The sequence below is a fragment of the Pinus tabuliformis genome, chromosome 2_2 (genome assembly GCF_031772625.1).
Source record: "Pinus tabuliformis cultivar Carrire ecotype Pingquan chromosome 2_2, CPIR1, whole genome shotgun sequence".
Classification (NCBI taxonomy): Eukaryota; Viridiplantae; Streptophyta; class Pinopsida; order Pinales; family Pinaceae; genus Pinus; species Pinus tabuliformis.
In genome coordinates, this window is record NC_142300.1 from 336,182,810 (window position 1) to 336,326,988 (window position 144,179).

General features: G+C 38.9%; 1 non-coding gene across 1 annotated transcript; it reads right to left on the minus strand.

The window, feature by feature from the left end:
* Positions 1 to 70,967: 70,967 nt before the first annotated feature.
* On the minus strand, positions 70,968 to 71,040 carry TRNAE-CUC (transfer RNA glutamic acid (anticodon CUC)). The gene has a single exon. It is a non-coding gene; the product is annotated as a tRNA-Glu (tRNA).
* Positions 71,041 to 144,179: the final 73,139 nt, after the last annotated feature.

A 144,179-nucleotide genomic window follows, 5' to 3' on the forward strand; every position in this document is an offset into this window, starting at 1 on the left:
CTCTTGAGGTCCTCTAATTGATTTGCAAACTCATGTTTGGAGAAAGGAATACCAGCTGAGAGGAGGTTTCCTCTACCTCTTTTCCGGGCTGCCCTAGAGTGGTTTCTAAACACAGTCTTTATGTCCTCATAAGGCAGTTGGTAAATATCTCCTCCAGCTAGCATGTGAAGGGTATCTAGGAGGTCTTCAGGGACTCCCCGGAGCAGGACCAACTTAAGAGATTCAGGGTCAAGTGTGCACCTGGCCCGTTTATAGCTAAGTTGGAACCTTTCCTCGTAATCTTCTAAGGACTCATCATTCCCCATGGTCATCCGAAAGATTTCTCCCTTGGTTTCCTTGGACCTACAGTAGTCCCGGTATTTGGTATTGAAAGCTTGCTGCATCTGGGCCCAAGTGGTGATACTGTTCCCAGGTAAGCCCATGAACCAGCGTAGTGCTGCATCCTTAAGGGTAGAGGGGAAGAGTTTCAGTTTCTGCTCATCTTCGGTATAGTCATAGGTTCGACAAAGGACGACAAACTCAAACAGGAAGGTATCAGGGTCTTCAGTAGTCAGTCCATGGAAGTGAGGTAAAGCGGAGGGGCTAATGTTCTTCATTTTCATGTCTCCATTGGTCTCTCGGATGGGGAAGGCACCTTCAATTCTCTCATCTTCTCCCCTATTGTCAGCCATAGCTTCAGATGGAGTGTTCTCTAACTCTTCTTCTGCTATAGGATCTTCGTATATCTCAGGAGGTTCACCTATAGGTTCTTCTAGATCACTGCCACCAAAGAAGAGAGAAGGGTGACTCAGTGATGTGGTGGGGGTGTTGGGTAAGAATTTTCCTGTTTTATCTCGATTTCTACGAGGCATGAAATGAAAAGACTTTTGATTGCTTTTGTTTTTTCTGGTACCTACAAAACTAAAATAGATTGAACTGCAACTACTATCTTGCTGAAATGGAAATGCGGAATTGAAATGAAAGCAGGAAAGGACTAATCTATTTTGCTCAAATGAAATTACAAGAATGAAATGCTAATCTACGCTTGCAAAAATGAAATTACGGAATTGAAATGCTAATCTATGAAAGCGGGAAATGCTAATCTACTTTTGCATAAACGAAATTGCATAATGGAAATGAAATAAACTACTTAGCAGAAGATTGTAGTGGAAAATAGAAGAAAAGCAGCAATCACCAATACTCTGACGCTTCCCCGGCAACGGCGCCAAAAAGATGGTGGGCTCCAGTATTGTAGCAATAATGCTACAACTCCTGGAACTTCCTTCTTTAATTTTATCAACCCGGTAGTTCGTAACAAACTTGGAAGCGACGGTGCTGTATGCACAAGTACTAGCTCTTGCCGCAGTTGTCACTTGGTCAGCTGGCACAAGTCCGCTAGGGCTTAAGCCAACTTCTATGAGCTCTTAGAAGAAGCTTTTTAACTGATGGACGAAAGCTAACTCAAAGGAAGTTGATCTACTTGCGGAAAGAAACTGAAAGCCAAAAAGAAACGCAAACCCTAGCAAACCCTAATTCTACCAGCTAGTCCTACTGATGCAAAGGAGAACATGCAAACTACTAAAAGAGATGCCATTGCTTCTATGAAGGTAAAATACATGTGTCTAGACTACCTCTATCTAAAGAAAACATCTTTTTGTATTTTTGTCTAAGTTGTTGGAATTATCTTCTAACTAGCTTTTTACTGTGCAGAGGTGGATCAAGGAGGAGAAAGGCTTGAAAAAGGTTGGGAAAGTTCAGAGAGGGTCTAAGGGGTCCCTAACACCCTTCCAGAGAGTTTCACAAAGTTTGGCTACCAAGAGACCGCGTTTATGAGCTTCTACAGGAAGTCTGCAGGGGTTCTACAGGATGTTTCAGAATTTCTACAGGATGTTCAGTAATTCCTACAGGATGTTCTACAATCAGATTTTGGGTGATGGGTGAGTGGAAGAGGCTGCATGGGTGGATAGGGAGGTAGGAGAGGGGTTTGTAATGCCTTAGTGACCGAGAGATGAGATGATGAGGGGGTGTGCTAAGCTAGTTTGTCTGCAGGAGGGTAGAGGGAATGGAAGGCCGAAAAGGTAGGATAACGTGGGCAGTAGAGTAGTTGAGAGGCAAGGGGTCTAATTGGGAGATGAGCAGTTGGCCTGGGCAAGGCTTAGAAGGTCAAGAGAGTGAGGGAGTAGCGCTGCACAGTGTAAACTGAATCAAATCATCCACGTCCTGCACATAATCAATACATTCCTAATCTGTCCTAACTGTTTAATGGAACCAATGAACAACAACATTATTTCTAAAGAAAACCATGTATGGTACCGAAGCAAAGAAACATTCCAAGAGGTCTGAACGCATGGACAACTTCTACAACCGAAAATATTGCACCAAAGATTGCATGAATACGTAAACCAATGTTTTTGGTGGGTAGCACTGTCTGCAATTCCAGCCCCTAGAAAGAGGTGAAAATGAGTGTGTAGGCAACCCTTTTCTGGAACTTTTATCAACTCCAATCTCTTCACTCTATTCTAAACAACTGAAGCAACTCTGTTTTATAACAATGACCTACTTAACCACACCAAGAAATCTAACTCAGCAAACTGCGTTTCAAATGCATGTAGAGAAAACCATAATGCTGAAAGAAAAGATAACAATACAAAAGAAGGAGGCCTTAGGCTCTCAGGTTGGGCCCAACCCCGAGAGCTATGGCTCCTTTTTAAAAACTCAGAACTGAGATCAAATCAGACTGCTTTCCATTAAAAAATAATAATCATAAGTCAAATAGCATGCCAATAATGGCTACAAAAGAGCAAAACCAAGCTAGCAGCTCGTAGTGCAGAATGTGCAACAATGTTTCAAAAGTCCTTTTCGAAGGCTAAAGCCTTATCATTTATACATCACGAGGCCCCAAGCTGGCCTCCTAAATCAGTGGGACTTGGCTGACCAAACTAGGAGTGAACTGCTGCTTCCTCAAAATCCGTTTGGCTGCCTTCTAATCTGGTTGTGGTGGCTGTTGGAGCTCGGAGTTGGGGTGAAGATCCCGAGGAAGGCCATTTAATGCTGTGGACAACCCTCCTACGAATCCTCAACCCCATCTTGGCTGTCTCCTGGTCCTTATCTGCTCAGTTTTGTTCCAATCATGTGTCAAAAAACCTGAAATGAGCACGTGTTAGCCACCTAGGAATAGTGACTGCCCTTATTCGTACAAATGACATAAACATACTAAAAAATGATGCATAAGTTATGAAAAATGAAGGATTGAGCAAAGGTAGTTAGGCCAAATGAGCCCAAAATGTTACCAAATTTGGGGCTCATCACAAGGCACCAAATATTTCATCATTTACATGAATGCTACTGAGGAAGCCATTTCTGGAATCCTTTACCAAAAACATGATCACAAGAAAGAGCATCTGATAGCCTTCATGAGCCAGATCTTATCATATGGTGAACTAAAATATTCACTAATTGAAAAGAACATGTATGCCCTAATTAAGACTATCAAGAAGCTTCAACATCATATCTTAAGCAAACACATAGAAGTAAGAGTCCCTTTACCTACTGTAAAATTTGTGTTGTCTCAAACTTTACTATCAGGTAAGTTATCCCATTACCTTGCTAAGATTCAAGAACACGATTTATCCATAGTGACAACTAATATCATAAAGGTACATGACCTCACTCCGCATTTGGCCCAAATTCCTTAGCCAAATGAAATTTCTGGAAATGATGATTCCTTACCTCCTCTATTTTTTATCAATTATCATCATGTAGAACTTGCAGGGAAACCATGGTACAAAAATATTATGTTTTATCTCCAGAATGAAAGATTCCCTCACCATGTTGAAAAATTTGAGAGAAAAAGACTACGACTAGAAGCTTCTAAATATTTACTTCCTAATATGCTTCTATTTTGTAGATCTCTTGATGGGTTATTGTTGCGATATGTTGATGATGTGGCCGCTAACACATTTTTGAAAGAATTGTGTGGTTTTGCATATTCTAACATTCATATTGGTGGTCATTTTTCCGGCAAGTTTATTATGCATAAAAATTAAGGGCTAGTTACTATTGGCCCTCAATCTTTAAAGGTTGCTATAAATTTGTTCAAAGTTATGTTGAATGCTAGAGATCAATAGGTAAAGAAAAATTACACGCCTTACCTTTACAAGCTCTCATACCTAATTTTCCTTTTACGAAACAACGCATATACTTTATCATACCTATCAACTACCACTCATCCCCTAGACACATTTTCATTCTAATAGCTACAAATTACTTTATGAAGTGGGAAAATGTAGTTCCTCTCAAGAAAGTCAAAGATGAACAAGTTATTGCTTTCATTGAAAATAATATCTTCTCCAGAATCAATTTACTTGTTGATATTGTTTTTGATAATTGACCAACATTTATGTTTGCAATATTTACTCAATTTTGCGCAAAATACAAGGTCAAACACTCTACCTTTTTTACTTATTATCCCTAGGGTAATGGTCAAGATGAATAAACCAATAAAAACCTAGTGAAAATATTGAAGAATATTATTAATGATAATCCTAGACATTGGAATACTATCCTAAATTTTTCTTTATGGGTTGATCGAACCACTATTATGTCTAGTATGAAACTTTCCCTATTCCAATTGCTTTATGGCTAAGAGTCCATTATGCATGCAAGATTAGATCCGACTTCGCTTCGACTAGCATTGCAGACAAAAGAATTAAATTCCACTAATGTTCCTTAGAGAATTCATGCTATGTTAGCTTTGAAGGAGCAAAGGAATCATTCTCTAAACAACCTTAAACATAGGAAACAAACTTCGAAGAAATATTTTGATTAAAAATTGAAAAAATTTAACTTTCAGGTTGGACAAGAAGTCTTGCTATGGGACTCTTCCCATGCAAAAAAGTGAAACACATCAAGTTCCAGAACTTATGGATAGGACCCTTCATACTTGCTGCTACTATTGAAAGTAATTCTTACTTGCTAAAGGATGAAAATGATAGATTATTTTTCTATAACACTAATGGTTCAGTTATAAAGCCCTTCTTTCAGGTAGATAAAGGTTAAACCATGCTAAACACTTTACTTTATTGTAAATATTTTCTTTCTAATCATTTTTGTTTTTATTTCATTACTCCATTTTTTTTTGAGTGTTGCTTCCACCTCTTTTTGGTCCACTTCTGATGAGATAGTTGTGATTTTTTTGTTCTCTCTACAAATTATATACTAATAGTTTTTGGTTTAAGAATTTGAAGGAGCGGAGTGAACTGAATGACTCTTGAATGTTCATAAGATGTCTTCACTTCATTACCAATCATTCCGCTATGATTTTCTCTTCTTGGAAGCTTGATATATAATGTTTCTCCATTTTCTTTCATCCATTTCTTTATTTCCCAACATTACAACTTTCCCTACCCTCTCTCTCACTATCACATGTCACCCTTCTCTATGAACCAGAGATTCTAAATTTTGGCATGTTTCACACAACCCTCCCTTTATAATTTCTAGAAGTCAAATCATGAGTCACTCAAGATATATAAATTGTGTAAGCCATTGCAACCCCTCTCTCTTCCTAAAAAATAAATATAACAAAACAAAGAGATTTTGAGAAAGTGGTGTCCCCATAAGAAATAAGAATATGGTTGCCTCTCAGATTTATTTCAGCTGCATGGCTTTATGATCATTATAGTTGTTAGCATATCCTTGATTCATGATGTTCACGACAAAAAATTGGCAAAGGAAAAGCTTAGCTCTAATATGTTAGCTTCTTTATTTTTTTGTTGGTTTGACCCATAGGGGGTTTGAACATGGTTTGAAACTTGAATCTCATGCTTTACATAATATTTCATAACATGGCGATCGCCAATTGAGCTACCCCTCGTGGGCTAATAATGGTTATGAATATGAATCATTATTTTAGTTTATATGGTCAATTGGATTTAATTTATGGCTAATATATATTATTTTTATTTAAATAGACAAATATCCATATATTTCATATGAGGAATATACATGTTCTGATCCATGACATCAAATTTCATCATGTCACTTACGGGAATTGATCCTAGGTGGAAAGGATCTCAAATATTCCTCCTAACCACTCGAGATAAACCCAATTGAGCTAAAACATTAGCTTCATTATTGGATCCATGTTTAATTTTGTCTGAAGGAATGTCTCTACCAATGCATGGAAAACCACTAGCACAATCCTTTTGTTTGGTTACGAATATACTCATGCTATATTTAAGTACCTTTGGAATTTGATGGCATGACATAATTCTTTCTTTACTGATTCTGAAGCATGATAACGTAGATGTTGTGTTTGTCAAGGCATCCTCCTTTTAATTTCACAATGGTCATATATTTCAAAAGTTGATAGATTTATAAATATATTAAAAGAAAAAGAATGTGTAATGCTTGACCTAGTTCATGTCCTATTGATGAGCCTCGATATTGCAACAAGAATGCTGCAACTCCCAAGGCTACCGACTTTAATTATCAACCTGGGGTTCGTACAAACTTAAGAGCTATCGACACTATATGTGTAACATACAGTGTCTCCTTCCTTTGCTGTCATGATGTAATGGAGTGCATGTACTGAAGTTAAATCCTAAACTAATTGCAAAAAATGAAATGCTCAAAATGGAAACCTTAACCTATTGCAAGAAAGAAAGTGCAAGGAAGTAAACCTATTCTAATTGCATAAAGTAAAGATCATGAACTAAATGTCAATCATTACATTTCAAAGAGTTTAGATCCATTAACAGAGTTCATTGGATGTGGCAATCAAGAAAATCATCATTATATTATCCAATCTATAAATCTGTCCATTAGCCTAAATCGTTGAAATGTTTTGCATCGATAAAGAGGCAAGTCCTAATTGGTCTTTAGTCTTCCCTAATAATTGATTTAGAGCCTAAGGGTGTTGATTCAACCATAAGGGATCATAACCAAGCTTCTTGAGCGAATTTGAGCAAGTATATACACGCTAGAAGAGTACTACATGAAACTATAATTCACCGAACGATCGAGAAAATCAAATCCAAATTGGATGGGACAAATTTGTTATTAATTATGATGTCTTAGGTCTCCATTCCAAGTGGAATCACTTAAAAAGACCTCTTTTAACCCATGCTAAAAAATAGCAGAAAATTACTAGTCTAAAATCTAGAAATTCAAGAACTAGTGAGCTAGTAAATCTATCAAATTCCTAACCTAATCAAGTGAAAATGCAATGAGGTAATTTTTGTTATTAACTAGAATGATTTTGTGATCTATTGCAAGTGGAATCAACTCGATTGAAGTTTGCTAGAATGCTCTAAAAAATAGTAGAAATTTATTGTTATTTGCAACAAGAAACTTCCAGAAATCTAGATTTGGGAATAAGCAAGCTAATATAAGTAGCTCAATGATTACTATGACCTTCCGAAGCTGTTACAATGATGAAATGATGCTTGTGATCCTGCAAAATAAGTTATTTCAACCATTTAACCCAATCCTACAACAATAAATCATTAATACTAAATGCAGTAATAGAAAAAAGACAAGAACAAGAGATACATGTGAATAAGGAGTGAAAATAAAACAAGTAAATGATACAAAAGGGCTCTGAGGCTCTAGGGATGGCCAAGCCCAAGGAAACTCAGAGTCCTATGAAGGAGACCAAGATTTAGAAGCTGAAAATTTCACCAAGCTTCATTATTTCCATCGATACAATTACATCCTTGCAAAAAATGAAAGTGGAGTTGCAAAAATATGAGTGCTCTCCATAAGAAGACTAAGAAAAATTAACCCCTAGAGGAAAATTTAACTTGGTACTTATACAAAATGATTAGGAATCATTCCCCATGAAAGGAGGAATCTTTCCCCACCAAAATCCCTTGATCAGTGGATCTGGTTCCCAATACTAGGAATCTGCATTAAATGGGAGGGAACACATTCCTAGATTTTCTCAATCATTGGAGCTCCATAATATGTGCCATAATTCCAGAATATCTTGTTGATTTATTATTTAATATTGATCCTCCTGTAGTAGGGATAAATTCCCTAAATTATCTCCTCCTCCAAATCTTCATAATCTGTCTAATATTCTCACAATATTCCACAAAAATAAATAATATTAGGCATAAATATGCAATTATCCATAAACCTTCCTAATGAACATATTAAAGTTAAAAATACATTATCTAATGCAAAAAGAGAGGTTTAATGTGTTGAAGGATGGTCATATGGGCCTTAATTTATGTATAATTTGGAGGCCCATCATACCCCCCGACTGAAAGTGTTGCTCATCCTCTGAGCAACTTAGTGACCTCATTGTGCCTCATTCATGGCCCTGGTGGCCTCCCTGATTTGTACATTCTTGCCTTTTCCCCTTATGCAAGATGGGTTCTTTAAGATTCATGGCCTCTTACCTTTCTATAACATCTTTTAGGCCTTGGACAAAAGCTAGAAAGAGATTAGAGACCTCTTGGAAATCCTCTTTCCATCACTGCAGTTTGAGTTCTATTTTGATGGTGAATGCCTTCTTGCCTTTTGTTGTCTTCTTCTTCTCTTTTGTGGCCTAGATGATTTCCTAATGGCCTTGGAGTTCTCTGTTTTGATTAGGTCTCTCTTAGGTACTACAATTTTGGTTTTTAGCATAATTTGTTTCTTTCTTCGTTCTTGTAGCAACATTTTGTCTTCCTATAGCAACCATTCCTTCTCTTTCATGGTCTTCTAACTGCATGGTAGTGATGAGAAATGATGCTAAGGCTCAGAGGGAGTAGTGTAGGTTTGTGAAAATGGAGAGGATATGCTCTGTGTGTTTTTTCAAGAAATTTTCAGGGTGAGACAGAGTGTAGGGTTTGTTCTTGAAAAATATTGAATTTTTTCTTATGAGTGGATATGAAGTGGATGGAGGAATTGGAGTGTTGTGGTGAATTGGCCTTTGTATAAATTTCTTCTTTTAACTGTTGTCCCCATTCCTCGAAATCATCACCCTTCCTAATTTGGATTTTCCACATTGCATGAGTGAAGGAGTGAGATGCAATTAACTAGTTGAAGGTGGCCAAGACTGCTGACCCATCCTTAGCTTATAAAACCTCATCTCTCATGCATTGACAACAAATTTCTAACTATAATATGCTCAAGAGAAGAGGTCAAGAATATTGCATACATGTACCTACCTGATGTTTGCTGGAGAGGCATGCATGTTGTCTTTGAGTTAATGATCAATCCATGGTCCTCTAGAGGTGATAATTTCCTTTGTTTGCTTCTGTACAGGTCTTCATAGCTTGGTGATTCTAAACCTCTGTCTTCCAGTTACCATGAGCAAGCTATCTTAGTCAAATCCAACTCCTTAGCTTATAAAATCTCATCTCTCATGCATTGACAACAAATTTCTAACTACAATATGCTCAAGAGAAGAGGTCAAGAATATTGCATACATGTACCTACCTGATGGTTGTTGGAGAGGCATGCATGTTGTTTTTGAGTTGATGATCGATCCATGGTCCTCTGGAGGTGATAATTTCCTTTGTTTGCTTCTGCACAGGTCTTCATAGCTTGGTGATTCTAAACTTCTGTCTTCCAGTTACCATGAGCAAGCTATCTTAGTCAAATCTAACCTTCTTGGAGTGCTAGGCTTGGCCATGGGTGATGTTCACCTTCCCTATACCTTATTCCACCATTAGACACCTTTCCCACACTTTATTTCACCTTTTGTACCTTCCTATAGCTTTCAACCTGTTTCCTGTAGTAAACTAGGACATCCTATAGTACTATAGGAAACCCTGTAGCAGCTTGTTTAAACCCATATCTCCCAAATGGTATACTGGATTGACCTAAAATTTTCTGAGCATGTTGCCATCATCCTTATGCACCTCCCCATAAAAAAAGTTTGGCCAATGGATGCATGAATCTCGAGAAAAATTAAAAATGGCTGAAGTTGATGGAGGTCAATTTCTTGGAAACCGTGCATTGGAATTTGCTGAAATTGCTTGGGCATGTTACCATCATCCATATGCATCTCCCCATGAAACAACTTTGTAAATGGATGCACGAATATTAAGAAAATTCAAAAATGGTTGTAGGTGATGGAGGTCGATTTCTTGAAAACTGTGCACTGGAATTTGCTGAAATTGCTTGGGCATGTTACTATCATCCATATGCATCTCCCCTAAAAAAACTTGGCAAATGGATGCATGGTTTTCAAGATATGACAAAAATAGCTTTTTGCTCTATGTATTTCTGTTTCCTGTAGTATTTCAGGAGAACAAAGAAAATGAGTGGTAAAATCTTGGGAATGATGAGTGGATGGTGGAAATAGATGAGGGTGATGGATTGAAATGGTCTTGGTCCTTCTGAATCATTTGAGAAAAGGAGGAGAAAGTCAAAGTTTGACTTTATTTGACTAGAATTTTGACTAATTTTTTTCTTTTGGTGCCAACTTGTTTTTTTTGCTTGCAGATGTTGGAGAGCACCTGCATTCATCAGAGAGATACATGGAGAAAAGTTTTTATTTTTATTTTTATTTTTTCCCTTTTTTTCTTATAGGCCTACTAGCCGCCTCAATTAGGTTTTCAACTAATAGGTCTGCCTAGGCGTCTCAAAGGAGGTTTTCACCTTTTTTTTCTCTTTTTTCTTTTTTTCCAACCCATTGATATCCTCATGGAGGTTTTCAATCAATGAGCCAATCTCAGGCGCCTCAAAGAAGGTTTTCACTTGAGATTTTATTTTTTTATTTTTTTTATTTTTTTTCTACCCTACTCTACTTGAAAAATGAAATCTCTTTTAAGTATAAGAATACTTCCAATGGAGCCATGTGCCCATCAAGATGACAGATAAACTGATGTGTAAGCTTGAAATATATGCTTTGACATGTACCTGGATTTCAGAGACCAAATGCTTTGACTTTGACAATATAAAGCATAGTTGAAGAAGAGAGTGTTGCTGCAACTTAATGACCTTCTGGAGCCATATTTCAATATAGTTGTGATGCTTTTGGTCCACTAGCTGATTTGGATAATCTTGGATGTCTTCTTCTTCCATGAAATTCAAATCTTCTTCTTTTTGTTGATTATTCTTTTGAACACATAGAGGATCTGATGGTAAACATGAGGGCACTTTCCCAATCTCTGATTCTGATGTTTGCTCTTCGTCAAGTGTAGCCCATGATTCTTTGGTCTTCTCATTTGAATCTTCTTTTTCTGCATGTTGTCCTTCAATGATATCAAGAAAATCTTTTTTTTTCGTGATACTCTTCCTGAGCTAAGATGAATACCATTTAGATCAAGAGGAGATGTTTGGAAGTGTTATACCTCAGCATTGTAAGTGAGCTGAGTTACTTCATTGTGTTGGTTGAGAAATGGTGGTACATGTAGTTGAGTGGGAGTGGATATTTGAAATGGATGTGGCTGGGGTTGTCGTTGTGGTGGAGGTGAATAGTAGGGATAACATGCAGTTGAGTATGGAGGATATTGAAGAAAATATTGAGGATATTATGGATGGATCCCATAAGTTCCTTGCCAACCTTGTTACCAAGATTGGTTTTGGGGTTGAGATGGCCAAGGTTTCCAAGGAAAGGGCGTGTTCCAATTACTTTGAGGTGGATGTGGATAAGCTTGAAATTCTGACTTATGTTCTTGCATCATATCAGGTTCAATAGGCTGCCATGGTCCTCTTGGAGCTACATAACATAGTTGCATTGGCAATTGACTTGCTCCATTGTCCTCTTGGTAAACTTCTTTCAACCTTGGTAATGATGGACACTATTAGCATCATGTGATTCTGCATGGAAAACACAAATATCAACATCTTCTTTTTCTTCATCTTGCATTCTTAACATTTCTACTTGTTTGGTTAGATTGCTAAGAATTTTTGTTTTAAAGTCATCAAACAAATTTCCAAGTTTAGCTTAACTTACCGATATTGATGTTGATTTACTTACTCTTGCCTTTCCTCTTGATATGTGTTTGCATGTTTCACAAATTTCTTCAAATGATAATTGGTATACATCACCTTTACTCATGAGATCAAGGAGATCAATCCATTCATCCCTAATTGTTCCAAGTAACAGGTTTTTAGTGTGTCAGATCCTAAATGATGTAGTTTTTCCCTTTTAACATTATACATGAACCTCTTTATTATATCCTCAAGGCTCTCATCTTATTTTTTATTCATTCTAAATATTTCTCCTTTAAGGTCATGATCTTTATATTTTTCTAGAAATATCTTTTGCATCACGATCTTATTGAATTAGTACTTAAACTCATGAACTGTTTAAGAGCTCTATCCTTCAATGTTGCGGGAAACAATCTCAACTTTTAAGTGTTTAGTAAGTAACCGTAAGATCTACAAAGGATTTCAAATTCAAAGAGAAAGGTTTCTCGATCCTTTGACCTTAGATCATGAAATTTTGGAAGAAAATATGCAGGGATGTTCTTCATATGCACACTGACATGAGTATCTTGAATTGGAAATCCAATAGGATCTTCTTCATTGTCATCATCTCCATCCATTTCTTCTACAACTTATGTCGCCTCTTCTTATTCTACCTGCAAAAATGAATGGTGATGTGGCTCTTACTGCACCACATGATCAAATGGGGGGGTGGGTTGGTGTTGGAGATTTTTTTTTTGTTTTTATGATTGAATGAAAACAATAATGCAATGCACTTTTCTATTTTTGAAATGAAATATGCCTAATGCAAATCTTTTTTGTTTTTGCAAAAAGTAAAAAGAAATGAATCAACTAGGGAAGAAAACAATGCATACTTTGACACCTCCCCGACAACGATGCCAAAAAGTGATGAGCCTCGGTATTGCAACAAGAATGTTGCAACTCCCAAGATTACTAAATTTAATTATCAACGAGGGTTTCGTACAAACTTAAGAGCTATCAGCATTATATGTGCAATATACAATGTGTCATTCCTTTACTGTCATAATGTAATGGAGTGCATGTACTGAAGTCAAATCCTAAACTAATTGCAGAAAATGAAATGCTCGAAATAGAAACCTTAACCTATTGTAAGAAAGAAAGTACAAGGAAAGAAACCTATTCTAATTGCATAAAGTAAATATCATGAAATAAATTTCAACCATTACATTTCAAAGAGTTTAGATCCATTAACAAAGTTCATTGGATGTGGCAATAAAGAAAATCATCATTGTATTATCCAATCCATAAATCTGTCCATTAGTCCAAATCGCTGAAATGTTTTGCATGGGTAAAGAGGCAAGTCCAAAGTGGTATTTATTATTCCTTAATTATTGATTTAGAGCTTAGGGGTCTTGATTCAACCCTAAGGGATCATAACCAATCTTCTTGAGCGAATCTGGGCAAGTATATACACGCTGGAAGAGTACTACAGGAAACAACAGATTTACTACAAGAAACTAGAATTGCAGCCAACTACACTGACTGGGTGCTATGCATTGCACCTAGCCTTTGTTTCACTTGCAATGAGTGAGATTCATCAATTTTTTAAAATAAATCCATTGGATTCCTTATCCAATGGATACTTCTGGAAGTTTCCAGATGGATTGAGCTCGCTTTTGGATGAGGAAGAGGATGAATGAACCTTAATCCATTATCCCTTCCTCCATGGAACCACTTCCCAATTTTGGCAAAGCATTCATGAGGGCCATTAATGGCTTAACCTCCTCCATTCAGCTATAAATTGACCAAGCATTCAAAGGCTGGTCTAGGTTGGAACTTCTTGAGCTAAGGAAATGTTGTTTGAATGAGATTAGCAAGAGTATTGTAATGATGTCGAATTGTTGCTTCATGAGGAGAGAAGGGTTTGAAGCTGGAAGGATGACACTGAATCGAGCATGCATCTACATGGGTTGTAATCTTTCCTTCTATCAATAAAGAATTCTAAGCTTTTTCCATTCATGTGTTCATATGATGTATATCGTATTCTTGATTCTATGATATGTTTAGTTAACAGATCGTCATTATTGTATGCTTTGATGGGTTTCTATCTCGGCTTGTGTGTAGGTACTTTCCAAGCGAGTTAAGTATGGAAAGGAGTGGTGAAATCGGTCAAAGGAGAGAGGGATCGAGCGAAAGTTACAGGTTGGTATCTTTGTTCTTCTTTCTTTTATCTGTTAACTATTGGAAAAGCAACGAATTACTTTGTCTGTTGTTTCTAGACTAGCTACTAGGTCTAGAGGGTTAGGCATTTGAAGAAACACTAAATTTGCCCATAACAATAATCCACCATTTTGATAGTCATCGTGGATCTTCTTCCTGCAAGTATATCATGTCAGCGAAACCAAAATATAAACATATTTAACATATTTTAGTAAAGTTCAGGGGAGGATATCTCTTCTGCAAGATCAACTAGATTAACACAATACATGTATAATCATAATCATAACAATATATATACATCATCTCGATTATCATCCAGTTACCATGCATGATGCCACAACTATAACACCAACTAGACACAATGCATGCATAACAATTTATAAACACTGACATGCATAACAATTTATAGACACTGACATGCATAACAAATGCATATACATTCGACATGCATTCATGACATACACATTCCAACAACAACATCATCAAATTTTACGACAATGACCATCACCATGCATACACTTTAAACACATATACAACTTACATGCATGCGTAGCAACCACATTCTGCCCATTCAATCTAAGGGGTGAACCATGCTTTGATACCGATCTGTAACACTCTCCTTCCACACTTACCCAAGCTTAGCGGTCCATCAGAGTAAATATGTGACGAAGATTTACTATGACATGATTTGACCTCCTAGATCACCTTAAGGAAGTGGAACCGATGAACCAACACTTTACAGACCCCCCTCAGGTGCTACAAGACCCCCAGGAGCTAACCAACCACTCCAAGTTCCCAATTGTTGGGCATGGAATCTCCCCATAGCATGTTTTGGGGCTCAAAGCCTATGTTTTGGTCAAAGGTATTGTAAGACTCTGCGAATTGCGGGGGTGGAGTGCAAAGTATAGGTTAAGTCATAGGGTTCTCCGTCCTAAAGTATTGTAATGGAATGTAAAGTCATGTCAGCCTACCCATGGTCTACGGACCATGGGATTGTATAAATAGAGCTAGGCTCTAAGCTATAAAGAGAGCAAAGAATGAAGGAGAATATGAATGGTTCAAGCATAGAGTAAGAGTCTAAGTGTATTGGGTCGTAGTAGTAGGAAGAGAATCTGCAGCTGAGTGCGCAAAGGCCTAGTAGAGTCCGCAGCTGAGTGTGCGGACCTCTGCAGCTGAGTGCGCAGGGCGGTGTCGAGTCTGTAATCTTGATTGGAGAATAATAAAGAGAAGTTGATTCCTATTTCTGTGTATCTACTTGTGCATTTGCCTTCTTTACATTTATACTGTTTTATTTATCGTGCGCAATGATATGATTGCTGAATATGTTGTAATAATCATTAGTCTTACACAAATGAGTTAAGTAATTGGGTAATAACAATTTAAATATCAAGGAACTTGGGTATTATACGGGTTGCGCCTCGAGTAGGGCTGCTGGAAGCAGCATCATAGGTTGCGAAGGAATAACAAGTGCGCGTAGCGACATGCGCGCAGGGTCAAACTGTGGACCTCCAGAAGCTCATCAGACATCCCCAGGGTGTGGAAACCTGGTTCTAGCACCCTCCCATACTACTTCAGGTGAGACCTCAGTCCGCGCTCTGCAGACTGTTGTCGAAAGGGCCAGTAGTACCGGGATTTGCTTGGCTAAATCACCTCTGAACCTGGGTGAGGCCCATACAAGCCAACAAATGGTTCCGTTGTCGAGACCGGGATCTGCATAAAGGATGTCTGATGTCGTGCCATTGGAATCCAACAAAGAAAGAAATTGAAGAGTGGTTGGACAAGAAGATTCACGAGTTCGCAGCGCAGGAAAACAGAAATCCGTGAGTATCTAAGGAACAGTGGTTGGAACGCTACTTGTATACGAAAATCCATGAAATTTTCTTTGCATCCTTTTCTTATGAGCTGTATGAGTGGATTGTGAAGTTAGTAGACAACCAGGGAAGGTGTAGGCTCAACAAACCAATAGTGTGGACTCCGGAATTAATGCGCAGACTGGAAGCGTCAGGAGATAAGATCACACGAGCTGTGGACCATTGGCTCAATTGAATAATAGGAGGATTTATCATTGAGTTTGTGGTAGACACGACCGTCAGCTAAAGTGAGGCGGAGCGACGTTTCCTCAAGGGACTGCAAGGTAAGTATTTTAAATCTTTGAACACTTAGATTAAGATGAGATTGTGTGAAAATCGAGTTATGCAAATAAATTAATTTTTGGAGCTACGCGAAGTGGGAAGATCTACATAAGTGGAGGTAGCGAAGAATTAGAAACCAGTCCCTTAATTTCACCCTCGCGGGAGAGCGAGGAAGAGCTCCCGAAGGTTTCTTCGAGAAGTGTGGTTAGTTTGATAAGGTAGTGAATTCCACATTTACCACCTCCACCCACACCGCCACCCGTCTCACCCTCCTCACCTCCAGCTCCACCCACCCCACCTCTGCCACCACCATAGTTCAGTATGGTGAGTGCGATCAAACTATTGGTATTCAGAGGAGTAGGGAATGAAGATTCGGACCAATTCTGGTTCGTGGTAAGAGTAGTATGGGAAGCACAAGGCGTCGTGGATGACAATATTAAGAAGGCTACGCTGGTGAGTGCGCTGCAGGATCGCGCATTAACATGGTATATCAAGCATTCTAATGACCACCCAAATGCAGGAATCGTAGAAATCCAGGCCATGCTGAACAGGGAATTTAGCAAGCCAAAGTCAAAGACACAATCAATCATCGGGTTTAAGGAGATCGGCGAAGCTCCCGGGCGAGACCCCCTGGGATCTGGACCAAAGGTTGAAGAGCACGATTCGCGAAGCCAATATGACGTTGATAGATGGACAACATCGCGCATAGTTTGTAGCATCTCTGACACCACACTTAAGGATGACACTGTCACAGCAAAAACTTTCCACCCAGGCCAAAGCTTTATAAATGGCGATGAGGTTGCATGAGACCCCTATACAAGACCCTAGTTTGGGAGTCCAACAAATCCACACACAATTGTAAAATTTGTGTCTGGAAATACAAATTTTGAAACATGACAGGACACCTCGGCCGGAGGCACGTGAGGAGGTATGGTGCATAAAATGCAAAGGCCAAGGGCACGACAAGAACCACTGTCTAGTGTTCGCGAACTACTTGGCAGGGGGAGGGCCGATGCCGTTAAGACTTGAGGCACAGGTAGGGCCGAGCACGGTGCCTGCATTATGGTGCGCGATCTGTCAGATAGGAGGAAAACACACTACGGATAATTGTCATATGTTGCAGAAGTATACGCAGACGTCCCAACAATTGTTTTGTAATTTCTGCAGGTTGGTAGGCCATGATGAATGCACCTGCCGAAGCTACGAATTAATGATGGATCAGACTCCTGCCTACAAGGTGCAGACTGAAACGCGAGCCCTCGACCCAAATGCAGGGATGGCATGCGCTATATTTCAGGGGTGCGGTTGAGGTCGAGGCGGAATGGGACCAGGAAGGGGTTGCGAACAACTAATTTGTTACAATTGCGGAGGGCCAGGGCACTATGCTTGCGATTGTACAAACCCGACAAGGACATCATGTTGGTACTGTACTCAGTTTGATCATGAGGTAGAAGACTTCTCTTCGCTGATAGCAGGGATGCATGAAAAAGGGGTACTCCAGCTCCCTCTGACTCAGAATTTGCAAATGATGAGGTCTGAGCCGCGCGAGGAAGACTTGAATGTAAACATGATGCTCAGGAGTGGTGTGACCACTGGCGATGATAAAGGGAAGCAGCCAGAAGAAAGTGCGTGGGTTCACAAGGCTCATACAAAGGAACCCGAATTTGATTTAGAATGCGTGAAGGAGACATTCATGGAAGCTAAGAAGAGCTTCATGGAGGCCTCCACTTCATGTAGTAATGATCAACTAGAACCAGGGATGGATCCTTCAGTTCTCACTACCTTTCTAGAGACATGCATGAAACTGATGCACGATAGCAAGGCAGTCAAAGGACTACAGGAACTTATCGCTAAGTGTGCGGGGTCGGGAGAACCGTGCGTGGTCCGGAAACTTGGAAAGCATGCATTGCACACAGGAAGGGAAATGAGATTGACTACACAAATTGGCGAGTATGAAATGAATCAGGTAATCCTGGATCTCGGATTGGATGCGAATGTACTACCAAAACAAACATGGGAATGCGTGGGCAGACCCATGCTATAGTGGTCTCCTATCTAGTTACGAATGGTGAACCAACAGAAGATTTTGCGCATGGGAATATTGCAAGGGGTAGCAATAGATATTGAAGGTGTGAGAGCACAGGCGGATTTTGAAGTGATAGAGATTGTCGATGACAGTAATCCCTATCCCGCACTGCTAGGAATAGACTGGGCCACCGATATGAATAGAGTCATAAATCTGAAGAAGCACAAAATGATCTTTGAGAAAAAGTCACTACACGTAGTAGTACCGCTAGATCTAGCTGAAGTAGCGCGATACACTGAATCGGTGCGCGAGGATGATAGTGATGACGATCTCGATTGTATTTACAAGATAACTGCGTGAGAAAAGGATTGGGTGAATCCGACTGCAGATGGAAGGATTTCGTGGGAGCATGCAAGCTCCTGCACTTCGAATTCAGACGAAGAAGTAGAACGATGGAAGAACCGACTGCACGAAGTAACAACGCTGGATTGCAACATGATGATTAGATCACTGTGTTGTGAGACAACAGAGGCAAGGGAGCTGCCGACATATGATGGATTAACAGCGGTGGATGAATTTCTGAGCCAATTTGAAAGCGTAGTACCAGAACAACAACGATTCAATGCTTTGAAATGGGCGTTGCGTGCAATGCTCGCACGATGGTGGGGTATGCATCAAGGAAATTTTAAGGACTGGCACGGATGCAAAAGGATGATGCACCTACGTTTTGGAAAACCCCAGCTCCAGGGGCAGAACAAATTGCGCACTCACCTTTCCCAATGGGTACAAACATATGTTGTATAGCCCGTACAAGTGCACACCACCCCCAGAATAGAGAATAGGAACAAACCACAGCAGCAGGAAAGGCGACACGTGCTACAAATTATCCACTATGAAGCATTCGATAAGGTGTGCGGAGTACTGAACAAGGTTCACCAGGCGAGACGAACTGATTGGGACTTGCATGTGCCAATGGTTTGATGGGACTATAGGATCATGTGCAAAACCCTGATCGTGGAGATGATTCCAAAGGTGCGGAACAGAGTAGAAACTGTAATTTGTGAAGAGAATACAAAAGGGGATCCGCATGTAATGGCTCCCACAATTGTGACAGTGTGCAATGACCAGGATGAAGAAATCACACATCTACGCGAGGTCAAACATATAAGGATTCAGGAAGCCATTCGGTGAGGGAACCTTAGACTTTGCAAACTTGAAAAGGACCGGGTATGATTGAGGAAGAAAAGCATTTTGATGGACGCTGAGATCAAGAGGCTAGAAAACGAGATCACGCAAGCATGTCTCGTCGATAAACCAAGGATGACAAGGCAAGATACGGATGATCATACCACTGCATTAGAAGATTGTCGCCGAGAATTTATGACTCTATTGCCATGGCTACAACCACACCTCACCAAACACAGTAACCAGGGGAGCGCACTACATACAGTAGAATGCATGACGTCGACTGTCACGAAGGCAATTGAGGAGTTTTCACGGACTATACTGAAGGGCGAGTTGAAGTCTTGCACAGGTGATACGACCACTTGAATAGTCGTAGGAAGCACAGTCTCAGTGCTCCAGGCAGTTGAAAGAGAGCGCGAGACTATAAAAGAGTCTGTTTGGGAGGTGCGCGCAGAATCAACATGTCACAAGGGTCGCGACTGTACAAGGGGGAGTGTGCTGTTGCGCGGGTAGGCTGGGAAGTGACCATTGGTGTCACTATTCATGACAAGATGTCTGATTTAAGGCAAAAGGGAGCGGGTGGCGGGCATTTAAGACACGAATTAAGGGCAAGATTTGGGGCAATCTGCCGCCAAGAAAGCATTGATGGCCCAGAATTGGGGGGAACGGTTGAATTTGAATTCAAAAGGCACTATAAAACTCCAGGGGCTAGCCACAAGACAACACTTGTTCACTTGAGATTTGAGCAGTTGATTAGAGCACAAAGTGTTGAGCGCCGAGCAAGATTTGAGCCCCGAAGTTCACAAACGACCACAGACAACTCAAACAAGATGGTGGCTACCAGGAGAGGTGTGGGCTTTGTAGAAAGAACCACCGATGAAGCCGTGCAGAACCCCATGGTGCAGGATGTTCCTGAAGGTGTTGGGAATGTGCCAAAAATCCTGAAATTGCCTTAGACGCCGAGGCCTAAGAAAGATAAATAGGCAGCTGGATCAGTTCGCATGTCCCCGAGGAATCCGCAGTTTGGTAAAATATCCATGGAAGAAAAGGGTAAGGCTGTCACCATTGAGACAGATGATGAGGAGGAGGACCTATAGGCTCTCGTCGATGAGATAGAGGAAGCAGAAGAGATGGAAGAGGACATCCAGCCGGTGCGCTTTGCAGCAAAATTGCCCAAGTACATCCCTCTGCGGAAAGGGAAAGCTAAGATACCAAAGGACCTCGATGCCACTAAGTGCGCACTCCAGACTTCGCTCCTCCCCGATGGAATTGTGTTTGAGGGCTCTCACCTGGGTCACATTTCCACAATGAAGTTTGAAGATTGGGACCTCATAGACAGCGAGAAGTTCCCACACTTGGAGACGGAAAGCCTCATGAAGCAGAGCATGAAGGGGCTAGTCACAACACTAGAGCCGCGAAAAAGGCTACGTGGTGTGGAGAAGGTCGAATTACTTCATCTGCTGTGGATTCCACACTTTCACTGTGTGTCGATCACTATTTTCGTCATCAGGTAGCTACTTTGCTTGATGCACGATGGGTACTTATGGCTGGAGGAGCCTATTCCCATCACAGTGAATCTCATCCATAGAATTTCCCAGCTCCCTTGTAAGGGAAAGGACCCCGCGGTGATAGTAGGAAAAAGCGGTGATTTGGCGCTCACAGAGGCCATGAAGAAAAAATATAAGTTTCAGAAGAAAAGGAGGGGTTACACAATCAACAACATTAAAGATAAAGGGGTGCACATAGCCACCCAACTCATGGCTGGGAAGGTAATGCAAAAATGCCGCGGCGATGAGGTACCAGTGTCGGTAGTTGCGTTGGCTGAACAATGTGTAGAAGGGGTCCAATTCAACTGCGATGAGTTCCTCTATGAGGAATTCTCGACCAACTGCAAGGAAGCCCAGGAGCAGGGCAAGACCTTGCACTACGTGTGGTTGCTCCTGTCCATTTTACTGGTAAAAGGGGAATTGCCCGAGGACAGTCAGTTCCCTAGCATTGAACATGACTTACCAGAGGCCGCAAAGTATGTGTCGCTCTGGGCCACCAAGGACACAAAACGGATTCACAAGACAAAGATCTTCTGGGTGCTCATGGAGGTAAGCATCCAGACGTGGATCAATAGACTGTCGCGCCTATCCCCCACAATGCACAATAGTGTACAGAGCTTTGCAAACTTCAAGGCAGACATGCATAATGTTTACATCAAGGCACGTAAGGATTCGGCGCAGCAATGGACCAAGCTCCCCTTCATCGCCATTGATGATGCAACCTTTTTAGTGTTAGAATCATGGCCCTGCGAGTGGCGCGCCTCGGATTTCGCGGAGATGGATAGGACGACAGCACAGAAATAAAAAGATGAGGCCAAGTTGTGCGTCACGAAGTTAGCCGAGAAGAGGTGCAATGAAAAAGCAGTTGCGGAGGTAAGGGCTGTCTGCGAGGCAGCACAGGCAGCCGCAGAGGAGGCAAAGGCCACTAAAGAGGTAGCAACAACACTTGTAATAGAGGCCACCACAACGCAGGACGAGGAGGGCCAGGACTTGTCTGTAGGACATGAAGCAGAGGACATAGACCTCGCAGAAGAAGGCGCAGATCCGGGCACAACTTCTACCCAGTTGAAAAGGCCACGCGTCACAGAGAGATCGGGTCCGCGAAAAAAGGTCAAGGTGTCCAAATTGGCCATTGACCTAATCACGTTAACAGAAGGCAACCTCTACGACATCGGCGACATGGTTTGCAAGGTCACCAAGGAAGCGCTCCAGGAAGCCATGTCGGAGCAGTAGATTGTGTTGGGGGCCCTAAGGGCGCAGCTGCAGGAACTACAAGTGCAACCCCCACAGGAAGGAACCGTAACCACCTATGGCGCAACAGGCACATCAGCAGCAAAGTAGCTGCTACGTGTAAAGATGGCCAACACCATAGTGTTACCGGAAGGAGCGTTAACAACAGAGAATGAGGACGATAGAGCCATGGCGAGCAGGATCAAGGGACTTGGCCTTAATTTGGCCACCCTTCCACGAGACACATTGTACCAACTGCAGGATGGCATAACAATAGAACTCTGCGCCAGGGAGGGCCACATGATTCAGGTGATGAGTGAGCAAAATATCAACATCGAACAACTCAGCCTGCAACGTGACGAACTGGTGTCACAGAACCAACAGATCGTGCAAATAGTTGATGAAGCATGCTAGCGAGTCATAGAGTTGTCCATCACTGCAGACCTACCAACTGAGATGCGGATCCACTATCTGGAAAGTGGAGTCCGAAGCGCGCGCGAGGAAACAACGCAAGTGCAGCTGGAGTTGAACCTCCAGATTGCCGAGCTACTGCTAAAGGCGCAACATTCCACTCCTTTGAATGTTAGAGAGCAGTGTGTTAGCGCTATTCAAACAAGACTAGAAGAAATTGGATAGGCAGTGCAAGACTGTACTAGTATGTTGGACTAAGCCTTTGACGTCCTCACATCCTTGCAGGAGGACCCCAACATACAATGCCTGGAAACAAAGGTGCACGAGCTTCAGGAGCAGTACGATAATGTAAGGGGAACTGCGCCGATAGTCATCCTCACCTAACGACTGGCAAAGATGCAGCAAGCAAGGGCACTAAAAGCGCAGGTGGATGCTGCAAGACAGAAAGAGGCACTTCTCAAAGTGCGCATCTAGCCATGGATTGATGAGGCTTTCACCATTACGACAGATATTGAGGGCAAGCTCAAACAGATGCAGTGACTCTACGTGCTAAGGTAGGCAGCTGATTGTCACAAAGAAGCATTAGAAGAGCGCATACAACAGGTCCAGCAAACTGCAGAACAGTGCATCACGGACCTTCGAGCTGCACGGGACTAGTTGGAGGGGCTTCGCGCTAAGATCGCCACACCAACAGAGTGGTTCGGGACGAGTCACGATGATTGTGTTGGGGGCCTGTTGGGCATGGAATCCCCCCACAACATGTTTTGGGGCTCAAAGCCCAAGTTTTGGTCAAAGGTATTGTAAGACTCCACGAATTGCTGGCACGGAGTGCGAAGTATAGGTTAAGTCATAGCGTTGTCCACCCTAAAGTATTGTAATGGAATGTAAAGTCATGTCGGCCTACCCATAGCCTGCGGACCATGGGATTGTATAAATATAGCGAGGCTCTAAGTTGTAAAGAGAGCAAAGAATGAAGGAGAATACGAATGGTTTAAGCATAGAGTAAGAGTCTAAGTGTATTGGGTCGTAGTAGTAGGAAGAGGCTCTGCAACTGAGTGCGTAGAGGCCTAGTAGAGTTTGCAGTTGAGTTCATGGACCCCTGCAACTGAGTGCGCAGAGGCCTATTAGAGTTTGCAGCTGAGTGCGCGGACCCTTGCAGCTGAGTGCGTAGGGCAGTGTTGAGTTTGTAATCTTGATCGGAGAATAATAAAGAGAAGTTGATTCCTATTTCTGTGTATCTACTTGTGCATTTGCCTTTTTTACATTTATACTGTTATATTTATCATGTGCACTGATATGATTGCTGAATATGCTGTAATAATCATTAGTCTTACACAAATGAGTTAAGTAATTGGGAAATAACAGATTAAATAGCAAGGAACTTGGGTATTATATGGGTTGCGCCCCGAGTAGGGTTGCGCAGAAGCAACATCACAGGTTGTGAAGAAATAACAAGTGCGCGTAGCGACGTGTGCGCAGGGTCAAACCGCAGACGTACAGAAGCTCATTAGACATCCCCAGGGTGCGGAAACCTAGTTCTAACACCCTCCCATACTACTTCGGGTGAGACCTCAGTTTGCGCTCCGTGGACTATTGCCAAAAGGGCTAGTAGTACCTGAATTTGCTTGGCTAAATCACCTCTGAACTTGGGTCAGGCCCATACAAGCCAACACCAACCCCTGAGTGAAATTAGCCTTTCACTAAACTAAACCCCCAGTCACTCCCATGACAAGGCTTGCATGCAACTGAATCCGTTCTGTCGCTCCCACATGCCTACTTCCCAGCGGCTGCAGTATTTTCCAGCCAGTTCTGTGCTAGCGACTGCGATATTTAAGCCACTTTTTCAAGGCTAGGACCCAGGCCTCTTCCCAAAACTTAATGAAACACTAAGAGATGATAAATAACAAGGAAACAAGGCCTTTAATGCAAAATTTGAACAAGGACCTAGCTTGACCCATCTTAACCATGCAGGAATTTCATCAAACACATCATGAACATGTAATGTACAGGTCATAAAAACACATATGAACATAGGGGCCTCATAGTTATTTGATATTTGTCAAGAAGGTCTGATGCCCTCTCACAATAACTGCATTATCATCTATTAGGTCATACATTCATTTACATTTCATTTACTAATCAAAACATGATGAGAGGCATAACCAAAGTTTGTCATAAAAACATGTTTATAACCAACATATAACTAGTAAAATAACAATGATAGAACAACTATCAAATCGACATAATAGAAAGTACATTTACTAATGAAATACAAGGGAAAAGAGCTCTTATTAGCATATGAAGAACCCAACCAAGTGAAGGACTTCCACGTACCACCCGACCATAGATTGGGCTGAACCAAATCTTTCTTTCAGCCCATCACCCCTGTGCCATATTCCAAGCATGAATGTGGGACTCACAACAAAACCAATCGTGGCTTCTCGAAATTTACCATGTATCTCACCCTTACCGATCAATGGATTTCTAGGCCCAAAAACCTCATCTATACAACCACGCTTTACCATGTATCCCTCCATTACTAGTCAAGGGATTCCTATGATCAAACAAAGAAACATACACTAAAGGCTTTATCGCAATCTCGCCATATACCAGTTTAGGGATCACTAGGCCCTAAACAAGCATGGATGCCTCTAGATCTCTCCACCTAAACCATGAGAAATTTTCTCGTATCCACCCTCAGGATTTACCATGTATCATGCCATTATCGATCAAGGGATTCCTATGCCTTTGGGAATTTTCCTCAGACCACCCCACTCAGTTTTGAAACCATCCGACAATCCAGCTCAACCAAGTAAAAGAACCCCATCACACCTTGGCTATCTGGAAATGGCAAGGCAAGGTTGAAACCACTGTCACACCTAACAAAACCCATGCCAATGATAGTAAGAGAAACAAATACACACATGCATGTACCATGTATGCCAAAACTAGCAAGGAAACCATACATGCAAGTCGATGCCTGCAAGTAATCCCTCTATATCTGCTTGATCCAACTCTTCCTTGCTTGATCTTTGCTTCCCTTTGATTTCTTATCCTTCCTTTGCTTTCCTTTCTCCAAAGCTAGAGTGCTCCAAGAATTCTTGAAGTATATGAGAGTATGAGAGAGGGAATAGAGAGAGAGAGCTCCAAGCTAAAATTGACAAAAGGTTCTGAACTGATCCTCATAAGCCTGTTTATTAATGATGCCTCTATTTTCTTCAATTTCCATTATTTTCCTTCAATTTCCTCCTCACATTCAACGTGTGACTTTTCACCTTCCCTTTTCTCCTAATTTCCATTATTTTCATAAATAAAATGCCAAATAATGCCTCTTGCCTTTCCAAAGCTACCTTTGCCAATTTCCCCTTAGCCATAGGAAACCAAATGAACACCCTCTAAGATGTTTTTCCCAACATTCATCTTGGAATAAGTGTCCCACGAACCTTGGTCTTATTTTGCCTTTATTAACTTTATTACATGAACTTTTAACCCGGGGTTGTTACAACAGGTGGTTATTTGATTTGTTTAGTTATCACATGATTAAGATGTATGATGTCATGCCATTTTTTTTTCTACATATATCAGTTTCTTTAGTATGGGTTCCCAACGTGATTGCAAGGGACAAGGCAAAAGATCAAATGTGACAATGGCGTGGAAATAGAAACAAAATAATCATATTTTCTATCCATTTTGATGCTGAATCAAGTGAGTTTAACTAGTTCATTGAGGTTGGCCACCTATATCTAGGAGGACCTCCCCCTAATCCTCTTGTATCTTATAATTCTCCTTAGCCACACCGAAATATCATGGAGATACCTAAGCCTCATCCTCCTCTACAATAACATCCCCTATACATGCTCCTCTACACGCTGAGCATTTCCCTATAAGAGAGCCTCATATTTCCCATATACAGACAGATAAAGGAAAAAAACTTATTATCCATGTACCTTTTTTGCTCTTCCCCTCAATCCACTTTAGCCCATTCTCATACCAATACTCCTAGGATTAGTGATGAGAGGAGAAGAGAACTTTCTTTCCTAGATTTTCATCCTGAAGTATATGGACATAGGAGTGATGAAAAGAGAAAAGTATTTGACTCACACAGGGATCTAGAGTTGTCATGATTGGGTTTCTAATTTGAGTTTTATTTGCTTACTTTCCAGACTTGGATATATACATAAATTATGACAATAATATTATTGTTTGATTATGATGCTTTAAGGACAAGCAAGATATACAAGGATGGTATTATGCATGCCATTTTTGACGATCTTATACATGTGTGTGTGTGTGTGATATGTTTGATGATATAGCTAATTATGATTATTGACATTGAATTTATACCATGCCAACATTTTTATGATATATTTGAGTCACAAGGTGATGTCTAATGATATGTTATGGATATAAGCCTAGTGGGATTCCACCTACTCAAAAATAAATTTAAAATATAAACTTTCCTTTCAATGACCCTCTTCTCCTGAAATTAAAAGAAAAAGACTGACTAAATAAATTAAAAAAAAAATTGAAGGTATTTTCCATGTAAGTAATTGAAGGAGGTTACAAAAAGAAGAAGAGGCCTTTGAAGGAAGGGGTTGGAAAAAGTGAAGAGAGGTATGCTACTCTTTTGAGTTGTCATTATTCTAATCACACAATTTATTTTCTGTGTTTAGAAGCTTAATTGTCTCATTGACAACAAAATTCACTTAAGGAATGATAAGGAAGGAGTGATCTCATAAATTCTTGTTTGTTCCTTTAAGGTTATTGATTTTTCCTACAATTTCTTGTTCTTTTTAGAAGGTTCAATTAATTTTTAGTGCTAATTATTTTCAAGAGCTTTGATTGTCATAATCTTATTAGAAGGGTCCAAATAAGGAAACTTTTATTCTTTGCTTGTTTCATGGCACCTAGTTTCCTTGGTATGGAAATTTAACATATTTGGTTTCCAAAGTCATTTATCGTCCAAGTTTTCACAAAAACTTGAAAATATAGTAGGTTATATACTCACATTTGATTAATAAAATTAGTCTTTTGGCCTCTTTATATTTGGCCTATGTCTCTTTATCTTTTGAAGTATCATTCTTTAAAACATTGAGCAGATTCTTGGTACATGCTACCTAATTGTTGTTGTCATGTGTCATGATTTTTAAGACATGCATTGTCTTTCTAGACTTTTCATGTATATTTGAAAATATGCCTATAGTTGTTACTACTTATCTTCACACATAATGAGTTTTATTAAATTCTTGCAATTGCGAAATGCTTATTTTGTACAAAAAAGTGTGTTCCTCCGTTGTAAGTACTTGTATTTTTGTAACATACTATAACTAGGAGTTAGGTAGGGCTATATACAATGGGCTCAATTCCCACTATCTCACTTAGCCTTTTGATATTGGCAAAAATGTTGTAGGTGAAGCATTGAAACTTTGACATCAACACTACTTTCTCTCTATCCACTCTTAGCTACTTTACTCTACTATGGAACAAAATACACTTAAATAGAATGGAAATTATTTTACTCCTAGTGCTCTAATTATAACACAACTTGATAGCCAACTAGGGCATAAGTTTGACTCCTTCAACTATAAACTAGAGTTACAAGTTTCATCCTTCTGGAGTCTTCTTCATAGTCTCCATGTGGCTAGCCCATTTTTGCGTTAGTAATGGGGCTAATGTGGCACCCTTTCAAAATCATGGTGGACAAAATAAGAAGGTCAACTTCTAAGTGGAGTAAATTTTGCATACAAATTCCATTTGACATCTTTCTACTAGATTCATTGGTCTTATACATACCGAATAGGGTATAATTGGGTCTTGAAAATTTTAAAATCATCCCACTTAGTTACTGGAAGACCTCCCACAAGACTAAGGGTTTCCATGTGGCTTTCCCATGAGGTCAGGGAATGGCCCTCAAATTTCAAACATGAAAATGAAATTTTATGTCCCTGCTTTATATGGTGAACACTAAATATATCTCTAACTACTATAACCAATTATTAATTCCAAAGAATCTATCTCACCTTAATATGGCTTGATATCCTACTTCACTTCCATCTTGAATAGAGATTAGGAATGGTTCACGGTGCTCAAACTCAACTGCTCTTTTTTGGGTTTCCTAGACTCCTTCTTTAGTTCTTCCTAATCCTTTGACTTTTCGTTTGATTTGATACATGGGTTGGAACACTCATCTTCACTGATTAGCCTAAGCTTACTGGTTAGGGATTCCATGAGGAGGTTCACGTTATGGTTGATATTTGCGACTTGCACTTTCAACCATGCAAACATCTCCTCTTCTAGATCTTGAGGGTTATCATAAACTAATTCGTTGACCATGGATATGATTTTATCACTTTATACCTAAACTAATATGATCCCTTGAAAATTCCCATAAAATACCCAAAGAAACTTGTTTTGATACCAATATAATTTGTAAACTATCGTGGATGTTCCACTGGATTGTTCATCACAATAGATCTATTAAAATAAACCAAAATCTATACTATGAAGGATTAATTCCTTTAGATACCCAATTTGTTATTATTGATTTGTTATTTATGCATTTTAAAAATGAAATACAAAAAATATAAAACAATGAGATACAAAAAAATTCCAGTCACAAAGACGAAGATATGCACTGAGAAACCCTTTCAGTAGAAAACCTAGTTGGCAGGTGCAGTTTCTATGCTTTTTTTTTTTCTAGAATGGAAATGAATCAAATACAAAGGAGAAAGCACTCTATATGGAGTTACATGGGATCTATATATTGTGGGATAATACAAAACACCAACCCCCTATATTATTCTCTTTCTCTACCCACTCTTAGCTACTATGCTTTATTATGGAACCAAATGCACTCAAATAGAATGGAGCCCCTTCTCCTCCTAGTGCCCAGGTTATAACATAACACGATATCCAACTAGGGGTTAAGTTTGATTCCTCCAAATAGAAAATAGAGTTACAAATTTGACTCTTCTAGAGTCTTCTTCATAGTATCCATGTGGATATCCACTTTTCCATGAGTAATGGGGTTGAGGCGGCATCCTCTAGAATCATGGTGGAAAAGAGAAGGCCATTTTCTAGGTGGCATAACTTTTGCATGACTCTATTGACACATTTATTGCACCATTGGAAAGGGATTTGAGTGCAAAACAACATCACATGGACTTGGGTAAAAGATAGTTTTTGTACTCCAAGGAAATTTTTTTAATGCCCCAAACTATTTCCACAATATTTTAGTCCCCAATGATCCAAGATGGGACTCGCTGGAAAAAGTGGTCTTATAAATTGATTCCTCCACTTTTTCCATTCTGGAAGCATCAAGATGGATTGCAAATAACATAATGATATAATTCATATTAGTGGTATAGAAAATTGTTGTGGCACATAATTGTAATCAAGGTCTTTAGACATTAGGGATAGAGAAGATTGTGTGTAGAAAGGATTGGGGACAATTGGGTCATGAAAGCCTAGGGTTGAAGGTGGTTTAAATATTAAGGAAATGGATATGGCACTCAGATGAAGGTGTAGGATGTGTGGGGCCCCAAGAAAAAGGTATGGGCATGGGGAGCCTAGGGCCCAGGTGTAGATAAGATTAGGGGTTGGGTAGAATTAGGGGCTTAGGGGAAGATGGGGATAAGGTCCAAGTAAAGGGAGGGTATTCTCGATTCACTAGAGTCAGGGGCCTAAGGGTATATGGGGCTAGGGCCAACACATAGGTGGAAATGAAGAGGTATAACAAGATAGGGTTTTGATAGAGATAGGTGCTTGGTGGGGAAGTGGGATGGGAGTGGAAGTTGCGAAAAAGTGTAGGCCATTAAGCCCTATGATCATAGGGGGAACATGACCCAAGGGTAAGAGGGTCTAGGTGTTGAATAAAAGAAATGGTGGGGGACAAGTATAGATGGGGATATGGGTGCTAAGTGACTGGTGTTGGGGGACTAGTTAGGAGGTAAGGACCAAAGAAAAGAGGGGCATGTAGTGAGGGTGTTTGGGATTTCACGAAATAGATAAAAGAGATTTAGGATCCATTAATAAAGGATAAAAAACTATGGGGATAAGGTCTATGGAATTTGGGGCCAAGGGTTGTGGCTAGGGTTAGGGTTAAAAATGAGGAGATAGGGGATAAAATTATGAGCTAAGGAAATGCGGGGCTTGCGATGAAGGGGGCCCACACATAGGGGTAAACAGTGTGAGGCTTAATAAGGGTAGGAATAAGGCCCTAGTATAGATGATATGGGAAAGGAATAGAGCTTAGTGGTAGAGGTGATGAAGTCCCAATTGGGGGCCTATGGCCTTGGCATGAAGGTAATCGAGGTAGAGTTAAAGGCCCTATGAGTGAGAGGGAATTGGTGATATAGGGCTAGATGGGGATGTAGGTAAATATAGGCTCCAAGGAATAGATGGGGTTGAGGATAAACACTTACTTTAGCAAAGGCTTGGGCTTCCACACTTGACCATATTAAGGCCTTAAGACCTCTTCCTAATGATAACAAACTTGTGATGGAATTAACATCTTTATTAAAGGCTAATGATACCTTCTAAAGGTGATATATGATGGTTCAAGACATTGTTCATGGATTTGGATGACTTAACATTTTCTTTACGACCTAAGGCATGGCCGTGTTTCCTAGATTGTTTCTAGGGCCCTAGTACACATACCTACTACTCAAAACCACCTAGTAGTATTAACATCCATAATAATAGGCTCGTGATAGCCTTAAGAGGTAAATTGTGGTCGTTTTAGGCATCCTTCTTGACCTTAGATGGCTAGAATATTCCTTTATCGCTCAATGTTCATGTTTCCTCCCTTCGCCACATCCAAGGCCCAAGACCCATACCTTGTGCTAAAAAAATTAGTGGTACCTATATAACATATTTAGAGGAAAATAAAACCCTTGATAAGTTATTTGTGGTGATTTAGTGTCATTCTTGGCCATAGAAGCCTATAAGATTTCTTTATGGCCTAAGTCTTAGTTTCATTTCCCTAATCATATCCATGTTCTAGATATTCCTACTCAATGTTCAAAAAATCATAATGATAACTATCCCCATAAGAAGATAAAGGATACCCTTGAAATATTCCTTGTGGTTGCTCAACATGTTTTTTATGACCATAAGTGCTTACAAGATTCCTTTGTCACACACTCTTGTTAGACATACCTTGTGAATAATAAGTCAAAAAACTACATGCATGTTTTGAGAATAAGTACATGTTTTAGAACCTATACACACTCTAGAACATGTATGCACTATAGAGTGCATGCACATTCTTTCATACATTTTTTTTTTAATGCATGAGTGACAACTTTAATGTATGTGTTTTCTAAGTTGATTGTCTTATATTTAGGTTTGGAATGAAAAACATGGTGGTTTTGGATACAAATACCTCTCTTTCTTTTCACCTCGTAGATCAATGGTAAATGACCATTGAACATTTGGGACAATATGTATCCTTCGAACTCTTGATATTTGGGAAATTGTATTATCACATCATTGAATCACTTCAACCCCATTTTTAATATTCTTGATCCACTATAGTGTGTTCATTTGGAACACACCTTTTTCATTGGGAGATGGGTGAGGGCAGTTAAGACCTATTGGGACATATCACATGCCATAAAATCCTTCATTTTTTTGAATACCTCTCACTACATGTAATTTAACATTATTTTGTACAAGCTACAAAAATACATTGTTGATCAAGCTAAACTTACATATAGAGACAACTATGCAAATTTCAAGCATATATGTGTGTGTGTGAGTGTGTGTGTGTTATAAATTAATATTTAGATGAACATGGTCGAAGAGGTCTTCACGACTTTTGATGTGTTTCTGTAGGCGTGAGGGTGCTATCCTACCAAGATATTTTTGAGGTTTTTCTCGCAATGATGATGGGTTTAGCCTCCCGCATGGTCTTCTATTGTCCTTTTAGTTTTACAAAGGTTTTTTTCATTTTTAATTCCTTCTCTATTTTGGTTCATTTGTCGCTATAGGATATCCACATATATTTTCTTTTCACAATATATTCGATTGAAAAGGGCCCTCTTAGTTTGTGCGAAATGGACTGTTGGGAAGATTATTAGGTGGACTACAAACGTAGGTCACCATGAGGTCTGATATTTTATTTCCAAAGTGATTATTTGCCTCCTCCCATTATATATTTAGTGATTAATGTGAAAGGGTTTCCATATATTTCCAAGGACTTTTTGGGTGTGACATGTTCCCTTTTGCATGGTCCCTCGGGCGTCTCCCATACCATCTGTCTTCCATAAGCTTCTTCCATTTCCATTTTGCTTTGTCTTCCTTGCCTCCTATTTATTTTGGTTATCCCATTTTTCCTTATGTTCCTGAGACTTCACAAGCACCCACTCCACCCTGGTGAGCTCTACGCCACTGAGAGAGGGGTAAATGAATTTTAAGGCAAAGTGGAGCGATGAATATCATTGTTGGGAGGGATATTGAGCTCGGTCACATCATGAATTATGTCAAAAAGCCTCTTATGGGAAAATTTTGAGTAAAATCATTTAAGTCTTCATCACTACACTCTTGGGTCTCTGGTTTGTGGGAACCCATCCTTATGTATGTGCCTACAATTCATTTTTTGTTGAGCATGATGGCAACTGTTTCATTGATGTCAGTCTAGTCATTGATGTCAGTCTAGTCATTGATGTCAAGTGATGACAAGTTCACAGGGAGCTTGTTGAGTCTTCATGCATTATGCTTATGCTGTTACTGATGTGTGTTGTGCTTGTTGATTGTTGGATGTGTAGCCTAGTAGCCTATCTTTGAATACATTTTATTTGTAGTTAAATTTTTTAAAAGAACATGAAAAGTGCTTGGTTGAATAACCCTATTAAAAATATTTTCAGTGGTATATGGCACTTGGTAAAATTCCTAAGGAATGTGGAGAAAAATTCTTTTGAAGTAATAGGCAATGTTTTGATGGGTGTCAATGAATATCCATCCATCTAGACATATGGGGATCAAGAAGCATTGATAATTAGGTGGATGAATGCCAATATCAGGGATGCACTAAGGCATCTCATCATCTGGGAATGCGCTAAGGAATTCAGTCATCCAAGATGCATCGAAATATAAAATAGGTGAAACAAGTGGGACACGAGAATAGCCAGATGAATTTGGGCTTTGACGACATCCAGTCTATTCGAGGTTATCTAGGCACAATAGGTAAGACATACTGAGAACAACTAGATATCAAATTTCCTAACACCAAATTGAATTATTGGACCCCAGTACTACGTGATAGGATAGCACATGTGGCAGTATGGGTGGAACATCCATGTGGTGGGTGGCGATGATGTGGAGAAAAATAAAAAGTACATATGGTAGTGGTGATGACATGGCATGCTAAGGTGAGGACAAGTGGCAAGTGGATTTGTCCTTTTTGGGTGTACAAATGGCCCTTTTCCGAGTGACATGTGGTAGTGATGTGGCATGACTAGTGCAGATAGAGGTGAGGAAGATGATGTGGATGAGTGGGTCTCTCATAGGAGTTTCGATTGGAAGGCATTGCACACCAATAGGTGATGGGAAATGAGGAGTGGTTGACAAGGTAATGGTCACAACCCCCAATTGCAAGTGCTAGAAAATGAATGCTTAGGGGTTTGTTTTCCAACAACAATCATGACACAATAGTGTGCAAAGAGAAATAAGTCAATATGATGGAAAGTAAACATATTTTAAGCAGATGTTACAACCTCTAGGTCACATGCACCAAGGAGCTAAACACTAGGGGATATGAGATGGAAAATTGGCATTTAGGCACAAAAAATTAGTTAGAGAATTAAATTTGTGAGGGAGAAAATTAAAGGTGATGTGTCTCTAAAAGGCAAGAAATATGGCATGATATAAGTGGTTCCCATGCAAAACAATATTAGAAGCTATAATCGACATGCTAATATACAATAACTCAATTTAAACAAGGAGAAAAATGGGGAACAAGACTATATATCAAGTAGATAAGAAGGTATGGAACAAAGGATGAAATGTAGATTATTAGAGATAAAAGTGTGCAAAAGTATGCTAAGTAGAGTGTTGTACCAAGAAATATCTTGAAACAAGGAGCTGTTGCTCCATGGATTTTCCTAAAAATTGGTTAGACAATGTATGGGGAAATGTGAGAATTACCTAGATGCAAAGAAAGCACATGTGTTAACATTCAACTAAAGAGCCAAATAATGCATACCTGAACCCTCACAAGATGGTGAATATTGTTGACTATGAATTTCTTTCTAGAGAACCTGCTTCCACATGAAGGTCCCACTCTTAGTCGTGCCGTTCCAAATCCCCATGCACAAGCATCGACAAATAGAGAAATTTTTTCCTTCCATATAGGGTAGATTAGCATGTACAAAACATGATTACATCAACATACATATGATAAGCACAAAATATATGGAAGGAAACTCATAATCTTTCATTAAGTAATGAAAAGAGGTACATTATACATTCAATACTTTTTGGCTCCTCCTCAGCCTTGAATCCAAGGCACCTCGTAGATAATGGATAATCTCACATCCAATAGAAGTGTGGTTGAGCTCTCTCTCTATCTAACTCTTCTGCTCTTGATAGGGTTGAATTATATATATTTTTTTCATCCTCCGAGAGAATGTATCTGGACACCTAGGGGTTGGAGAAGTTAGGAAAATTTCACAATAATTGACCCCTTTCCAACTCATGGACAAGAAGGCTAGGTTGATCTCCTCAAGAATGATAGAATCTATAAGGTTTGGCCATAATAACTCCTTGTAAAATGAAACTATGTAATTGTGGTCCTAGGTTGTACACTACATGATAGTGAGTAAGTGCATGGTGTTAGTGTCTTGGGGATGAATATCCTGATAAAAGAGAAAATCAAAGAGGAAAAGGTGTGCATTAGGGTCAAGAAGTCCAACAATGGGCAGAGGCATCTCTTTGTAACACCCTCCTCCCACATTTACGCAAGTTAACTGGTCCGCTAGAGTAAACATGAGACAAGAGGCTACTATGACGTGATTAAACTCCCCATGTACAATTAAAGAAGTGGAACCGACAAAACAAAACCATTCGGACCTTCCACACATGCTACATAACCTTCAGGAGCCAACCAACCTTTCCAGGTGACCAACCCCTGAGACAAATTGACATTTCATTGACCTAGACCCTCATTCGCTCCCATGACAAGCCACACAAATGATTGAGGCCCTCCATTCGCTCCCACAACAAGGAATTTCAATGATTGTGGACTTTTTTCAGTTAGTTCTGAGCCAGAGACCCCAGATTCCGTGCCACTTTTCAGGACCAGGACTTAGACCACTTCCCAGAACTTCATGAAACTTTCAGAAATTATAAATAACAATGGAATAAGGCTACTAATTAAATCATTGGTACAAGTACTTGATCATGCCCCTACTCACCATGACAAGAATTTCGTCAAACACGTCACCAATATATAATCTACAAGTCATAACAACAAATTTGAGCATAGGGGTCTCATGCTTATATGAGATTTGTAAAGAAGAATTGTTTATCTATCACAATAGTTGCATTGTCATCTATTATGTCATATATTCATTGTACATTCATTTGCAAATCAAAACATGATGAGAGCCATACATCATCATTGTCATAAAACATGCTTATAACCAACAAATAACTAGAGATATATTAACGATTAAATCCACATAATAACAAGTACATTTACGCATAGAACACAATAGTAAAATAGCTCTTATTAACATATGCAAAATGTAACCAGGTCTGGGACTTCAACGTACCACCCAACCATAGATTGCGCTGAACTAATCTTTCTTTCAGCCAATTAACCCCGTGTCATATTCCAAGCATCAATGTGGGACTCACAACAAAATCAACCAGGGCTTCCTCAGGCTTTACCACAATCCCCACCAAAATCACTAGGCCCAAACCCTCATCAATACAAACAGGCTTTACTGTAATCACCACTGGATCACTAAGCCCTAAAAAAGCATGGATGCCTCTGGATCTCTCCACCTACATCGTGAGGAATTTGGATGCCTCCTAATCTCTATGTTTTACCTTTTATCTTGCCATTCACTGGTCGGGGATTCCTAAGCTAATCGAGACTCTAATCTCCAGGATTTATCATATATCTTGCCATTCACCGGTTGAGGATTCCTAGGCCTGATCGAGTGTTAGGTCCCTATACTACTAGTGTAACCCCTTATTGTTATTAGTACAATCCCTTATTATATCGTTGTGCCCATGTAGTCCCCATATTTTTATTATTATTCCCCATAGAAGCCCACTATTGTTATTACTGTGCCCTTACATTATTATTGTTATGCCGGCTCTGACTATATTATGACCCCTTAGACTCCTATATATAGAAAGGAGGCCTTGTCATTTGTATCATCCAAGAATTTTTCATTTGTGTAATGTAAAGGAGGTTTCCCCCTCGAAGAGGCTGAATTCTAAGGCATTTATCTTTCTTTTCTATCTTTTTGTGAGCTGGTTTCATAACATTTGGTATCAGAACTTTGGATTCTAGGGTTTTGCTGCTCCAAATAGGTCATCGTGGCGTTTTGGTTATAATTTTTTTTTTTTTTTTGTGACGTTTCAGAAGCTAAAAAAAAAAAAACCCATTTGAGCTGAAATTGTTCTGAACTTCGGGTCCAAATTTTAGAGCTTGTAGCATTATATTTTTGGAGATATCATCTGAGGAAGTTAGGGTTTTTGTAGACTCCTGAATTACATTCCAAATAGGTGACCTAGGGAAAATCGTCATAACTTTTGTTCTGAGCATTAGATTGAAATTTCGTAAGAAGTTTCAGAAGGAGGATGGCCTGTAGTTTTCTATATATCAGTTTTAGTTACTAAGGTCGAAACAATGATACGTGGAACTTCGTACAAGTTCGCTCTATTGAACTAGTCTATAATCAGGTCATCGTGGGAGATTTGGCATAACTCTTCCTTGGAGAATCCAATCTTGATCAAACTTGCGGGGTTAGAAAGAGGACTCAAAGGGCTACTGTAGGATGCAATTTCAGATATTCAAGATCCAGAGTTACAAAGATACAACAGATTCAATATCGAGCTCTTACAAAGTGAAATAAAAAGTGTGTAGTTTTTTTTAAATTTTTCATAAGGTTGGTTTGAAAAATTAGTTTAAAGGAATTCAAAGGGAATAGTGAAAAATTATTAGCATTAATTGATGCCCTGAAGAAAGAAAATGGAAACACCTAGTAAGCAACTTGAAATCTCTAGCATGACTCGTGAAGAAGAGGAAGAAATGCAACATGATATATCAAAATTACAAGACCAAGTACAACAAATTTCACTCTCACAAAAGGTAACTGAAGCCAAGATGAATGGCATGGAAGCTAATATGAATGGCGTGCAAGTTAAGATGGATGGTGTGGAAGCTAAGATGGATGGCATGGAAGCTAAGATGAATGACATGGATGCTAAGATGAATGGCATGGACGCTAAGATGGAAGAATTGAAGATAAATTTGAATAAGTTGCTACAAGAAATGGTTACTAATGGTGAAAGAGTAGTAAAGGAAACTCATGATGAGAACAAAAGAAATGTTAATCATGATTTCATAGCTCTGATGTTGGATTGAAGACCCACCATGTTCCAAAAATCGATATGAGGAAGTTTGATGGCAAGGATCCCGGAACATGGATACTACAGATGAAGTAATTTTTCGATCTCCATAATGTGCAAAACACACAAAAGGTACGTATTGCAACTTTATATTTGGAACCAAATCAATTTGTATGGTATCGATGGCTTTGCTCTCGTAAACAAATTGTCACTTGGGCAATTTTTACGGAAGAAATGATAGCACATTATGAGGATACAAAAAGCAACACCTTTTTTAGCCAATTGATAAATCTCAAACAAAAGAGTTCAATGATGGAGCACATAGAGGACTTCAAAAAATTGAACATAAGGGTAAAAGATATTCCAGAAGAGTATAGGATTGATGTGTTTATAGGGACTTTAAATGATAATATCCAACATGAGGTTTGCATTTGGGAACTTGATTCATTGGAGAAGGCATTCATGTTAGCAAGAAAAATGGAAAGCAAAATTATGGCAACCAGGAATCCTACCACTCACAACTATAAATATGAAAGTGTGGTTGCCCCTAGCCTTCCACAACCTACAAGGTTGACACCACAACAATTGGAAGAAAAAAGAAAAAAAGAGATTTGTTACAGTTGTGATAGCAAATACACTAAAGGTCATAAGTGTGCTGAGAAGAAATTATTCTACATAGATTGTGAAAAGGAGGAAGAAAAGGAACAAGAAATGTCAAAAGAAGAGGATATACTCAAGGAACAAACCCTAGATAAAGAAGAAATGAATCCGACCATATCTTGTAATGCATTGGCTGGAATTACCACTCCTCAAACTATCAAGATAGAAGGACATATCAAGAAGAAAAAGGTAATAGTGTTGATTGATTCAGGAAGTACCCATAATTTTATCATTGTAAGATAGCCAAGGAATTGAATTGCTTCCTATATTTAGCACTAGAGTGTCAAGTGATGGTTGCAAGTGGAGGAACCATAAATTGCTATGGAAAGTGCCATAATATCAAGCTATCCATGGGAGAATATGTATTGAATAGCCCAATGCTTTCCATTCCAATGGGTGGTGCTGATGTTGTACTGGGAGTCCAATGGCTACAATCCTTGGGTACAATAGCTTTTAATTTTCAAGAACTTTTCATGAAATTTTGTGCGGAAAGGAAAGGAAGTTGAATTAACGGGTATTGCAGGGAAACCGGGAAAGATAATCAGCTCTAACGGTATGACAAAACTTCTAAAGAAGGAAAAACGAGGTGTAATTGCACAATTATGTTCACTAGAGGTTCCCACATTGAAATCATCTATTTCTCCAGGTCTACAAAAAGTCTTGGACAATCATTCAAAGGTATTTGAGACTCCCAAAGGCCTCCCACCTATTCGTGATCATGATCATGCTATTCATTTGATTCCAGGAAGTGTTCCTCCAAGCATCAGGCCGTACATATATCCCTATGCCAAAAAGAGTGAAATTTAACGTACGGTTGTAGAAATGCTAGAAGCTGGTATAATTCAACCTAGTCAAAGTTCTTTCTTTGCTCCAGTAGTACTGGTGCACAAAAAGGATGGATCATGGCGCATGTGTCCGGATTATAGGGAGCTCAACAAGCTCACTATTAAAGATAAATTTCCCATTCCCGTCATTGATGAATTATTGGATTAATTGCATGGATCTATTTACTTCACCAAGTTGGATCTTCGTTCAGGATATCATCAAATTAGAATGAAGACTGAAGAAATTCTGAAAGAAACATTTAGAACTCATGAGGGTCATTATGAATTTTTGGTCATGCCTTTTGGCCTTACCAATACACCTTCTACATTTCAAGGTTGGATGAATTCCATTTTCAAAACCTTCCTTAGAAAATCTGTGTTAGTATTTTTTGATGATATACTAATCTACAACAAATCTTGGAAGGATCATGTTCAACATGTTGACAGGGTGCTCAAACTATTGGAGGAGACACAATTATATGCAAAAAGCTCCAAATGTTTCTTTGGAGTAGAAGAGGTGGAATATCTGGGTCATATTGTATCTCATGAACGTGTTAAGGTAGACCCTAGCAAAATTAAAGCCATTAAGGAATGGAAAATCCCCACATCCATAAAGCATCTGCGAGGATTTCTCGGGTTGACAGGGTATTATCGCAAGTTTGTTAAGAATTATAGGAGAATAGCAACACCTGTAACAACATTATTGAAGAAAGATGCATTTTCATGGACTCCAGAAGCAACAAAGGCCTTCGAACATCTTAAAGAGGCAATGTGCCAAGCACCGGTCTTAGCTATGCCGAACTTCACAAAAACCTTTATTATGGAATGTGATGCTTTAGGAAATGGAATTGGTGCCGTTTTAATACAAGATGAAAGACCCATTGCTTTCGAACGTCATCCAATCGAAGGAAAGTATTTACACAAAGCTATTTATGAGAAGGAAATGTTGGCAATACTACATGCGCTTAAGAAATGGCGACCCTACCTAATGGGAAGACACTTCAAGGTAAAAATGGATCATGATAGTCTTAAATACCTTTTAGAGCAAATATTATATTTAGAAGAACAGAAAAAATGGGTCACAAAAATGTTGGGTTATGACTTTGAAATCATCTACAAAAAGGGGAAGCAAAATGTTGTTGCAGATGCACTCTCAAGAAAGGATGAGGATGTGGAAGCATTGTTTTGTGTTGTTTCTATTATCCAGTTAGATTGGATAAATGAAGCAAGGGATGAATGGAAGAAGGACGAAGAAGTGTGGCCACTCATTCAAAAGTTGTAGAAGATCCTAGTTCAAACAATATTGCCAGAAATTGACGAGGAAGGAAAAATCATATTGGAGCCTGGAGCAGTCATAGAAAGAAGAACCCGATAGCTACAAAATCGATCAATTTCAGAGTATCTCATCAAGTGGAAGAACTTACCCACTGAAGATTCCACATGGGAGGACAAGAATTTTATACAGAAGCATCAAGAACTACTCAAGCATTGAGGACAACACTTTTTGAAGGAGAGGGGCATGTTAGGTCCCTATACTACTATTGTAACCTCTTATTGTTATTAGTATAACCCCCTTATTATATTTTTGTGCCCATGTAGTCCCCATATTGTTATTATTGTGCCCCATAGAAGCCCACTATTGTTATTATTGTGCCCTTACATTATTATTGTTATGTCGACTCTGATTATATTATGACCCCTTAGACTCCTATATATAGAAAGGAGGTCTTGTCATTTGTATCATCCAAGAATTGTTCATTTGTGTAATGTAAAGGAGGTTGCCCCCTTGAAGAGGCTGAATTCTAAGGATTTTATCTCTCTTTTCTATCTTTTTGTGAGCTGGTTTCATAACATCAATATTCCACCCTCCAGGTTTTACCGTATATCTCTCCATTCACCAGTGGAAGATTCCTAGGCCTGATTGAGGGCACACACCTCTAGGATTTACCATATATCCCTCCATTCATTGGTTGAGGATTTCTGGGCCCACAGTGTACACAAAATCTGTCTTTACCACAATCCCACCTTCTCTGGTCTAGGGATTCCTAGGCCTTGTGTTCCTTTTCAGATATCACCTCACTCAGCTTCGATACTATCTGAAAATCCAGCTCAACCAAATAAGAGAAACCACCATCACACCATGGCTATCAGGAAATGTCAAGGCAAGGCTGAAGAACACTATCACACCTGCGAAAACCCATGCCAAAGACAACAAGAGAAACAAATAGACACATGCATATACCGTACATTCCAAATCTAGAAAGGAAATCACACATGCAGATCAATACTTGCAACTAATCCCGCTGTAGCTGCTTGATCCTGCTCTTCCTTACTTGATCTTTGATTTCCTTGATCCAATGTTAGAGTTCTCTAAGAAAATATAAGTGTCCAAGAGAGAGAGAGAGAGAGAGAGAATAGAGAGAGCTCCAAAAACTGACCTAACAAAAGGTACCCATTGATACTCAGAATCCTTTTTATTAACGAGGCCTCTATTTTCTTCAATTTCCAATTATTTTCCTTCATTTTCCTCCTCACATGCAATCTGTGACCTTTCACCTTCCTTTTCTCCTAATTTCCATTATTTTCATAAATAAATTTCTAATTAATGTCTCATGCCTTTCCAAAGCCTTTGCCATTGCCTTTTCCAACTTCCGTTGGCCATAATAAACCAAATGAACACTCGGTAGGATGTTTCTCCCACCATTCATCTTGGAATACGTGTCCCATGACGTTGGTCTTATATTTTTTTAACATGAATTTTTTACCAGGGCTGTTACACTCTTATTGACTCCAAGAGGAAAAAATAAGCTATAACAGATACACCTAGATGCCCTCTAATGCATGAGATCACACGAGAAACTAATGACCGAAATGCATTATGAAAAATATAAAGCTCAAAATGGAAGGAAGGATACAAAACCCTCCCCCTTAGGGGAACATCGTACTCGGTGTTCAATGACACCTACAACCAGCAAGATCGTTGAAAACAAAACATACTGCCTATGGAGCTTTATAACATAACTCATTGCACTATTTTCAATGACCACTTGCTGAAAACATGACAATCATATCATTTACTAGAGCTTTATAACACAACTCATTATGGTATTTACAATAACAACCACATATAATTATGCACATTGCTTGAACCAACAAATAACCATACTATCTATGGAGCTTTATAAATCCATCTCAATACAATATTTACAATAATATACACATTTTCTCAACCAAAAAATAAAAGGATACAATACCTGCATCAGTAACAAGTGAATCCAAAGGCTCACACCTACAGCCTCAAAGTAATACCAAGATTCACCTCCTTCCTAGGAAGTCCAAAATCCACTGCCAAAGTCAAAGTTGCATCCAATGTCCAATGCTACAATCCCACACTACATGTCCCCTCAGTGAACAATTACTGGCTCGTTGGTCCATGTCACAACCCCAATGTGCATTTGATTCCATTTGGCAATGCTAATTACCAAAAAAATTGTACTCCTCGACCTTCCCTTCTCTTCTACACAGTCCCTTAGAAAATCCAGTCATCCCCTTCCGTGCAATTACTCACCTTCCAAGTTCCCTGACATGCCCTATCCCAAGCAAATCATCCCTTGGCAAGGTTTCCTCGCATTAGAAGATAAAGAAACCAAGGCATATACCTGCCTCAAACCATCATACCGATCATAAAATGCTCATGGAAATCAATGGACATTATTGGGTACCAATGTCCCACAATGACCCTGCTCCTGAAGTGCTTTACCAACATACTGTTTCCTGTTCCAATTCCTTTTGCTATTGTTGTTAATTATTGCAGCAAGTTCCAACCACCCAACCGAACATGTTCATGCATTCTTGTACCAAGAACATAACTTCCATTAGATTCAAAATAAATTGAAATAAATTCACATTGTACCTCATTAGTGGCCTATCACTAAGGTACACTTGCAATTCTGTTCACTTCATATCACAACAAGCCAAACCATTCCTTGACCAAATCATCATATATAAACATATCACATCTGGTTAGCTTAGAGCGCAACCATCATAATCAAAATCATATATCACATGTAACAATCGCAAATTAGAATTATAGATCACATGCATAATTAAAACTGAAATAAAATATTGATACTTATCCTTTAATCGATCCTTAGCTTCTATCTTTATCCTTTGTTCTTTCTGTATGCACGCTGGATTGGTTGCGACACCCGAAAAGCACCTAACGCATTTTCTTCTCTTCAACCATGTACACATATACACAATGTACATCACATGCATAGACCCACACATACAACATTACACAATACATGCATCTACACCCATCACGCAACACAACACATACAACTACACTCGATGCACATCACAACACAATACATACACCTACACCTAGTGTACAACACAACACATACATACACTACACCTAGTGTACATCACAACATAATACATATACGTACATAGAGTACAACACAACGAATACAGTTGTCACAACACCACAACTACGTAATGCACACACACAATACCACACTTACACAAAACAACATGTACAACATGCACATAATTCCACATGTGCATAACATAGCATGTACACCATGCACACAATACCACATGTACAACATGTACACAGTACCACCTGCACAACATGTACATAACACCACCTGCACGATATGTACACATCACCACATGTACACAGGACCAACGACACATCGTGTACACAACACCACCTGCACATAGGACCCTCTGTACAACATGTACACGACACCACATGCACATAACACCACATGTACAATGATACACACAACGCCACATGTACTTAGCACCATATATACCGCATGAAAACCACGCCATATGTACAAAACATTGCATATGCAACATGCACAAGGCACCATATGCACACAACATCGCATATCCAACATGTGCACAACACCATTTGTACACAACACTGCATAAGCAACATGTACAAAATATATACAATAGTAGTACTTCACATCCATATACCACATGCTGACTCTACCAAGAAACCTTTCTTCTAGTGCCTTTCCACTATTCATGCATGTTTCAACATGCCGTCGATCACACTGCTTCCATTTTGTTGATGTATCCCTTAGCGTTACCTTGTCCATAACATAAACATAGGCATAGTACAAGCATATAATATCAATTCATATCCACATGATATCGACCTTATAGATTTATCAAGGCTTCTCTTCAGGCCATGAACCTCTTCATGTTGTTCAACTGTATAAGCAATCATTCCTCCACAAGAATGATTCCTGATGACCCTATCAAACAACAACAACATACATACATACATATATACATATAAACGTCAACATAAAACAATCATGATCCTTGACGACCTTGTTCGAAAATTGCATATATATATATATATACATACATACACACACACATGTGAACACTAGCCCGAAACAATCCTGACGACCTTGTTAATCAACGACATACATACAAATATATACATATAAACATTAGCATAATCATAGTCACAACACAATTACCAAATATCATAAGGTCTAGGTTAAGAGAACTCCCTTTATCCGTGCATAACATGCACAACATTGGGAACAACAGTTCCCAACTTAGCCAAGGCATATGACCCCTCAAATCCATTTACTCTACCTTACTTGATTACCTTTCTCATGATTGTCCTGCCACCGTCCATTTACACCAATGGACTCAACCAGTCAAACTGGTTGTCATACTCTTGCATTCATCTACCCTTATACATGCATAAAGCATCATTTGAGTCTTACCTTTCTTGTTGCGTTTCATTGAGCTCTCTCCGAGATCCATTAAATTTCCTCTTTTCCCAACCAATTCCCAAGACCCCCAAAAATGAAAGGCAATAACAAAGAAAAACAAGAAAAAACCATGAAAAATCAATAACAATATGACACCACAACAAAGTGGCATGATCATGCACTAGACATACACAAGGCCACAATCAACAAAACAAATCACAAAATACCAAAAGCACAAGACTAGCAACAAACACCATGACTCAATCCCCATGGTTCCCAGTGCTTCCAGAGGAAAGCTCAACCTGATCCTTCTCCAAGATTTCATGGCAGCCTCTTTGCCATGCAATCCCACACATCATACTTCCATAAACACATAATTGTTAGCGCATAAATAAATATAACAATATACAATTATCTTACCTTGTTGTGCCAAACACCCTCCCTTGTAACTGAACACACATGTCATCCACATGTTCCAAAGATCAAGACAACATATCTATCATTTTGAAATCACCCTTTACCAAGTATAACAACCATGTCATAATCAACAATAACCTCACATCATTAGTCATAGTACATAATGCTACAACTATCACCTACTTACACTCAAGTACATATCAATTGTCTCAACACATATGTTTTAGTACAACCATCTTAAAATAAGATCATTTCTTCATGCAATCTTATGGACACATACTCATATTATGCAATTAATAAGGGATTGAAACAACAAATAGAAGACATAATAAACACTAAACACTTAAACACCAAATAGACAACCTAATCAACCATTCAAGCACCAAGTAGACGATATAAGAAAACTCATACCTTAATGTATCTCAAGGGAGGCTATCTTGTCTGCACAATCAATCTAGACTAGCACGATATAAATTTACAACATATCAACTCAAACATAAATAAGGTCATGATATCCATAACAGTAACTAGCTTTTATGTTCACATCATAAGCTCACAAACAATTGTCATTCATGCATGACAATCACATATGCATAGTCAGTCTAGACTAGTAAAACACAATATCACAAATATGTCAACTCATACCTGAATGGCATAACCCTAACCATCTACATAGGCCAATCCAAATTAGCATGATACATATAACATCAAGATCTTAGTTGCAATGAATGTAATCATCACGCATATGACCACAATGCATATAACAACAAGTTACTATCCTTCATGACTAATCGACGCATGTACATATGATCACACTAATTAACTAACATCTATCATACATGTAAGTGCAACAACCATATACTGATAGACATGTACATAACCCTAATGCTTATAACAACCATCAACCACATACTTTCATGCCAAACATACAAACCTATATGACGATTTGCGTTCACCCCAAAGTCTAGTGTCGCAACTTCACTTTGATGATCTACATTCCTGCTCTGTCTCAACCAACACATTAGCATCATAACAACCAACAACATCATGATGAGACAAACTACATACAATGACCTCACAATTCATATTTGACCTACTATACATGCACAACTATAATCATGACAATTCATGCATAACAACATAAAGACACTGACATGCATAACAACATAAAGACATTGACATGCATTCATAAGTAAAGCATCCCAACAACAACATCATAAACTCCTACATGGAAACACAACTGTAAATATGACCACTACCATGCATACATAACAAGCACATATACAACCTACATGCATGCATGACAAACACATTCTACCCATCTAGTCCAAGTGTTGAACCATGCTCTGATACCACTCTGTAACACCCTCCTCCTACATTTACCCAAGTTAACTTGTCCATTGGGTTAAACATGTGATGAGAGGGTACTATGATGTGATTCAAATCCCCATGTATAGTTAAGGAAGTGGAACTAACCAAAAAAACCATTCTGACCTTCCACACATGCTACAAAACCTTCAGGAGCCAACGAACCTTTCTAGGTGACCAACCCCTAAGACAACTCGAAATTTCACTAATTTGGACCCTCCGCCACTCCCATGACAAGCCATGCATGAAATTGAGGGCTTCCAATCACTCCCACAGAAAGGCATGCTAGCGACTGTGGAATTTTTCAGCTAGTTATGAGTCAATGACCCCAAATTTTGTGCCACTTTTCAGGGCCAAGACTCAGACCACTACCTAAAACTTCATGAAACTTTCAAAAATGATTAAAAAACAATGGAATAAGGCTACTAATGCAATCATTGGTACAAATACTTGATATGACCCCTATTAGTCATGAAATACATATCATCAAACATGTCACCAATATGTAATCTACAGGAAATAACAATAGATCTGAGCATAAGGGTCTCATACTTATTTGAGATTCGTAAAGAAGCATTGTTGCTCTATCACAATAGTTGCATTATCATCTATTAGGTCATATATTCATTATACATTCATTTGCAAATAGAAACATGATGAGAGCCATACATCATCACTATCATAAAACATGCTTATGACCAACAAATAACTAGAGATATATCAACGATATAACAATGATTAAAGCCACATAATAACAAGTACATTTACACATAGAACACAAGAGGAAAAGAGCTCTTATTAACATATTGATATGTATTACAAACTTGAAGGGTTATGGAAAATTTGCAAGTAATTTTTTTTATGTATTTTAGCCAATGGATCAATTTGCAAAAGTACATAAATTTCTGGTTTATAAACTCAGTTTGCAGCATAAAAACATAGACAAATATACCATACACAACAACACAAGACAACAAAATGATAAAGGAGTTCACCCCTCCAAGGCTAAATCTCCTGGTCCAGCTTCTAATGTTGGGTCTCTTTCATTAAGTGATCAAAGATGTGATTTCATGGATTTATAATCCTCAAAATGAAAAAATAATGTCTCCAATGCCTTCAGAAGACCAAAAAACCCCAAGTTGGGCTATGTTGGGCTCAAATTGGCAAAAAAATGACAAAGTTATGGCTTAGAGAAGTTTTGCTGGTAATTGATCTACCAACTGGCCATTATGTCTAGCCATCCTACGTTTTCTGCAGTTCTGGAGACCGGTGAGCGCCAATTTCACCTAGCGCCGACGAGATTCGTGTCGGATTGGGTGCATTTTTTCAGATGATTAATTGGTCTAATAATGCCTAAGCGCCAAATTTCCGCCTTGCACCTAGTCCTGTGAGTGCATGTGGCCGGGCTTAAACGCGTCCCCGCCACTCCGCACCTTTCATCGGTGGGTGTGGTCATATTACTTCCCATGAGGTTAGGTGTTGGGCTAACTGTTCGCCCCCACCAAGTTAGTTCCCTTCTTCTCCGCCCATGGTTCCCCTGCTTTCATAAGACCTGGGGTTGGCCCCCTTATCCTTTGTATCGAACCTTGCCAGCTCTCACTGTTGGATAGGTAAATCCCCTCTGCGGACAGAGGCGATCCCACTAGCTTAAAACAGAACTAGCCACAATCGATTCACGCTGCTACGCAAGTTCCTAATTGTACGCTAAAAGTGAATTAAGAAGACCAACCTGGAATCCAACGCTATAGTCGAAGCAGAGTTGGTATTCCTGCTCCCTCGCTTTGGGAGGTCACAATCCTTGCGATCCTTGCAAACGGACACCTACACATGCAAAGGAAGAAACAAATACAAGCATAAAATCCACCAAGGCACAACTATATTTCAGTCAGAAAGGAAATAAATCAAACATCACTATAATAGACAATGAGATTGGAACTATAATAGCAGTCGTTCATTAATGAATAATAGACAGGAAAAGTTACAACCAAGGTTCTGACGTTGAACCTCTCCTCTGGCTGGGTGAGCAACTATATGTGTCTTGCAATGTACCTCCTCTCCGGCAGCATAACCTTTCTATGCTTCACTATCACTCACGATAATCACAACTAGCATTCCTCCCCAAAAACTCTCTTGTCTAATGCATGAGGACAGATATTTATAGATGGAGAAGGGAGAAAGATTCGATGAACCAGGACACCCATTGTGGATTGGCATTATCTCTGAAAAGCCACTGTGGATAGATGTCAAGGATAGATGATGACTCTCGACCTCTATCAGATGGATTTTTCCCTCAAAAAACTTCGTGATCTGAAGGGAAAAAACAGATGAGCGTGCGTTTGTCAAAAATCATTACCAAACTGGGCTGGCGCGGGTGTTGTTCTGTGACAGAGCGCCAATGGTCGCGCCCTCTTTTGAGGATCTCATTAATTGGCGCGGGTAAGATACTGTGGACCTGCGCCAATGGAAAAAGAGTACTTTTCAGGGATAATTTGCAGAAGGTGTCTTCAGGGAACATGAAGTACATACTCAGGGGAACATAATGCAAGTGTTTTTGGGTTATGTCACTGCTCACAGGTCCCGGAATGCGTCCTCCAATGTATGGAAACGGGGCGATAGGGACGGTGACCAACGGTGACAAATTACTGTGTAACAGATGCCCCCTAAAGCATGAAGTCCGAGAGGGAGAGAGAGGGGTGAAATGCTTTACAAGAACACACAAGAACACACATAGCTGCCGCCGAGGATCTGCATTGAGAGACACGACTGATAGTTCAATTACATGATGTACGTGGTATGGTCGCAGCCATCCATAAGAGAGTACATAAATAATCTAGATCCATAGTATGGACGCAACCATCTGGTTAGGATCAATGAGTAGACTCAGGCATGGTCGCAGCCATCCAGTGAATGAGTCATATATCAAGAATCACGCCTAGATTACAACAGACACAATCCAGGGTCTTGCGCTCCATCTCGACCCGAACAGAAGTACAAGTTCAAGCATGTGAACATGTAAGCTGAAGTCGAACATGCATGAACATCGTCTGATTACCAGTCAATATTGGAAACTGTTAACAGACGCGAGAGGTACCATCAATAATGACAATGGCCCTCAAGGTACTATAGGTACAATCTACGGTGTGTGAATTAGTGATTTGAAGTCGAACACCCGTAGAATCATTCGATCGGAGGCCAATGATGAAAACCTCACGTCGAACACGAAGAACCTGCCATTAAGGCATGCAGGCTCCAAGGCACCGGAAGGGAGTCTCTAGATCAACTTCCTGGATAATGAGCTGAAGTCGACAGGAAGTGACCTTGATCGAAGGTGGGCCATAATGTTTCCCACATCATCGACACGAGACAGAGAGATAATGTTGTGAATCAAGATCATGTGAACTATCAGATGGAGGTTGTTTCTTTTCAGAGGTCAACTTCTCTTGAACATATCGGCGGCACATTAATGGAATTGGCAGTATTTGACATCAATGTATCAAAGGTCATGATGACGAGGCAATGAGTAGATGAGAGGTCAAATAGGGTACCCAAGTCCATGGAAGCAAGTGAAAAATATGAGATGAGATATCCCCACCCTGGACACGAAAGCAGAAAAATGCCATGTTCAAGAGCGACATACTGCCGACACGATAATAATTATGGTTCCAAAATTTTCTTTTCCCCCACCATTTCTGGCGAGTACCCCAGTTATTTTTAACAAGCTTGATGGGGATAGCATATGCTTGTGGTGTTTCATTTCGACAAAATCTGATGTCATCAGGTTTTAACGAGTCTGACAAAGGAAGAACTCGGCATCTTTTCATGTTTAGAGAGTTTGAAAAGACAGCAGAAAAGGAAACTCCAGGGGTGTCCTTTTCGTAAAGTTATGTCTCTCGGGCCCGAAAAAGTATAAAATAATGCCCGAAAGAACCGCCCGACCATTACGATCGAGGAGTACTTTTCATAAATAGTGATTTCGACTTGAAAAAGTAAAAAAGCGATCAAAACCACGTCGTTTCTTGACCATTAACGAGTTTGAAACGACAAAACCCGGTAATCTTTTTATGTTTTAACGGTCGACAAAAAGAACTTAAAACGACCGCCCCTTATTAACGTTTAACGAGTCAAGAGGAGCGACTCGGCAATCTTTTCCTCTTTAAATGGTCAGAAAAGAGCTGAAAGCAGACCTCCATTTTTATTTTCTTTAACGAGTCAAAAAGGGAAAAATACTCGGCAATCTTTTCATATTTTACGAGTCAGAAAAGAGCTTAAAGGAGACTCGTCCTAGAGGAACGAGTGGTATAAAGGGTAGCAACTGGTTCCGGTAATGGTGGAACTGCTAAAAACATGTAATGGTCAAGAGGTTGGCTAATAAAACCACTCATCCCTGCGGTTCCTCAGGAAAGGATAAACAACCAAGTGAAAGCATATGATCGGCCAAAGAGATGGTGGCGATGGAAAGAAACAACCAAGGCTCATCTAGCAGAATTTAGCAGATAGGCAGCAGTCACGAGATGTAAATCAGATATGGGTTCATTTTTACACAAGCTTGAACCATGAAGAACTCTGCTTGGATTCGGTTTCATGTTTACACAAGCTTGAAACGAAAAACTATGCTTGTTATAAGTTCGCATGCCCCCAGCATGATAACGCAAATCGAGGTACATGCCCCCCAAGCTTCATTGCATTCAACGAGGTGGATGGAATGAAGGTTCACTCTCGAGATCTGTGAAAGACTCGACTTGTATATTACGAGATCTTAATCAAAATAATCGATTTGGAAAGGGAGTTGTTTCATTTTTTAATGAGGTTGACACAGTAAAAGAACTATCCTCATAACCTTTGCTTCATTTTTTAACGAGCTTGAAACAAGACAAGGAACTATGCTCCGGCCAGACTTCATCATAATGAATGGGAAGTGGAGGCTCCCAAGAGGGCCGCTCCGGAGGGAAGGCCAACATCTTGGAAATCAGGGCCCAATGCCCCCATGACACTATGCACGACGGCGGCATCGCTGGTTACAGGCATGGGATAGGTGGCCACGTAGTTGACCTGCAAAGGGGCAGATGCAACTGGTGGATGAGAGCCAGGAGGGGATGATGACTGCGCAGGATGGACTCGTGGACGAACGAACGATAATTGATCGATAGTCACAATTCTTCCATCGTGTGGAAAGCAAACCACACGGAAAAGTGAAGAGACAAGGGCCCCCATGGCATAAACATAGTCACGACCAAGGAGAAGACTGAAATCTAAAGCACCTTGGGTAACCGATACGTCTATATAGACGGTCTTGCCTCCCAAAGTAATAGGGAACTTTGGAAGGATCCCTAATGGTTGACTAGTTCCTCCGTCAAAAGCCGTCAGATTTGGTGTGACGGGCACAAGCTGTGGGGAACCCAAAGCTTGCCAAGTAGTGGCAGGCATAAGACTGACAGATGCACCCTCATCCAAAATAGTGCTAGGTATCGCTTTATTATAGGCGTGTACCGTGACCTAGAAAGGCACATGGGATGGGAGGCGGAAGGTAGTCAAACGTCGCCAGTCGAAGGAAGCGACTGAACTACTTGGTGAGGGAATCGTATGATTGCCCCCCTGCTCTAAAGAGAGCGAAGTAGGACGCCCGGAAACAGCTGGGATAGGAGAGTCATTTCCAGACTTAGGAGAATCTGAGGAGACGAGAAGAACATGGGAACGATGCTCTTTTGAAACTGAGTGGTCGACGGATGGTGAACTTGAGTCGACACTCTTCCCGACCAATGATTGGTCTGGAACAGGCTTGACAGAGCCAGGGTCAGGAAGAGGAGGCTGGACAAGAGAGGAATCTGGGTCGATCTCTTTGTCAGCAGGGGAACGATCTGCGACTGCAGAGAGACGTTGATAGCCAATGGGTAGTTGGGGTGAAGGAGCTGTGAGACTTTCCAAGACAACAGAGGCTTTATCCATGAGCGGACAAAGGTGAAGGGGATGATTGCCTTCACAAAGTCTACAAGGGAATCGAATCTTCCCTTTACCCTTAACATTTCCAGGTGATAAGGTAATATCACCATGATCTCCAGAGGACGATGCAGGGCGGTCCGGATCGTGAGACCATACTTCTAAAACCTTGGGAATGCCAGGACAATCGCGGAGAAGATGGTCTTCCTTGCACAACTTACAAGGAAATTTGACCTTCCGCGGAGGAGCACAAGGTGGCTCGACTTGAGTTACACTTTTAACCTCTCGTTTAGGAGTCCTCTTCTTCTTCGTCTTCTTCTTCTTCTTCTTAGCCACCTGGTTACTTGAATCCAGACTTTTGCCAGGCGAAATAGAAGATGAGGACGCAGAAACAGGCGAAGAAGGGGAGAGGTCCACTTTGGAATCAACATGACGTTGTTCGGGTGGGGGAGACGGTGGAACAGGAGTCATCACACTCGGGGCCACCGAGGTTGAAAACAACCATACGGGCAAACCGATGGTTAACCCAGGCAAAGACAAAGTTGCTATATACTGAGCACCGACATTTCCAAAAGAAGGAAATGGACTAGGGTTTCCATCCGGGGGAACACCTTGGCCGGGAGACTCAGGGAAGGATGCCATTGAACGAGAAAGAATCCTACTCAAGTTAACGCAAACAACTAACCGGGTAAGTGTTATCGTGGCCGAATAAATTTTAAGACACTGAACTTGACCTTTTCATATTTTAAGAGTCGAGAAAAGGACAAAAAGATGACTCTAGTCTCCTTCGAATATTTAATGAGCACGAAGTGACAAGAAGCTCACTGGCACCTTTTCTTTTAGAGAGTCCGAAAAGGATCAAAAGTGACTGCTCTGGAGAACTAGGCAAGAGGTTTACCAAACAATCCGTAAAACTGCTTATACACCTTGGCAATCAGATGAAAACCAAGGACTTCCCGTACGGCAGTCAATCTTCCCGAATGCTGTGTTCAGTGCATTACGGCTTGTAAGGCGGCAGACTCGGCTTCCTATGGATAAAAGGTTTTAATCCTATAGGGGTCTCCCAATGTATACACGACGGTACGTGGGAGCACAATCCGTACTGGCACCTATCGTTTCACCGTGGAGGAATCACCCAACCACTCGACGGTAAGCTACCAGGTTTAAAGACGCCGGAACACGTCTCTAACCTAGACCTCTAGAATGTTTGCATTAGGTTCCAATGCGTTGTTATGTTCATTCAGTTGATTTTAAAGTTTATCTTCAATTATGTTTCAGTTTTTGGTCCTACCGCATGTGATATCTCAAAGCTTCCTAAATGCAAACTATATGCCAAAACTATATCATTTCATTCAATGAATTTTATCTACAGGAAGGTTGAGATCTTTACACAAACGAAATGATCACTCAGCAAACAGCAAAGATCCTAATGCAGCTAATAACAAGAAATGAAATTTTTTTCTTTTTCTTTTTCTTTTTAATAGTAACAAATAACAATAAGTGCTAACTAATATGACGCAAAAGATCTTTTGTTTTTCTTTCTTTTAAGATGGCATAATGCATTTAATCAAATCTTAAGAGATATTCACAAGCATGAATAAACAAAGTTCACTCAATGGAGATAGAACCAATTCTGAAATGCCAAAATGGACTGTGCAAGCAAGGAAAAACACAAAGACTTTCAATGAACCATGTGATCCAAGTTCAAATGAAGTCAAGCAAAATTCAAACAAGCTAGAAGTGAATCACTCAAAGCATAGAAAACCAAGCTTTAACAACCACTAGATAGGTGTGGAACACAACCAACAAGTTGACTGGAAAATCAGAAAACCGGAACAGAAACTGGCAAACACCCAAAGTATGCAAATGTAATCTATGCACACTTTTCATTCATATCCTGAAAATGAGAATTCTAATTATGCAAGTGTGATCTATGCAAGAGAATTCTCAAACACACGATGATTCTAATGTAATCTAAGAACCAATCAAGTGCAAACCAAGAAAAATGGGTGAGAGTTCCAAAGATCATAAACTAAAAACACTCAAAGGCGATTAACACTCATACACAATTTAGCCCCCCCGGCGAATGAGGGGGAAATTTTTTTGCAAAAACAAAAGCAAAAAGATGCAAAATTGTGAAAAGATCGAGACAAACCTCCAAGTAATGATCAAAGGAAATCAAATTAATAATTTGCCAGAAAAAGACTCAAAACCAGTCAAAAAAGACTCTGATACATTCAGATGATTGAACAAAACAGGAAACCCAAGCTTGAGAGGCTGTAAACAAGCAAGATGAACAAGTTCACAGGGTTGGCGAGACTGTCAGGAAGAAAACTGCGCTAATTGAGCATTGGCGCGAGCTGTACACTCGAAAATGGCGCCAATTGGCGCGACTGTCAGGCCTAAAAACGCGCTAATCAAATTTGCCGACTAAAAAAATACAAACCAACAGTTCACGGCTTGACTAACAGAAACCAGACAGATCAAATATACAGACAGGCAGACCAAGCATAAAAATCCAGCTCAGAAAACTCATCTAAGCAAGCAAACAAGAGAGATCAAGGTGCAAGACAAACAACAAATAGCTTCCCCAGCGGAGTCGCCAAATTGTTGGATAGGTAAATCCCCTCTGCGGACAGAGGCGATCCCACTAGCTTAAAACAGAACTAGCCACAATCGATTCACGCTGCTACGCAAGTTCCTAATTGTACGCTAAAAGTGAATTAAGAAGACCAACCTGGAATCCAACGCTATAGTCGAAGCAGAGTTGGTATTCCCGCTCCCTCGCTCTGGCAGGTCACAATCCTTGCGATCCTTGCAAACGGACACCTGCACATGCAAAGGAAGAAACAAATACAAGCATAAAATCCACCAAGGCACAACTATATTTCAGTCAGAAAGGAAATAAATCAAACATCACTATAATAGACAATGAGATTGGAACTATAATAGCAGTCGTTCATTAATGAATAATAGACAGGAAAAGTTACAACCAAGGTTCTGACGTTGAACCTCTCCTCTGGCTGGGTGAGCAACTATATGTGTCTTGCAATGTACCTCCTCTCCGGCAGCATAACCTTTCTATGCTTCACTATCACTCACGATAATCACAACTAGCATTCCTCCCCAAAAACTCTCTTGTCTAATGCATGAGGACAGATATTTATAGATGGAGAAGGGAGAAAGATTCGATGAACCGGGACACCCATTGTGGATTGGCATTATCTCTGAAAAGCCACTGTGGATAGATGTCAAGGATAGATGATGACTCTCGACCTCTATCAGATGGATTTTTCCCTCAAAAAACTTCGTGATCTGAAGGGAAAAAACAAATGAGCGTGCGTTTGTCAAAAATCATTACCAAACTGGGCTGGCGCGGGTGTTGTTCTGTGACAGAGCGCCAATGGTCGCGCCCTCTTTTGAGGATCTCATTAATTGGCGCGGGTAAGATACTGTGGACCTGTGCCAATGGAAAAAGAGTACTTTTCAGGGATAATTTGCAGAAGGTGTCTTCAGGGAACATGAAGTACATACTCAGGGGAACATAATGCAAGTGTTTTTGGGTTATGTCACTGCTCACAGGTCCCGGAATGCGTCCTCCAATGTATGGAAACGGGGCGATAGGGACGGTGACCAACGGTGACAAATTACTGTGTAACACCCGCAGTCCTCTACACTCGGTCCTGTGCGAGTCATGTGACCATGTGCTGGGGCTAAGCCTAAGCCCCTCTGTCTTGCACCTTCTGAGGTCACATGGGTGCCAATGACCAGGGGCTAGGGCTTAGTCCTGACCCCTTCCCCCCAACGCAATTTTGAATAAAATTTAAATAGGACTTTTGCCCCATACCTGTTAAGAATCACCTGTAGGAGAGATGGTAGGGCACAAATATTGTAAGCTTGAGGTCAGGGGTTTGATCCCGCCTAGGCCTTTGGCTGACCTTTCAAAAATTTTATACGCCCCCCAGGGTTCCACATGGCATCCCATGATTGGGCCTCATGGCACCTTACCATTGGCCCACATAACAAAACCACCAACTAATCAGAATTAACCCATGTGCACAAATCAGATGAGGACAATTGTTAGCCTGTGGTTGGTACAAGGGTGCCTAGCTAGCATGCTGACTTAGCTATACGAACTGCCTAGTCAGCAGTCCTGTCAACAACTTGCAATTTTTTACTTATTTAGGAAAACGATCAGGACACGATATCTAGAGCATACAATGTCGGTTTTGAGAAATTCAAGTTGCATTGGATTTAAGACGACGAGCTCTATGTTTTGGCACTGGTTTCAAGAAATTTTGAACACTTTCATTTATGATAACTTTACTGATCCACTAGATAACTCCTCCCCACTGGAATATTTTGGACCACCAAAAGACTAATTTCAGTCAAAAGATAGGTGATGATACAATTCCCTCACCCTTCCAATTTCAATCCATTTGGCTTTGCTTGGATATGTTATTTTGAGCCCCACACGAGGGTACTCCACGTTCCCTCTTCTTGAAGTTCTTTTTTTTTGTCCAGGATAATATCTGGTTGCAATTCTTTAAGATATTCAGGAGAGAAATCTTCAATTGAAGGAATCTAAACATTCTCTCCTTGATCTTCAATCAAAGGAGGTTCATATAATCTCAAGTTCTCAACATTAACAACTGCATAGACTTGCATATATGGAGGAAAATCTAACCAAAAGGCATTATTACCAATCTTTTCTAAAATCTTAAAAGGTCCATATCTAATTGGTTTTAGTTTTTTACCTTCTCCTTGAAGCCTCTCCTTGATAATGTAAAGCAAAACTTCATCTCCAACCTGAAAACTGTGGTCAACATGATGCTTATCATATCTTGTCTTGTACTTGGCTTGACTATTTTCCAACTGTTCTTGAACCATTTGATGCACCAATTGAACTTGTTCAATGAATCCTGTGGCCTTATCTATGTCACTATGTCCATCAATAGCAACATCTTTCCTAAAGGTAAAATCTAAAGGAGATTTTGGTAAGTATCCCAAGCATGCCTCAAATGGAGATGTTTGAGTCGATGAATCCTTGGCCCGATTGTAAGCATGCTGGATGTAGGGTAAGTGTTCATCCCATAGCTTAGGATGTTTGCTGCAATAACCACGAAGAAGATGTACTATTGTTCTGTTCACCACTTTTGTCTAACCATCGGTTTGTGGATGAAATGCCGTGATATTTTTCAACTTGGTGTCCATGAGTCCCAATAAGCTTGACCAAAATTTCCCGACAAATGGAGAATCTCAATTGGAAATAATAGATGTGGGGAACCAAAAATGCACCCATACATTTTGAAGAACATTTGTGTAGTCAGTTTAACTGTAACCTGCTTCTTACAAGGCATCAAAATACACATTTTGTTTAAATGATCCACAACAACATAAAGATAATCATGACCTTTCCTAGACATAGGTATCCCTCCCACAAAATCCATAGAAATACTTTCCCAAGAACAAGAAGGAACCAGAAGTGGATTATACAATCCCAACTTTCAATTGCTAGGCTTACTAGTAGCACACATAGAAAATCCTCTTACATATCGTGACACACTTTCATTCATACGAGGCCAATAAAAATACTTCTATAATTGTGCCACCGTCTTGCCTACACAAAAGTGGTTAGAAATAAGAGAAGTATGCACTTCCCTTATGATGTTGATTCTTTCACCCTGTGGAATACATAGCTTGCCAAGATGATACAACAATTTATCATGAACATGATAATCTAATTCCTCTACTTGGTTGCCTTGATACAAAGTTGCATATACATCCTTAAAACATTCATCTAAAGGATACTGTTCAACATAGCTCTCATAAATGATAGAATTATGCTTAAGAATAACAAATGCACTAACAATTGGCCTAGATAACATGTCAACAACTTTGTTAGAGATACCTTTCTTATACCTTGTCACCAAATGGAATTGTTGTAAGAAACCTATCCATCTGAAATGCCTCACTTGTTGTAGCTTGGTTTGTGATTTCAAGTATTGCAAATGTTTATGGTCAATGTGAATGATAGTTTCCTTACCCATCAGATAATGTTTCTAGTTCTTCACACTTTGCAGCAAAGCATACAACTCTTTGTCATATGTTGGATAGTTAATCACTACACTGGTAAAGGTCTCAGAATGATAACAGATAGGCTTACCATGTTGTATTAAATCATTCCCATGGCATAGTCACTTGCATCGGTTTGTATCTCAAATCGCTGCTTTAGATCTGGAAGTGCAAGAACTAGAGCTGTACTGATTCTCTCTTTCAATGCATCGAAGGCTTTCTGTTGCTTGCCTCCCCACTGAAAAACCTGTTTCACACTTGTCAAAGCATGTAATGGAGCTGCAATTGATGAGAAGTTAGAAATGAACTTTCTCCAATATTGGGCTGCTCCCAAAAAGCTTCTAACCTCTGTTACATTATTGGGTTTAGGCCAATTCAAAATGACTTCGACCTTTGAGGGATCAATCTTCAATTCACCCCCTCCAACAATATGACCCAAATATACTAAAGAGGTTTTTCCAAATTCACATTTAGACATCTTCAAAAACAACTTTTCTTTCTTTAAGACATCTAGAACTTGCCTAACATGCTTGACATGCTCTTCACGAGTCTTGCTGAAAATAAGTATGTCATATAAGTAGACTATCACAAAATCATCAAGAAATTGTCTTAAAATATCATTCATTACCCTCATGAATGTTGCAGGAGCATTACAAAGCCCAAACGGCATAACCGACCATTCAAACAAACCTTGCTTCATTTTGAAAGTTGTCTTCCAAATATCACCTTCAACAATCATAATCTGGTGATAACCACTTCTCAAGTCCAACTTAGTGAAATAAATGACATCTTTCAATTGATCAAGCAAATCATCAATTTGAGGAAGAGGATAGTGGTTTTTTACCGTGATTTTGTTCAAGGCTCTAAAGTCCAGACACATGCACCATGTACCATCCTTATTTGGTACCAAAACAATAAGAGACCCACAAGGAGATGTGCTTGGTCTAATGACCCCTTTCTCAAGAAACTTTTGGATTTGTTTCCAAATTTCTATATTCTCCATAATTGACATCATGTATATGCCAATGCTTGGAAGAGGGGCATCCTGCTACAATTGGATCTCATGTTGGATTCCTCTTTTACGAGGCAATCCTTAAGGTTCCTGAAACTTCTTATCACATTTGTTAACAACCTCAACAAAATGAGATTTAAGTTTTGCATCACATCCTTGGAAGGCTTCATTTTGAGTATCATCTTTGGGTTTGATCATTGACAATACAAAATTCTTACTAGCATTAACAAGCTTCTTCATTTGTCCAACATTCACAAGAGGCAAATTCAATTTCTTGCAATGTGCTCTAACAATATACTCAATCCCATATTTAAACAAATGATACTTGTTCTCATGGTGATGAAAGATGGATTTCCTATCGTATAAGTATGGGCTTCCCAAAAAAATTCCACATATGTCAAGTGGTACTACATCAAGTTCTACCTCATCAATAAGATTTACAGTGATGACGAATTTAAGTATGCATTTTCTTGTCACTTGCAATTGTGCATTGTTACACACCCAACCCAAAGGATAAGGTTTAGGATGAGGAATGGTTTCCAAATTTAGTTTCTTGACAATGGCCTCTGAAATAAGATTGGCTTGGGATCCACTATCAAACAAAGTATCTACTTTGTTATGTTTTGTTATGACCCTAATATGGAAAAGCTCAATTCTTTCTTTTTCATTTTGAGTTTCAATGGGCTTGCTAGAAGAACTAGTACTTGCAATAGAATCCTTACCTTTCAATCCCATGGCTGCGATTTTGGTTTCATCTCTAGAATCAGATCCTAAATCATGTTGATTTGTTGTAGTACTATTTTGTTTCCCCTTGTTGTTAAACTTTTTGGGTCTCAACTCAGGATGAAGTTTCCAACAATGGTCTTTATCATGGCCTTCTTTTGAACAATGTTTACATGTGAGTTTTTCTCCCTCTTTCTTGATTGAAGCATTCTTTTTACCATTTCCTTTGAACTTCCCCTTTCCTTTGTCTCCACTCTTGAATGGATTCTTGCTAGTCTCTTGAGGAAAATTTTTCCCTCTTGCTTCTAAATGAGTTGCATGTACACAAACTTCATCTAGCTTTGTAGGGTTAAACATAAGAATTGTATGCCTCAAGTAACTATGTAAACCACCTATGTATTTAAGGAGAGTGTCTTGAGAGGATAAATCTACACCCAAAATGAGAGCTCTTCTTCTAAACTCTTGGGTATAACTTTGAACACTCATACCTTTTGCTTGTCTAAAATTTTTCCAGTCCATTATTGCTTTCTACATATAAGCTAATGGATAAAATTGTCTCCTTAATGCAGCTATGAAATCATTCCAAGAAGAAATTATCTTACCTATTTTCTTTAAATCCTCTTGGGTTTTGGCCTCCCACCATATGAGAGCTGCACTTTCCAAACAAAGAGAAGCAAGTTGGATCTTAGTGGAATCATCATCAATTTGTTGAATCCTGCAATAGACTTCAAGTTGACGAACCCAATTATCTAATTTCTCAGCATTTACTTCCCCATTGTACATAGGCAATTCAAATTTGACATCAAGCTTTAACAAAGGTGTTTTAACATGTCCTTTTAGATTTCTTGGAGGAGTATGTGAAGGGGTTGAAGTAGAAGAAGATGAGGGTGAAGATGGAGGTGAAGGAAAAGGTGTAGGTAGAGGTGGTGGTTTGTCACCATTTTCTCCATTACATTTTGGAGGATTTGAGCTCTCTCCTTGCAACCTTGTGTTTCTCTCTTCAAATAGAACTTTCACCATTTAAGACATTTCAAAGAAGTCTTTTTCTGAAATTTATCTCATCCTCAGACATCCTCTCATGACCTTCTTCATGTGCCATGATTGGTGAAGCTTGAGGTATGTGTGGCTTCCTTGAACCCACTTGAGGATTTGGCTCTACAAGCACTCCTCTTCTTTTCAGCTTCAACCTTGTAAGCATCAGGAAACACTTGCAAACAAAATTAAATCTTCAAAATAACCTTGATCTCTAATACCAAATCGATTTGTATTACAAACTTGAAGGTTTATGGAAAATTTGCAACTAAATTTTTATGTCTTTTTGGCAATGGATTAATTTGCAAAAGTACATACATTTATGGTTTCTAAACTCAGTTTGAAGCATTAAAAAAATATGTCATACACAACAACACAAGACAACAAAATGATAAAGGATTTCACCCCTCCTGGGCTACATCTCCTGGTCTAACTTCCAATGTTGGGCCTTTTTTGTTAAGTGTTCAAATATGTGATTTCATGGATTTACAATGCTTAGAATGCAAAATTAATGTCTCCAATAGCTTCAAAAGACCCAAAATCCCTAATATGAGCTCTTATTGGGCTTAAATTGGCAAAAAGCTAACAAAGTTATGGCTTAGAGAAGTTTTGCTGCTAATTGATCTACCAATTAGCTATTCTGTCTAACAATCCTATGTTTTCCGCAGTTATGGAGACGATCGAGTGCCAATTTCGCCTGGATCTGATGAGATTTATGTCGGATTGGGTGTAATTTGTTAGACGATTAATTCGTCCAATAACGCCTAAGCGCCGAATTTTAGTCTTGCACCTAGTCCTATGAGTGCATGTGGCTGGCGGTTGGGCTTAAACGCGCCCCCGCCACTCCACACCTTCCGCCGACGGGTGCGGTCATATTATTTCTCATGAGGACGGGGGATGGGCTAAGGGCCTGCCCCCGCCAGGCTAGCTCCCTTCTTCTCCGTCCATGGTTCCCTTGCTTCCATAAGACCTGGGGGTGGCCCCCTTATCCTCTGTGTTGAACCTCGCTAGCTTCAGAAGTCCTCTGCACTTGATCTTGTGCGAGTCATGTGGCCATGGGATGGGGCTAGGCCCAAGACCCTTTGTCTTGCACCTACTAAGGTCATGTGGGTGCCAATGACCAGGGGCCAGGGATTAGTAATAAAACATGCTTATAACCAAAAAATAACCAGAGATATATCAATGATTAAATCCACATAATAACAAGTACATTTACACATAGAACACAATAGGAAAATAGCTCTTATTAACATATGAAAAATGAAACCAGGTCTGGGACTTCCACATACCACCCAATCATAGATTGGGCTGAACCAAATCTTTCTTTAAGCCAATCACCCACGTTCCATATTCCAAGCATGAATGTGGGACTCATGATAAAACCCACCAAGGTTTCCTTAGGATTTACCGCAATCCCCACCAGATCACTAGGCCCAAACTCTCATCAATACAACCAATCGTTACTGCAATCACCACTGGATCACTAAGCCTTAAAAAGGCATGGATGCCTCAAGATCTCTCCACCTACACCATGAGGAATTTGGATGCCTCCTAGTCTCTAGGCTTTACTGTATATCCCTCCATTCACCGGTTGAGGATTCCTAGGCGTAATCGAGACTCCAGTCTCCAGGATATACGTATATCCTGCCATTCATCGGTTGAGGATTCCTAGGCCTGATCGAGACTCCACCCTCAAGGATTTACCGTATATCTCTCCTCTCACTGGTCGAGGATTCCTAGGTCTGATCGAGGTAACACACCTCTAGGCTTTATCGCATATCCTACCATTCACCAGTCGAGGATTCCTAGGCCCACCGACGTACACAAAATCTGGCTTTACTGCAATCCCACGTTCTTCGGTCCAGGGATTCCTAGGCTTTGCGTTCTCTTTCAGAGACCACCTCACTTAGCTTCGATACCATCCGACAATCAAACTCAACCAAATAAGAGAAATCACCATCACACCATAGCTATCTGAAAATGGCAAGGCAAGGCTGAAGAACATTGTCACACTTGGAAAAACCCATGCCAATGAAGACAAGAGAACCAAATACACACATGCATGTACCATGCATACCAAATCTAGCAAGGAAAACACACATGCAAATCGATCCTTGCGAATAATTTCGTTGTAGCTGCTTGATCCTGCTCTTCCTTTCTTCATCTTTTCTTTCCTTGATCCAATGCTAGAGTGATCCAAAAAAACTCTAAGTTTCCAAGAGTGAGAGAGAGAAAATAGAGAGAGCTCCAAAAACTGAAGTGACAAAAGGTACCCACTGATCCTCAGAAGCCTTTTTATTAATGAGACCTCTATTTTCTTCAATTTTCCATTATTTTCCTTCATTTTCCTCTTGACATGCCTTTGACCTTTGACCTTCCTTTTCTCCTAATTTATATTATTTTCATAAATAAAATGCCAATTAATGTCTCGTGCCTTTCCAAAGCCTTTTCCATTGCCTTTGCCAATTTCCTTTAGCCTTACTAAACAAAATGAACACTCGCTAAGATGTTTTTCCCACCATTCAAATTTGAATACATGTCCCATGACCTTGGTCTTATATTTTTTTTACATGAATTTTTGACCAGGGTTGTTACATTCTTATTAACTCTAGGAGGGAAAAATAGGCTATAACAGATTCCCCCAGATGCCCTCTAATGCATGAGGTCACACGAGAAACTAATAACTGAAATGCATTATGAAACAATAGAGCTCAAAATGGAAGGAATGATCCAAGACTAAAGAACTGAATCAAAGCAAATTGGATATTAAAGTCTCAACCATGCTGATATCATACTTAATTTGGGCATACCCATGCTCAGTCATAAAGAGAAATGGAGTGTGGCAACTATACATTGCAGATCCATGACATGAAATGCCAGGACATGGCTACAAGGAATACAAAGTGGATCCATGTGACAAACTAAAATATCATAGCCACCAAAAAATACAATGTGGATCTATGTCACAATATACATCAATAGGACTATAGATACATATAATATAAGTGCCCCAGAGTAGTCCTCAAAGTACATAATATGACACATAACTCCAATGTAGATTAGGAAGGGTTCCATATAAGAGTGAGATATCTCAAACACGAGGTATTCTACACAACCCCGATGGTACAAATCTACAACATGTGAAAAAATGTGTTGATGTCAAGTGTGGTAGAAACCGCTTGATTACCAACCATTAAGGAATACCATTAATAAATGCGAGGGGATCCACCATTGATGGAAATTAACCCCAAGGCATGTATCATAGTCCACTAAGTGTGAATAAATGAGACTAGGTTGAACACTAATGGACTTAAGCAATCAAGAGTCAATGAGGTAAATCCATTATCAATTATGAGGAGCCCTACCACTAAGGTCTGAAAGCTCCAAGTTACCACTAGTTCCTAGATCAAGCTCTTGGAAAATGAACTAAAGCCAACAAGAGAAGATCTATTGAAGGAGGGCCTTAATGTATCTCCCATTGATCAACAACGAATAAAATGAGAGATGTTGTGAATAAATGAAGTTATGAAGTAAAACTGACACATGGATGGCTCGCGCTAAAAGGTCAACAAGGACTATAGATGTCTAACTAAGTCCTAGGGTTCACTTAAACATGTAATGGAATGACACAAAAGTGACTTGGAAGCATTGACTAATGAGCAGCACTGTAACACCCTCCTCCCACATCTACCCAAGCAACTGGCTAGCCGAGGTAAACATGCGATGAGAGGTCACTATGATAAGATTCAACCTCCTTGGTGACTTTAAGGAAATGGAATCGATGGAACATCACATATAGTCATCCAACATCATCCACATAACCTTTAGGAGACATGTCAGCCACTCAGACTGCCAGTCCCTGGGTCCTACTATTGTTTGAGAAACCTAGGGTAGGGTATCGCTCCCTAGACACTGCCAAGGCGAGTTAGTCTCTAGACTAACACTCCTAAGACACTGGCAAGGTGCATTATAACGCTTCCCAGACACTACCCAGGTGAGTTAGTCTCTAACTAACGCCTTGTTTTGCCAGCATTCCTGGATTTGAGCCACCTTTTTCGGCCCAGAGCCCAGGACACTTCCCAGAATGGAATGATCACTTAAAATTGGCAAGAATACAAGGAAACAAGGATGCAAAAGCAATAAGATGAACAAGACCATAACCAGACCTCTACTAGCCATGTCAGACATTTCCTCAAACATTTCATCAAAATGTAACCTACAGGTGTAAACAACATAATTAAGTGTAGGGATCTCATACTTATTTGAGAATCGCCATGAACCATTGTTTCCTCATATCATTTGCTGCCTTATCATTTATTAGATCATAGATACATTATCCATTCAGATACAAGTAAAAACATGGTGAGAGCCATACATAGCTGCCATCACAAAAGGTACGTATAACCAGCATAACAGGAACATAAGTACAATGGACATATCAGCCATCAAAATCCATATATACATTAGTACATTTGCACATGAAAATCAAGGGAATGGATTTATCATTAATAAATGCAATGAACCAACCGGTGATGGGACTACCATGTTCCACCTGACCATAGAATGGTAGAGCCAAATCTCTCTTCAGTCATTCACCCCCGTGCCATATTCCAAGCATGAGTGTGGGATATCATAGAACACATCAATCAAAACTCATCCAGGGCTTCCAGAGGCCATCCACCTCAACCCATCAAACAATGATTCCACCTCTCGGTCGGACATCACCAAAACCATCATCAGATTGGTCTCCATCCAAGCCTTCTAGGGCTTCTAGAGCGTTTGTCCAACCAAGGCTTCCAGAATTAGTAACTCAACCCACAGCTTATATAGGGCTTCCAGAGCGTTTGTCCAACTAAGGCTTCCAGGACTAGTAACTCAACCCACCAAGGGCTTCCAGAGTGTTTGTCCAACGAGGGCTTCCAGGACTAGTAACTCAACCCAAGATGTTACAGGGATTCCAGAGCGTTTGTTCAACCAGGGCTTCCAGGACTAATAACTCAACCCAAGCTAAGGAAACATGAGAACCAACCAAAATAAAACAATGAAAATAAACCCACAATCACCATGACTATCCAGGAAATGGCAAGGCCAAGAAATCCACTGTCAATCCAAGCAATCCTCTATGCTAGTGACAAATCATGTCTAAGAAATCACATGCATGTGTCATGCATTCCAAAACTAGTGAAGAAATCATACATGCAAGTCGATACCTACAAGAAAATCTGATGTAGCTGTTGATGCTGATGACTTCTTGAACTTTCCTATTCTTCCTTTGCCTTCTTGCTCCAAGTATCCAAGTATGCCACACCCATCAAAAGTTCTCCAAGAAAACTATAAGTTTCCAAGAGTATGAGAGAGAGAGAATAGTGAGAGAGCTCCAAAACTGAACTAGCCAAGTCTTCATTGACCAAGCTTTCCCACTAATCCTTAGAAGCTATTAATGAGGCCTCTATTTTCTTCATTTTCCATTGTTTTCCTTCATTTTCCTCCTCACATGCAACTTGTGACCTTTCACCTTCCTTTTCTCCTAATTTCCATTATTTTCATAAATAAAATGCCTATTAAAGCCTCATGCCTTTTTAGAGCCTTAGCCATTGCCTTTGCCAATTTCCTTAGCCATAAACAACCAAATGAACACCCACTAGGATGTCCTGTCCACCTTTCAGCTTGGAATACATGTCCCATCATCCGTGGTATTTATATATATTTTACATGGAATTTTCACCAGGGATGTTACAACCAAATGATATCAAGCAAAAACATATGAGGCGTTGAGGCACGCTCCATAATGATTGGAAGAGTAATCGACCAAAAGAGTAAACAAACTGATAAGTATGGTACACCTCCTAGGCAAGCTAAAAATCAACTGTGAGGAAATGATGCAAATAGGTTCCACATTCAAAGATGATGCAACTAAAGCTACCATTTTTACAGATAACTCAAGCAAATGAGAACAATTCCCTTTTCTCTTTTAAGTCTCCTTTATAGTTTGAAGTTTGGGTCCCTTAACCTTGCCATATTAGCAAGGATCTGCCACATGGTACCCACGTGGCACTTGCACCACACATGAGGTACACCGTGGCATCCACCATGTCATATCACCATAATGAGACCACACCATCACACCACTACTCCAACCTTTAAGAGTGTTTCCACTCCCAAACACCCATGACGCGACACAAATTTTCATGTTAAGTAATGGGGATAATCTCCATATTGTGGCTTCTATCTCTTATGCAACATCCATCAACCCACATCCCTACCTATGGAATGTATTTCAAAACACCTCCACGAGCTCAAGCTCCATAATGATGTGGCTCCTATCCATTTACAACAACACATCAGCACCACATGGAAACCCCAAGCCAAGTGGCACCACAAACCACCACCACATGACACTTAGGTGCCATATTAGCATCACCCTCCATGTCACTCGCTTCCATCGACCTGATGATGTCATGATGATGTTAGGGTGGCATCACCTTACCACGTGGAAATCCCTCATGATGTCATGTGTCACTTGAAAATAAACCACCCAGCCCGCTAAAAAGGCCATTCTTTCCTTCCACGTGTCACATTGTCAGCATACCACATCATTGAATTCACCATTTCATGTGTCCACATCGCCTAGAATATTATGTGCCAACCACGTAGTCTTACCCTGCCTACATGGCATATGCCACCTCAATTTAAGTTAAGGGTCCCACCAGGTCCTAAACCTCAGTGCAAAGTGATGTTTTATTTTTTAAAGATGGAGAGGGTTTTCTATCATGCTCTCCGTTGATAGTTTCAACGTGCCCACATTTGAAAGAAACCATTGTTTGACCTACCACGACACAATGGTAAAACTTAGTGGCAGGTGACATTCCGTTCTGTGCCTTTTGTCAATCACGCCCAATTCTTCAAATACCTCTTAGCAACCTTGGTGCGGCGCAATTTGAATAATCCAAAATTACTAATGGGAATTTTCTAATCCACACTCTTGTTAAGTATGTGCTAGCTTCCAAAGGTCATACTCTTAGATTGGTTGAGGTGTGATATTACCACTAATCTCCATGGTTATGGTTAAGTAATTAATCTTAGGACTTGGAGTAATCTCAACATTTAAGATAATGCCTCTGCACCTTATAAAGTCCTAAATATTCTTTATAAATTTATCAAGCTCATTTGACCCATAAGCAAGCCTGTGACTCTACGGTCTTAGGACTGAAGTCTCAAGGACTTCAATAATCCTACACACTTCTTAGATCCTTCTATAAAATGGATTTCACTGTCACTATCAAAGCCCCTGATGCACATGAAACATTCCTTCATGTATTGATCTATGACTAACAGGGTCGATAATCAATCATATATAATAAAATTCCATGGAAGTCTCGCATGCCATATATGAATTTTAAATGACAAAATCCCATAATTCTTAGACATATAGACTCATTGACAATTATAACATCTATCCCATTGCTTTACACATAGCACAATAGAGTATTAGATTTATTATATAGTTATACACAATATTGACCACATGCCTTCAACAAACTTTACATAACAGTTGTTCTTGATGTTCACATATATCATATAATGGAAATCACACACAGTAACAGTCAACTGGTCATGTAAACAATCAAACAGAAGCATGTAAGTAATTCTACAAACATCATAGGGATCCACAAGTCCCTTACAACCATGAGAATAGTCATACAAACAATTTATTACAAATACAAAGGAATAGACACTCCTCATCAATAGTGTTTATGCACCCATTGTCATGCAATAACACTAATCATCATTCATACTACACAAACATGCACAAAGATACAAGTAAACAAATTATCTTAGTAGCCAAATGACTGGAAACTAAGAGATGGACTCCAAATATCCTCCCAACTATAGGCCAACTGCACTGCTATTCTTTCTTGTAGTTAACAAACCTCGAGCCAAATTTAGAGCTTGCAGAGTGAAGTGCTCAAGGGAAATTCACAATAGTATAGTTAACTGTTGGGAATGGGTCCTCTAGGGTTATTTTTGGGGCAGAAAGCCCCAATGTTTGTATAAGAAGTTTAAAGTCTCCCCATTTTGTGGTCACAGAGCGCAAAGATGTGAAGTGTCATAAAGGGTTTCCGCCCTTAGTTTATGTAAGTCATGTTGGCTTTAGGAGATCTACCCATGGTCCGCAGACCATGGGATTGTATAAAAAGGGAAGTCTTAGAAGAGTCTAAGGTAGTTCAGTCTTGATATGTTTTGAGTCATTGATGAATGTAATGGGTCCGTGAGAGCTAAGAGTGAAGAGTCTTTGTGTAGGGAAGAGGCTCTGCAGCTGTGTGCACATAGGCCTAGGGTAGAAGTCCGCAGCTGAGTGTGCGGACCCTTGCAGTTGTGTGCACAGGGCGGTCAAAGTCTGTAAAGAAGATCTGAAGCATCAATAAAGAGAATTATTTTGGAATTATATGTGTATCATCTATTTTACTTCTGTTATAAATGCATATGATTATGTTATGAGGAATACTGGGTTTATGTTTTAATGCTGTATTGATGTGCGATTCAATATGTTTTTATTTGTTATACGAGCGCAAGTAAGAATATTTGTTTACGCGAAGATCATCTTAATGCATGTTGAGGTTATCAGATGCTTAAGCTAATCTGGGTAAATACAGAAGTAAGAGTAGTTATAGAGGCACGTAAGTGTCCAATCTGCCTATCTAGGGTACAGGAAGGATAGTTGTAGACATTCGTGGAGGTCTAGAGGATGACTAAGAGGAGTATATCGATAAGCCCTAAAAGGCTTATCGACCTGCGCGAAGGAAGGTTTAGGGTATAAAACGACATCACTACCATCTCTGGGTGCAGAAACTTGGTTCCTGCATCCCCCCATACTGCTTTGGGTGAGACTTTAGTCTGCGCTCCATTGATTGATGCTGAAAGGGCCAGTAGTGTAGGGATTTGCTTGGCTAATTAATGTTGAACATGGGTCAAGGCCCATCAAGCCAACAAATGGTTCCGTTGCCGGGACTTGAAACCAGGTTTCTCGAGTGAGAGCCGAGTATCCTAACCAACTAGACTACAACGGATACAAGAAGTTTGATAAATTTCCAAGAAAATTTCGGATGCATTGGATGGGGCCCTATGTCATCAAGGAGATTATCGATGGTGTTCAACTGGTGAAGTTGAATGGGGAGCCATTTCCAGGGAAGGTAAATGGCAGCCGATTGAAGCCATACACCAGGGATCTAGCTAGATGACTATATGGCAGAAGTACAGTGTTAGCTCTCCAAGCAGCTGAAAGGAGGTGTGGGACTATAAACTACACTACTTGGGGTGTAGAGCTGCACGACGAGGGGACTGTGTGGAAAGGAGGAATGTCACAATATCAGCAGATGCATGAGGGGAGCTGCGCTATAGGAGGAGCAATCGCGTAGGGTAGCTAGAAAGTGACCGTTATGGTCACTGTTCATGATTTGACAGTGAAAAAATGGCTAAGAGGAGCGGGGGGCGACATTTAAGGCCAAATTTAAATGCGATATCTTTGAAAATTTGCCACCAACCTATAATTTATGGATGGATTTTGGGGGGAATGGTCGGATTTGAATTCAAATTTGCCTATAAATTACAGATGGCCACCCAACGAAAACACTTTGCATTTTGAGAATTGAGGTGTCGAGCTATCAGTTGCACATGAAACCTAAGAGTTTTGAGGCTTTGGTGGCTAGTTCAGTGTTTGACAGATTGCCTAAAGCAACCTAGGAGCTTCTTACTAGCCTCATGTTGGCGCCCGTGGAAACCGCAAGTGCTGGAGGATCAATGGCCTTTGAGGGAGCTGGCCCTGAGGTCGTAAGTGTAGAAGTGCCCGCAGAAGTACCAAAGTCACCGAGGTCACCTAGGCTGAGGCCTATGCCGCCAAAAGAGGGGCCTAAGACAAAGAAAGACAAGCAAAAAGTGACATAGCCAGTGCGCAAGTTGCCAAGAAAGCACTAGAAGAAAGAGAAGCCTACCGCACAGGAGAAAGGCAAGGTGGTAGACCTAGAATCTGATGAGGGCATGGAAGACACTGGTATGGGCACAGAGGATATTGATATTGAGGGGGTAGACCCTATTTCCAAGTTACCAAAATACATCCCTCCACGCCAAGGCAAGGTGAAGGTCCTGAAGGACCAGATGAGGGCAAATTTTTACTTAACACACCGTTACTACCATACCAGATCACATTTGAAGGTCTGCACTTGGCGCGCATGCCACATCTGAAGTTAGAGGATTGGGACTTGGTAGATACTGAGTGGTTCCCCCACTTGGCGATTGATACATTTATGACCCATGTCTTCTATAAAGATTCTGGTGTCACCGCGCTGGAGTTGAGGCATTGGATTAAAGGGGTAGACAAGCCAGGACTATTGAACCTGCTATGGGTGCCACATTACAACCGCGCAACCATCATTTTGATATTGATCAAAAAATTGTTGTGGTTGGTGCATGACGGGTGCCTGTGGTTAGGAGAACTGATACTGATCACCGATATGCTGATCCATAGGATCACATTGCTACCGCACTCAGGGATGAATCCGACCATGGCATTTGGCAGAAATATGGGCAAGCACGACCTCACCGAGAGAATGAAGGACAAGTTTAAGCTTGTCAAGAAGCCGTGCAACTGCTCAATTTCCAGCATAGCCCACCCCACGGTTAAGGTAGCCACCCAGATCCTGGCTGGGAAAATAATGAGGAAGTGTCACGCAGATGAAGCGCTGACACTAGTTGTGTCATTAATGACCTAGTGCGCAGAGGGCGTACAATTCAATTGGGCGCACTACCTTTGCAGCAAGTTATTCACGAGCTGCAGATAAGCACGAGACCAGATTAAGACCTTCCATTATGCATGGATTCTACTATCAATTGTACTGGTCGTGTGGGAATTACCGAAGGACAGTTAGTTTCCTTTGATCACATCAGATTTTCTAGAAGTAGCGAAGTTTGCTTCGCTCTGGGCCAAAAAGGACCCTGAAAGGGTCAAGGACAGTAAGATATTTTGGGTGTTGATGGAAGTAAGCATCCGCACCACGATAAACCACAAGCTGCAGCTATCACCAACTATCTTCAAGCAGTTGTCGGGATATGTGGAGTTCAAAGCGGACTTCCACTGTGTCTCCATGCAGGCACGAAAGGACCCTGAGCAGAAGTGGTATGATCTCCCATACCTTGCGACAGACGATGAAATCACAGCGGTCCTTGAGCGTTGGCCAACAGAGTGGCACATGGCCTCAGATTTGTCAGCTGGGTCCAGTAAGTCCAAAGGAAAGCAGAAGAAGGAAGAGGCCCAGTTGAAGATGCAGTAGTTGGCTGAAAGGAGGAAAAAGGAGGCTGAGGAAAAATCCAGAGCAAAGCGTGCTGCAAAGGAGCTGGCCGCAGAGAAGGAAGGGGAGGAAGAGCGTGACTCTGACAAAATTCAGAGGTCCCCTTCACCTCAGATAGAGGATGACAAGTAGCAATCAGAACAGGGTGGTGGAGACCAGAAGAGTACTCTGTTCAGGATAAAATGCACTCGGGAGCAGGAAAAAGAAGGACTGCAGAAGAAGTCCAAGGTCAATAAATCATTGCTCGACCTAATCACCTTGACAGAAGGTGACTTGGATGACATGGGAGATAAAGTATGAGATGAAACTACAGAGCTTATACAACTGTTTGAGCAGCAATAGAAGCAAGCATTGGTTTCCATTCACACGGGTCTGTACGAGCTGTAGATCCAAACTACTCAACTGCAGACTGGTGTCAGGCGGGGCAGCGCGGTATCGACTAGTTTGGTGCCAGGGACCTCTGAAGTAGCGGAGATGGTCTGCTCCTTGGATCCCCGGGCCGTCATGCTGTCGGATGGAGCTTTGACTGTAGAAGCGGAAGATGACAGGGCTACTGTCAGTGCTCTCAAGAAGGTTGGGTTGAACTTGGCTGTGCTTCCAAGTGAATCCCTTCACACCTTGCAGGTAGGTGTAATTACAGAACTTCAGGCTTGAGAGCAGAGCGTGCTGATTATGATCAGCGAACAAAAGGTGAACAATGTGCAACTGCTCATCGAGAAGACTTCAACAATTGACACTTGGAAGAAGGTTCAACAAAAGAATGATCACACCATGGTAGTAGTGGCTGAAGCATGCAAAACCATTCCGGAGCTGCATATCCTAGAGGAAGCACCGGTGGAGGACAAAATTTGGAAGCTTGCTGTAGGTGTGTGCGACGCAAAGATAGAGCTGGACATGGTTCAATTTGAGTTGAACCTTAAGATCACAGAGCTTGAGTTGAAGGCCCAACCTTCAAATCCACCAGAGGTCAGAGAGCAGCGTGAGGCAGCTGTCAAGGATGCAGTTGCTACAGTAGATGTCGCGGTAATAGATTGCACCATGTTTTTTGAGAAGTCAATGGAGGTCCTTACCAGTCTGCAAGAAGATCCCAACCTGCAGAGGTTAGTAACAGAGGTGAGGGAATTACAACAGCAGTACGACAAGGTTAGAGCGACGACGTGCACCGTCGCCATCACACAGAGGTTGGTCAAGTTGTAGGAAGCAAAGGGACTGAAGGAATAGGTGGACGCAACACAACGAAGAGAGGTAGTACTAAAGGCTAGATTAGGGCCTTGGCTAGATGGGGCCTATGTGCTTACTGCCACCATTGAGGAAAAAATAGCTAGCCTACAAGCAACACAACAACAAATCAAGGTAGATAGTGCAGGACCAACAACGAAGCAGTTGGTGGAATAGGTTAAGCACATGACGATGCAGTGTGCCACCAAAGTTGCAGTGGTACAAGTGGAGCTGGGAGGTCTTCGCAACAAGATCTTCGTGCCAACAGAGTGACTCGGGAGTGAGTCACCATATTTGTGTTGGGGGCCTGTTGGGAACGGGTCCCCTAGGGTCATTTTTGGGGCAAAAAGCCCAAGTTTTTGTATAAGAAGTGTAAAGTCTCTGCATTCTGTGGTCACGGAACACAAAGATGTGAAGTGTCATAAAGGGTTTCCGCCATTAGTTTATGTAAGTCATGTCGGCTTGAGGATATCACCCATGGTCTGTGGACCATGGGATTGTATAAAAAGGGAAGTCTTAGAAGAGTCTAAGGAAATTTAGTATTGATATGTTTTGAGTCATTGATGAATGTAATGGGTCTGTGAGAAATAAGGGCGAAGAGTCTTAGTGTAAGGAAGAGGCTCTACAGCTGTGTGTGCAAAGGCCTAGGGTAGAAGTCCACACCTGAGTGCGTGGACCCTTGCAGCTGTGTGTGTAGGGCGGTCAGAGTCTGTAAAGAAGATCTGAAGCATCAATAAAGAGAATTATTCTGGAATTATCTGCGTATCATCTATTTTACTTCTGTTATAAATGCATATGATTATGTTATGATGAATACTGGGTTTATGTTTTAATGTTGTATTGATGCGCGAATCCATATGTTTTGCTTTGTTATACGAATGCAAGTAAGAATATCTGTTTACATGAAGATCATCTTAATGCATGTTGAGGTTATCAGATACTTAAGCTAATCTTGGTAAATATAGAACTAGGAGTAGTTATAGAGGCACGTAAGTGTCCGATCCGCCTATCTAGGGTACGCGAAGGACAGTCATAGACCTTCGCAGAGGTCTAGAGGATGACTAGCCCTAGCCTGCGCGAAGGAAGGTTTAGGTTATAAAATGCCATCACTACCATTCTAGAGTGCGGAAACTTGGTTCCTGCATCCCCCCATACTACTTTGGGTGAGACTTCAGTCTGCGCTTCACGGATTGATGTTGAAAGGGCTAGTAGTGTAGGGATTTTCTTGGCTAATTAACGCTGAACCTGGGTCAGGGCCCATCAAGCCAACATTAACAAATTCACATGGGATCCAAAGCACAACGTTCCTCCACATGACACTCAGAAGTCCAGAGCACATAATGTCTCCACCTAAACAACACTTTAGGGAATCTAGAGCACACAATGCTCCATTCAATCAATACAAGAATTCAGAGCTCAACGTATCTCCAACCATTTCATTTTTCAGGAATCCAGAGCCCATAATGCCTCCACCTACAATCTGGAAGGAATCCAAAGCACACCATGTCCCCACCTATTAAATTCCATGGGGATCTAGAGATCTTAGTCTCCATCTGATTTCACCACACATAGGAATCAAAAGTCTCAGTCTCCACCTATTAAATCAAACAAGAATCCAAAGACTCAATCTCCACCCATTACACCATCGCAAAAAATCTACATACTCAGTCTCCACTTGTTACACCAACTCATGAATCTAAACACTTAGTCTCCACTTATTAAACCAATAAAGGAATCCAGAGACTTACTCTCCACTCGCTACACCAACACAAGAAACTAGAGCTCATGCCCATTAGCTCCACCTAGTGTCTCTTTTCTTTCGTGATCTTCCTTTGCTGTTTGTGCTTCCTCTTTCTAAACATCTTCCAAAAAATTCCCTTTACCACACTTGTTGATTTTCTAGTGCAATTAGGGTTAACACAATATTTCTAAAATTTTGATAATTACTTTTGATGTAGATCTTGTTTTATCTTATTTCAACATATCGTTCAGTAATTATACTTAAAAAATTCAATAGTAGAACAATAGAGATCATAATGCACAAAAGAGAGATAATATTTACCCTGGGAAAACCCATTATGGGGAGAAACCCAGCAACCCTTTCAGTAGAGAAATTATTTCTATTTAATAAGAGACACACATAGACTAATCCAGGTGGATGTTGGTGGCCACCCACCTATCCCATTTGGACCCCCACAACTGTCTCTTTCAGTCTTTTCAGTTTCCTAAATTGTAGCACAATTTACTATTTTTAGCAGTTTTTCAGGTCCTAAACTTCTGGAGCCGTTTTGAGGCCCTAAACGACGTTTTTTGGGAAATCTACCGCCAATGACTTTTCTATCAAAAAATTGCCTTTTCCGTCGTAGTCCTCGGGAGATCTTTCCAACGGGGTATCATGCACATCAAATGGAGATAATATGACCAATTCATGACCCCGAGAAGTTGGCTGTCCAACTCATCCCAACGGGGCCCACAAACTCTTGGTGTTACATCTCCTCGGGTTAGGGTTTTGGTTGTTTAGGGTTTTCTCTTATTGTTCAATAATAAAAAGGCCCTTGAGCCTCATTGTAAGACAGTTTAAAGGCATGTAGCCACCACATCTCTACTCAGAGATAAGCTACCATCGCCCTATCTAGTTTATTTCCATTACTGTTTGTAAGCATATTTTAGTATTTTACATTAATGAAATGAAGTATTATTTCCGCTGCATATCTATGTTTATGGTTATCTCTGTAATTTGTTGCGTTCCTGTTTAAGTTCGGATCAGTGGTATCAAAACGGTCTGCTTTTTCTTTGTTTTTCTTTGCATGTCCCCAACGAGGTCGGGATATAAGGAGTTAGGGCTTGAACTGGTCAAACCTTTGCAAGACTAGCCTCGCAAATCCTGACGGCCTCCCATGGCGGATAAGAAAAAAGACGAGGGGGCAGGAGATCCTATCAAAATCTTGCTTGAAGAAGCCCTCGAGCGACAGAGGAACGCGATGATGGACAACTTTGCCCAGATCCTTCAGCAGCTACCCAGAGGCGACGCATCGGCTTCCAACAGCTACTCTGGAAATGCCACACCGTTTAAGGTACAAGTTAATTTTGAAATCCCCATCTTCGAGGGTCAAATAGACGCAGATGCCGTAGATAAATGGTTAAATCTGCTAGATGGGTATTTTTCTATTCATGAATTTTCAAGTCGGGAAAAGATTGTTTTCGCTCTTCTCAAAGCAGCCCCCCACGTCAAGGATTGGTGGGAAACCTACTGCGAGCAGAAGGATGAAAGTACAGGCTCACTATTTTCAGCCGCACCCACTTGGAATGACTTTCGGGATGCCATCAAGGAGCAGTACTACCCTGTCAAAAGCTATGAGGACAAATACATCAAATGGACCACACTGCGGTAGGGACGAGACCAAGATGTACTGGAGTTCACAAACATTTTCCATACCCTTCGCACACAGTTGGGTATCAAAGATTCTAAGCTGCATCTGGTACTCAAATACCGTGACTTCCTACACAAATACATCCCGGGAGAGATAGAGTTCTTGAACATCTCCTCACTCGGCACAACATACCGATATGCTGTCAAAATCGAGAAAACGTTCAAACAGAAGAAGCGAGACTTTGGATCTGCAAATCTGAAGCCTAAAGGACAAAAACAAGGCGGGGTGACCTAAGACAACCTGTTGAAGCCGCAAGAAAAGAACAACACCACGAAGCCAAAGAAGGACACAAAAAAGTGGTGTGAGTTCCACAAGAGTCCCACTCATAACACAAGTGAGTGTCGGACCAAGCAGTCGCTAGTGGCCGAATTGAAGGCTATCGAATCAGATGCATCTTCCGACCCTGAACCAAAACCTGACAAGGGGAATGGCAAAGGGAAGCAGATCATTGATGCAGAGCCCAACACCACTGTTGCCACTGCCAAGATCCAGAAGAATGAGCCTGAAGACCCAGAGGAGGGGAGTGCCTTTTCCACTCACAAATGTGGGTGAAGGGTTCACTGCTACAATTCATTGGTGATAGTGGGAGCTAAAAGAACCTCGTTTCAGTAGAGGTCGTGAAGCGGTTAGGCCTACCAACTACACCACACCCACAGCCGTACAGTATTAGGTGGCTTCATGAAGGACGAGATCTCAAAGTTCGTCAGCAGTGCTGCCTTCCCTACAGCATCAAGCCCTTGACAAACGAGGTATTGTGTGATGTTACACCTTTGGATGTTTGCGATGTACTATTAGGCCAGCCATACTTGTGGAGGCGACATGCTGTGTATGAGTCAAGGCCTCACGCTGTCATTATTTCTTTGGATAATTCATTATACAGGATACCGGAGGTAGCCCCACCTACCGCCACCTCTTTGATCACTGCCAAGAAAGGCAGCAAGCTCATCTCCCAGACTAGGAAATTCATTTTCTGTCTGGTTTGCTCCCAAAGTAAGGGGAAGATCGTTGCTACATCCATGACCCCCGCAAAGGGTTCCTCCACACAGCAGCAGCAACAAAGTGATACAGTCATGATAGAACATAGGAACAACTTCTCCTCACCCACAGGGGTACCACACAAGTTTCAGGTGGGCAACAAATTTTGGTTACATCTGCAGAGAGAATGCCTTACCAGAATCCATCAGAAACTCAGGCGACTCTGACATGGTCCTTACACCGGTACCAAGGTTACGGGCAACAATTCTTTGAAGCACAACATTCCTCGATTCCTTGGCTTGCACCAAGCGTTCAATGTGGACCGTCGTCGACCATGCTTCCCACCATTTCTGGACATATCAGAGATTGCAGAACAACTCACGAGAGACCCAACTCAGCAGAATCTTCCTCATCTCAAGGAGGAACTCAATGCAATGGGGACCATTGCTTCTTAAGGGGGGAGGAATGATCCAGGTGGATGTTGGTGGCCACCCACCTATCCCATTTGGACCCCCACAACTGTCTCTTTCAATCTTTTCAGTTTCCTAAAATGTAGCACAATTTACTATTTTTAGCAGTTTTTTCGGGTCCTAAACTTCAGGAGCCGTTTTGAGGCCCTAAACGATGTTTTTTGGGAAATCTACCGCCAAGTGATTTTTTTGGCAAAAAATCATCTTTTCCATCGTAGTCCTCGGAGAGATCTTTCCAACGGGCTATCATCCGCGTCAAACGGAGATAATATGACCAATTCGCAACCCTGAGAAGTTGGCTGTCCAACTCACCCCAACGGGGCCCACAAACTCTTGGTGTTACATCTCCTTGGGTTAGGGTTTTGGTTGTTTAGGGTTTTCTCTTATTGTTCAATAATAAAAAGGCCCTTGAGCCTCATTGTAATACAGTTCAGAGGCATGTAGCCACCACATCTCTGCTCAGAGATAAGCTACCATCGCCCTAGCTAGTTTATTTCCATTACTGTTTGTAAGCATATTTCAGTATTTTACATTAATGAAATGAAGTATTATTTCCGCTGCATATCTATGTTTATGGTTATCTCTATAATTTGTTGTGTTCCTGTTTAAGTTCGGATCATAGACCTATGGTAAAACCTAGTCTTCTCCTACAAGTCAAGTCACCCAAACTAATCTTGCACTTCATTTTTCCTGCCTGATCTAGAAATTTCAGCCTTCCAACAATCGTCTAGTAGCCCAAAATTTCGCCCCCTTGACGCTGCCCAGTATCCTTGAAAATTTTGGCCCTCCTGAAGTTGCTACCCTAGAAATATGTGAATCATAGAGAGATACTTTTATGCACACGTGCGAGTTGATGAGATAGGAGAGAGAAAATCGACCTTCTTTGTTTGTCCTTCTTCATCCTTCTTGACCTCCTTTGCTTGCTTGGAAGCTGCCTTGAGTGAGGAATGTGAATCTACAAAATGAGGAGCTCGAAATTCCTTTATATAGTATTTTATTTTAGGTGAATAGATGCATCTCTTAGATAGGGCTGAATTGGCTTGGAGGGAAGTCGACTTGTCACTTTTTGGAGCCAAAATTACATTTGAAAAAAAATCAAATTTACATCTTTTAAAAGTTGTAATGGGACTTTGACTCGTGATAATTTTTTCTTTGACTCAAGCATTTATAAATATGCTTTACAATGACAAATATAATTAAATCAAGTAACCAAAAGTACATTATGGAGATTGACCATAGTTACAAATTCAAAACTCCCTCTTAACTAGGGAGGTATTCATAATAACCATCATAGATGTTTTTAGATTCAACAAATTTCTCTAATGAAAAAGGTTACCCATTATTACAAACATCATCATCTATTATCAACATCCACTAGTGGCCATTTTCGGGGCAGTGCCAAACCCATGGCAATGTCATCATCATGTCAGGACTCACTACTCCAGAGTGATCGGTCATCGAATCCCATGGCCACCACCTAGGCCAAAAATTATGAGATCCTCAACTAGCAAGCATTCACTCACCTTTCCCGGTGAGCACTCTAGGCTAAGACCTCACTTAACCAAATCTTGGTTGGTGATCGGGTCTAGATGCAGAACCATAACTCATTCTACCCTACCTAGTGTGTGATCAAGGTGCAATACCTGACTCCATCTTCTTGTGTGTGATCTAGGTCCAGGACCTCACTCCAACATCTTTGCTGTGTGATTAGGGTCCTCTAAGATACACTCACTCAACACTACCTATTGAGCCCTTTGGGTCTCTTGGACCCATTCTCCCTTCGGGAGACTGTCAATCTGTTGAAATGTGCAACTAGGTTCAGTCTTCATAATGTCCTATGTATTCTTGATTTCATTCATTTTATGTTAAAGAGAAAATAAATTTATTATTGTCATTCTTGATGCATGGGTTTCATTCTCAAGGTAAATTTATTTATAGTTCTAGCATCCATTGAGTGCTTCTAGGAATTTGTCATGAAGTCAAGAAGTCAAAGAGTCATTGTAATATGTTAAAGACCCCATTGGGCATATTGTATCATGTCAAGAGAATTATTGTGAGTCAAAAAGTGTCATAAGACTACCTCCAAGATCAAGTCGGTCTGCAATCAACAAGTCAACCTACAAAGTGACAAGTCAGCCTCATGATGACTATTCAACTCCAAAACAATGGCTATATATACAAGGTATTCAACTTCATTAGGACAGAATCCATCAAGTTCGTTGAAGCACAAGAAAGGAAAGGAATAACCAAGCGAAGAAGAGGAGAAACAAAGAGAGGAAGAGTGAAATATTTACAGACTATTTTTGGGCTATTTTCATCTCACACATTTGAGTAAACTAGGGCATCATTCTACTGCAACAAAACCAAAAATTACAGTCACATTGGGAGGCTGAAATCAGGTGTCAAAAGGATCATCTTGTAAGCTGAGTTACTAAGGAAGAATGAACTCCCCAAATGAAGGAAGAAAGAGACATACTTCAATATCTTTTCTCACACATGCCAAATTAGGTTTTATGCAATATAGGTCGAAAATTATAGCCTTGAAGCAGTAGTCGAATTCCTAAAGAGGAGGCTAAAATATGAAGTTCTTAAGCACGTTAACTTGGGGTTGACCTTGTGAGAAGAAAGTTCATCAAGAATAGGTTTGACTTGGTCTTGGATGAGTCTTAGTCAAGGGCCTTAGGTCTTGGAATTCGTCATTTGAATATTCTATAAGAAGAGAAGAATTCTTGTGGGTTTTCCTCTCAAGAGGAGAGGTTTTGGCCTTGGCTAGCAACCTACATTTTGTGTGCTCTTGTCTCACTGATCTTCATAGTTTGGTAGTTGTTTGATGATAAGAACACAATAATAATCAAGCGAAAGTATACATTAATTACGAGTAGATCAAGTTAAGTAAAATAACATCACAAGCAATTATCGAAGCAAGAGAAATCACCCTAATCTTGCGACCCCTAGATTTCTCAACATGGTTTCAAAGTTGAGGTGACAAGAATAGGAGGCAACTTGAATATCACTCCATTGAAGAAGGATACATAAGGGCCAAGCATAAGAGGAGCATCAAGTCATATCATCAGGGAAGAGCTAAGTGCATCAAGAAGGACTAGCCTACAAATCATGTTAAAGGAAAGATAGCTTGGAAGAAGAAGAAGACCTCAAGGACCCTACTTCTCAAGAGAAGGACTTAACATATTTGAAGCATCTTTATAGGTCTCCACATTCTACATTCTACATCCAAGGAAAAACAAGAAGAGCGTTTTATCATCAAATGAGTCAAAGTGATTTCCCTCACATTGAAGAAAGATCACATCTCAAACATTGTTGAAGAAGATCATCCCTCTCCATCTTGACCAAGAAGCATTGTCTTTTGAAGAAACAAGATCATCAAGAAAGAAATCGTAATTAAAGAGGCATCTTAAATTACCAACAATAAAATTGTGGAAGTCAACATCTTCAAGAAGACATCTAGTTGAAGATATCATAATGAAAGGAGCATCTTCACTTGACAAGTAAGTATTCTATATTTTATTGCTCAATCTACAATGACTTCTTTCTGCAAGGAGAACAAGAAACTTGTTGGGACATCGAATTACCTTGCATGGAATAAGAGAATAGATTTGATCCTTTTATAAAATCAAGTTAGTGAATATGTCACGGGCTCAATCACCAAAGCTTATCAAGAGTAATCTCAAGCACTATCAAAGTATATGAAAGGAGAAGTAAGAAATCAAAGAATCCTTATTCAGTCAATTAAGGATTCCCTTATTCTCTATGTAGCAAAATTGAAGACAACAAAAGAGATCTATGAAAAATTGGTGGAATTGTTCTTTGTAAGCACTACAGGAGAAATTATATTGTTAAGAACCGAATTATACACGATGAAAGTACCAAAGGAAGAAGGGGTATCCTCATACCTTATGAGGGTATCTAAAATAAGAAATAAATTACAAGAGCTAGAAGAAGTAATGTCTAATCGAGGTATGACCACCATTGTGCTCAATGCACTACCTGATGAATGGGGCAACTTTGTATCAAGTATTTATGGAAAGAAGGAAACTACCCCATTCAACGATCTTTGGTCATTATGCAAAATTGAAGAAACTAGATTGAAGGCAAAGAACAACGTTGGATCAATTGAATAAACTCAAGCATATGCATCTATGGAAAAGAAGAAAGGGAAGTCTAAAAAAAGATTTCAAAAGAAAATCGACATGTCTAAGATTCAATGTTATGAATGTAATGAATATGGTCATTTCAAAAGGAATTTTCTTAAACTTAAGAAGGACAACAATAAGAAAAAGTAAAGCAATGAAGCTCATGTCACCGAAGAAGTGGAAGAACCAAAAAAGAAGAAGACAAAGAAGGAAGAGGTTAAGAACTCTACTATGACTAAGATAACATCATATACTTAGTTATTTTCAATTTGTAGAAGATAGTTGTCATGATGTAAAGCATCACAAGCATGATAGGATACATTATAGCAGAGATAAATATGACATCATCATAGAGGCATGGAAGGATACGTCTATATGTTTGAAGCAATCATAGTACATGATAGAAAGGAAGTAGCTCATGGAATCTTCATTGGAAGCATAGAAGGAAATATGAAGTAACAAGTTGAATAATTGAATAAATTCATCTAGAAAGATAGGAAGATAAAAAGATCATTATACATGTTAGACTTTAAGCTTCTGTGGTAGTTTTTCAGAACAGTATGATCCGGATTATCCACAATAGTATGTTCAGTATGTCGACGTTTCAAACCCCAAAGGGGGTCCATCATCAAGACAGAAAAATGAATGATAAATTATGAATGATAGATTGAGAGAAGAATCTTTCGACCAGGATAGATAAATAAAACCTAAAGTATGATAGATTCAAGTAGAATCCGACTAATTTAAAGACTAACCTACATATATTATTCAATTTTCATTATTTTAGTTTTAATTATTTTTAAATTAATTGATTTTAGTTTTAATTTAATTGATTTTAATTAAGCTAATATGAATTAGTGAACAATAATAAAACTAATTAATTCTAATAAGCTAATGAATAAATAGATTAAATGTAATAAGTTTATTTTGTATGATTAGTTTCTAATTTTTATTTTTATATAATTAGTTTTTAAATTTTAATTAGTATATAATTTTAATTTTAACTTTTTCCTTCTTTTAATTTAGTAACCTAATTAAATATAATTAGTTTATTTTAATTTTAATTTAAAAACAAATCTTTTTATTTTAACCTAATGTGGATTACTAAATTATAAATTTTTAATTTTAATTTTTATATATAAAAATATAAGTCTAATTAATTTCTTTATTAGTGATTAAATTATTTTATTCCTATTTTATTTTTATGATTTATAGATTAATTTCATTGATAGATAATTAAACCCTAAGTACCTAATTAACAAAGAAATAAATTATTTAATTAATTTATAATATTTAATAATTTTAATTTTAAAATATATTGTCACTATAATATTTTTTTTATAGTTATCTTAAAATAATCTTAATAACTATTTATTATTAAGATTTAATAATAAATAATTTTATTTAACCCTAAGTACCTCACTAGCAAAGAAATAAATTATTTATAGATTTTAATAATGCTAATGCTAAAATCTATAGTAACAAGAATAAAAAAAAATTATTTTGTTTTAGTTAGTTATTATTAATGATAATCATTTATTTATCAATTTAAAGATAAATGGTTATTATGTCAAATAAATGATTATTAATTCCTAATTTTTTCTATATCACTAAGACAACTATTAATTAAGGAACAAGGAGGAAGATACCAGTGATACTACACCTCGAAAGATCTGGAGGGATTTATATGTCTAATCAGGGGAAGCCAATTTCCACTAATCTCATTTCCATTGTCCCTGTTGAGATTATGAGGAAATTTCATAATTTCGATAGCCTCTCTGATTTTCCTCTTTTGATAATGATCCTCTCTTGTAATAATTCTGGTGTCCTCCAAACACACATGATGTTTGGTTTTGGATGAGTGTTCCGCAAGGGCCGATGTACAGGATCTCCCATTCTTAATATCAGCTCCATGCTCTTTAAGTCTTTTTTTCAAAGATCGTCCTGTTTCCCCAATATAACTCTTGCCACACGAACAATCAATCTTATACACACCCTTAAGTTTTTGATGATCTATGTTATCCTTAACTGACCTCATTTTTTGCCTAATCGTTCCACATGTTGTAAACTGAGTGTTCATGTCCTTCTTTCTTAAAATTTTAGCGATTTTATCTATAACCCCTTGAATGAACGAGAGGTACACTTTCCCACAATTTTCTTTCCTGTTTTTCTGGGGACCCCTAGAGAGGACCTTATCTTGAGCTCTCTTTATAACTTTCTTAATAATAAACTCCTTGTATCCTATATCTTTGAAAATAGAGGTTAATTTCTTCATTTAGGTGATCATTATACATCATCATTAGAATGAAGCATTTGCAGAATGAGGATCATCAAGATCCTCCATTGGAATCTTTGTTAGAATATTCACCTCTACTTGGAAGAAGAAAGTGTCACATAAGTGATCTACATTTCAACTTATGTGGATCCACAGTTTAGAAGGATGATTGTATGGTGATAGAGGAGTGCAATATGTCAAGTTGGTTGAAGCATTTTTTATCTTCAAGCAAGGAAAGGAAGTTTCCAAAGGAAGTCTAGATGACCACATGAAAGAAGAGGTATGCATATATAGATAAATAAATTCATGTCATCATATACTTACAGATATAATGGTTGAAGACTCTATCTCATGGGCATGATGAAAGAAGAATAAACCCTTCCAAAAGAATGATGCATGACGGTATGTAGACAATGTGCCTTGAACTCTTCTACATATTGACATGATATAAACTCATAAAGAATATGAGGTGGTTGGCAACTATGGTTCCTATGATGAAGGAACTATGTAAAGAAGATCTCTAGGAATAAATATGTGAAGAAGGTGAAAGAAGAGTTTGTGAAAGATGTATCTATAATCACGTAAGCTAAAATAACTGATCACTATCTGATAAAGAGAAGGATTAGTCATGAAATCTCCATGTAGAAGGTATGGAGACCATGATATGTATGTTGGTTATGGAGAACCTTGGTAATACATGTCTTGGAGATGAATTCATACAATATGCGAAAGGATGTTGATGTTGCAAGAAGTAGATGTCATAACAAGAGGCCATCACGAAGAGGTAATATTAATTTGATGTTCATTTTTTATTTTTTAAAGAAGACATTTGGTTGGGTTGTAACAGGGCTACCAAAAGACGATTATAGAAGTTCATCTACAACTAATATTGGATGGAAGATCTTGAAAGAATCACGATTTGGAAGAGGCAGCCATATGAAGGATAGCTAGATGATGAGAATAAGGCCACTTCCTGATGAAGAGAAGGATGACATGATTATTCATTCAAATCTATGTTTTATTGAAGGGAAGTGATGGAGAAGATAGTTGATACCCTATGAATAAGTTCTGAAAGAAGATGGCTCCATGAAGTTGAAGTTCATCCGTGACATGATGATGTAGAAAGGATGATCTCTACAACAAACTAATAGTAACATGATCTCTACCGAAGTGCAAATAACTGTTGTTGGTAACAAGTCCCTAGTTAAGAGGGAGCTTAGGAAAGTTCCTAATTAAGAGGGAACTTGGGTATATTCCTTTTATAAGAATGAGTAGATCCTCCCTAGTTTAGAGGGAGATATATACACATCATTCTTGTCTTCATGCCATGAAGAAATAATGGAGGAGTGGGTAAGCATTTGTATTTTGATACTATTTCAGGATGAGGTAGGGCATCCAATATGTAAGAGTAGTCGAAGAGGAAATTCCATGAAGATGTGTAAATCCTACATGGGAATGGTCCTAGAAGGACATACCTTGTGAACATCCGGATGGGGTATGTGCCTTGAGAGACAATGATGAAGGTGTCTATAAATCATTTGTCTCCCCAATATTGCTCTCTAATATTGTGGAGAGATAGAGTTATTAGTCAAGGCCTTTCTATTTGTGACAATGGTAGTTGATATGATGAGATGCACTAATATAAGCAGATAAGATAGCTTATGAGATGGCTTACCAATTCGACTCTTTTTATGAGAATTTTGTTGGGAAAAATACTAAGAGGTGGGGGGAGGGGGTGAATCAATATTTTACACACTTTAATGTCAATTTCTTATTCTGATTATAATACACGACTGTTGTAAAGGAAACTAGCGTATGTACGCGACTGTTACTACAGAAACTCGCAGATATCTGGATAACTTATCTGATCATGTGTGAAACATTAATCAATGCTTTATTATTCCATTATTCATCAATTAAACAATAAGTATGAGAAGTTAAGAAGCGGATAGAACATTAACACACACAAACATATGAACACTAGGATTTTTAGGTGGAAACCCAATGTGGGAGAAAACCACCACTACTATCGTCTCTGCCTTCTTTTATATTAAAAATAATCTTCTTGCAGTGTTGTATTGGTGCAGACTTTAACCAGTACATAAACTCCTACCTGCAGAAGGCTACAAGCTTCTCTTGTTTTCCAGATCCTACTTGAAGGGAGCTACAACCCCCTTTTTGAATATTTCTACCCTCAGTGCTTTGTGGATCAATTTTCATAATGTTTCAAACTAGATCCATTCCCAACAATTCTGAAATAAACTATTCAAATATTAGATCATCAAATATACTAATGTAACCAGTGCAACTAGATCAAATTAGATCAAAACAAATCATAACAATGCATAGCCACTCATCAATATGCCAAGTAAAGCACTATTACTCATCACATAAACCAACTGTTGCCACTACAAACCCTGATCAAGCATGAATCAGATTGTATACACTACTGTTCTTAATCATACCTGCATATGTACGCGCTTATCTTGAAGAATACCCACATAAAAATCTCAAAATATTGAAAACTGAATCTGAATCACCATGCCACTTAATCAATCACCTAAACATACACTGATGCCAACATAAATCACTGAACCAAATACAAATTATCACACAATAGTATCGTCACTTAGTCAACTTCTAATTCATAATCAATTTAGCCCAATCAGTATTGTTAAACAATAGATTATTATAAGAGAGACTTCATCGTCATATATTAGAGAAACCCTAGCAGATGTACGTGACTCTTATAAAGAACTTTTGCATAGGTATGTGTCTTTCATACTTGGCACCTGCATATAGATTTGTCCATGTTGCAGAAAATATACGCGACTATTCAGAAGAAGATATGCGTATGTATGCGATCTTTCAGAGGCAAACCAACGTATAGATCTGAAATCACTGAGTCATGCTTTCATTGTAACCACAAAATATACTTCACAACCCTTACTATCTCATATTCATGTTAGAGTATCATTAACACCACATATCTATCACAATTAGATATCTCTAACAAGCAAATCAAACAAGTACATATGATCTCATACTTCAGATTTTTTTAAGATCTATGTCTTTTCCTTGCTCCTTGGTGCACACCTATTTAAGATCAAATCATTCATAGAAAACACAAAACTTTCACACCTAACACTTTGATCTCCATCTCCTTAATCTCCTTATATAGCTTAGGCTTAGCAAATACCTTAGGCCAATCCCTTATTAATGCTGATGGTATTCTTTGACGGGATCAAATATTTGTTGTCATACTCATTACTATGGGCACATACCATGGGAAAGACCCCTGGTATTGAAAATACAATGGTGCAGAAACTGTACATGACATTTCTTCACCATACCTGCATATGTACGCGACCTTTATTCGCAGGAACCGCGTATACTTTCCAAACTTCACCTTTATCATTCCTCTGTATTTGAACTGATATTCCTTTATCTATCTCACCTGTAGTATTTGCATAACCATCATGTTGACATTCTTATCAAGTAGGTTGGCATCAAGGACAACGCATTAGTCATAATGCCAATAAATTCTTCAATATGAAAATGTCCATGTTCCTTGTATGTATTATGAATACCTCCCTAGTTAAGAGGGAGTGTTGAAATGTGTAACTAGGTTTGGTCTCTATAATGTATTATGCATTCTTGATTTCATGTATTTGATGTTAAAGAGAAAATAATTGTATTATTGTCATTATTGATGCATGGGTTTCATGCTCAAGGTAAATTTATTTATATGTCTAAGACCCATTGAGTGCTTCTAGGAATTTGTCATGAAGTCAAGAAGTAAAAGAGTCATTGTAATATGTAAAAGACCCCATTGGGAATATTGTATCATGTCAAGAGAATTATTTTAAGTAAAAAATTATCATAAGACTCCCTCGAAGATCAAGTCGGACTGTAGTCAACAAGTCAGCCTACAAAGTGACAAGTCAGCTTCATGATGACTATTCAACTCCAAAATAATGGCCATATATACAAGGTATTTGACCTCAATAGGAGGGCATCTATCAAGTTTGTTGAAGCAGAAGAAATGAAAGGAATAACCAAGAGAAGAAGAGGAGAAACAAAGGGAGGAAGATCGAAACATTTAAGGACTATTATTGGGATATTTTCATCTCACATGTGCGAGTAAACTAGGGAATCATTCTGCAGTAGCAAAACAAAAAATTACAGTCACATTGGGAGGCCGAAATCAGGTGTCAAAAGGATCATCTTACAAGCCGAGTTACTAAGGAATAAGTAGCTCCCCAAGTGAAGGAAGAAAGAGACATAGTTCACCATATTTTCTCAGATGTGCCAAATTAGGGTTTCTGTAATAGAGGCCGAAAATTGTAGTCCTGAAGCAACAATCGAATTCTTGAAGAAGAGGCTGAAATATGAAGTTATGAAGCAAGCTAACTTGGGGTTGAACTTGTGAGAATAAATTTCATCAAGAAGAGGTTTTACGTGGTCTTCTAGGAGTCTTTTTCAAGGGTCTTAGGTCTTGGAATTCATCATTTTAAGATTCTATAAGTAGAGAAGAATTCTTGTGGGTTTTCATCTCAGGAGGAGAGGTTTTGTCTCTAGATAACAACCTACATTTTGTGTCCTCTTCTCTCATTGTTATTCATACTTTGTAGATGTTTGATGATAAGAACACAATAATAATCAAGTGAAATAATAAGCTAATTACAAGTACATCAAGTTAAGTAAAAGAACATCACAAGCAATTATCGAAGCAAGAGAAATCACCCTAACCTAGTTGCCCCTAGATTTCTCAACACCATCTGTGCTACATATGAATTAACACTCCCTCTTAATGAGAAGGGTGATCTCCATGAGCCACAACTTTTCTCTAAAGTACACGAACTTGTCCCTTGGAAACATCTTCCTCATAACATCACCTGTCTACTCATCGATGGAGATGTACTCAAGCCTAATCACTCTCCTCTACACCATGTCACGAATATAGTGGTACTTGATCTCAATATGTTTTGAATTGCCATGGAACACAAGATTATCTGAAAGCTTCACATAACTTTTATTATCATAGTGTATCATCATCAGTTCCAACTTTTGGCCGAATAGTCTTGCAAAGAACTTCTAGAGCCATACTGCTTCAATATAAGCCTCATTGGCTGCGATGTACTCTGCTTTAGGATTGCTGAGTGTAATCGAAATTTGCTTCCTACTCATCCATGATGTCATAGCAGATCCAAAATTGAAGCATACTCTTGAAGTACTCTTCCTATATTCAACACTTCCTGCTCGATCTACATCTGTATATCCATAAAGTTGTACATCCTTGTTTGCAACATACTTCAAGACATAATTCATTGTACCACACAAATATATCAATATGTGCTTTGTTGCAATCCAATGCTCATGTCTTGGTTCTATCTAGAACTAGTTCACAATGTTCACAACAAAGAAAATATCTAGCTTGGTGTTAATAAAATGCATCAACATACCAATTAGCCGCATGTAGATAGATGGATCTACAAAATTGGATTTGGAGCCTCTTAACTTCTTCAGGTTAGTCACCATGGGAGTCACCATGGATTTGCAATCCATCATTTTGAAACTCTGAAGGATATTTATCACATACTTCCCTTGAATGAGGAAGACATCACCATGTTCCTGCCATACTTCTAATCCCAAGTAATAGTGCATCAACCCAATATCCTTCATATCAAACTTGGAAGGCAACTGCTTCTTGCATTGAATGATAAGAGGCTTGGCACTTGTCAAAAACAAGTCATCAACATGTAATAATATGATCACAGGTGCATTCTTCACAACCTTAAACTAAAGTTTTGGATCTGCTTCACTTTTGGTAAATCCCAGTGTTGTCAAAAATATTGTCGATATGAGCATACCAAGGAATCTATGGATGCTTCCTTAGACCTCCAATATGCCACATTCTCATTGAAAATGACATCTCGACTGACCTCAATTCATCGCTGCTATAAAATTTAAATTTTTTAGGGTTTTTGAATATTCATTATATCCAACAAATATGCATTTCTTTTCTAAGGGTTTCAAATTGTTCCTCTTATACTTAGGAACATGAGTATATACATGATAACTAGAGATTCTCATATGCCCAACCTCTAGCTTCCTTTTGGAAAAGGCTTCTTCAGAAGTCATACCTTCCAAAACTCTATGAGTACTTCAATTTTGAATGTACATAACTATCCATGATGCTTCTCCCCATAAGAATAATGGCAAGTCCAAGTCATGCATCATGGCCTTGATGATTTTTTCATTGGATTTATTATTTCATTTTGCTACACCATCCTATTGTGGATTATAGGGAACAATTAGCTCCCTCTTAATCCCAACCTGCTTGCAGAAAGCAATAAGATCCTTTGAGGTGTATTCTCCTACATTATTAGATCTTAATATCTTGATTTTACCTATTAAGTTTTCCACTTCAAATTTTAATTCTTGGAACTTTTCGAATACTTCTTCTTTTGTTTTCAAGAGATATATCTGTGTATTATGAGAGAAGTCATAAATAAATGTCACATAATATAAGGAACCACCAAGCAATTTTACGGGCATCAGACCATTTACATCAGAATGAACCAAGTCCAAAACTTCCTTAGATCTATTTGCATCATTAGAAATGGTTTTTGACGTTCTTCCCAAAAGCACAACCTTTTCATACACCATCATTGTTTACCTATAGCTCAGGCACTCCGAACACTATTTCACTTAATTAAGGAAATGATCTAAAATGAAGATGTCCATACCTTCAGTGCCATAACTCACTTGGATCTATTTGATCATGTACTAATGCTTGATCTGGTTGATTCACAAGTCTATACAATCAACCATCACAAATCCCAATAACCCTAACATCATCTATACTAGACCCCTTTGACCAAACAAGTACTTTGCCATCCACAAAAGAAACCTTATCTCCTTTATCTTCTAAGCAAGAAACAAACAAAATATATTTTTTCAAACCTGGTACATAAAGGACATTACTGAGATGAACATTGTTACCATATTCCAACTCTATGGATGTCTTCCCAATTCCTTTGACTGCATAGCTGTTGTTGTCTCCCAATTCAATCCTTTGAGATAACTTCTTTTCTGTCATGATTGAAATGTTCCTACGCTCTCTAGTCATGTATATTGATGCTCCATTATCTACTAACCCCAGGTCATCATCATCTACAAAGAACCTGTCAAAGAAAAAAAGTAGAAGAAATATTTATCGCCCTTGGATCTCTTTGGTTTTTCATCTTCTTCAACTTCTGTTGCGGAAGCATGTTGCTTCCATTTTCTATTCTTGTTAGTCATATTATGGAAATCTCTCTTGAAATGTCCATATTCTTAACAACCATAACATTGTATCTTAGATAAGTCTTCCTTCTTTTTAGAAGAAGAATACATTTTTCCCGATTTTGTATGTTGAGGTCCAAACTTCTTCTTTGCCTTGTTATTTAAGCAAGCTGCAAGGGCTTGAAATTCTTCATCTTGATGATCTCTAGACATCAATCTTGATTCTTCTTGAGCACATGATGTCCATAATTGATCAAATGAAGGAGCTTATTTCCAACTGCTAATGCTTGCTGCAAATGCATCCCAAGATCTAGGGATACCATTGAGCGATATACGCAATAGTTCTTGATTAGAGATGGTTTCTCCAATAGCTGAAATTTGATCTTTTAATTGTGAAATCCTTATGAAGGATGAAGCCACAATTTCATCATTAGTCATCCTTTTATTTCAAAGCTCATTCTTCAAACTCAAGGATTTACCAACATTCTTGATAGTGTAGAGATTTTTTAGGGAATCATACATCTTCTTGGAGGTGTCATGATTTGTAATGTAGGGGATGAGATGATATCTAATAGAGTCTACTATTAGACTCATGGAAGTGATACCATCTTCCTTGAACTTTTCCTTTCCAAATGCATAAGATGGTTCAATAGTATTTCCTATCACAATATCCATTACTTTGTGCTTGGAAAGTATAAGATATATTATGACCATCAAGGATCTAATGTTTGATGCTCCCTCTAGCTTGTTTTCTGATTTCATGGAGGAACCCATATGAGCCAATATACATGAAGTAATTTAGTAAGACACTTTATCTAGGGTTTTTGCAAAAGTGATCTCAATATACCTTCCTTTCATCACGAAATCTATAATACCATGTTGATTTTCTAGTGCAATTAGGGTTAGCACAATATTTCTAAAATTATGATAATTACTTTTGATGTAGATCTTCTTTTATCTTATTTCAATATATCATTCAACAATTATACTTCAGAAATTCAATAGTAGAACAATAGAGATCACAATGCACAAAAGAGAGACAATATTTAGCCATGGAAAACCCACTACGAGGATAAACCCAACAACCCTTTCAATAGAGAAATTCTTTTTTTTCAATAAGAGACACACCTAGATCTATGGTCAAACCTGGTCTTCTCCTCCAAGTCAAGTCACCCAAACTGATCCCGCACTTCGTTCTACCTTCCTGATCCAGAAATTTCTACCTCCCAACAATTGTCGAGTAGCCCAGAATATCGGCCCTCCTGAAGTTGTTTCCCCAGAAAGATGTGAATAATAGAGAGATACTTTTATCCACATGTGCGAGTTGATGAGAGAGAAGAGAGAGAAACTCAACCTTCTTTATTTTTCCTTCTTCATCCTTCTTGTCCTCCTTCTCTTGCCCATAAGCTGTCTTGAGTGAGGAATGTGATTCTACCAAATGAGGAGCTTCAGCTACCTTTATATAACAGTTTGTATAGGGTGAATAGGCGCGTCTCTTGGCCAGGGCTGAATTGACTTGGAGGGAAGTTGACTTGTCACTTTTTGGAGCAAAAAATTACATTTCAAAAATTCAAATTTACATATTTTAAAAATCACAATCAGAATTTGACTTAAGATAAATTTTTCTTTGACTCAAGCATTTATAAATATGCTTTACAATGATAAATATAATTACATCAAGTGATCAAAAGTACATTATGAAGACCGACCATAGTTACAAATTCAACAACATTGTCATTCCTCTTCTATGCATCTCTCTATGAATGTCTAAATCATTCCCATTGTCTTCTCTGTCATGTTGTGTGTTGACCAAAGCTGATTCTCTCTCTCTCTGTCATAAGTAAGATTGGCTTGTCCTTTTACTCAGGAACCCATATGCCAATTTCAATGCTTGTACAACTTGTTTTTAATGCAATAGGGATATAGGTGGAGATTAAATGTAGAATTATAAGCTTGGATATTTCCCCAACCAATTCCTAACCAAATTCTCCTCCATAGACTCTGAATCCATGTCCATGCTCAGTCCAGTCAACATTTTAAAATAGTATATAAGTTTACAAGAACAATTACCATAATACTATTTACATGAGGGGTGACAAAAAGGATTTTACATATAAAGTGGGTGGAATCCTTCCGGTATAAAGCCAGAGGATGACCAAGAAGAGTAAATGAGGTTAAGATTCTAAGTCATAGCGAGACAAGAGGAGGAATTATGTGATGGGAAATAGCATTGCATGGATACCAACACATAAAAGAGGTGTTAGTATATGGTATCCATGTACAGGAAATCTCTACTACCAAGTTACGACATGCAAAAAGAGGCGAGTTAATATTGCAACTTGACGGGATCATACCTAAGTTGTATTAAAAAATGGCAAGGGAAATTTATAATGCAACAACAACAGTAATGAAAAACCTATCCTTATATGTCGGGTAAAGAAAAATGTACCCAATGCCCATTGTAATAATGAAACCATAAAAAATACTCCAATTATAATGACTAAGAAAGTGCTACACTCTTGGAGATAAGATAATTATAAAAAGTGACCCCAATCTTTGTAAAAAAGGATTAAAAGGTGAAATAACCCCAAATGTGAGTTTATAAATGGAAAATTACCCACCCATAAAATATTTTTACCTTTACATAGAGTGAAAGAGAGAGGAGTAAAAATTTACCAATTTACCCTTCATCTTCAGACTAAGATATTTGGAGCAATAGGAAATCATTTGTAGGTCCATTTTCACCATGTAACTCTCTAACCCCTCTTCAATATGGAAACTTGCATTATGAATTGCATTCAAGTTTTCTTTGTAGGATTTTTTCCCCTAATTCACATCAACATAGTCTCAGCTGAGAGAGGCTCTCACTGTGTCCGCAACTATCACAGACACACTGGAGAGCTAGACTTGATGCAGTCTGACTCTCTATATATGTTGGCGGGAAAAATTCCCTAAGGCAAGGGTTGAAAGCCTCAACAGATCATAACAATATAATCAAGAGGGAGTAGTCAAACAAGCATGGCAAGCAAATGAATCACTAAACATGGATTTGGAAACGTACCTGGAGGTTCTACGTTTGATGATGTTCTCATAGGGTCCAAACCCTCTGCTTCCTCCAGAACGAGAAAACCCGCAAGTCAATTCTCGGAACCATATACATAATATATAATTCAATGTGCATACATAAAGGATATGTTAGATAATCATATATAAGCATATAAACTACTATTCATGAGATAATAACATATCAAGAACAAGACATGAGCTTCTTTATTGATTAACAACAATAGGTACAAGAAAGGTACAACCTGATCCAGGCCAAAGGCACCAATGAAGCCTTCCTCTGGATCCATCCATCCCAAGCCACGAAGACAACCTCTCTAACAAGCACAAGGATATGCTATAAGGATGATGAACATCTCTGCAAAGGAAACCAGGGTTTCCTAGAGACTGGGAGTGCAGGAGGCACGAGAAAAACATACTTGATTTGGGAGAAAAATGGGTATAATGTTGATAGCCCTTCTCTTGTATGAATTAGGCCTACCTAAGGGGTGTATATATACCACCTAAAATTGGTTAATTTAGTTGTGCCATGGGCTCCTGTAGGTGGGATCTCGGTAAAACCCATAAACCTCGCCCGAAAAATAGTATTTTATTTTATTTTTTCATATTTTAAAAGGTATACGTGGGTGTAGTGTTATAGGACCTACGTATGTACATGATTTAGTGTGACCAGAGTCATGTATGGAATTTGAAATATTAATTTTTAATATAAGATCAAGTTTGTATGGAAAAAGGGACTGCCTAAGACCATAAAAGAGCATCAAGTCTACATGAGTGCTAAATGATCCTATAACATATGCCCCCTAATATATGAGGTTAGAAGGGGTACATGATGGCCAAAATATATTAAGTATAGAGAGGGGAGTCATTCGAGAACCCGGGAGGAGATCACCAGATTCTAACCCATCGAATACCTATGGAAGGATTTAGAAAGAAAACTCGTGTTTGAGGCGGGGATACCCATGCTCAGAAGTAATAAAGCATGTTTGCTAATAAAGTATAAAGTGGACCCAAAATGTATACATAAATGAGAAAAAGGATATTTAGAATACATAGTGGATCATCAAATCATAGTCGCGAAGGAACACAATGGAGCTATGTCTCAATATCACATATAGAAGAATATCCGATCAATGATGCTAGAAGACTGTCTGATCAATGATGCTGCATAACTGATCCTCATAAAAGTACCAAGTCATATAGGTGGAATAGTGGTACTACATAAACTCGGGTGCCAACATATAAGATGTTGTTGTGAAGGACTGCAACATATAAAGGTGGGAGGTGTCACTGGCAGAAAACTGAAGGAGATGTCTTTGGAAGAAAACTGAAGGAGCTATCAAGTGAACCAAGACGCTGATACAACCTGAGGTATTCACCAACCGCAAATGGTACATTTATACACTATGGGAATAAATGAGTTGAATTCGACCATGTGAGAAATTGTTTGATTACCGGTCATTGATGTATACCGTTAACAAACACGAGCCAACTCTCTAGTAATGATAATGAGTATCAAGGTACGCCAGTACAATATAACAAGTGCGAATAAATGTGTTGAAGTTGAACACTTGAAAGAATCTACCAATCATAAGATATTGGTGTATTCTCACTGTCGATAACAAAGGAGTCTACCACTAATGACTACAAACCCTAAGGTATTGAAAAGATGACTCTAGACCTTGTTCCTAGAGCAATGAGTTGAATTCGATGGGAAATGATCTACTGGAAGGAAGGCATTAAGGCATCCCACATCAATCAGTCAAGTGTAACCCACAGGCCAATAATTTAGAAGAAATCAGACAAAGAGAGATGAAGTAACCATTCCGAAGTACATTTTAGGCATACACAAAATGTGGCTAGCACACAACATAAATCCTTTAAACCAACCAATAATGAAAGTTGACACAGAGGCAAGGATTCCACCAATAGGGTCAAATGGAAACCAAGGTATTGTACGAATCCCAATGTGTGATAATGTAAGCTGATGTCGAACACAATGGAAACCACTCAGTCAAAGACCCATAATACTGATCAATGTTGAGCACAAGGTCACCTATCAATGATGTAAATAACGCCAGGGTGCAACTCTAGGTGTACTCTCAGAGCAATTTTTCGGAGTCGATAGGAGCACACCCTCTAGTAAGAAGTCGATGGGGACCTTCTTAACCAACACAAGTGAAGGACCATGTAGCTGATGTGATACTAAGAATAAATTGACAGATTGGGTATGAATGACAAAAATGAGTCAAGAGACAACGCAAAAAGGGTAACAAAAAATTTTCTTCCCTTGAACAAAAGCACGACTTGATGTAACTTTATGGCAGCATAAGATAACTTTGTATAAGTTTACAACATTGGAAGCATTAACAAACTCTCCATATGGTTGGAAGAGATAACCAATCGAAGGAGGATTGACTCTAGAACAAGGTTACGGACTCCCTAAAGTTGAACTAAGTCCCATCCCGATGGAGGAAAGACTCATTTTAAGTGCTTTGTTCAAGTGTGACATGACTAACTCTCGCTGCTATCAAATGACGAAGAAACTATCCCATTCCTGCTCTTTTTTGGAATGTTTGTTTGTTTGTTTTTTTTTTGTCTTTTTCATATTTAAAGTCCGAAAAACCATAAAATAATGCCTATAGTATAGTGAAGAGAAAGAGTGTCAAGGAAAAGTGCACTAGTTCTTGGCACTGGAATAATCCTATGCTCAATGTAATGTGGTGGATGCTGGTCATCGACACTCAGCGGATGTTCTCTACATGGAAAAATGGGTGTCAAGTCACAAAGCCTAGTGAATGCATGGTTTGAACTTGTAAAAAGTCATGATCAAACGTGGCTTATACATGAGTCCAAATGAAGCCAGCTTAAGGCCAAAACAGGTACAAGTGGTCAAAATGAAATGTAATAGTACAGCTTAACATATGGGAGCCTCTAGGGTACAAGGCCAGAAAATAGTGAAGAAGAAGAAGAATGAGACTTCAACGCAAAGTCATGGTGGTACTAAATACTCTCAAGCCTATACAATACTTGCAGCATGGGTGACATATGCTAGCGAGGATCTAACTAGGAAGCCCATGGAAGGAAAGGCTCTACCACTATGTTATGATTTTACAAGTTGGTGAGTGAGAGGGGTTAAAAAATCACAACATAATGGGGTTGACCCTATGGATAAATATCACAATATGAGGTCAAGATGCATAATGCAATGGAAAAGTGATATGTCTTAACCTATATGCTAATTTAGAAAATTATGCTTGCCACGATAGGTCAATGATCGTGGAGTCGAAGCGGTGGAAAAAATAGGACTAAGTCATGAAACATATTCAACAACTAGAAAAGATCCTTTCCCAACACTTTAAACAAAAGGTCAAAAGTTCATGAAATAAAATAATAAGTTTTTTTTTTTTTAAATGAACTTTAGGAAAGTGGGTTTTAAATTTTGGCTATAAAAAGGGTTTTTGAACTCACCCCATTTCATTTTTACCATCCAAGTGTTGAGAAGAGGCCTCTTGGAGAAAATTTGAGCAAACCGATCCAGTCAAATCCACCAACGAATCCAACAAACACAGACTCCAGGTAATTCATAACCTTAATATTGTCCATTTGATCAAAATTTTTGATAGATTAATCTCGAATTATGAGAATTTTTATTCTATTTCAAAAATTATTCTACGTGTACTCAGGTTGGAAGTTTTGAAATCCGCGTATAGAAAGTCCTATACATGATTTCATTAAGGGAAATCCATGTATGTATGCGTCTGTCCCTTATAAAAATCGCGTACGTGGAGAGTAAAGATGAAAAACACAATTTATAATAGATGAAAACCTTTCATTTTCCAGGATGTCAATCATTTGGAGAGAGAGAGAGAGAGAACAATGAGGTTGATAATCAAGTATTAGATGATCAAGAGTCATTGGATGGATTGAAAAATTGTGGATTTCTCAAATTCTTCATGATGCCCAACATGAGAACTTAGACTTGATTGTTGGAAATGTTGATTCATTACTAGGACCTAGAGTAGGAACAATTCATCATAGATGATATGCCCTTACAGATCGAAGTAGAGGATATCTACTTCATAACAAGACTTTCCCGGAGGGGAGAAGCAGTAGATCTGAAAGGGAAGGCCCGTGGAGGCCTCAATATTGCTGACTACATTGCTGTGTACTGCACACCAGATACTAACAAGGTCGGATCATAGGTCCCGATCAAAGAAATCACAAGCCTTCCTATCAAGATAATTTTATTTACTATTGCCAAGATAACAGGTTCTGCTTCATTACATCAGGATTCTCAACCATATATATTTCTAGCAGTGGAATTCCTAAAACCAGTAGTATATGACTAGTGCACAACACTCTTAACCAATATGAAAAAACAATTAACATCAGTAATATGGGGAAAGATAAATAATTTTGGCTATGGCACCATCCTCTGCTCATTTTTCTTTGAACGGGTTTCACTACTTTGACCCAGAGTCGCTACTGCCATCAACAGTCCTAGAGATCCCAACATGGCCATATGGGCAAATCTGATTAAGCGACTTGGTGGAGGAAAAGTCACTCAGGTGGCCTTTGATGATGAGTTCTTCCACTGGTGGGAGAAACAAGTCGTGGCCAAAGATGATTACCCTTATGTAGGATTAAACTTCCGAGAAGACACAAAGCTAGTCATTCCAGAAGGAGATGCATGCGGCAATATTAGTAAGTTTTGTTTTTTTTAACATATTTGATTTTTTGGATTTTTGAATATAATCTCAATAAATTCAAAATTGTTTTTTTGTGAAACAAAAATCTAACAATATTAAATTATCATGATACAAATATTGGACCAGTGAGACCTGAGGGTATACCAAGGCACAGACGTCGTGGCAGAGACGTGAAGAGATTTTGGAGAGTTTGACTCGCTAGGTTCCAATGGTAGTAGTAGAGGATCTCCTTGAGGCTATAAAAATATGAGTGGTTGGAGTACCACGAGAGTGGGTGTGATTCTTCTGACGAGTGGCGAATGTCATCATCTTCTGCCAGGATGCTCATGTAGGGCAGGGCCCGCAGAATTAGATTTTAGATGATTGATCTTTTTGATACATGGACATGATCAGGCCTAAGCCCTAATTTTGAAGGAAATTTGTCCACATTTTGTAATATTTTGACATACTATATCTATCTATATACATAGATTTTGTGGCGATTTGATCATATATACAAATGTTTTTTGATATTTCAATTTAATGTGATGAATGATTAATATTCCAATCCAATTCTTGGTTAGCTATAGAATCAACAAATGCATTATTTGATTGTGGAATGTGAATGAAAGTAATAAAAGTGAATGATATTTGCAATAATCTCACTCTCAGAAATTGACGATGTAATGAAGGATCTCTTACACGATAAACATTATTTAATTGAGACACAACCAATTACGAATCCAAATAAACCACTAATGATTCAATACCATAAGATATTGATTCAAATAATAAATTAATAACAGCATTGTATTCAACCATATTATTAGAAGCATGATCGATACATATACCTCTTGCGACCAACAAATGCCCAGATGGATAATGTATTACCCAAGCGACATAAGCTAAATTCTGAGTATGTCTACTAGCGCCATTTGCGAATCCTAACTACACTAAATCATCCATCAAAGCCCACCAAAGTAGATCGAAAATATCATCATCACGATGACACCTATAAACATAAAATAAAACCATGTACACTATTTACAAAACAAATCAAGTGCTAGGAAAAAAACCTAGGCATAATACTTCTTGAGATAGAGCCCACTTTTGGGCTCCGACAAAACATTTCCCTTAAAATCAACCAATTCATAAGAACCCTTATTCAATACTTTTAATGATGATACGACCGTACCACATAGGTTTGAATTTTCCAGAATGCTCCTACCAGAATACCAGCTTCAAGGCTAATTCAGACATCATCTTATTCTGAAAGTAACCGCCATGATCAATGACAATCTCTTTAGGAATACCGAAGCGTGAAATGATTTGATTGAACAGAAAAAGTGTTGTTGTCTCACTATCGTTATTAAAAGTAGGCATAACTTCGACCCACTTGGTGATGTAGTCTACTACTACAATAATGTACTTGTGGCCCTTAGCCGAAGTCGGGTTACAAGTAGTAAAAATAAATAGCCCACTTAGTAAATGGACTGATAGTGATAACAGGAAAAAGTGGAGCTAGATGAGTGTGCATTTTTCGAATGTAAGCTTGACAAGGATGGCATTATCTGATCGCTTCTATACAATCTTTAAAAATGAAGGCCAAAATTGCCCTGCACGTAAGATTTTTTTGGGTTGTAGCAAGCCCAGATAGATGACCTCCACAAGATCCACTGTGGTAGTCATTCAAAACTGACTCAACTTCTTCTAAGGTTAAACAATGTCTAAGGATTGAATCAATCCCGCGGCGGTATAGAGTGTCACCAGTGATCAGATCATTCTTAGCCAGGTGATTTAATTTTCAATGTTCATCTTTAGAAAAAGTCTGAGGAAACTTCGAAGTCTAGAGATATACAATGATGTCTCCATACCAAGGATCTTGTGAAGAGATAAGAAAAAGATGTTCATCTGGAAATGATTCTTCATAAGTAACATCTCCTTCATAAGGAAATTCCGAAATCAATTTTCAAATACCAACGATTTCTTTGACTTAGCTGACATAAACTCGAGATCAAAGTCTTGAAAAATGACAATCTATTTATTGTATTTGCCCCCAATCACTCACCTACTGAGAACAAATTGAAATGGATTGACACTAGCCAATACAAAGGTTTTTCTGAGCAAAATATAATGATGGATTCACTGAACAACATGAACTGCTGCAAAATCCAATTTCTCAATATGTGAATACTGGATTTCAGGACCAACTAAGCCATGCCTTAGATAATAAATCGCATGCTCCCTAAGGGCATTGTCTTCCTGAACCAAAACCATACCAATAATTGATTCTTCTGCTGCGAGGTACAAAAGGAAATCTCTGCTATAATCAGGTGGACTCATAAGAGGAGTAGAGGATAATGCCTTTTTCAAAGCATCAAATGACCGCTGAGTAAAATCATCCCAAATGAATGGGACTCCTTTCTTAAGTAAACACATAAATTCTTTCGTGATATCAACATAGTTTATGACAAATATTTGTAAAAAAATGGCTTTTCCTTGGAGACTTTTAAGTTAACGAATATTCGACGAGGGAGGCAACTGAAGTATTTCCTCAACCTTGAAAGGATCAACACGAATCCCTTCATTAGAGATGATGAACCCCAACAATCAACTAGATGTAACCGCGAAAACACATTCATTAGGGTTCAACCATATTTTATGGTGACTACATATTTCAAAGACTAAATGAAGGTGTTTTGGGTGTTCCATTCTCTTGCGACAGCGAGTAGCTAAACCATCCAAATAAACTTCAATTATATGCTTGATGTCATGGAAAGCATATGACATAGCCTGCTGAAAAGTAGCCCCAACATTTTTAAGGCCAAAAGGAATTTTCCTATATGCAAACGTACCCTAGGGGAAAACAAATGTTGTCTTGTGTTGATCTTTAGGAAGAATAGTTATTTGATTATATCAAAAAAATCCATCCATGAAGGAAAATATTTCATTTCCCACACACTCGTCTTCAATTTAATTTATAAATGGAGTAGGGAAATTGTCTTTAGGACAAGATTTATTCAAATCCCTGAAATCGATGCATACCCTGATTGTTCCTTGCTTTTTGTCAACATGGAATGGATTTGAAACACATTCATTTAAAGGAATACGGTACATGAAACCTACCTTAAGCAGTTTCTTTACTTCAACCGCTGCGAATTTCCTAGGGTTAACTGATTGAAGTTTTTTCGAATAGGCTTTGTGTTTTCATAAGTCTTGATATCATGCCGAAATATAATAGGATTAGTACTAGGACTTTCCTCATAAGACCAAGCGAATACATCCCGAAACTCTTTAGAGAGATCGATGTAAATTTTGATTTCTTCAGGGGAACACACAAATCTGATGAATATATTTTTGATAACATTGGGATTATTGGAAATGTTCACCGGAATGGTTTCCAAAATATTAGCCATGTTACCTTCGACAAAAATGTGTGATGGAGCCAAAGGGTTTAAAATTTTATGAACACTTCCACTAGAAAGAGGACTAGAAAAATTTGATTCAACTTCCCACAAGTCATGGAAAAGATAAGACTGATGATGCAAATCATCCCACAATCTTTCTACGCCAGTCATTGCTTCTAGAATTTCCTCTTCGGATGGTAAAACAATATCAAGACAATCCATAGCCAAAGTATAATCAACTGTCTAGACCGGTGCTACATCACCATCTACATCCTCTTATGGAAGAGGGATAGGATCAAAATCTGCAAAATTAATAATAGATTGATATGCAATTTCTGGTGCAGATATTGGATAATCCATTCTACCCACTTTTCCTTCTTCTAATGTGGCAGTAAGAGGGGGAAAGGGCTAAGGATATGAAAAATAGTTAATTCTAAAAGAACATTTTCGAGGAACGATCCTAGAAGATGAAATGGTGTTGACATGAGCAACAGGATATGGAAGATCAAAACTACCCATCAAATAAGAATACATTCCAAGTCCTAAATTCTCCACAGGTTGCTTGGTATTCTTTACCAAGGGGACATTGGAGTCAGCAGATGCATTAGGGTCATTGGGAGAGTAGGCTAACTGATCAATCGTAACAATTCTCTTTTCATGAGGAAAGCATAAGACGCATAATAAAGATGAGACAATGGCATCCATTGCGTAAACCCAATTGCAACCCAATTTAATATTATAATCAATATTATCATCAACTATCTCTACTTCCATGTTAACCACCTTTCTCCCTACACAAACATGTTAGGAAAAATACTAAGAGGAGTGGGGGGGGTGAATCAGTATTTTAAAAACTCACAATAATAATTTTCTTTTCTGAAATGTATACAAGACTTTACTGAACCCAACTCACGTACATACACGACTGTTGTAAAAGAAACTATCATATGCTTAGTAAAATTGTAAAACAACTAATTCTTTATCTGTTAAACTTAAACTCGAATGTATGAAATTTATCAGGACTTTGATAAGCAGTAAGCAGATGCAGTAAGAATAGAATAAAGTATCACACATAAGCAACACACATGAACACCAGGATTTAAGGTGGAAACCCAATGTGGGAGAAAACCACTGCTGCTGTCATCTCAATCTTCAAACTTATTAATATAAAAATCTTCTTACATTCTTGTACTGGTGTAGACTCATACCAGTACACAGGCACCCACTTGCTGAAGGCTACAACCTTCACTTGTTCTCCATCTCCTACTGGAAGGGAGCTCTAACCCCTTGATCTGATTACCAGCTACTACTGGTAGGAAGCTTCGACTTCCTCACTAAAGGCTCCAACCCTCAGCAACATCCATGGACCACGTTTCATAAATTTTCACACTGGATCCTCCTGCTTTAATACATCACAACTTGTAGATCAACTGAAGAAAACACCAACTTAATTGAAACAAAACAATGAGATAACTGTAACCAGAACACAAAAAGGAATTCAGAAAACTGCATCAACACACAGAGTCAACTACAACCCTGATCATTCATATGCCAAAATGTATACACTACTTCACTTAAGGTAACTCGCGTGTATACATGATTTTCTGTAGAGAAACCTGCGTACATATCTTAATATGTTGAAAACTGAAAACTTGTAATTCTGAATCAGACACAGAGTTGATCTCTGAAATATTTTGTTAGCTTACATAACCCTCATACAATCAGAAACATCAATAATCTTTTCAACCAATCAACATGTAAACAAATTCAACTTCAACATTCAATTAGTTCTACTTCAGACATTATCACTCTACCCAGATCAATACGAGGACATCATTGACAAACAATAGAGATACAACAACACTGATCAGGTTGATTAGTCATTTATTAACATAAACCCTTCCTTTATATACACGACTTTCAAGAAATGAACCTACGTGTATACACGACTTCACCGAGACCAACCTGCGTATAGATATGCAAATTTTGACCTAAAATTGCGCAGCTCTTCAGAACTTTAGAAAGACCCAGATCATAATATTCAGAGATAAAAACATGCGTCAATACTTAGATCTAGTCAATCCATGAGCAAATCATACAATGGAAAGTCATTTCAGGTCTCATGATCTTGATCCATCATTGTATTCATCGATGCATAATTATTTCAGATCTATGTGTCAATTATGGCCCTTATAATGAAAATATACTTCAGATTGAAGTATTCATCAAAAACCCTTTCACATGCACACTTAACACTTTGATCTTCACCTCCTTATATAGTTTATCCTTTTTCAATACCACAGGTCAAAACCATACTCCAGCCAATGGTTTTCTTAGACAGGATCAAAACAACCGTTGTTGGGCTCAATACCACAAGGCAATACCATGTTAAGTACCCTTAGTATGTAGAATACCATGGTGTGGAAACTATACGCGCCTTTTCTTCTTTAAACTCATGTATACGCAAATTTTCGTTGACGAACCCGTGTATAGATCTTCAAATATTCACCTATATCAAACTTCTGATTCTAATATGTAAATCTTTGTCCCATCATTTTGTTATTTTGTTCCATCACTCTGTCACCTCTAAAATGACTTGCGGAATCATCTAGGTACCATATATTTGTTTTGTTATAAGTGAGTTGCCATCAAGGACAACACATGCATCATAATTCCAACAATCTCCCCCTTTGGACTTGATGGCAACCATGTTGGTGTTCATCACCTCAACCTGTAGAAACCTATTAGATACATCAAATAACCATTATATGTTGGTGTTCATCACCTCAACCTATATAAACTTGTTAGATATATCAAATAACCATTATTCAAACACCAAGGTACTCTCCCCCTTTTACATCAAGGGAAAAGGGTGGACCAAAGCTCCCCCTTTGGATCTGATTTGCACTATACTGTCAATGCTCCCCATGAGCACATTCTAAATCTTCAGAAAGATTTTCAAATGAAGAACACGACTCTATAACTCAATTGAGTATGACCTTCCTATCACCAAGGACTCATATGTACATCAATCACCTAACCAAGTGGGATTAAATTTTTGACATGACCTAAAAATTCCATACATGATTGAATATGACAATTATTACATCATAGGTCTCCACATGATCTTTACATCAAATGATAGATATGACATTAAAAACTGAGACCAAAAATATCTTAATGGTAGCATAATTCAGCAACCATAATGCCAACAATGCATTATATCATGCAAGGCTAATGCTCCCCCTGAACCTATGCTACTTGTTCATTGTTAACAACTCATTCATCAAAGCATCTTCATCAATTAGATAAATATCAATGAGAAAAACATAACTCATAACTCAATACCATATCAAAAAACTGTACCCATCAACAACAGACTAAAAAATCAAATCATAGTTGTCAATAGCATGTCAGAGGTTGATCTTGAGTCTGTCCCACTGTTTTTCTATCAGAGAAAAACATACAAAACTGTCTGCAAAGAAACTTGCGTATATATGTGACTATACTTCATGAAACACGCGTATGGAAAGAAACCTTATGAATTTTCACCTGTAGACTGAGAAGACTAGATTAACAGAAAAATGAGGCAGAGACAACTCCTAGTTTCTGTCTGAGGTATTCAAATGCTTCTCTGGGAAGAGGTTTAGTAAATATAACAACAACTTTTTCTTTGGAGGGAACATACTCCAATTTAACCTTTTGCTCAAGCACTTTTTCTCATAGAAAGTGATACTTAGTAGGAATCTGCTTAGTCTAGGAGTGCATAACAAGATTTTTTGAAATACTAATACTTGTATTATCACATAGGATAGAGATGGGTGGAGAACATTTGATTTGTATATCTTGTAATGTTTGCATCATAAAGAGAATTTGTGTGCAACAAGATGCACCAACCACATATTCTGCGTCCGATGTAGATAAGGAAATGGAACTTTGTTTCTTGTTGGACCAAGATACCAATCGAGGCCCCATGTAAAATGCACCTCCACTAGTGCTTTTCTGGTCATCAACATTTCCAGCCCAATTCGCATCTGTGTATGCATGAAGGGTAGGATCTACATCTTTAGGATACCATAGACCAAAGTCTTGGGTTCCTTGGAGATATTTGAATATTCTCTTTACTGCTTGAAGATGTGATTCTTTAGATTGGATCAGAAACGTCTAACAAGTCCAAATGCATGCATGATATCTGGTTTGGTACCTGTTAGATAAAGTAGACTTCTAATCATAGACCTGCACTCTATTTGGTTTACTGCGGGAGAATAATCATTAGAACTGAGACTACATCTTTTCATCATGGGAGTACATATAGGTTTGCACTCTTCCATCCCATACTTATTCTGAATCTACTTGATATATTTTGTTTGTGAGAGAAAGATGCCATCTTTTGCTTGTTGTAATTGTAGACCAAGAAAATAGGTTAGTTCCCCAAGTAAAGAAATTTCAAATTCTTGCTACATAACAGAAGAAAAGTTTTGACTCATAGATTCTTCATTACTGCCAAAGATGATATCATCAACATAAACAACAATAATTAGCAGTTTATCACCCTCAGTTTTTGTGTACAAATTGTTGTTTGCGGATCCTTTTGTGAAACCTTGTTGTTGAATATATTTTTCAAGACAATAATACCATGCCTGCGGAACTTGTTTTAGCCCATATATAACCTTTTTGAGTTTTAATTCAAGGTTTTCATCATTCCCCAAAATGATTCCTTTTGGTTGTTCAATATAAACTTCTTCTTCTTGATCTCCCTTAAGGAAATCACATTTTACATCCATTTGATAAACTTTGAAATTTTGAAAACTTGAAAATGCAAGAAACGTTCTTATGGCTTCAAGTCTGGCTATTGGTGCAAATGTTTCTTCAAATTCTATGCCTTCTTGTTGAGCGTAACTTTTACAAACAAGTCTAGCTTTGTTCCTAATGACCTCCTGTTACACAACATTTTGTCACTGTCCCTGTACTCCCTGTTCCTTAATCCTGGAGGACCTATACAATGAACCCTGCATGCTTTTCCTTCATGAAGAAACTCCAATTATGTCCCTCTTCATGAACAGATCATTTCCCTTTTGCACCATTTCCCCTAAAACTTCTATTTTGCCTAGCTTACAAGACCGACGCTAATGACCTTTGTCTCCCTCGCACCGATGTGTAGAGATTAGCACTATTCCCTGCACCGATCGGTGTGACTGAGCTGTGTTCCAGTCGCGCCGGTCCTATAATGGAAAGTTTTTTAAATTAGAGCCAAAGCTTCCAGTTCTAGAAACTTCGTGACAGAAGTCTAGTAAATGGTTTGGCCGAATGGGGTCGAGGATGACAGTTTGGGCTCCTTTCCCCTATAATGATGGAAACAAATCAAGGGATAAGTCCTTCTCCCATGAGAAGAGGATCCAGCTCTGTTATAGACATTTTTGGGAATTGCAACCCCAAGCATAAATTTCCATAAACCAAGGGCTCCTAAGTCCCTAAAGGTGTTGTTCCAACCCCTAAAAGAACAAGATCAACTGATTACGGCATCTCCCAGAAGTTCTCTATGAAAAACTACTTAGAACTGGTCAAACCTGGACCATTTCACCTGCTCCATAGGCAAAGTGCATTGCATCCCACCTGAATACACACAGTAGGTGCGATGCATGTCAAAAAACCCTTCGATGGGGTGCAATGGGCGAGAAGGGACAAATGGCAGGGTCAATCCGCAAGGTGGAGGAGCATGGAATCTTCCAGAAACCTCTCCTGTGATACTTGCCTCTCTGAATTCAACCAGGGATGAGTAAGAGATCATCAATCTCCAAGTGGAATCAAGAACTATCAGAGAGAAGACACTAATCAAATCTCAAAAGCTGACTCACCTCCCTTTGTAGACATCTATATATGGATCCCTCATCCCAGAGATCCAGAGGCTGGAATTTCGTATCTTGTAAGGAAGTGCTGTTGGTTTCTTGGTGCAATATCATAGTGTTGGGTGATCTAAGCTTTTCATGAGGTGAAGAAGGGCTCTCTTGCTGAGAGGATGATGCTGGGTTAGAACAATTGGTTGTAATCCTCTTTGCTCTTTCTTGATTATCAATAAAACTATTCAAGTTTTCCTCCACATTCTTGTATGATTGATGATTTATGCATTTGTGTGGTCAATATACATCTGATCCTATATTGTTTATGATAATAGATCTATGTTCTTGGATAGTTTTATGCTGCTTTGATTCTACAGGTACTCTTTGAAGCTGGGTAGACAAGGAAGCGAGTGGCAAAGACCTACCAGAAGAGAGAGGAATCGAGCAAGGAACCAAGTGCAAGACAGAGGTTGGTCTCCTTATTCTTCTCTTATCTATTTCTCATAAAGGAAAACGAAAGTAGTTTTTAGTGTGTTTGTTTCTAAGGTAGCTACCAGCCTTAGTGGGACTAGCAGCTCTGTATAGACACTAGTTTTCCCAATAACAAAATGGCGACTCCGCTGGGGAGCGAGTAGATTGTTTGTTCATCTACATTTGTTTACTTTATAAACTTACAGACGGAGCCTGAAGTCAAGCCAGCTAGCCTTCGAACTACATTTGCTATGCAAGTGCAAAGTAGATCAACGCTGCTTCAGTCAATCTCCGGGTTTTGTTTATGAATTAAACGATTGATTTACAAGCTTTCTAATTGCCCTCGTGGTGGCTCTAGTAACCTCCTTAGATCTACCCCTGTGATTGATTTACTGATTACCACTTGCTCGGCCTAAATACCTGAACTGAACTGCAAACTGTGACCCGAAATCCAATCAAAGTCTTGTCCCTGGTCCAGCGCACTGTCTGTTCTGTGAACTTCAAATGCATCACACTTCCTGAGTGTAGTAGGTGCGTTGCATTTCAGTTTCACTGTGTTACAGGTGCGCTGATCAGACAAGGCCTTGTTCCTAAATTTTGGTTTCTGTGTTCACTCTTTTCAGCTCTATTCAAGAGTTTTGCTGCCTGTAGTCAGTACACCTCTGTTTGAAACCCCTTTCCTTGCTGTTATTCCGCCTCCATTGTGCAAAGAATTGTAAATGTTTTTATGTATTTTTGAGTCATTTTCAGTTCTCCTTTACAAAGAAGTAGCGTAATTGTACTGTCGTTTCTTGATTTGAAAGTGTCGCAAGTGTCATTTTCAGTCATAGAAGAGAATCCGATTGTTCTTGCTAGTTGATTACACTGTTACTCTTGTATTTGATTTGAGTTAGTAGTTTTTCAAGTGTCGAAAGCAAGTTTTCAATTCCAAATAACAAAGTGTCATTATTGTCCTCATTTTGTTTTGAAAAGAAACTTGTTAGTAATTGTCGCTTTGGAAAATAATTCAGATTTGCGCTTAGCTTTCTTTTTATCATTCACACATTAAGAAGGTTGAAAAAAAAATACATGCATGTGCATTTGCATTTAGACTGTTTGTTGGCTTGATTTAGGACAGTGCATATAGTGTGTGCTCTATGCTCTTTGTTGAAAGAACGCCATCTCTCTTTCCTTAGTAGCTAGGATTTTCATTGCAGAAAGAAGATTAAATGACTGTTTATCATCTTAGATTGCATTTTAGGAATTGTACATCTACATCACGCGGTGAACCTGAAAGGCAAATTTCTTAAGCAAGATCAACCATAAAATAGATTTAATGAATCTAAAAACGCTTTGGAACCTAACGCACAACATCTAGAAGTCTAGGCTAGAGACGTATTCCGGCGTCGTAAAGCCTGGTAACTATTGTTTTCACTGTTGGTTGGGTGATTCCTCCACTTTGAGACGATAAGTGCGAGTACAGACTTGTGCTCCCACGTACCGTCGAGTATATTTTGGGAGACCACAATAGGCTTTATCCTTTATCCATAGGAAGCCGTGTCTGCTGCCCTATCGATCGCAATGCACTGAACACAACATTCAGGAAGATTGACTGCCATACCGTAAAAAGTATTCTGCAGTTTTGCGATTGGTTTGGTAATCCCTCTGTCTAGATTTCCAGAGCAGTCCCTTTCATTCCTTTTCAGACTCCTTAACAGAAAAGGTCCATCTGAGCACTTGTCACTTCAGGCTCATTAAAAATCGAAGGCGACTAGAGTCATCTTTTGTTTTTTCTCGACTCTTAAAAATTGAAAAAACAAGTTGTGTCAAAGCGTCTAAAATTTATTTTAAACGGAATAATCATCACCTTTCCTACGTTGATCTTAAGTTGAGAAAAATGGAGTCCACCAACCAAGGAGTTCCCCTTGGAAGAAATCCTAGTCCCTACTCCTCTTGGGGAGATGTTGGTGCACCCCATATGGCCTCTTTGTCTCTTCCAGGATTGACAATCGGCTTGCCCGTATGGCTCTTCTCAACTTCTGTCATTCAGAACACTGTAATTCCTGAACAATCAAGTCAGCAACTAAACGATATTAGAGTTACCCCCCAACCCTCTACTTCGTCCAATTCTTCCTCTCCTCCTTCCTCTTCACTTGATGAAGCTGGTAAAGCCCAAAATCAAGTAACTGAGAAGAAGAAGGAGAAGAAGAAGAAAGAGAAGAAGAAGAAGGAGCCAAAGGCGAAAAGGGGTAACCAAGCATCGTCTAGTGAAAATCCACACACTGCACCGACCAGGCCTAAATCACCATGTGTCATTTGCAAAGGAGACCACTATCATCGAGATTGTCCTTGCATCCCTCGGATCTTAAGGGACTGGTCTCCTCGTTTGCACAATTCGGTGTCATCAACCTCTGACGATCATGTTGAGCATACACCGTCAACTAGTGAAAGTGAAGCCCCTGGACAAAAAGGAAAATATAAATTTCCTTGTAAATTGTGTGAAGGCGATCACACCGTCCACCGTTGTCCCTTCTTAGACGAAGCTAAAAGAGTTTTGGACGACCATCTGGTTTCACCATTACGGCTTCCTCCTGGATACAAGAAACTCTTGCTAAGTCCGTCACTAGTTGAAAATCCGGCTGACACGCCCTTGTGGTCGGCCGAAGCGTCTATCATTGAAGATAAACCATCTGAATCCATACCAGACGAAAGTCAAAAGGTCGAGGCGGCAGTTGACCCGGTCTTGCCTTCAGAAGGTCCATCTTCAGATGATACAGTCACCGAAGAGAACAAGAACGACACCGTTCAAATTCTCTTCGTAAGCACAGACTCCGATGAACATGGGGGAAGTCTACCCGTTCCTTTACCGCAGGAAGGAAGTTCGTCAGAGTCGTATCCAGCCGTCTATTCGGTCCCACCTCCAAGCAACCTGGTTGTTTCCTTTGACTGGAATCTACTAGGCAGACCCCATTTACCGGCTAGTGTACGATTCCGAATCATTGCTCAAGTATATAGAATGGTTATGGCCGGTACCATCATAAATGAAGGGGCTTCTATGAGTATCCTTTCCTCAACTGCTTGGAAAGTGCTTGGTTCGCCATTGCTTTTGCTTGAGATGAGAAATCTAACAGGCTTTGACAAAGGAACCAGTCAACCGTTAGGGATCCTTCCCGATGTGCCGATAACATTGAGAAGGAAAACCGTTCACATGAACGTAATGGTAGTCCAAGGACCCCTGGATTATAATCTACTCCTTGGACGAGACTATATTTATTGCATGGGAGCCATTGTCTCCTCACTCTTTAGAGTAATGTGTTTTCCGCACGAAGGAAGAGTGGTCAAGCTCGTAGACCAGCTTTCATTCCCCGGTTCACACATAGCAAATAGTCGTATACCAACCCTGAATGGTCTTTTCACGCAAGGAATGTCTCATCAATCCCCAGTCCGTCCTCCTGATGAGCGCGAGTGATTCGGAGGGCATGACTGAAACCCAGGGGGCATGCACCCTGGTCTGCTTCGGTAGGAAAACCTTGGGTATAGTGTAGGTTTCCGCGGAGGATATATGACTAGTCTGACACACCCGTCCGTTTAGGAAAATGGGATTAGGCTGGAATAAGATTCCCTCGTCAAAGTTATGTGAGTGGAGGCGTCTGCGCCACTCACCTTTGTCTATTTCGGTAGACATCGTCGAGGAAGTGTTTTGTCTGTGACACGGATAGAACAATCTTTGGTAACCTGGAAATTTTTCGCTATACCTGGGGGCATGCAAACCTTTTGGCATGCAAGCAAAGAGCGACCATTTATTTTTTAAATTTGTAGGTCCTCTAACCCTTTAAACTCGTAGGATTGGTCGTTTCCTAACTTGCATAAAGAAAGGATGCAAAGCAAAGCTTTGTAAGGTGCAAGCTTCTTAAAAATGGCATCTTAGATGGGACATCCTTATTATATGACTAGATCGAGCAGTTTTAACGCGGACTTCAAGCTCGTTAAAAAATAAACATAAGAAATGAGCAAATGTTCCTCCAGAGTTTAAGCTCATTTTAAAATAAAAAATGAACCAATTTCCGGTAAATAACCATCGTGAATGTATTACTTCAGCCTTTGAAGCCTTGGTCATGTTCTCATCATCACCTCCACTCTGTATTGGCTGATCATTCACCTCAACTTGATTGTTTACTCCTTTTGAGGAACAGCTGCGAAGAGTGATCTTGTTAGCCATCCTTGTGACACTGCCGTGATTGGAAAATTCCAAACCTTACCTAGAATCAGCTGCTACCCAAATCTATCACTCGTTCCTCAAAAAACGAGTCTCCTTTAAGCTCTTTTCAACTGACTCGTAAAATATGAAAAGATTACCGAGCCATTGGCCTCTCCAGCTCGTTAAAGTGACCAGAAGTTCTATCCCTCCTTTAGATTTTAATCTTTTTGGACCTGAGGGATTATTACACAAAAAGATCGAGCGCTTGTTTTGTTCGGTTCGTTAAAATTATCGAAAATTCATCCCTTTTGTATTATTTTATACTTTTTCGGACTTAAGGGATTAGATGACGAAAAAGGATTTTTGGAGTTTCCTTTATGTCCCTTTTCAGACTCTCTAAAATTGAAAAGGACCGAGTTATCTTTGTTGTTAAACTCGTTAAAACCTAATAGCGACAAACTTATCCATAACAGACAAGAACGTGTTTCACTATCGCTAGGCTCGTTAAAACATAGCGATGGGTTTGCCCGAAGGGAAAATTATAGAACAAGCATATGTTATCCTCCTCAATCTTGACAAAAATAAAGAGGTACTGGTCAGCAATGACTGGGGAAAAATTGGGAAGAAAACTTGAAGAAACTTTGTTGGTAGCAAGTCGCTCTTGAACATGACACTTTCACTCTGCATCCAAGTCGGGTTGGGTTGTTCCATTCATTGGTCACATCACCATGGTTCCATCACACCATCCACATTTGGGGTTAATGCTACCAATCCATCATGTCAGTGTCGCCAATATGTTCAAGAGAAGTCGCTCAAAGAATTCACCTGTGTCTCACCCATTATAATACATTTTCGGTCCATTCTTTCATGACCGCCACCCTGAACCGTATATCACCAGATCGTTTTCACCTCCATTAAAATCATTTGCTCCATTCCGTGTCATTGATGTGGGATTCACTAAGGCCCTCCTATGACAGATCGCTTCTTGTTGGCATCAGCTCATTATCCAAGAAGTCGATTTAGGAACAACCCTTTCAGTACTTTGAAGCTTGCATGCCTCAATGGCAAGTTTCTCACTTCCGGCGACAGGTTTACATCAATGGCCTTTGATCGAAATATTTTTCGTGGTGTTCAATGCCAAGTCCCTTATTCACACCACATGAATTGTACTGCAGTACCTTGAGGGTCATTATCATTATCGGTGATTCCTCTCGCGTCTGTTAACAACTTACATCATTGGCTGGTAATCAGGCGATGTCTTTCCATGTTCGACTCCAGAACATCTCTCACATGGATCGACTTGTACTTTGAGTGAAGATAGAACGAGATTGAAGACCCCGAATCTAGTTTCATCCATCCGGGCTGTGATATATATTCAGGAAAATAAATACATCAAATGTACATCATTGCTGCATAGATAATCATCCAATCTAAGGGATGATGGCTCTACCAGAATCATCAGTCTACACTCAGACGATTGTCTGTCCTATGTACATGAAAATGAATTTATAAAGCTGAGCATGGGAATGCTCGCCTCAGCTAGATCATGAAAATAATATGGAGATAATGTATTGTATTGTATCTTATTACAGGTTGCCTTCCAGCTCGAAAAAACTTCGGATCCTCATGATAAAGCATTTCACCCGACATCAAAAGATTAACGACCTCATGCTTTAGGGGGAAACTGTTATAGACATTTTTGGGCACTGCAACCCCAAGCATAAATGTCCATAAACCAAGGGCTCCTAAGTCCCTAAAGGTGTTGTTCCAACCCCTAAAAGAACAAGGTCAACGGATTACAACATCTCCCAGAAGTTCTCCATGAAAAACTACTCAGAACTGGTCAAACCTGGACCATTTCACCTGCTCCATAGGCAAAGTGCATTGCATCCCACCTGAATACAAATAGTAGGTGTGATGCATGTCAAAAAACCCTTCTATGGGGTGTGATGGGCGAGAAGGGACAAATGGCAGGGTCAATCCGCAAGGTGGAGGAGCATGGAATCTTCCAGAAACCTCTCCTATGACACTTGCCTCTCTGAATTCGACCAGGGATGAGTAAGAGATCATCAATCTCCAAGTGGAATCAAGAACTATCAGAGAGAAGACACTAATAAAATCTCAATATTTGACTCACCTCCCTTGCAGACATCTATATATGGATCCCTCATCCCAGAGATCCAGAGGCTGGAATTTCGTATCTTGTAAGGACGTGCTGTTGGTTTCTTGGTGCAATATCATAGTGTTGGGTGATCTAAGCTTTTCATGAGTTGAAGAAGGGTTTTCTTGCTGAGAGGATGATGCTGGGTCAGAACAATTGGTTGTAATCCTCTTTGCTCTTTCTTGATTATCAATAAAGCTATTCAAGTTTTCCTCCACATTCTTGTATGATTGATGATTTATGCATTTGTGTGGTCAATGTACATCTGATCCTATATTGTTTATGATAATAGATCTATGCTTTTGGATAGTGTTATGCTGCTTTGATTCTACAGGTACTCTTTGAAGCTGGGTAGACAAGGAAGCGAGTGGCAAAGACCTACCAGAAGAGAGAGGAATCGAGCAAGGAACCAAGTGCAAGACAGAGGTTGGTCTCCTTATTCTTCTCTTATCTATTTCTCATAAAGGAAAATGAAAGTAGTTTTTAGTGTGTTTGTTTCTAAGGTAGCTACCAGCCTTAGTGGGACTAGCAGCTCTGTATAGACACTAGTTTTCCCGATAACAATCTCCCATCCATATTTCCTATATAAACCTCCCTTCTTCCCAAGCATAAGCTAGTTAGAGTGTTGGTTGAGTGTGAGCATAGTTCCTTGTCTTGTGTCAAGCTCATTAAAAATGAATCAAGGAGAATGAGGATAGTTCTTTTCTTGTGAAAACCTCATTAAAAAATGAAATAAGGAGTCATGAGGATAGTTCCTGGTCTTGTGTCTACCTCGTTAAAAAATGAAACAAAGGGCGTGAGCATAGTTCTTTGTCTTGTGTCAAGCTCGTTAAAAAATGAAACAAGGGTCTCGAGGATAGTTCCTTTACTGTGTCAACCTCATTAAAAAAAATGAAGCAACTCCATTTTCCAAATCGAGTCTTTGTTTAAGATATCGTAAAATCCCAGTCGAGTCTTTCTAGGATCTCAAAAGCGAACCTTCATTCCATCCACCTAGTTGACTGAAATGAAGCTTGGGGGGATTGAGTCATTATGCTAGGGGCATGCGAACTTATAACAAGCATAGTTTTTCATTTCAAGCTTGTGTAAACATGAAACCGATTCCAAGCAGAGTTCTCCATGGTTCAAGCTTGTGTCAAAATGAACCCATGCCCGGTTTACATCTCGTGATTGTCGATTTTATTAGCTACTTTATGCTAGATGAGCCTTGGTTGTTTCATTCCATCGCCACAATCTCTTTCGTTGATCATATGCTTTCACTTGGTTGTTTTTCCTTTCCTGAGGGACCACAACGATGAGTGGTTTTTTTTTAGCCAGCCTCTTAACCATTACATGTTTTGAGCAGTTCCATCATTGTCGGAACTAGTTGCTACCCTTTATACCACTCGTTCCTCCAGGAAAAGTCATCTTTAAGCTCTTTTCTGACTCGTAAAAAATGAAAAGATCGCCAAGTATTTTTCCCTTTTGTTTCGTAAAAGAGAATAAAATGGGGGGTCCACTTTCAGCGCTTTTTTGACCCTTTAAAAGTGAAAAGATGGCCGAGTCCTTGTCATTTTGAACTCGTTAATGGATGTGAAACATCATGTGCCCAGTATAAGTTTACCCCTTTTTCGGGCTAGGAGGCACTATTTACGAAAAAAGTACTCCTTGACTGAAATGGTCAAGCAGTTCTCTCAAGTATTATTTTCTACCTTTTCGGGCTCGAGGGACACAAATGTACGAAAAGGGACCATGTGGAGTTTTCTTTTATATGTCTTTTTCAAACTCTCTAAACAAGAAAAATATACTAAGTTACACCTTTGTCGGACTCATTAAAATATTAAACGACATTGGATTCATCACCATGACGAACATGAGCTTCTCCTTCCTAGGGCTTGTTAAACTTACTAGGTCGGATTCGTCCGAAGGATGAACTTATAGTGTAAGCATATGCTTACCCCTTCAAGCTTGCGATTAAAAAATAATTGGGGTACTTGCTAGAAATGGTGGGGAAAAATTTGGAAATCTATAAGTCGTGTTGGTAGCTCACTCTTGAACATGACACTCTTTGCTTCATGTCAGGTTGGGACATCCTCCTTTGTATCTTTGACCTTCCTGGGTTGGGCTGCTTATTTTTGCCTTCCATTTGATCTCTGCCATGTCATCATGACCACCGATCCCATGGATCCAAACGCTGCCAAACTTCCAGTTATGTCACCGATATGTTGAAGGGTTGTCATTCTGCAGTTACACTTACCTCTGATTCTCTGTATCATCCAAAATCATTTTGCATCCTCTCGTATCATGTTGATGATGTGAGATTCATTATGGCCCTCCTTCGACACGATCACTTTTCATCGACTTTAACTCATTATCCAGAAAGTTGACCAAGAGACTCCCTTCCAGTACCTTAAAGCTTGCATGGCCTAATGGCAAGTTCTTCGCACTCGACAACAAGTTCACATCATTGGATTTCGATTGAGTGATTTCATGGGTGTTCAACTCCAGTTCCTCTATTCACATTTCTTGGATTTTGATGATAGTACCTTGAGGACCATTGTCATTATTGGTGGTTTCTCTCATGCTTGTTAACAATTTACATCATTGACTGGTACTCAAGTGACTTTCTAGCATGTTCAACGTCAACACATCTATTTGCATGCTAGGATCTGTACTTTGATCGGGTTGTGTTGGAGTGCAAGACCCTGGACTCAGATCACACAAGTCCAGGTTGCAAAGTGGTGTGACATGGTTTATGATGATATGCATGTCTCTTTTAGATGGATGGATGTGACCAGAACATGAGTTATCATATTTGATCCTTCTCATTATTGGATGGCTGCGACCATACCTTGGTTTCATTATGATCCTCCTTGATGGATGGCTACGCCCATACTTGGATCCATTTACATGATCATTCTCTGGATGGCTATGCCCATGCCATGGTTCATGTATCATTTGACAGAGATATCAATTTATGTATATGTATCTCTACTTTCTTGCACGTTTTCCGACGGCGGATCGGTTCCCGCATTGATTTATAAAGAATTTCATCCCTCACTCTGGCTCGGCCTTCACACTTTAGGGGGCATATGTTACACATCATTTTGTCGCTGTCCCTGTACTCCCCATTCTTTGATCCTGAAGGACCTCTACAGTGAACCCCACATGCTTTGTCTTCATGAAGAAACTCCCATTATGTCCCTCTTCATGAGCAGATCATTTCCCTTTTGCACCATTTCCCCTGAAACTTCTGTTTTTCCTAGTTTACAAGACCGACGCTAATGACCTTTGTCTCCCCCGTGCCAATATGTAGAGATTAGCACTGTTCCCCGCGCCGACCGGTGCAACTGAGTTGTGTTCCAGTCGCGTCGGTCCTGTTATGGAAAGTTTTTTAAATTAGAGCCAAAGCTTCCAGTTCTAGAAACTTCATAACGGAAGTCCGTAAATGGTTTGGTCGGATGGGGTCGAGGATGACAGTTTCGGCTCCTTTCCCATATAATGATGGAACTAACTCAAGGGATAAGTCCTTCTCCCATGAGAAGAGGTTCCATCTCCCATCCATATTTCCTATATAAACCTCCCTTCTTCCCAAGCACAAGCTAGTTAGAGTGTTGGCTGAGTGTGAGTATACTATTTTGATTAGACAAGCAAGCTATTACTAGCTATAGCCATCTAGTTGTGTGAGGGAGAAGTGTGTTTGGTTTGAAGTGAAGTCTAAAGGGAAGAGCTTTTAAACTATTGTTGTTTAAAGCCATCATGGAATTCTAGCAGAAGTGTGTGGGTACTAGAGGAGACTACGACGTCAAGATGAATGGTTGTAATCTCTCTTTGATATTAATATATGCAACTATCAATTGATTTCCTACATGTTTTTTAATATTACATATTCGTGTCTTGATGATTCTTGACTCATTAAGTAGGTTGAATTGCAATTTTTCTATTATTATGTTTGTGTGCTGTTGTTGTTTACTTGTTTCAGGAACTTGAAGAAGGAAACGAGAGATTGCTGGAGCAAGCAAGCGAGGACATCATCAAGTAGGATAAGTGACCAAGAGGTAGGCCCTCTTGATTGATTCTAACATAAGGAAATCTTCCATAGAATGTATCTGTTGTGGCTAGACCCATTATCGGGCTAGAGGAATTCGTTCGTGTCTGCACTTATAATTTTACTTCACCACACCTCCCCATTTTCATTAAACTTATTTTTGAATATCAATTTTGTCCCAATAACATTTTTATCACGAGGCCTTGGAACCAATTCCCAAGATCATTCTTTTCAATTTAATCAAGTTCTTCATTCATGGCCTTAACCCAACATTCATGTTTACTAGATTGATTTACATTTTGTGGTTCAATGGTGGATAATAAAGCTATATAACTAGAAGAACCTACAAGGGTTCTTCTTGTTTGTACCCCAGATTCCTTTTCTCTTAGAATTTGAGTTTCTGCATGATTCTTTTGAACATACTTGGATGGAGCCTTTTCTTTGTCTGATGTGTCTTCTTATGCTACTTCATTAGTTTCCTCTTCTATATCATTACGATTTCATGTGGGAAAGCATTCATCATCATCATCCTCTTTTGCTAATGTTACCTTTTTGGGATCTATGCATGCTTCATCAATCACAACATCAATGCATTCAACAATTTTTCAAAGTCTTATTGTAACATTTGTATCCTTTGCTTCTAGATGAATAACCAAGAAGTATTCCTTCATCTGCTCTAGCTTCAAACTTACGAAGTTTTTCATCATTATTTTTGATGAAACATTTGCTTCCAAAAACTATAAAATGCTTTATAGTGGGAGGCTTACCATACCAAAGTTCATATGGAGTTTTATCACTATTCACATGAACATGAGCCTTGTTGAGAATATTTACTGCGGTATGTGCAACTTCACCCCAGAAGGTGTCAGGAGTTCCAGACTCATCAATCATAGCACGAGCCATTTGTTTAATAGTTCTATTCATTCTTTCTGCCATGCCATTTTGTTGAGGAGTTTTAGCTACAAAAATTGTCTTTTTATGCCATGTTGTTCACAGAAATCAAAGAATTCATATGATATGTATTCTCCTCCTCGGTCAGATCTGAGACATTTGATTTTTAGATCTAATTCATTTTCAACTAATGCTTTGAAGACTTTAAATTTATCAAATGCTTCATCTTTGTGTTTCAATAAACTGATCCAACACATTCTAGAAAAGTCATCAATGAATAAGATATAATATTGTTCTCCACGAGGTGACTTTTTCCTTACTGGTCCACACAAATCAATATGTATAATTTCAAGAGGCTTACTTGCTGATCCTTCTTTGGCATTGAATTGAACTCTGGTTTTCTTACCGAATTGACATGACTTACATATGGTACTTTCTGGTAGGGTGATGTTGGGTAGATCACGAACAACTTTGAGCTTGCTTGATTTTCTTATTTGAGAGAAGCTTAGATGTCCCAACCTTCTGTTCCATAACTAGTTTTCCTCTGCCTTGCCTAGGTAACATTGTTCTTGGCCACCTTTCAATATATACAGATTGCTTGGGGTTCTTGTTCCTTTTATTATGGTCTTTCCTGTGTCAAGTTCACGAACCACACATTCTTTTGATCGGAATACCACCTCATTTCCTTGGTCACACATTTGGCTAACACTCAACAAGTTATGCTTTAATCCATCAACATACATAACATTACCAGCTTTAACCTTTTCTTTTAGAAAAATAGAACCTTTACCCTTAATGACAACAGGTGAGTCATTTCCAAAAGTGACATTATTTTCTTTCTCTAAAGCATTGTATGAAATAAATTTATCTTTATCACCTATCATGTGTTTTGAGCATCCGCTATCAATGTACCATTGATTTTCTTGTCCTTCTGCAAACAATGATATGCCACAGCTTTTAGACTGTAACTCCTTCCTTTTCCATACCTTAGAATTTGTTGATATTTGCTCCTTTTGATATGTTGGCTGTAATTTTCTTCTGCATTCAAATTCTTCCTGTCCAAAGTTATTGCAAAATGAGAATTCAATTTCATCTATAAGAGGTGATAAGTTATTATAAGTGTTCTTCTTGACTCCTGTCTCATTCCTTTGTTTTCTTGCTTCTCTGGTCATGATGGTTTTGTATGCAACACATTGAGCAGCCTTATGACCAAAATTAAGACATGAGAAACATTGCCCATTAAAGAAGAAATTTTTGTGATTATATAATCTTATGGTGTTGTTTACCTTTTAACTGGTGCTTCTGTTGTTGTTCATCCTTGGATTAGAGTGAACATGATTTACCTGTGGAATTCCTTTATTCTTTTGCTGAGGACTGAATCTTTGCTGACTGGTTTTTGTTGCATTTAGATAGCTTCAGGCGGTGGCTGAAGACTTTTCGTTTTGATATGATTCTCCAGTGTATCCAAGACCTGTCTTCATTAGAGGAGAGCATTGTACCTTGATAATTTCATCTAAGGATTCAAATCCTTTAGAAAATCTAAGATTCAGAGTTTTTATTTTCTCAAATTCTTTTCATAGACTTACTACTTCACATTCTAACTTCTCATTATGATTTTCCTTTTCTATGAGTTGATGCTTCAATGTATCTATGGCTACTTTGTTTTCTTCCAAGTAAATTTTGAGTTGATTAATTTATTTAAAGACATCCTTTTCCTCTAAAGCATCCACAAATTAGTCATTAGACTCATTAGTATTTTTCTCAAAATCCATGAGTAATTTAAGATCTTGATCAGATTCTCCTTCTTCACTATTTTACAAGCCATCACTATCTTCATGAGTATAATAACTTCTTCTATTGTCAAACCGTCTCCTATTACCTTTTGCAATATCCTTCCCTTTGTCATGGTTGTCTTTATGAGGACATTTAGCAGCATAATGACCAACACTACCACAAGCAAAACATTTGAAGGGAAGCTTACCTCTGAACCTTCTGGGGACTAGTTGAAGTTTCTTTACAAAGCTCACCTCATATTATTTTGATATATATCCCGATTCCTTGTGTTCTTCCTTTTCTTTTCCTTTTGCAGATGCTTTAAATGCGGCTTCTCTGACTTCTAAGGTACCTCCTTTCCTCATTTCAAAAGCAGTCAAGATCCTGTGAAGTTTAACAATAGTAAGAGTGCAGATCCTACTTCTCTTCAATGGCAAACACTTTTGACTCGAATTTAGGAGTTAGAGATCTTAATATTTTCTCTACTAAAGTAGTGTCCTTTATTTCTTCACCCAGATTTTTTATGTGATTTAAAATCTCATCTATACAAAGAAAGAAACTAGCAATACTTTCATCATTATGCATTCTGAGAGTTTCATATTGAATTCTGAGAGTTTGGAGTTTATCACTTTTTACTTTGGTATCGCCTTCATAGCTTTGAATGATTCTGCCCCATATTTCTTTTGCTATGTTTAACTGCATAAATTTGACAAATTCTGATTCTGTCATACTTCCCAATAATGCATTGACAATTTTGCCATTGGTTTCATATGTCTTCTTTCTACTGCATCTGTGGGAACTGCGGTTGGATATTGGTAACCTCCTTCCACAATTGCCCAAACATCTGCTCCAAGGGACTAATGATAGGATTTGGTTCTTGTCTTCTAATATATGAAATTATTTCCATTGAAGAGTGGTGGTCTGATAGATGTCATTCTGCCTTGATTTCACATCTTGGGAGATCTTCCTTCAAGCGATCAAAATTGTTTTGAAGGACCTGCTCTAAACCAATTGTTGGGAAAAACACTGAGAGGGGGGGTGAATCAGTATTTTAAAAACTCACAATAATAATTTTCTTTTCTAAAATGTATACGCGACTTTACTGAACCCAACTGACGTACATATGCGACTGTTGTAAAAGAAACTAGCGTATGCTTAGTAAACTTGTAAAACAACTAATTTTTTATTTGTTGAACTTAAACCAGAATGTAAGAGATTTATCAGGCATTTGATAAGCGATAAGCAGATGCAGTAAGAACAAAATAAAGTATCACACATAAGCAACACACATGAACACCATGATTTAAGGTGGAAACCCAATGTGGGAGAAAACCACCGCTGCTGTCATCTCAGTCTTCAAACTTATTAGTATTAAAAAATTCTTACATTCTTATACTGGTGCAGACTCATACTAGTACGTAGGCACCCACCTGCTATAGGCTAAAACCTTCACTCGTTCTCCAACTCCTACTGGAAGGGAGCTCTAACCCCCTGATTTGATTACCAGTTACTACTGGAAGGAAGTTTCGACTTCCTCACTAAAGGCTCCAACCCTTAGCAACATCCGTGGACCACGTTTCATAAATTTTCACATTGGATCCACCTGCTTTAATACATCACAACTTTTATATCAACTGAAGAAAACACCAACTTAAGTCAAACATAACAGTGAGATCACTGTAACCAGAACACAAAATTGAATTCAAAAAATTACATCAACACACAGAATCAACTGCAACCCTAATCGTTCATATGCCAAAATGTATACACTACTTCACTTAAGGAAACTCGCGTGTATACACGCTTTTCTGTAGAGCAACCTACATACAGATCTTAATATTACTGAAAACTGAAAACTTGTAATTCTAAATCAGACACAGAGTTGACCAGAGATATTATGAAATATTATGTTATCTTACAAAACACTCATACAGTTAGCAACATCAATAATGTTTTCAAATAATCAACATGTAAACAAATTCAACTTCATTATTCAATTAGTTCTACTTCAGACATTATCACTCAACCTAGATAAATATGATGACATCATTGACAAACATCAGAGATACAACAACACTGATCAGGTTGATCAATCATTTATGAACATAAACCCTTCCTTTATATACTCGACTTTGAAGAAATGAACCCGCATGTATACACGACTTCACCGAGCGAACCTACGTATAGATCTGCAAAATTTGACCTGAAATTGCGTAGCTCTTTAGAACTTCAGAAAGACCCAAATCATAATATTCAGAGATAAAAACATGCGTCAATACTTAGATCTAGTCAATCCATGAGAAGATCATACAATGGAAAGTCATTTCAGGTCTCATGATCCTGATCCATCATTGTATTCATCGGTGCATAATTATTTCAGATCTATGTGTCAATTATGGCCCTTACAATGCAAATATACTTCAGATTGAAGTATTCATCAAAAACCCTTTCACATGCACACTTAGCACTTTGATCTTCACCTCCTTATATAGTTTATCCTTTTTCAATACCATGGGTCAAAACCATACTCCAACCAATGGTTTTCTTAGACAGGATCAAAACAACCGTTGTTGGGCTCAATACCATAGGGAAATACCATGGTAAGTACCCTTGGTATTTAGAATACCATGGTGTGGAAACTATACACACCTTTGCTTCTTTAAACTCGTGTATACGTGACTTGGCCTTGACGAACCCGTGTATAGATCTTCAAATATTCACCTGTATCAAACTTCTGATTCTGATCTGTAAACCTTTGTCCCATCATTCTGTTATTTTGTTCCATCACTCTGTCACCTCTGATTTGACCTGTGGAATCATCTAGTTACCATATACTTGTTATGTTATAATTGAGTTTCCATAAAGGACAACATATGCATCATAATGCCAATAAAACCGGGAAGGTAGGTAGAATCCCATGAGGCCTATGATAATGACCATCGAATGCAATTAAGAGAGTAGGAGAGGGAACAACTTCAGGGGACCCGATAGCTTTCCAACATGACATAGACATGACGCATGTGGAAATCCCTTCATCAACTACGGTTCGAAACATGGTCTTCTTATGATACATAGATTTAATATGAAAAGGCATATGATGAGGGAGTCTTGTTTTAACATTTGATGTATCAAATGTAATTACCAGATAGTATTTTGGGTCTACTGCTCCAATCGTAATGAGCAGATCACTCCTCTATGCAGGGCACAATTGGAGTACCTCTAATGCCGACATAACATAGGGGCTATGAGCTAAATATTCAAAAATGGAATAATTCTAAGTAGACCTCACATTGGTATTATAATTCGACCGTTTTGAGGAGTGTTTTTGCATCCGAGGTATAGGCTCAACTACGAGATTCTCTATATGAAGAGGTTTTGGAATATCAGAAGCAGTTTTAGCCTTAGAAGGTTCTGCCTCTCCATAATCATGAGCTCTAGTTGAAATATCAACATGAGACTTAACCATATACACATTTGATGTAGATTCCCTATCCTAGTTGGCCCCTGTAGGGGTTCCAGTACTAGCATTCATGACAGCAAGTAATTGTTGCCCTGTTGAAGGCTCGAAATTCTCTGCCTATAACACTATAAGGGAGACCACCTGGTCCAGAACTTAAAGCAACTCCTTATCCGTTTGGAATGGTGGTTCCAACTGGTTTAACTAGGTCCAGTTACCTTTTCCCTATTGCTATCAGTTTAAGATGTGTCTTTAGTTACCAATAGGTAGGGACATTAGATTGATTCTTCTTGCTAATTAGGCAAGAGAATGACCCTTAAGCTGCTTTAAGGGCACAACTAAACCACTCTAAAGTTTTGCCTCTTAAAAAGAGGACTTATGGAATGAAAAATGTATGATAACACATGCAAGATCTAATATAAGATGCAATTAATATAACCTATATGGATTGAAGGAAAGAGAAATCATTCTCTCAATCGAGAGCCAATTAAGTTAATAGGGAAAAGAAGCTTTAAAGAATTGGAATTAAGATGAAGGAATTAGATCAAGGAGGTAACTCACAAGATCTGATTCCTTGTTAACATAAATATTAACAATCAAACACTTAGTAAATAGTTACAGAGGTGTCTATTGAAAATATATCCGATTCCTTATTTATCATATGCATAATAACAACAAATATTCATGATGAATTATTGAATTAGTTCAAATAAGATATCATGTATGCAAGCAAACAATTATTACCCTAAATCGTAAGATAGCTTGCCGATCTAAGATTATAACTATTTGTTCCTATGTATATTTTAGTTTTCAAATTACATTTAAGATCAAGTTTGTAGAATAGTCTAATCAGACTTTTAAATGAATTAAGAATTAAAACTCAACAATAGTGCATGAAGCCAACAATTAATTCATACATCTATAAATGTAAATTGAAAAATTGAGAAAGAATTTGCATTCATGATTTCAACAAACAATAGTGCTATATGAAAATTAGTGAAACAAATCTTTATTAATAAAAGAAAATTGAATTACAAAACCTCACAGTATGGCAGTAGTGCACAATCCTATAGGCCTGCAATCGATCTTTGCTTGCAGAAATGGCCTCCTCCTTACAACAGCAGTACATGATAAAAAAGAATTTATCCACAAACAGATAAAAACACTACAATATAGAGTCTTCTTCCCCCATGATTCCTCTCACCTACAACTCTAAAATCCTCATTACAATATTGATTTTATGAACTCTAGAATTGCAGAGTAGGGAAGCCCCAAATACATTCTACAATCTCTTATTTATAATATTTACAAAAAGAATTCCCACTAAGAAAGTTCGTTGAAGAATAAATCTTCTTCATCAATTTTCATTGGGCCAAAATCCCATTCTTCTCGTGCTGGAGTATTCTCATTGATTGAGATATTTTTTCCTTAATCTCTTCAACTGTTTCCCTGCAAAAAACCAATAAAAAATAAACTAAAATGCAAACATAAAATCATAATACCAAATCTGAAATTAAAAACATATCTAACCAAATTTAATTAAATCAATAATTTAAAAAGAAATCAGAGCTTTCTATTGATGTCTGTGAGGCATAATTGGTCAAGGAGAACATAGATGAATGGATCTGCATTTAGGAGAAGTTGTGAGCAAATAAAAAAGTAGAAAATAAAACTCAGAAATCTGGTTTTGTCACCACCTCATAAATGTTCTCCATGATTTTATCTATCCAATGAGCCATCTTGAGCCTCATTTGGCCAAGTAAAACTCAATTTATAAGCTTCCAAATTTGATGAGTCAAAACTACTAGAATTTTGGAAATTCTGTTGCCTAAGCTAGAAATTAGAAAATTTTAATTACAATCTAATCCTAAATAAAATTTCAATTAATATTAATTAATTATAATTAAAAAATAAACTAATAAATTACAAATTAATTATTAACGAAATTAAAATTAACTACACAACATATTTAATAATTAATTAAAATATTATTATATTATAATTTAAATTATATTAAAAATTAATTATAACAAAAATATAATACAAAAACCAAACATATTAATTCAATTCATAAGAGACCATGTTTAAGTGAGAGTGGAGTTAATGGAGGTGAGGAGGAGTGTTATGGAGGGTGAGGTAAGCGTGATGTAGGGAGGAGGAATAAGGAGGTGAGGGTGACGAAGCTATGAGAGCCATAAGGAGGTTATGGAAAACATTATGTTAAGCTAAAAAAATCTATCGCGTAAAATTAAATATCGCACATCGCATATTTTAATTTGAGGTGATTAAGCTTTTTGCGATGTTTCATATCGCATGATGTTTTTTATCATATTTTTTTAATTTGGGATTTTGAAAGGGAGGATTTAATTTGGGATTTTGGAAAAGAGGATTTGATGAGAAGTGGGGTTCATGTGGAATTTACAATTTTACAAAATGAATTACAACTATTTTTTAATTTTAAGATTTCGGCTTTGGCAATTTGTTTTAAAATAATAAATTGAAGTAAATTATCTAGATCTAGAAACACGTTTTTTACCATTTTAGAATTTGGTTGGGCCATTTTGTAGGATCGTTAGTGAAAAATGAAAAAATAGTAAAAGTTAACATTTACAATTGGTGACTATTTTATTTGCAAAAAATTGAAATATCATACATTTTATACATTTTTTAACCGTGGTGACAAAAATGATCAAACTTCAAAGGAGTTCTATTTACGAACCAGTTGACCAAATGAGGCGAAACAAGTATCGATGGAACGCTTGCTAGAAGTCGAATTCAAAGGAACAATTGTAAAAATTAATATAAGTGAAAATCATAAAAAGGTGTTTAGCCAAAAATTAATGTAGAGGGTACCCATTATTTGATGTAAATAAGTAAAAGATGGGGGTGTTGGGTTTTCCCTACAGCATGCCCTTAGGGAAAAGGGTTGGTAAGCACAACCTAGGAACTAGAAGAATCTTGCTGAGCTAACAAGCATTCAGCATCCTGAATCTCGGGGAAATTATGGGTAAGGTGATCCTCGCTGCATAACTTGTATGAGAACTTAACCTTCTTTTTAGATTCTTTTTTTCCCTCTCTAGTGTCATCATTGAGTCTATTAGCATTTCCCTTCCCTCCCTTATCTTTTTTATTCCCATGTTAATTCTTCTTCCCATCGAATTGTTGATTTACTTTGGGTTTTGAGGATTGAACAACATTAAGCACTAAAGGTTGAGAAGGAGTAGAGACTGATGACGTAGATGTGTTACAGAAGTAGATTATAATGACAACTGTTGTAATTGATTACACAAACTAGTTGTATTACTATTGATCGATCCTCTAACTCTGTCGGCATGGGGGCCCAGTTTCGGCTTGGCGAGATCAATTTTTGATCTAGGAGCATTAGACAAAAACTTATATAGAACTCCTGACTGGGAATAAATGAGATCTAACTGTTGGGCTTTAAAGATAGTCTATTCTTCAGTGAACACCCTAGAAAGTGACACATCCTTAGAAATCTATGGTTGCAATGATTTCAAAAACCATTCCAAAAGAAACTCATCAGGGATATAGGCCTTAATAAATCTCTTCCTTCTATGCCACTCTTGAATGTGGTCAGAAATATGGGTAGCCTTTCCCTGTTCAAAATTAGCCAGGAGTTCAGTTCCAACATCATAAGGGATAGGCAACTGAAAAAGGTTCAGAAACATTGTAGCTAAATCACCAAACGTAGAAAACATCCCCCCTTAACTCGATGTACCATTTAGCCGCATTCCCAGTTAAGGTGCGTTGGAATAGTCTCAACCTAATTGAATAATCAATCAGGGAGTTTGATGAGCACCATAATGGAAAGTAGTTATATGATCTATCGGATCCTCACCAAACTTCCCTTCAAAATTCAGAATATCGGATGGAATTTTAGTAGGGACTGGAGGCCAAGCCATATTATAACGGATCATATCATTAATCAATTTCGAAATATCTGGCAAATTAAGTGTGGACAGGAATGGTAAGTGCGAAGGAATAAGAGAATTCCAAGCTTCAAGAGTGGAATTTCCAACATTCGAAAAAAAGAGTATCCTGGATTTTGAGAGGCACCAGGATGCAAAGGGTTACTCGTGGAAGCACCTGAACAATAAGGAAAACCTTATAGTCCAGGAGTATACGGAGGGTATCCACACCCTACTGCAGGATTACTAGTGATAGGAAAACTACCTCTTTGCTGAACATTATATGAAGGGGAGAGCCCCTGGTAAGGATTCCAAGCACTAGCCAAAGGAGGAAAAACTTGTGAAATACTGATAGTAGGGAAGGGCATACTCCCATGCTAATCAAATAAATGGGAAATATTCCCTGATCCAAAACCACTAACAGAAGGATATGCCAAGCCCTGGTTCTCTTGAAAAGGATTAATGTTTTGAGCATGACTAGAGAAAGGCATTGATCCTAAATTCAATGATGGATTGGAAGGAGGAACATGTCCACTTCCAAATTGAAAACCTTGTAAAGGTACTGAACCAGTAGCCATTGAAGTCATAGATGTAGAAGCAATAGAGGGTAAAGTCGAAGAAACTGAGGGAATCCCACTAGATGGCATTCCGAAAGGATAAGATCCTGTAAAAGGAGCAGAAGGTTGGGTGCCCCCACTCAGAATCAGGATGGAGGTAGAGCCAAAAACTACTGTAGTAGGTGTAATAGTAGATATAAGAATAATACCTCCTCCTACAACTGAAGAAGGATTATGTACACTCGTCGTATCAGCAGAGCCACTAAGATTATCCATTGAGAAGAAAGAAGGAGAGTGAATAGGGCTAGCTGACCTATGATTCAGAGTACCCACGTATGATACAACGTAAGGAAGATGAGAAGGAAGAGGTTCTGTAGGAGTCTCAAGAGGCTTCGAAACGTCTTTAATTTATACTTCATCTTTCGATTGGAAGAGTACTCTAGCAAGAACTAGAGCGTTTTCGTCCGGATTATGGAATATACTAGGTTAACCTTGTGGAATAAGAGCCCCCAGAGAAGGATCTATCTTCGTTACATTAGCTAACACTGGTTCAAAAGCACCAACATAATTACTCCTATTCCTTCTAGGTGAAGGCTCGACACTCGTAGGTGAAAGCCCACGAAGACTTCTAGACCAATGAATTGGTCGGTCAACCACTTATATATATAAAATAAATTAGAGATTCAAATCACCTATGGCAAGCTAGGAGCATAGAGCACTTTCTAAAAAAATGCTAAAGATACAAGCAAGCAAACAACTTCCAGGTATTTCGGCTCTGGGTGAATAGGACCGGACACCAAAATACAAGAAAACGAATATAAGGATATCTCGAAGGTAGTTTGGGATGATGAGGGCCCAAGCCTACCAACAAATATATCAAAAGCAGTTACGTTGACCTCTAGACAATAGCCTTTGCTAGTGTAAGTACCCAAGCTTCGTAAGGGAACCCTCCAAAATTACTATGAAATTGATGAAATGTCTACATCAGGTACCACGAGTATTCCCCCCCTGTAGTCACCTTTGTGGTCCCTAGGAAAGGAAACTAAGGTCACTAGCTCATGGTTAGAAGCCGGGCGGAACAATCATGGGCTCGTGATCCAACAAGTAGGAGAGGGGGTATCTCTCTTTCCTTATCTTCACACGTCCTCATGCTTAGCTCCTATGTTAGAAGAGCTTTCTCAGATAAATTAAGTGGCCTCAGAGTGTATAATCTCCACACACCTATTCCAAGGCCCTAAATGTCCTACACTAATTGATGTTGCTATGACAAAAATAAAAAGTCTAGTTCATTTTAATTTTAAGCGCTTATTTTAGTTGGTTTTTATTTAAGATAAGGGAAGCGAAAGTGTAACTGATGATATTCTGACGCAAAATAAATAAATAGAAAACCTAGGCTACATGCAAATGAAACACTTATTTTTCTTCAATGAAAATAATTTCTACAAGGGTTTTACGAGAAAGCTAAGAAAGAAAAAACTCTTTTTATTTTTATTTTAAGCACTCACACATTCAACACCTAACAAAAAAGACTAAATGATGTCTAAATTGCATCTACCCTAATGCACAGTAGAATGCAAACAAAAGATTCAAAGTAAAGCTCAAAAGCAAACAAATGTGAACCCAAAAGTAAAAGCTGATTTATCAAGCAAAAATAAGTGAATCTCAAAGAAGAAACACTCCATAAAGCAAAAAGATTCTTAGCCTTAAAACAAGAATTCACATCTTTGCCAAAAAACCAAAAACAAGAGAAAAGAAATACAAAGCAAATGTTTTCTTTTTCTTTAAAGAATCTTAAAGGACCAAGAAGTTGAGAAAGGGAAAACAAGTATCTACTTGAAGACCAACAACACGAAAAAGACCCAAACCCCTTGAGTCACCAATGATCTCAAGGATAAAAGACTAAAGCGGAATAAGAGACTTAATCACCCTAAATAATTTGATCAACAAGATACAAAAGATTTTGGAAATTAGAAATTCTTAAGAGTATTGAAATCTCTCATTCATCCAAGAATTACAACCACCTTTCACAGATAAACAAAGAAAATAAAAAGTAAGCCAACTTCAAGGTTGCACAAGAAGAAATTCAAATACTGGGTTATAAACAAGTTTAAGAACAACCAAACCTATTCCAAAAGCATAGAACAGCTAGAGACTTCGTAAAGAAGATCTGGAACCCAACTTCAAACACCAAAAGCTTCAAAAACTACAAACCCTAGGTTGACATAGGATTTTCACAAACAAGATGAAGAACACTGACAATAACTAACAACAAGATAATTCCAGGCTTCATTCATATCAAAAAATCATAAACAAACTTGGTCAAACCCCCAGCAAAAGCCATAAATGAAAAAAATTGTTTTGTTGTTGTTGTTTTTTTTAATCAGATCTGTATGCGACTGTGTCTGAAGAAACTCACGTATACATAGGTTTCTTTGGAAGAAACTACGTATATACACTACTATTTATAATAAAAACCACATATAAATGGAAAACTAGAGAAAAATAAAAGACAAGCCTAATCCAAGAGATCAGGCTGAATGAACAAATTGCTTAAGAGTCAAGAAGGCTAGAAAAAGTCAAGAAACAATAATTTAAACCCAGATCCAAGAACAAAAACCCTTATAGGAAATACATGATGGTATTCCCCAGCGGAGTCGCCAATTCGGTTGGTAGGAGAAATTTCCTAAGGAAAGGGTTGAAAGCCTCAATAGAGCAGAACAAGATAATAAAAAAGGAGTAGTAAAATAAGCATGACAAGCATATGAATAACTAAACATGGATTTGGAAGCATACCCAAAGGTCCTACGTTTGATGATGTTCCCATAGGGTCCTTTTGAAGCCTCAAGATTCACTATGACAACATGGGGGATAACCACTCGGTCCGGACCTTAAAAGAAACTCCTTTTTCGTTTGGTGTAGTGGCTTTGACTGGGGATAATGGGACCAGTTTCCCAAAGATGATTATTTTGATAACAATGCTGGGGTGATATAAGATATAACGAAGAATGATTCAAATAAAAATGATTTAAGATAAATAATAAACACATGCATCTATCTTATTCTAACGTTATCATACTTTACATATACCCGAGAATAAACTAAGATATTCCATCTACAAAGATGTCTCAAAGCAATTGGTAATGAAGATTATTCCACTGCTAAAAGAAATGAAATTGTGAATGATAATTGTTTTGGCTAAATAGTTAGACAAAACAATTGAGAAAAATTTACCACATATAGTAATTATGCGTGTATTCAATAAGGAATTAGAGCTAAAACATCATACAAAAGTGCCATAATGTAGAACTATAACTCATATTTCCTACATAACATAATATAAGAAAAAGTATTGCTGATTCATAAATAAAACATGATCATAAGATAAAAGTACCATATATGAAAATTCCCACTCATGAGATCAACAATATTGATCCACTTTCATCCAATAAAATACACTTTAAGAGTACAAAAGTGCAATTTCAGTAGAGTATGCTTCGATATTCAAGAAAATTAGATCATATTCCAATAATTTCATCAAAACCTTCACAAAAATATAGAAGTGCAATGTCTTGTAAAGTGTTTTTGATAAAATCCTGGACCCCTCTCTAAATGCATGAGAGGGGTTTAAATACTATACATATGTTTCAAAAATAGATTATTACAAAAAAAATCTAAGAAGGTTTCAAACAACCTTCCTCAGAATAAGTGAAAATAAAAAACTAAAACTAAACATAAATGATGACAAGCTTCTCCAAATTGAATGGTTCTATTTAGCCATTCGGTCCTTCAACTCACAAATGTCTGTCATTGGCTTAAATTGGGGAGGTTGCCCAATTATGGATCTCAATTGCCCCGTGAATACAACATCAGTGAGAGGTGGCACCATCTTTTGAGCAGAATTAGTTAAACATCGTAGAGTCATCCAATGACTGTGTGGTTTCAACAGAAACCACCAGTATGTTTTCCAATCGAGCTTAGATAGTTTCTTGATTTCTTCTACATTTGTTTGGGCAACTTCTTTCCACTGTTCTTCCAACCGTTTAACGTCCGGGAGAGCTTCTGAACTGCATTCTCTAATAAGATTGGCAGTGTGGAGGTTTTCATTGACAACCTCAATGATGTTGTTTGTTGTACTGGCTGCTCTTGCTGCTGCTCTCTCTGTTTGTTTTAACTGCACGTCCCAATCTGTAAATAAGATGTCTTTGTGGGATTCCTTAATCTTTGGTAGATCAGCCTTCTTTCCTTCTTCAGATTCTTGCCAAGAAATGAATTCTGTTATTCTTTTGTTTAGATCTTCATATTCTAATCTTTGATCAATCACTTGATTGTTTAATTTGTCACTTGATTCACAATAAGGTTTGATCAATGAAATTCTGTGACAGAATATTTCATGCTACTATACCAAAAGACAATTAAATATAAGTGCCTCTTTGATAAATTCGTCTATTTGAGGACTGTCTTTGAATTTGTCCAATATAGCTTGCATTTGGTGAATTTGTGTGTTATTTACTGCCATGTCTGTCTGATGCTGTACTGTTATTTGCTCAAAATTTTGTTGAAGTTGTTCTAGTTGTATTTCTACTTGCTTATTGGTGCTTTGTCTTTCTTGCTCGAGTTGTTGTTCAAGAAGTTGAACTCTTTCCTCTTTTTCTTTTAATAATAGTCGAACTTATGTTGCTTTATCGATTGTTGCAGTTGCATAAGCTCCTGCAAATTGTGATAACTTTGTAAGGTTGTTTGATGGATCAATGGGGGTGTCTCTCCACACTATCTCCATTGGCTCACTTTCAAGAGTTGTTGTTGCCGATACATCCAATTTTATTTTCTTTCTTTGCCTTTTTACTACAACCTTATGTGTAGGACTATAGAATATGTCCAATGGCGGTATTTCTTCAACCTTCAAAATAATTTCAGAAGTTGGGTGTGCCGGGATGACTTCAATGTCTTGAGTAGTTACAATTTCTTGTATTGTCGCTTCTGGATTTACAACCTGTTGAGTGTGTTGTGGAGTCTGGAATCTAGACGTTCCTTCAAGACCAGTCTCTGTTTGGAGCTTTTTATTAAATTTCTCCCACTCCTGTTCTAGATTGATGACTGGGGTCTTTTTTGTTTCAACCTGCGGGGGACTAGTCTCCATGTCTTGTTCAGTTGAGACCTTCTCGGTCGTTTCTTCAAGATTTTCTTCTGTATCCTGTTCAGGGTTTGCCTCGGGACTTCCTTCTTTATTCTCAGATTCATGTCAAAGTATTCCGAACCTTGAGTTGACCTTGTTATCACTCAGGTTGTTCCCTTTGACTCCCAAGGGAATACGACCGAGGTAACCACAAACCAATCTTTCGACTGTAGGTCCTAGACTACCTGCAATCAGAGAGGGCTCTCTCTTTATAATTTAACTTTGTTGATGATGATTTTAGGCTAGTTATTGAGTTCAAGGGGTTTTGTTTGAGTTTTGGTGGGAAGGATGAAACTCTCAAGTAGAGAGGAAATGCATAGTATGATAGGTTCAAACCATTGGGCGTGGAGTCATGGAGTAGGACTGCTGGTGCATTTTCTTGGTCACAAGAAGAATATGGAGCAAGCTAGCTGCACATGAAACAATGATTCAAGCTAAAAGGATGGAATGAGGGCTAAGGAATGAGAAGCAATTAAGAATTTCTCATTCAGCTTAACAGAGGGAAGGTGAATGAGCTCTATCTAGGAGCAGTCAAGAATCCCTAGATAACTGTCAAACATGAGTGAATTAGGGGGAATACGAGCCAAAGGGAATTCATATTCATTACCAATTCGGATGAAAACATAAAGAAACAACAGAAATTGAGCATAGAGTGCAGCCAAGCAAGTTCTAAGCTAATCTTTCTTTCTGCTATTTAGATGGTGATATATGTATGATATAAACATATATGAATTTGAAACAGAGATAAGAAACACTTATTGAGTCATGTTGCAGCACAAGGATTCCATATTCATTCTTCAAAACATTAATAACACAGTAGACAGTCCATCCTCCAAGCTTTTAGCAGTCTTTGATTAAAGAAAACATATCAAATATACAGAACGAGTCTCTCTTGGAGTGCATTAACCAACCAACCCCCTAAACAGTAAATTAGGGTGGTTTTATAAGTAAAGTATCTACAAAAATCAGATCTCAAACATATCTGCTGTAATAAGTGTCTTTAACCTAACATATGTCTGAAATAAATGCGAGAAAATATCTTCGAGCTGCGCTGGGGGTAGCTATAAAAAAGGAGTTAATGTGTTGTCTTTATGGCTATGTGTTGATCATTTAGCCATAAATGTGCTTTGGGTTTTGATCCATTGCTGTTCGGTGGCTTTAAATGCTTCAACTGTGATGGGAGAGCCTTGATGGGCTTTCACCGCTTTCTTTGACTTTGTTGGAGGCCATTCAATGTTCACCTGCTTTGGGAAATAAAGATTTCCATTAAAAACATTTCACTGATACTCTTTGCTGCTTCCTTGATATGCTTTGGCACTTGAATGTGTGCCTTTTCTCACCGCTGATACTCTTTAAACTGTCCCATCAACATTTCATGGCTACTGTTCGGCCCTCTGATACCTTTAGAACTGTCTTCACCCCTTTTCCGAACCTATGTGAAGAAATTCCTGCGAATTTGCGAATTTCGGGCCCGCTGGTAGCCGCGCCATGAGAGGGCTTCCATTTTGGCCTATTTCCCATCAAAAACTACCTCGGTTTTTCATTCCAGGCATCCGTTGTGCAGATTTCGCGCTTCGCCCTTTTTGACGATGACGTCAGCGGTGGGTCCCAGTATGGCGGTGACGTGGCAGGGTGACGTCAGTAGGGTGACATCAGCAGTACGGTCGGGTGCTGTGGCGCTACGGTGGGGGTGATGATGTGGCAGTATGGTGGCAACGGGCGGGCACAAAGCGGTGAGGTGGCGGCAACGTGGCAGAGCATCGGCGGTGCGGAGGTGACGTCATGGGAAGACGTGGCGCCGACGTCACATAGGGGAAGCGGTTTGTGGTTTCATATCGCACCGCTTTAGCGTAGAAGCGGTTTCGGTGGAGGGGGCCCTGACACAGCCGGGAGGGCGACACGTGGCAGAGGGTACGGCAGGGAAAACCGCCCATCCCCCGGACATTAACCCTTGGCATATCGGGACAGGAAAAGACCCGCCCACCGTAGATCTTGGATGGGCCAGATCTAATGGCTGACGGGACGGATAAGGCGGCGGATGGTTAGGGACGGGGCCCGCGCGCATTTTATTATGTGTTTTTATACGGCGGGGGGGGGGGGGGGGGGGGAACTTTAATAATGTGGGTTTTTATGGGTTTTATACAGCATGGGTATGATTTGAACCGATTTATCACAAAATTTGAACGCGGATTGACATAGAAAATGGTTCTTGAGGTGGGGGGGGAACAAATGGCTATCAATTCAACCAGAGGTTTAACTGATTCCAAGGGGCAAACGCGGAAGGGTTAAATATAAGTCCCAGATGGACTTAATATTTCCCCAAACTTTTGGAATATATGGCTATAGTGCCAAGGGGTGGGGATATTATTATTTTTGGGATTTTATATAGTTTTAGTAGCAATAGGGATGGGAAAGTAGTTAGGGAGCTATATAGTAGAGTTAGAAGTTAATATGAGTTTATAAGGTGAAAGTGGAGCATAAGGCTAAGTTTCAAAAGTAGAACTTAGACATAGGAAGTGAATGGACAGTGGAGACATGATTTTACACAAGAAATGTGGCTTCTTTTCACTGAAGAAAGTCAAAGCTTGACTTGGTGCTTTACAAAAATGAAGTGATAACAGGACTGGTTGGGCAGATCCCAAGGTCCTCAAGGGGATGTTAGTGAGTGATTTGGGGAATGAGAAGAAGGGGGAGTTAGACATGCCTCGCTTGAGCTCCTTCAAAGGGGAATTGTCTTGCACTTGTGATTTGAATAGATATAACACTTGAAAAGATGAAATGGATCACACAGCTTGATTCTGCAACCACAAAACTACTTACCCAACCTACTTACCTAGCATTTTTTCTTCTTTTTGCATGGGTGCACTTGGACTTGCAAACCCTGATTATCCTTTTTTATTTTTGCTGTCCTCCTATCTAGATCTACACTTATTTCTTCCAAGGGCCTAGATTAAGCAGTTAGGCTCCTTTGTTGCTCTACCTACCTACAAATCTGCCAAGATTAAATTGTTTGGACAGATTTTCATTCTCTACATTCTAGAACAAGAAATTGAAACCTAAGGAAGCCAAGATTAAGCTGTTTGGCCTTCCCTTAACAGAAAATTCTTCAAAAAGGAATAACTTATCAAAATTGGAATAGAGCAGTGGCATTTAGACTGGCACACTTTCATGGCCTTTTCTTTGGCCTCTTTTGGAAATATGGAGCATTGCAGTATGCAAAGTATGACATATTTGGCACTTTCAACTGTCAATCATGAAAGATGAACACCTGTTGCAACATGAGGCTAACAGTGGCTCCACGTGGGGATGGATTTTCCTTGCGAAAAGCCAAGAACAACAGGTTAGACTGCCTTGATCTTCTATTGTTGCTGTAGACTGAAACTTCCCTTGTGCTGGTTGTCAAATGATTGAAACTTTGAAACCTGAACACAACATTCTTATCAACTGAATTTTTATAGCATAGCAGCATCGCTTGCTTTCTTCTGCGTGCTCTATTATTACATGCACCTGTGCCTGAGAACTTGCCTTTGAAAACACAACATAGGGGAACAAAACTGGAGCACTTCCCTTGATTCTTTCTTGAAAAAGGGTGCTGATGTAAACTGAAAATCTTCTTCTCTTTTTAATACCATTGACGGAAAGAACTGCCTGCTCTTTTGCTGTGATTGATGAAATGACAGAGATCTGGATGGAGGACTTGCTTTGGTTCTACCTTTGAAAAACTTTGTTGCACTGTTCCATTATTCGGCCTGCTAAAAAAACAAAGTGCTGAAAATACAAGTATTTATGTACAAATATAATATAGCTGCGTTGTGTTCAACAACAGGGATCATAATAATGCTTTAGCATTTGGCCATTGACAGGGCCTTCGTCAGTTGTGTCGTCCTCTACAGATTTGAGGAAATATGTGTTATTGCCCTGCACAGTGCTGATAACAAATGGACCTTTCCATAAAAAATCAAATTTTGCATGTTTGCCTTTGTCTTCTCTTCGTGAGTCCCACCTTAGAACTTTGTTGCCAACACAGAAATTTTCAGCCTTAACTCTCTTATCAAACATCTTTTTGAGCTTCTCCTGCAAAATTTGAGCTCTGTTATAGACCTGTTCTCTTGTTTGCTGAAAATGAATGCTCTGGTTTATCCTTCTTTGAATATCATTTGGTTCTGCTTGGATCTCTTGTAACAGATTGATGATAGGAATGCCCAAGGAAGATGGAAATCTGGCCTCCATGCCATACACCAGCTCATAAGGGCTCATCCCAATGGATTTCTTTGTTGAAAGTCTGTCTGCCCATAGGGCATTTGTGAGCTTTCTATGCCAGTTCTTTTTGTTTTCTTCTAGCACTTTCTTTATGATGTTGATGAGGCTTTTGTTGGATGATTCGGCCAAGCCATTACCTTGAGGGTAATAGGCTGTGGAGTGGCCCAAGGTAATGTGAAATTTATGGCAAAAATTGATCATCTTTTTAGATTTGAAGGCAACGGCGTTATCAGTAATGATCTTCTCAGGGCAGCCAAATCTAGATAGGATGTTGGTCTCAAGGAATTGGATAATGATGGAGTCATTGGCCTGTCTACATGGGATGGCTTCAATCCACTTAGTGAAATAGTCGGTGGCTGTTAGAATCCACTTATGCTGGCCTGAGGAAGAGGGGTGGATTTCTCCAATGAAGTCAAGACCCCATTGTTGAAAAGGTTTTTCGGTTGAGATGGGCTTAAGAGGCAGAGGTAACAGCTTTCTTTTGCCCTCAAAGATTTGGCATTTATGACATGAGATAGCAAACTTCTTTACATCTGCAAACAGAGAGGGCCAATAGAAACCAACCCTTAGAATTTTATCAGCAGTGGATTTCCAATATAGATGTCCTCCATAGTCCCCTGCATGGAATTCTTTCATGACATTGTTAGTTTCATTCATGGTTAAACAATTAAGCAGTATGCCTTCATGATTTTTCCAAAATAAAGCACCATCTATGACACAAAACTTTGAAGCCTTCATTTTCAAAAATCTTTTCTTGGTTCTGGACAATCCTGGGGGAGGAAACAGGTTTAACAATACAAAGCATATATCAGCATACCATGGGGATTGCAAAAAGGTTTCACTGATCTGTGGAGTCGCCAGCTCCTGTTCATTGTCCAGTTGGTTAATTTCTAAGGCTTGAAAGTTTGTTTCAGACATCAGTTTGGCTAAACCTTGTCCCTTTATGAGCTTGGTTGGTTTTATTTCTATGTCATACTCAAGGATGTTAGCAATCCACTTGCCTCTTTTTCCTTCTAGCCCCTCTTGGGTTAATATGTATTTTATAACCGCATTTGGGACATAGGCAATCACATGTGAATATAAAATGTAAACTCGGAAATCTTTGATTGCTTTAACAAAGGCGTAGGCCTGATTCTCCATGATTTGGTACTTCAAAGGAGCGTCTCTTAAGGCTTGGCTGAAAAATGCAATTGGCCTTTCAGCTCCTTGATCATCCTTTTGCCAAAGGACAATAGCTATGGTGTGCTCAGATGCAAATGAGAATATGATGAAGTCCCTATCAAATTGTGGACTTGTGAGGACTGGGGCTTGGGTTAAGGCAGTTTTGATACTCTCAAAGGCTTGCTTGGTTTCAAGAGACCATTTTACCTTGGCATCCTTTTTTAACATGTTGCTTAACAGTCTTATCAGCTCAGCTAGATTTGGGATAAATCTCCTTAGGAAATTGATCTTTCCAAGGAATGCTTGCAACTCTTTTATGTTTCTTGGATATGGGATTTGCAAAATGGCTTGGATCCTTTCTGGATCTATTCTAATACCATCTTTTGATATGATATGGCCTAGTAATTTACCTTCTTCAAGGCCAAAGAGAGACTTCTTGGGGTTTAAGGAAATGCCATATTTCCTACATGTCATGAATATTTGCCTCAAATGTTTTAGGTTCTCTTGATCAGATTTGGAGAAAGGGGTTAAGTCATCGAGGTAGACAACTAGGAAATCATGTATTTCCTTGGCAAATGCAATATCCATCGCCCTTTGAAAGGTAGCACCAACGTTTTTAAGTCCGAAAGGTATCTTCACATATTTAAATGTGCCCCACGGTGTGGTAAGGGCTGTCTTGTCTTGGTCATCTGGGTGAACCAGTATTTGATTGAAACCTGAAAAGCCATCTAGCAAAGAGATTCTAGATGACCCCACTACTCTTTGTAGGATGTGGTCCATCTTTGGCAATGGGTAGTGGTCTTTTAAGGAGACTTGGTTTAAATTTCTTAGATCTACACATAGCCTAATCTCACCTGTCTTCTTTCTTGTGGGAACAAGATTAGATACCCATTCAGAAAATCTGATGGGTGCTATGATACCTGTTTCAAACATTCTTTTCACTTCCTTTTCAATCAATGGGAGAAGCACATGATTGATTCTCCTTAGTTTCTGTTTGAATGGCTTTTGATTTGGTTTTAAGGGAATGGTGTGTTGGATCACTGAGGTGTCATAGGACTTCAAGTCCTCATAACTCCAAGAAAATACATCTTGGAATTCTTTGAACAAATCAACATATTTGGACTTTTGATCATGTGGCAAATATTGAGATAGTTTGATCATTTTGGGCTTCTCTGCTGTCCCAATGTTGTGTTCTTCTATAGCAACGTTTAAGGGCTGCATTTTTGGTTTTTTGGGAACATCATTTGCATCAAACATATCTTCTAACGGAGTGAGGCCAGCAGGGAGAAAGTTATCTTTTAGATCAACGATCTCGGCCTCTGTTTCAGCTATTTCCTCCAAATGCATCTGTTTCAGCTCTTCTATGTTTGCGTTGTCAAAAACAGTTGGGTTTAGCATTTGTTTGGCTGTTACATCAGTTACAGCCTACTGATTTTCATTTGTTTGCTGTTGTTCATCCATCATAGCATCCATGTCAATGTTAATATTTGAAAACTCATGCTCAAGAGTGAGGAAATTGTTAATCTGGGTATCATTTTCAAACACTTGCCAATCTTTAACATTATTTGTGATAGCAGGCCTATGTTTTATCTCAGCAGTGAAATGGTGATATGGCTCAAAGGGTAGCTTGCATGTACTAGAAAAAGTGGCTAGGCTGTGTGCATGAATGTTATGATCTCTTGAGATCTTGGCTAGCTTGGATTCAGTGAATGCATTGAGTATATTAGTGGAAGCAGTCCTATAGGCCCTCATTCTATTGTCATTAGTAACAAAGTTGCCTTTTATTTGCTGTATGACTAAATCTGAGTCACCTAGAATGGATACTTTCGCAGCTCCTAGAGCTTTGAGCAATTTAAGGCCTAAAAGGAGAGCCTCATACTCTGCCATGTTATTGGTGCATTTGAAATTCAATATGTAGGCATGGCCTTCTGCATGATTGTTATGTGTATTGTGAATCCATACACTTGCCCCTGCTCCTAACTTGTTGACAGAGCCATCAAACTCTAAATACCATGTGATT